The 142,633-nt window shown below is 43.7% G+C and overlaps 6 protein-coding genes and 1 non-coding gene across 7 annotated transcripts in view; 4 read left to right on the forward strand and 3 right to left on the reverse strand.

The window, feature by feature from the left end:
* The first annotated feature begins 9,143 nt into the window (after window positions 1–9,143).
* On the forward strand, window positions 9,144–41,058 carry LOC130474837 (solute carrier family 23 member 1-like). Its single transcript, XM_056846531.1, has 12 exons — window positions 9,144–9,194; window positions 11,765–11,914; window positions 13,438–13,595; window positions 21,644–21,803; window positions 27,922–28,103; window positions 30,915–31,035; window positions 32,460–32,616; window positions 34,096–34,349; window positions 35,716–35,880; window positions 38,812–38,920; window positions 39,948–40,043; window positions 40,785–41,058. Exons 1-12 carry the CDS (start codon window positions 9,144–9,146, stop codon window positions 41,048–41,050), a joined length of 1,869 nt encoding a protein of 622 aa, XP_056702509.1. The 3' UTR covers window positions 41,051–41,058.
* A 1,530-nt stretch (window positions 41,059–42,588) lies between these two features.
* Window positions 42,589–42,660, forward strand: TRNAG-GCC (transfer RNA glycine (anticodon GCC)). Its single transcript has one exon. It is a non-coding gene; the product is annotated as a tRNA-Gly (tRNA).
* A 7,571-nt stretch (window positions 42,661–50,231) lies between these two features.
* Window positions 50,232–62,489, reverse strand: STRA8 (stimulated by retinoic acid 8). The gene is made up of 8 exons (XM_056847523.1): window positions 62,298–62,489; window positions 61,329–61,404; window positions 59,635–59,719; window positions 59,107–59,256; window positions 56,593–56,878; window positions 54,321–54,397; window positions 52,153–52,264; window positions 50,232–50,306 (listed from the first exon to the last, which is right to left on the reverse strand). The coding sequence occupies exons 1-8, from the start codon at window positions 62,487–62,489 to the stop codon at window positions 50,232–50,234; spliced, it is 1,053 nt and encodes a 350-aa protein (XP_056703501.1).
* A 4,559-nt stretch (window positions 62,490–67,048) lies between these two features.
* Window positions 67,049–86,792, forward strand: WDR91 (WD repeat domain 91). Its single transcript, XM_056846156.1, has 15 exons — window positions 67,049–67,184; window positions 70,298–70,477; window positions 70,685–70,892; window positions 71,200–71,282; window positions 72,505–72,641; window positions 74,074–74,251; window positions 74,938–75,096; window positions 78,509–78,708; window positions 79,057–79,207; window positions 79,476–79,570; window positions 80,333–80,483; window positions 82,388–82,496; window positions 84,687–84,799; window positions 85,097–85,294; window positions 86,511–86,792. The coding sequence occupies exons 1-15, from the start codon at window positions 67,062–67,064 to the stop codon at window positions 86,673–86,675; spliced, it is 2,250 nt and encodes a 749-aa protein (XP_056702134.1). The 5' UTR covers window positions 67,049–67,061; the 3' UTR covers window positions 86,676–86,792.
* Window positions 86,793–89,292: 2,500 nt separating this feature from the next.
* Window positions 89,293–92,426, forward strand: CYREN (cell cycle regulator of NHEJ). The gene is made up of 4 exons (XM_056847511.1): window positions 89,293–89,303; window positions 90,155–90,278; window positions 91,630–91,696; window positions 92,137–92,426. Exons 2-4 carry the CDS (start codon window positions 90,157–90,159, stop codon window positions 92,374–92,376), a joined length of 429 nt encoding a protein of 142 aa, XP_056703489.1. The 5' UTR covers window positions 89,293–89,303; window positions 90,155–90,156; the 3' UTR covers window positions 92,377–92,426.
* A 3,059-nt stretch (window positions 92,427–95,485) lies between these two features.
* Window positions 95,486–96,127, reverse strand: TMEM140 (transmembrane protein 140; the record flags this gene model as incomplete). The annotated part of the gene is made up of 1 exon (XM_056846533.1): window positions 95,486–96,127. A coding segment is annotated over one exon (642 nt), but the record flags the coding sequence as incomplete, so codon positions are not given.
* Window positions 96,128–96,206: 79 nt separating this feature from the next.
* AGBL3 (AGBL carboxypeptidase 3) overlaps window positions 96,207–142,633 on the reverse strand; it is a 54,242-nt gene continuing 7,815 nt past the window's right edge. The window contains exons 5-17 of the mRNA XM_056846534.1: window positions 141,328–141,475; window positions 139,888–140,670; window positions 138,842–139,007; window positions 136,644–136,770; window positions 134,823–134,920; window positions 134,614–134,702; window positions 131,831–131,848; window positions 130,379–130,466; window positions 128,754–128,822; window positions 125,618–125,675; window positions 123,463–123,534; window positions 97,092–97,214; window positions 96,207–96,277 (exon numbers count right to left, since the gene is read on the reverse strand). Of these exons, the coding sequence (XP_056702512.1) occupies window positions 96,207–96,277; window positions 97,092–97,214; window positions 123,463–123,534; window positions 125,618–125,675; window positions 128,754–128,822; window positions 130,379–130,466; window positions 131,831–131,848; window positions 134,614–134,702; window positions 134,823–134,920; window positions 136,644–136,770; window positions 138,842–139,007; window positions 139,888–140,670; window positions 141,328–141,475 (1,910 nt within the window). The remainder of the gene's footprint in view (window positions 96,278–97,091; window positions 97,215–123,462; window positions 123,535–125,617; window positions 125,676–128,753; window positions 128,823–130,378; window positions 130,467–131,830; window positions 131,849–134,613; window positions 134,703–134,822; window positions 134,921–136,643; window positions 136,771–138,841; window positions 139,008–139,887; window positions 140,671–141,327; window positions 141,476–142,633) is intronic.

A 142,633-nucleotide genomic window follows, 5' to 3' on the forward strand; every position in this document is an offset into this window, starting at 1 on the left:
ACATTTATAATTGAAACAGAAAACTTACAGATAACACATCAGAGTTAATACAGTGATAGTCCCAAACATATATACAGTACGCTAATCCAACAGGTAGTGTTCTGTGTTACATATATTATTCTGTGTAGTATATCCTCAAGTCACAAGTCAAATAATATATTCCAAAATAATTTCCAAATATAATGTACAGTCTTTATTGAATCTAGAGAAAGAAATATTGTGCACCCCTAGTCTCCCCTGGAGAGCCAGTGTGGTGTAGTGGTTAAGGTGTTGGATTAGGATCTGGGAAACCCAAGTTCATATCCCCACTCTGCCACAGAAACTTGCTGGGTGACCTTAGGCCAGTCATACACTTTCAGCCTCAACCATGGCAAGTATTTGGATGGAAGACCTCCAAGGAATATCAGGGACATGACGTGGAGGCAGGCAATGGCAAACCACCTCTGAACGTCTCTTTCCTTGAAAAACCCTACAGGGTCAGTTGTGACTTGGCGGCAAAGCACACCCATGGTCTTTCTAGTAAATCATCAACTTGAGGCATCAGATCTATATTGAACTTTAAGATGTCATTGATGCATCAGAACTAAATACACAGGTTAATGGCACTATCCGGTTTGAGATTACTGAGGTTTTGCTGCATCAGTCATTGTGGGACACTATGACTCCATAATATTTATTTGACTACTACTTCTTCTTTAAGTGGATGTGTGTATATGGGTTCTCTCAAGCAGTGGTACTCTCAAGCAGATTTTTTTTTCTTTGCTGCTGTCAGGGAGGGAATGGGTAGGGCAAGGGTTGGGACAGACTGTTCTGCACCAAATAATGATTTATTAGTGACATCACTTTGGCAATGTTTTTAGTCATATGATGTGTCAATCAGGATTATCTTTTCAATATTAGGCAGCAGATGAATGTCACAGATTTCTGCTACCTGTGCTCCTGTACCTTTTTCAGGCTTGAATGCTTCCTAACAAGAGTCCTGTAGTTGTTGATTCTCTGACAGCTCTTGTGTGTCGAGTTTGCTGTGTTCAAGTAAATGCTAAAAAAAATCCTGTGTCTGGGAAGACTTGTCTCACATGCATGTGTTCTCTTCTGATGTTGTAGCTTGGAGTGTCAGGTGGTCCTTTTAGCTTGTTGCCTGGCAGTGACTCATTCAAACTTAGAGAAACCAGAGGAAATTCCAGTATAATAGGTTTAGGGATTCCTCACCAAAACTCACTAATCCAGCTATCAGGACTGGGCTCTAACTGTAAAAACAAACTCTGAAAAATATTCTAGCCTTCTTGTTTTTTCCCCTCTGCTGCTTTGTTCCTTACACTAGGTTTCTTTTGATTCCTATCTTAGGGGACCTCCTGCTAGACTTTCACTAAGGCCTTGGAAGTTTGGATCAGACTTGGATATTTGGACCAGATCCCTTCCAGGATCTTGGAGGCTCATCCATAACCAAAGACACTGGAACAACTTCTCTAGAGGACCTTCCAGAGTTCACTGTATCTGCCAAGGTAAAACAGGTGAGTAACCTCAACCTCCCCCAAGAACCCCTTTCTGTTTTCTACCTTCATCTTCCCTTTTATTATACATCGATTGTAGGCGTGCCTGATGCTTTTCCAGGGGCCCGACCAGTGTAGAACCCCATATTCTGGGTAATTATCCATAGATGCCTTTTGCTCTCAAGTTGTGTTTCTGTCCTACCCCTCCAGGGGTTATGGATTGGAATCCCAGTGTCAGAAAGCCCAAATATATTTTGAGATACATAGAATAAATGTGGGATAACATAGTAGCTATGTAGGAGTCAGTTGGCAGACTTCATATTAGGGTGGTCTAGTGCCAATTTTGTGATGCAAAGAAGTGTCAATGCCCGGATTGCCATCTCCCAGTTTGAAGAGGGTGCCTTTAATATATGGGTATTAGGGTGATGTTGAGGTGGTTTTCTCCATTACAATGGACTTCTTTCCACACAGTAACTAAAGGCTCAACAGGCATTGGCATCTCTTACAACAGTTACAGATACAAAGTGATGGTTGTGGGACAGTAAATTTGGAAAGGATAGAGCAAGTATTTTCATACATGTATAGATATGTCAATGCATGTTGAAATGATGAGCTGCTTGGTTTTTAGAAATTGCAAAACCAGCAGAAGTGAGTGGGATCTCTAGATGTCCAGCAGTCCTAAAATGTCCTAAATCAGGGGTCAGCAAACTCATTAGTCAAAAGAGCCAAATATCAACAGTACAACGATTGAGATTTCTTTTGAGAGCCAAATTTCTTAAACTTAAACTATATAGGAAGGTACACTGTTTATTAACTTAATAAACTTTAATTAAAGTTTTAAGTCTTAATTAAACTATAGGTACACTGAATAAAACTTGATATCATACTTAATAGTGATCTTATTTATTGATAAAAATTAAATTGTAAGTCCCTGCCATTTCCCCCTCCCCGTCCGGAGTCCTCGTCTGGAGGCCTGGTCTGCCGCCATAAAAGCCTATTGGTAGACCTGGCCTCCGGCTGAGTCCCATTGGGAGGCCTGGTCTACCCATTGGCTTTCTTGGCAGTAGACCTGGCCTCCGGAGGCCCATAGAACCCAATTGGTAGACCTGGCCTCTGAAGGGGGACTTTTTCTCCTCCTCGGAATCCAGGTGTACCACCAAGAAAGCCAGTGGGTAGACATGGCCTCTGAGAAGGAAAAAAAGTAAGTTAGGTATCCATAAAATTAAATCATGACAATGACTGACAAACACTTAATGTGAACAATGTGAGCAAACCTTTATCTAGATTCACAGACGCAGTAAACACATGAGAACATAAGAAAGGCCGTGCTGGATCAGACCAAGGCCCTTCAAGTCCAGCAGTCTGTTCCCACAGTGGCCAACCAGGTGCCTCCAGGAAGTCCACCAGCAAGACCAGTGCAGCATCATTGTCCTGCCTGCATTCCATAGCACCTGATATAATAGGCCTGCTCCTCTGATCCTGGAGAGAATAGGCATGCATCATGACTAGTATCCATTTTGATTAGTAGCCATGGATAGCCCTCTCCTCCATTAACAGGTCCACTCCCCTCTTAAAGCCCTCCAAGTTGACAGCCATCACTACTTCCTGGGGCAGGGAGTCCCACCATTTAACCACACGTTGTGTGAAGAAATACTTCCTTTTATCAGTTTTGAATCTCCCACCCTCCAGCTTCAACAGACGACCCCGAGTTGTAGCATTACGTGTGTCCCGGGTCGGGAGCCCCACCCCGCGCCACGGGGCTTTCCCACCACCCTCCACTTACCAAACAAGCCCCTGCGCTGGCTCCAAAGTATGCCTCTTCCCGGCTTACAGGGACCCGCAGGCCCAGAAGATGACGGGGGAACTGAGTCGGCGCCGCAGAAGATGGGGCGCTGCGGCCCAGCGCCGCTGCTAGGGACGCGCCGCCAAAGGAAGCCCGCCCGCCCCCCAACAGCTGATAGGCAGGCGGGCCCGGGCCAGGAACCGCCCAGCCGCCCGCCCAGCAATCGCGCAGCTAGAGGGGAGGCCTCCCAACCATTGAAGGCAAGGGAAAGGGGACCCAGCCATTCTCCAGGGCGGGGCGGGGGGAGACAGCGTGCCCGCTCGCCTGCTCTCTCGCGCTCGCTCGCTCTCTCCCTCTCAAGCACACCGGCCCTGCAGCCCGGCTGCCGGCACGAGCGGGTGCGAGAGCAGGGGCTCCGAACCAAGTTTGGAGAGCCGCACTCAAGGGGCCAAAGAGCCGCATGCGGCTCTCGAGCCGCAGTTTGCTGACCCCTGTCCTAAAACGAAGTGCTCCAAAATCGTGCTGAGTTAGGAGAGTTCAGCATCCATCTTCTGAAATACTTTTTAATCCAAAAACTAAAGCACTTCCTGAAAAATAATGTCAATATCTGGATAAGAGTGTTGCTGCTGGTGTTGCTTTGGGTGGGTTTTGCACTCTTCCTAACCAGTTTTCCTATGGATTAGTCGAATAAGGCTGCTGATGCAAGTTTATTCCATTTATTGTTCTGCTCCCTCATTGCTTCACTCATTTCTCATCTGTATGATTCACTGGCTGAAGGGGCCCTTCAGTTCTCCAGGCAAGGATAATGACAAGAGAATTTATGGCTTCCAGTGTATATATCAATGGGTAGCTGTAGAACAGGATACCATATATCATACTTGTAGGAATCCATTTATACACCAAGAACTGAATATTCTAACTCTTGTGACAGCATGGCTGGCTAAGTGAACCATGGGTGAATAATTTTGCTTGGCAATCTCATGTGACATGGTGATGATATATCAATGATTTATTTATGCAAAGCTTAATAACTTGACCGTAACATACATTACAGGCAGGGCTGTGTATATGTCAGGATTCTACAAGAACACAGAAAAAAGAAAAACTCGAAGTGGGTTTAAGAGTAAATTTCATGAGAATCTGAGAGTAGCTTTCTGTGTGTGTGTGTGTGTGTGTTTTAAGCAAGTTGCAAGCCCTTGTGTCTACAAAGACATGAGAATGAGAAATTATAAGAGGTGGAGATGCAGCTGAAAAAGATTCACAGTGATTAGGTACTCTTGTCCTTCCCATAACTAACAAAAACAGAATAAATTATGCAAAATAGCAAAAGACATCAGAATAAATTTTACAAATCGAGGAATTTTGCATTTTAATAGTCTAATTGCAGTAAATTCAGGCTACATTCCTAACAGCACTTTCCCACTGAATAAAATAAGACTTCTGAGCTGACCTGCTAGGGTTGCCAATCTCCAGGTAGGGCCTGGAGATCTCCTGGGATTACAATTGATTTCCAGACTACAGAGATCAGTTCCCCCAGAGAAAATGGCTGCTTTGGAGGGTGGACTCTGTGGAACTATAACCTGTGGGGCTCCCTCCTCTCCCCAGGCTCCTCCCCCAAATCTCCAGGAGTTGGCACCCCTAAAACTTGCTTATGCTTTCTCCATCTGCTCTTGCAGACTATTATGGGCAACCTTGTGGCCTTCAGAAGCCTGTAGTCAATTTACAACAATTAGATTAACCATTTGTGAAACATTCCTTTGTAGGAGATGGGCCTACAAAGTACTAATCTCTGATGTAAAAAAAGGGTTCTTCTGCGCATGGAAATATTACAGCTGAAAGCCCCGCAGGGGGAAACATCCACCAAGTTCCATCCAGTTCATATAGTAGCATAGAGGAGGTATGGGCAGCTAGATTTCTTTATTGGTGTAGCAGAATGTTTCATCTTAATCACAATACAGTAACTGTTAGCTTGTGGTATGTGTATAGGTGGAATTCATTGGGTGGCATAGTTTCTGAGAGGCTTAGATAGGACAGCTTCAAAGCCCTTGTTCCTTGTCCTTTTATTGCAGCAAGAATGATTGCCACTAGATTTTGGAGGCCTAAATTAAACAGGATGCCAAAAGCGTAACCCATGCTGCAATCCGTGTATGCTGGCCACCTTGTTTAAAATGGGTCACTCACCCGCATGTGCAGTGTTGGCCTGCCAGTGATCTGAGAGCTGGGCAGCTGCATTGCTGGCTTGCAACTGTTGTATGCCTAGTGCCTGAGAGCCCCGTTTCAGTGCATGGAACACTGATGGGTATTTAACATTTGTTTAGTTATATCAAGGTACCAAGTACCATGCAAAATGCACTAAGTTCAATCAATCTGAAAAAGTTAGCTTTGATTTATGAAAGCCTATGCTGACATAACTTTTGTTAGGCTCTAAAGTGCCACTGGACTTGTGTTTTACATTCAACATGTAAACTTTAAGACAGTATTTGTGCACCATCAAAAAAACTCTGGTTAGTTTAATGTTATCTATGCATTAATAAGCAACCTTCTAATGAAATCTGAAATGAGGCTTGGTTGTGCTTGGCCTACAGATGTATGGCTGGAAAACTGGGCTAAATAACAAAATTAATCTCAACAAAGATAAATGTAAAGCAGCATTTAGGCAGGAAAAATCAAATGCATAATTACAGCATAGGGGAAACTTGTCTTGGTAGTAGTGATACCCTAAGTAGGCAGTCTCCAATTGAGTTGGAGGAATTAGCAAGAGACAGAGAGCGAAAGGGGGTAACTGGGTTTGATAACCTATGTATACCAGGATAGTCCTGAGTGAAAACTCTCAAATGAGCAGGCAGTCGTACAATTAAAACTAATTTTATTAAAGAATTAAGTAATAAAACAAAGAAATATATCTCAAGCAATGAGCATATGCTCACGAAGCATACAAAAGCTGACTAAGAGAAAAGGGAAGATGTTGGACAGGGATGGGTGATAGTTATGAGTCTTGAAAGGAAATCCAGAGAAAGCAGCGCTGAAGAGGAAAGCGACCAGTATTTCCAGGAGCAAAGGAAAGAGCCCACACGCACAGATCTAGAACAAACACACACTATGAATGGCCAAAGGACCAATATTTAAATCCCCACATTGGTCCTGAGTCAGTATGAAGTGAACTGGCAGGAAAACCAGAGACAACGGGCAAAAACTCATGGTCGCTTTAGCCTCCTTTATTCCCTGTTTCAGCCAGGATTCAGCCAGGATCGAACACATGCGTTTCGCCGAACATGCGTTCAATCCTGGCTGAATCCCAGCTGAAACAGGGAATAAAGGAGGCTAAAGCGACCATGCGTTTTCACCCAAAGAATGTATTGCTTTTCCAGAGTTCGAACAAAAAGATATGAGAGGCTTGATGAGTTCAGGACCCAAGAGAATGCCTGGGAATATTCTCTTGAAACTGATTGATTGCTAGGATGGGTGCAGATAGGGTAAGTAATGGTCTGCTTGGAGCACTAATTAAATCACCTTAGGGTGACACGAGGATTAGCTAGCCCCATTGTCTAGCCAGGCGCTTCTTAGGGCCAGTGGAAAAGTTCAGTGGCCAACCTTCCTGCCCAAGCTTGATACACAAGATGGATCCCAAAACTCTCTGAGAGGCATCCATTTTGTGGGGAGCAGTGTCTTGCTCTTATGCCAGTCTTTGGCCCCCATGCCTTCATGGCACCCCTTAGCTGGAGGAGGGGTCCAAATGCTTACTGTAGTACATGTGCAAAGGATCTAGAAGTCTTAATAGACTATACAGTGAACATGAGTCAGCAGTGTGATGCAGTAGCTAAAAAGGCAAATGCGATTTTGGGCTTTATCAACTGAAGCATAGTGTCCAGATCATGTGAAGTGATGATATCGCTTTACTCTGCTCTGTTTAGACCTCACCTAGAGTATTATGTTTAGTTTTGGGCACCAGAATTTAAGAAGGATGTAGACAAGCTGGAACGTGTCCAGAGGAGTGCAACCAAGATGGTAAGGAATCTGGAGACTGAGCTGTATGAGGAAAGGTTGAAGGAGCTGGGTATGTTTAGCCTAGAGAGGAGAAGACTGAGAGGTGATATGATAACAACTTCAAGTACTTGAAGGGCTGTCATATAGAGGATGGGGTGGAGTTTTTTTCTGTTTCCTCAGAAGGTTGGACCAGAACCAATGGGTTGAAATTAAATCAAAAGAGTTTTCGGCTAAACGTTAGGAAGAACTTCCTGACAGAGCAGTTCCTGAGTGGAAGAGACTTCCTCGGGAGTTGGTGAGCTCTCCTTTGAAGATTTTAATGCAGACACTAGATGGTCATCTGCAGTGCTGAATCTGTGAACTTATTCAGATCATGAGAGGGAGGGCAGGAAGGGATGAGTGAGTGCTCTGCTCCTGTGGCCCTTTCTTACATGCCCAGGGTAATGCCGATTGCCACTTCGGGGTCAGGAATTTTCCTCAAGGCCAGATTGGCCAGGGATCCTGGAGGTTTTTGCGTTCCTCTTGGCATACAGCGGGGGTCACTGGGGGATTGGGGGAGGGGAGGGAGGGAGTTTTGAATTTCCTGTGTTGTGCAGATGGTCGGACTAGATGACCCTTGAAGTCCTTTCCAGGTCCATGTTCCTGTCTTTAGCAACCGGGACAAGTAAGGTTGCCAGGTCCCTCTTTGCAACCGGCGGAGCCTGAAGAGGGCGGGGTTGAGGAGGGGAGGGACTTCAATGCCATAGAGTTCAATTGCCAAAGTGGCCATTTTTCTCCAGGTGATCTGATCTCTATCGGCTGGAGATCAGTTGAATTAGCAGGAGATCTCCAGCTACTACCTGGCAGTTGGCAACCCTAGAGACAAGAGAGCAGAGTGGTGTGACTGCTGCTGGTGTAATTGGTGTTGCGTGGTGTGTCTGGCTTCATGAACTGGGTCACCACCAGCTAGTCTTGTGCTGTATGCATCCCGATTTGAGACAGACAAGCAACATTGTCAACAATCTTCGTTTTCACTTCGTGCTTTGCTGGAAGAACAGCAGCCTGGAGCTGAAACCACTGTTGCAGGGCAAATAGTTCTAACTTAATGAGATGTACCGAAATTTAAAAGTTTATTTGTTGATTTTTTATATTGGTAATTATGGATGATATTGGATTTATAAATTTTAGAAAAGGGCAAGAAGCCAAGTGAGCACAACCAAGTACAACAAAAGGGACATTAAAAATAGAAATACAACAAAGAAACATCTTTCTCCACTGGTTCATTCTCAACTGTAATAATTCTCATGCTATATTATCAAGTAAGGTTAAAAGATATTTGAATTTCCCTTCCCCCTCTTTCATAGTAAGTGATACATTTTAATTTTTTGGCAAATACTATAGTACATTGTCTAGAAGGTAGATGACTCTGTTACTAATCATTAAATATGTATTAATGTCCAGAAAACATCACTGGTAAATGTCATTAGTAAATATCAAGGGACATTATTGATAACATTTTTAGCAACATCTTGGATTGGGAAGACAGCATGGGAGAAAGTGTTGAGCAGATCCTTCCTCCAGTGTCATTGTTCTAATCAGATTCAGAGCCTGCACGGTGAATACTGCTGTTGCAGATCTCCTGTGCAACATGCTGTTTCACCCGCGTGATCCTCTGTAATTGACTGGAGAGAGTGATTCCAGTATGCTTGTACAGAGGAAATTCCTTTGCAATACTTCCCACATGAATGGCTGAAAATGAATTTTGGCCCCCAGCGGTCAGGCTTCTTTGGATTTCTCTGCTGCTGCAGCGTGTTCAGGATTTGAAGCATGAGGTTTTTATTGAAAATCTCCTCTTTCCATTCTCTCTGCACTTTTCCAGAAGTCACTGAAGAAAATTGGAAGTGGAGATGCCGCCATCAGATAAAGACCCCAATGGGCTTGACAACCCAAATTTCATTGTAAGTTTGTATTTATTTTTTAAATCAACTGCCTGTTTCATGAAACAAAATCTGAAGTAGGTAAGAGGGAGCAGAGAAGGGGACAGTGTGAACAATGCTGAGCTATGTTTGTGATAAAGGAAGTCTCATGGATTTATTGTAAAACTAATTTTTATTGGGGTATTAGAACTAGTTCTAAAATATTAATGTGTCTAGTTAAATAGTCATTCTTTTTTATTTTATTTTGTGTATCTTACAGTGCTCCCCTAAGCATAGTTGTTCCCTTCTAAGTCCCTTGAAGTCAGTATGCTTAAGAGGGTGTAATTCTGCTCAGGATTGTACTGTTAATCCTTTAAATTTGAAAAAAAAATGAATGTGAAGAAGAACAAGTTATACATATTATGTCACTATTATTTGTTCCATTCATATCTGCTTAAAAAGAGAATCTTCGCTATCACTTGAAATTTCACTGCTACTCCAAATTATAGCATTTCCTTAACATTTTAAGGTTTTGGATAGCTGACAAAATGGTATACTGTATGTCTTATCTGTGTTCTTCTTGCTTTCTCCTTCCACCACCTGCACTCTTTCCCTGCCTTCCATACCCATTGAGGGCCAAACTAGACATGACAGGGAGATCCATGTGTATAGGTACATCTTGCCCATCCATGACTAACACAGGGGTAGGGAGGACCTATTTCCATTCAATTTATTATTATATCAATCAAAATAACAAATTTTGTTTAAGTATTTTCCTATTAACAAGTATTAAGCAAACAAAGAAACAAGTACATATAATGGGATCTATATAGAACACTACAATGAACAATTCTCAACCAGCAGATGTTTTTTTTGTGTGTGTGCTCCATCAAGTCGCAGCTGACTTATGGCATCCCTGTTGGGTTTTCAAGGCAAGAGACGTTCAGAGGTGATTTGCCTCTGCGTGGGCTGAGAGAGTTCGGAGAAAACTGTGACTGGCCCAAGGTTACCCAGCAGGCTTCATGTGGAGGAGTGGGGAATCGAACCCAGTTCTCCAGATTAGAGTCTGCTGCTCTTAACCACTACATCATGCTGGCTTTCAGCAGATGTTTTATCAACCAGCGAAAGAAGGGGGGGGGAAAGAAAAAATGTTATCCAGATATTGAGCTTTGCATTACAATCCAAAACATATGTATCTGTTTTCCTGAAGAAAACATTTCTGGCTTCCTGCCTGCCAGAGAGTAGCAATATTTTAATTTGAAGGGAAAGACAGTTGCAACAATATTCGATTCTGTTGCAGCTTTACAATATGTAGGGGAGAACCATCACAGATAATATGCTAAAGTAAAACATTTATAAGCCATAGGGTATGAAACAATGTTTTAAAAACTATTTAGATGTCTCAGTTAAATATTATATCTGCCGCTGGGGCATTTACTAGATATTTATTGATTCTCCACTGTCCTCAATCAGATTTTCCAATTGTAACAATGATAAAAGAGCATAAGGATGTAGCTTATCCTGGAAAAATGGATTCTATTTCATTATGAATAATTCCCATTTCTCAGTAACTTTATTATTACCAGAACTTACTCTTAAGCTGCCATAGTATGTAAATGTTGACAATAATGCAAAGTTCCATATTCACATACCAATCTATCAGGTAATTTTTTTTCAAGAGGGCCTGTTTTCTTTTTAACAATAAGAGTGTGTGGGTGCAGAGAGCCAAGCCTTACTTGTTAACCCACCTAGTCTGATTGCTTTTCCATTGCTTTCAGAATTTAACTTCCTGTTGTCCTCATAAAAAAGGCTTAATGGGTTGTTATCTACTACAAGATGTTATTTATCTCCTTGCCATTTCTACCCATTAACCCTCTGTTAAAGGGACAGGATGTTTTCTCTAGAACTGTTGGCAACCATAGGGGATTATTCCTAGGTAACTGTGCATAGAGTTGCAACCAAAGATGAGGCTTTTTCTGTGGCGGCACCTTTTGAATGTCCCCCACTGCAATGTTCCCCCTGTGCCTACTTTATTCTCATTTAAGCACCGGAAGAAGAGTCGGTTTTTATATCCTGCTTTTTTCTACCTTAAGGAGTCTCAAAGTGACTTACGATCACATTCCCTTCCTCTCCCCACAACAGGCACCTTGTGAGGTAGGTGGGGCTGAGAGAATTCTGAGAACTGTGACTGGCCCAGGGTCGCCCAACAGGCTTCATGTGGAGGACTGGGGAATCGAACCTGGTTCTCCAGGTTAGAGTCCACCGCTCTTAACCACTGCCTATGCTTTTAACAGGATTGTCTGTTTTTATGGTTTGCTTCTAGCCTGAGGGCTGTTTTATGCCTTGTGGAGTAGTGACTCAATTCAATATTGATCATTTTTATGGCTCATGCTTTTATGATTTTATAGTATTGTATTGTTTATTGCCTTGTGAGATACCACATGGTGGTCTCTAGAGAGGTGGCAGATACATTCAAGAAATAGCAACATATGGAGCTGAGTATTTGTAAATAATACACGCAGGATTTATAAACAGTTCCCAGGGAAGTGAATGGCGGTGCCCTGTCCTCCCATTCAAACCCTAACTGTAATGTTCTGTCTTGTCTCCTGAAGATTGATGATGGAGGGCATTACTGTAACTTCGCTGATGCTGGTGTCACAGTTCCAGGCTGTGAAGTAAAGCAGAATCGTCCTAGCAGCAACCTTGCTTACTCGGTCACAGATACCCCGCCTTGGTACCTCTGTATCTTTTTGGGGATTCAGGTGAGGCATTTAGGGGTTCTTGGTGGGAGTTTAATGTGTGACAAATAATAATTAAGTACTGTCGAGTTGCAACTGTCTCATGGCGAGCCTCTCATGGGGTTTTCAAGGCAGGAGATGAGGTGGTTTGCCATAGCCTTCTTCTGAGTGTGTGATGGGGTGAACAAAAATAGAATAAATAGTGAGTCAGAGAAGTATATTTCATAGGTCTATGCCAAATGTCTATCAGCAGAGAGAGCCACATCAGTGACAGACCTGTCAGGTTTCTGAGGTCCATCTTCTCTGACTGCAATCATTATCAACTGGCTAAAGTAGTTTTTCAGACACTTTCTCAGCCAGTTCTGTTAAAAGTTGCTATGAACTACTTAAGGAATAAGGCCCCTGTGCCTTTACAATAACCGTACAGAAGGCAGACTTTCGGCTGTCTTTTGTTTGGAAGAGTGTGCACGTGGACCTTTACCTGCAGTCTGAAATATATGGTCCAGAAACAGGTTTAGTTCCTCATTTGAGAGCTAGACCTATTTAGGAGCAAATGGGATTTCTCTGTATGTTGAGGGTGTGTTCAAGATGAAACACATCTGCTGTAGGCTTTGGGTAAGAAAACAACTCTTCCCTGTTTCTGGAACCTGCAAATGGTGATCAAACTAAACAGCCTGGAAGTGCCTTCAAATTCAGTTCCAGATAGCATGCCTTTTCACATGTAAACAACTAAACAGGTATGCTGTATTTGTCAAGTCATCTGACTTAGGACTTTATTGCCATGACATTCACTAAGGATGAAAGGCACAGCATAGGTAGAGTGACCGACCCCTTTTGTTAGCCTAACTTCATCTGGTGAATCTGAAATGTAGCTTCATAACATCACAAGGTTCCTACTCAGACAACAACAGGTGTGGCCTTGCTGTGAAGCAGGGTGAGGCAGATACTTGGCAGATTTATTTTTAACAAACTTTTACCTGTGTGTTTGCCTCAGTGTGTTATTTGGCAGGATTTATGAAGGTGTTTTCCTGCATTCTTGGCCCCTGTGCATCACAACAGATTTGAGTCAATTTGCCCCATGGGATCTGCACTGTGATGCAGAGGTCACCAGAAACATGTAGTGGCCAAATGTGAGAATATGAGACAAGTGGAAGAGGTTTAGTAGCAAGCAGAGGTTGAGGGTTTTGTATACAATGTGCCAGGCTACAGAGTAGCAGAGAAAGGGGATCTGCACTGTTGTTAGTGCAAATGTGCATTACTGATGGCAAAGAGAAGGAGGTCAGATGCATGCTACAGATGCTTCATGTTGGGGCCAAATCTATCATGGCCAGCTATTGTGGACTGATATGGGTTGGTCCAGTTCTGAATCCAACCTAGGCCTCTAATGGAACACTAAGAAAGGGCAGAATTCTTTCTGTTTATTGATGTGGTCTTGACTTCCCAAATATATGGTTGCTTAGGGAGTTTCTCTTATGAGTATTGTGACTGTTGTACTCAACGAACAGAGTGCTCTTTCCCCAGACTGTTTTTCTTCCTCTGATCTTTAGCACTACTTGACAGCACTGGGAGGCCTTGTTGCCATTCCTCTCATCCTCTCCAGAGGGCTTTGCCTGGAGCACGATATCCTGACCCAGAGTCACCTGATCAGCACCATCTTCTTTGTCTCGGGGATCTGTACTCTCCTTCAAGTCATCTTTGGAGTCAGGTAGAAAAGCATCTTGGAACTACAACATTACAGTTGCTAGGCAGCATTTGTAAGGGGCTGAAGTAGATGTGGTACTTCTCCATTGGTTACAGCATTAACAGCACATGATGAATGAGAGGTAGTAGCTATATTTGTGGGGACAACACTCAAGATGTAAATGAAACCAATAGGAAAAGCATCTGTTTATTTCAGTTGACTTGGGGTTAGGGTCTTGATCATGTTTCTGTCCCACCCTTCTTCCAAGGAGGCTCAGGGCAAATAAAATGATTCTCCCCTCCCTTTTTTGTCCTAATAATGACTTGTGAAGGAAGTCAGACTGGGAGAGAATGCCTGGCCCAGGGTCTTCCAGTGAGTTTCATGGTCTGAGCAGGAATTCAAACACAGGTCTCTCTAGTCCAAGTCCAACATTTTAATTGCTACACCACACTAGAAGTGAAGTATGAGAAGAATCAATGGGAAATCCCCATTACTATACTAGGTTTAGTGTTCAGATGTGGTGCACTATCCTTCCTGTCTGCCCAGGACAGTATTAGATTGCTGCTATCAGATACATATGATTATTATGGCTGTTATTGGGATCTTGCAGAAGAAACAAAGCAATATAAATTACTACAGAGATTTCTAATTATTTTACTTCAGGTTTGGAATGAATTTTATTAGAACAAGTGTATACATTTCTTGGATATTATTTCCATATTCTTGCTATCATTCTTCTCCAGTTCTCCATGGCTAATATCTATGAGATTTCTCTTCAGAATGAGATGGTTGTCTGTTTTGTACTCCTGAGTGGCCAAGTTCCAGATTTTTTCTGGTACTCATCTAAAGGTGTGAAAGGTCACCAACTGTCAATTTCAGGAAGTACACCAGATCTTATCTACCATTCCTAATTCATGCTAAATTGCTGGTGGGTTCACAGTGGAAGTGGGATATTACCCACTTTCTGGCACCCTGGTTGCCAGGTAGTTTTGCTTCTGATAACATTGGGGCCTTTTTGTATGATTGTAGAAGTATACCAGTGTAGCAACAGCATGCAAAAGAGCACCTCAGGACTCCAGCATCAGCTAAGAAAGACTTCCTGTCACCGTTTTTAACAATAGTTTGAACAGGCATGAGAACAATGCCAGGGAGAATTTAGCTTAATCTGGGGCCTGGTGTAGGAATAATCCATTAATTAACATTCTCTGTGGTAGAAAAAGAATAACATCAACTCTTAACCTTTTGTTGGATCACTAGCTTTCTAGAGGCGTATTTATATTATGTAACTAAGAAGTCTTACATTGCAGTATTTTACTCTGTGGATTTCTTACTCTTCATTTTGATGGACAGACTATGTTTTGGTGTAGCTGGGATGAAAAACTTGATTCTCTTCCCTTTCTATCACCCATATGCTTATTATTACTGAGTATAATCAGAGGTCTGACCACACCAATGATCACCTGCCTACTTGCAAACACTAGTGAGTTGTGGTGTATGAAATGTGAAAGGTAGAATTTTCTGAGAAAGCAGATTCCTCTATTAATTTGGTGAAATTTGGCACAGGTGCTATAAAATTCCGTGTGTCCATGCCGAGAACTCCAAAGCAAGCACCTGTTGCCCTTTGTTCTGTCCTGGAATATTTAAGAGAGATAAGAAATAGCCTATTAGAAAAATGACTATCTCCATGCCTATGTAGCTTGGGTTTGTCTCCTATGTTGGGTTTTCTTTGAATGCAGGGATATAATATTATATTTTTTACTCTAAACTGGTTCAGTCTGAAATAAATACCACTCTCTGTCCATAGGCTTGCTGAAGTATCAACCTGTCCATATGCAAAGAAGGTTTTTTTTACAGTTTTGCTTTTCTTTAGTCACAATATTTGTGACTAAGATCAAGTTACTGTAATGCCTTATGTGTAACAGAAGGATATTAAGTGGTTTATACCAAGCCCTGGAAGAACAATGGCTTTTCCTCAGTAAATCTTTATATGATAATGCACCAACTGAATTGCTGTACAAATACTAAGAGCAGGAACTTGAGCCGATTGTTTTTCTGTTGTGGTTGTCATGCCTGTTTGCGTACATAGCCTCTATGGGAACCAAAGAATGGTTGTTAACAGAATGGATCTTTCTTGCTTTCCCTCCTTCCCTCCAGCAGTAAGCAGACCAGTGTGCTTGTTAGAATAGGCCCGACTTCACCCTAGCCTTTTTTCATACCATATCTCACTGAAAATAGATTGGGGGCTGTTGCAATCTGCTCATCTTTCATGTTTATTACTTTATAAACTTAAGCACTACTATAGACTAGTTAGGAAAGCTCTCCAAACGACTTAAAAAACAAGAATACCCCTGAGTTAGAGCTTCTCTTTGGCACAAAAGTTAGAATCTTATTAAAGACGTACAAACCTTCTCAGAATTAATCTGGACAAATGCCCTTCGAAATACACCTTCCTGCCCCTCTTCCTTCAATATCAGATATTTGTCTTTCTACTTTAAAATTATTTTTAAAACCGATTTTGGGCAAGAATGTACTGATTGGGGACACTTCACACATTTCACTAGACATAACGCTGGCATTTCCTATAACAAACACACGAAGTCTGAATGTCCAATGTGCTTCCTTAAGCACTTGTTGTTGGTCTGTGGCTCCCTGAAGCTTCAGCAGTGGCATTTAAGAGAGCAAGCCAGTTTCATGTTATGTATTTGCCTCAGGGGAAGAAGTGTGCCTGTGGCAAATGTGATTTTTTAATAAAGTGCTGGTTGGCCCTTATTGAGATGTATATGGGATGCAGTTGTGCAAATTAAGCAGTATTGTAGGAGGGGAAGTCAACGTGGCCGTTTTGAGAGATGGATGCAGGCAGTGTTGCTGGTGGATAAAGGAGGGGCAAACTTAAATTAAACAAAATAAAATTGACATGGAGTGCTGCTGAATTCCAGCATTCCCAACAGAAGCAATTCCGTGTCCAGTTTTGACAGGGCTTCTTTTGAATAGTATCATGAGACTTCCTGAAGGAAGGAACAGCTACAGTTTGTGTATGTGCCTTTGTTCTTACCAGGCTTCAAGAATGGAAGCAAAACAAACAATTATGCAAAATAATGATGTGTTTTTGCAGTAATAAAACCCTAAGCCAAGGGCACAGATTCTCTTTGTTTTGAGGAAAGCAAGATCCTAATTTACTTAAAGAGTTCATCCCCTCGCCCCCACTAGCCCAAGTAGATTTTAACTTCACAATGGCCCTTTTGATTCTGCTCCAGGCTGGCTAACAGTGTTCGGAGCTGCTCAGATGAATCTTCCAAAATAATTGTGTATTAAGTTACATGGAATGTACCTGCGTTTAGCGATGCTTATGGAGTATGGCAAGTGTGCCAGCAATTATTTAGAGGCCCAAGCAGGAGCTCTCAAGCCCACCGACCTACCCACCCACCCCGTGTGACTGCTCCTTGTGATTACCAGCTGTTCATACTAGGGAGCTGAATTGATGATCATGCAATGGGGTGGGTGTGGGGGAGGGAGTACTGGACTGCACAGTGTAGAAGCCCCTCCTGCTGTGAGAGTGCTGTCCCTAGAAGATGTCTATCACAGCACATTTGTTGCAGGGGAGCCAAATTAACTCCAGGAGTTTCTTCAGCCCTGCTGGGGACTGGTCTGTCCACGCAGCAGAAGGCTGCATGGGGGGCTGAACCACTTCAAACAAAATAAAATTCCCTGCAAGCAGAAATATAACACAGCGAGAACCTTTCTTCTTGATGTGCTAGTTTGTACTTGCAAAGGTTTTTTTTTAACACGGGGAAACTTCACAATGGCATTGCTCATCTGTCTTTGGAGTGCTACAGTTTACTTTGCTGCATGTATTAAACCTCGTCCTAGGAGCAGCAAACTCACGTGACGGTCGTTTTTGGAGAGTAGGCGATTCAACCCAGGTGACCCCTTTCCCCCTCTAAAAGAGCTCTGGGACAGTGCTGCTATAGTAGTGCTGATGGCTGGTGGGGCAGAGGAAGAACACAGGAGCCATCCAGATTCTCCCTCCTCTGTAGGTAGGGGAGGCTGCTGTGGTCAAAGCACTCGTCTGTTAAAGAGAGAGGGAAGGTGGTATTTGGACTCTTGAGCTCTTTGGCTGATCTAGCTACAGATTACAAAGCCATGATTCAAAGCTCAGTAGCTAGATGGGCCATATATTGTGCATGTTTTCCCTGTTTTATCCTTACAATGGGCCCTTTTAAAGTAGCTGAAAGATGGCCTGGTGTCACCTAGTTTTCTTAATGGGTGAATGGGAATTCGATTCCAGGTCTCCCAGGTGTATATCTTCACTCTGGTTCTCAGAGCAAGGAAGAAAATTATCCTTGGTGCCAGCAGATTTACAAAGCCATGATTTAAAGTTCTAAAACATACTCTTTGCTAATGTCTTTGACTATCACTAAGACTTGTGACGTCTGAACAAATCAGAAACATTACCTCATTGTAGTGGAAGATTAGAGATAAGAAGAGAACCATTTCTGAAATATATCTTTCCCCACATCCAGCCACCACAAGCGAATGACTGATGTAACCTTTTCTTGTGGTTTTTACCTTGATTGTCAACCAGGTGGAGGGGATAATGAATACCTCAAGAAGTAATATCTTACTATTTCCAGCAGAATTACCGAGGCCAAGTTTATAGCAAACAACTCCTCCTTTGAAGTCTTAGGTAGTACATTTAGTGCAGTAACATTTGATACTTTTCTGTTGTCGTGGCCTATCTTAAGGTTGATCTTGAGATTAAAAGGCCTGTGGGCAGTCTTCTTGAAGGCAAATATTAACTAGCCCCATTACATGAGTAAACTATAATTCAGACAAAGGGGTATATATTTAGGTAATATGCTTGGTTCATTACTGGATAGGCAAATAAAATATAGCACCCCTTAGAGCCAAGTTTTAAATATACTCACTTAAGAGATATTAGAAACTCAAAAGAGAACTGCTTCAAGAATGAGTATAGGGATGCCAACCTCCAGGCACTAGCTGGAGATCTCCTGCCATTACAACTGATCTCCAGCCGGTACAGATCAGTTCCCCTGGAGAAAATGGCTGCTTTGGCAATTGGACTCTATGTAGGATTGCCAGGTCCTACCTCTCCTCCGGCGGGAGACTTTTAAGGCACAGCTCGGGATCGCACAGCAACATGTGGATGCTCCAATGCGCGTGCGTGTCACTTCTGGTTTACAACCAGGAGTCCCGCCTCGCGAGAGGCCTTATGCCACTCAAACTCTTAGTTTGAGTGGCATAAGGCCAATTGCGAGGCGGGACTTCCAGTTGTAAACCGGAAGTGACCTGCAGCGGCGTGTACGCGCATGCACATTTGCCAGCCGACTGTCAGCTGGTCCGCGGGCAAAGGGGCAAATTGCTGGGGGTTTGCCTGCCACCACCAGGCACCTGGCAACCCTAACTCTATGGCATTGAAGTCCCTCCCCTCCCCAAACCCTGCCCTCCTCAGGCTCCGCCCCAATAATCTCCAGGTATTTCCCAACTTAGAGCTGCTATCCCTAAATGAGTAGTAGGGGTTGAGTATGAATAAAAGAGCATTTCTTGAAAAATCCTATTCTACTATCATCTGGATAGGTGTCCCTAAAACACCATTTTTGTTGCTTCTTCTCTATAACTGGAACCACACTGGCAGGGGGCATGGGCACGGCACGGGAGGAGGTAACCAAGGTGGCTTGCACCAGTTGTCACCTTCCACTAACCCACAGCGCTGCTACCTGCATCCAAAACAGGCTGCAGAGGACCACAAGAGCGGCATGGGAGATGGCACCCCTTCATTTATGCAACTGCCAGGTTTCGAGACAGCCTTTGTGCCTGCAGTGGTGGCAAGGGAGGAGGCGCATCTCACACCTCCTGCTGCTGCCAGGCTCCAGGGTGGGCTTGGAGCCCATGTGGGCAGCACAAGAGGAGTTGCATGTCTGCTCCTGATGCTCTCAGGCTCAAAGGTGGGGGTAGGGAATGGTGGCCCTGCCTCTCCAGGTGGCAAAATACATTCAGCTGTTGTAACAATAAAAGCAACCTGTTATCAGATTTTGCTTCATGGAGGCAGTTTCTGTTAATCAGAATGACAAAAAAAAGACGTGTCAGATTTTACTGCATGGAGGCATTTTAAGGAATCCTTAAAAATACTTAACTATCTATTAACCTCAAGGATGGCAGCAGAGGAAGTGTCAGTGGAGCTGAAATACAGGCTTTAGAGTTCCTTGTCATGCAGATGTGTTCAAAAGCAGTGTTTCATGACAAGATAGTCAAAAGGTTCCACATAATAACATTCAAGACAGCTGGTGAAGTTAAGGCTTTAGGAAACTGCAGGAACTGAGTTGAATCAAGGGAATGTGTACAGCTTTAGGATCCCTGTATCTATTCTTCCACATCCTTCTTTGCTACAGCGCTTGAACTAATCTTAGGATAAAAACACGATGAACAGGAAGGACTACTGAAAACCTAACACTGGGAGATTTAAGTCCAATGTACACAGTAAGCAGGACAAATTTACAGACATGCAAAGCTGCCTTTGCGCAGAATCAAAATCATTAGTGTCCTTAACCAATGTTTTTCCAGCCTTTCTAGACTTTAACCCCCTTTCCACTTTTAACTTCCACGAGGCAGTATGGGACCTACGGTACTGACCTGCGTGCATGTGACAGGAAGTCATAAGACAGCTCAGGACAGGAAGAGGAGGAGCCTGAGTTATAACCTCACCAGTAAGGCTAGGGCTGTGGGCAGTACAAGCCAGTAATCAGAAACGAGAAGCTTAGCATCAGGATATGTACTGCAGTGAGAAACAACCCAGATTCAGGGACCCTCACTCCCTGCAAAACCTCTCTCTCGCCTCCTGTTTCTTTCTTTGTACCTTCCAGTTGTCTAGTGTTTCCTACCTATGCTTGTGGCATGGAGACCCTATATCTGTGACCGATCTGTTGAGCAGAGGGGTCTCCACACCAAAAGCATATGCATGGAGCATTGGAGTCCTAACCGGGGGTGTGTGGACTTGGCCAGGCAGGGGAGAGAGGGGAGAAGGAGGCAAGGGAGGGCTTTCATTGAGAGAGGAGCACTATGCCCACAAGTACCTATGGGGATGGGAGTTTTCACTCATTATTGGTGATCTTCCGGGAGGTATCTCATGATATTGGTATGATTCTCACATCAACAATAGCTCCCTGCTTGGGGAAATGGATTGTGGTATCCTAAAAATAATTATTTTTTTCATTGTTGGGAAAATGGAATATTCTGACACTGGGAGAAGATGTTTCGATCCTGTGAAACAAATGACTACAGTGCAGTTTTTGCACCATGTAACCATAGAAAGGTCCATGTTCTCTCCACTACAGGTCATTATGATACAGTAATAAAGGAGGATAGGGGCTCTGCAAGGATGTAAGCAGGCAGATGCTGTATTTAATTACAGAACTCTAACTTCCCATTAGTAAGGAAGTGAAATCTTATGAATGCAATTGCACTTGGCTGCTGAAACAAAGCCGTTTGGTTGGTGTCCTAATCTCTGCAGACACTCTCAAAAAACCTGCAGCAAAACTATGCAGAAGGAGATAAGTGGTCATGTGGAGCTCATCTGCCATTCTCGTTCCCAATGACATGTGGCACCAAAACTGCCCGTAATGAACTCTTGGTGGTCCTTATTTTTTTTGCCAAGTGCTCTTGTGGCTATGATTTATACATGAGAAGGAGCAGATGTTTCCCCTGTGACTGACCCCCTGGAAACTTTCTCTCCCATCTGCATTTACCCCTGTGGCACTGGCATTCTGATTCCATTTGTGTAAAATGAACAGTCTCAACATTGATGTGGAAGAGGAGAGGGGGCAGGTAGGGAAGAGACGTTTTGGGATGACAACTTAGAGAAGATCGCTCATCAGGTGTTCCATTGCTGTGTCAGCAAACTTTACACATGTGGCGTCAAATGTTATCTTTTCTATTAGTGCTTTACTTGTATCAGGGTGCAGTTTGTCCTGTCCTGAAAACCTGGAGCAGGGACAGAGTCCATCAAATCCAGTAGTCTCACCTGTGTCTTCTTCTCCCTCCCTTTCTACCTCATGCAGGCTTCCTATTCTACAAGGAGGGACTTTTGCTTTCTTAACCCCTTCGCTGGCTATGCTCTCTCTCCCTGACTGGAAATGCCCTGCATGGACCAAAAATGCCACTCAGGTGGATGCCACTTCCCCAGAATTCATTGAGGTCTGGCAGAAACGGATGCGAGAGGTAATCTTGGGGAATGTTGCAGGGATTCTCTTTTCTTATTCTAAACACTGGGATCTTTTGTAGCTTCCTCTTCTCTAAAAGGTTCAGCAGGGATACCTTTGGCATCCATATTTTCTTTTGATTAGCTGCATGCTGATTAGATGGTGCCTGAATGTGGAACCAGTTTTTCTGTTGCGGGAGTGTTGTGCTTACCACTCATTTACCTATGACATTTTTGTTTTGTCCTTCCTTCAAGGAGGCCAGGGTGGCCTACATGGGTTTCCACTTCTCTGTTTATACTCACAGCAACTATGTAAGGCGGGTTAAGGTGAGGAAAAGTGGTTGGCCTAAGACCGTGTTGGCAAACCTATGGCACACTTGCCAAGTCAAGCACGCCAAGCCCTCTCTGTGGGCACGCGCGGGGGTGGCGGGGGCTTTGAAGGGAGAGCGGAGCCATTCAAAGCCCCCCCCCTTCCCTGGACTCCCCGCCGCCCAGCTGGCCGAGCTGGAAGGAAACCTGAGTATTCAGGTTAAATTGCTATGTTGGCACTTTGCGATAAATAAGTGGGTTTTGGGTTGCACTTTGGGCACTCGGTCTTTAAAAGGTTCGCCATCACTGGCCTAGGATCACCCTGTGAGATTCATGGTTCAATAGGCTTTCAACATGGATCTCCCCAATCTTAGTCCAATGCTCCAAATCACTACACCACACTGCCTGTCTCCCTTTAGCTCACTGGTTCCCAACCAGGGGTCCGTGGACCACCAGGGGTCCACAAGAACTAAACCAGGGGTCCGTGAAACAAAGTTATAAACCCATAATAAATTAATATTTACGCGGGCGGCATGGCGGCGGCTCGCTGGCGCAGAGCGCGGTGGCATGCAATGGTGACTCGTGGGAGCGGCGCGCGACAAGTAAGGAACATGCAGGGCCGGGGAGGCCGGGGGAGGGTGCAAACAAGCCTCACACAACCACACACAATAGGAGAAACACTCGTCAAACCTTGTTTGATGATAGCTGTCGAAGAGGTTTTAGGGATGGAAGCCAAAAAGAAAATACAAGAAATACCTCTATCGAACAACACGGTAAAAGCTCGAATTGAAATTATGTCAAATGACATCGAGGAGCAGCTTGTTTAGAAAATAAAAAATTCGCCATGTTTCGCTTTGCAGTGTGATGAATCGACAGACGTTTCTAATTGCAGTCAGTTGCTCGTATTTGTCCGCTTTTTAGACGACAACAACACTATTAAAGAGGAATTATTGATTTCACGGAAACTGGAAACGACGTCAAAAGGTATCGACGTCATGAATATAATAGCGGAGTATTTTGAGAAACATAGCATTATGTGGGAAAAGCTCGCCGGCTTCTGTACGGATGGCGCTCCAGCCATGTTAGGATCACGCTCCAGTCTAGCAACATTAATAAAACAGAATCCTTCAGCAATAACAACTCATTGTATCATACATCGTCAGGCGTTAGCTTCCAAGACTCTTCCTAAAAGCCTTGTTAATACCATGGAAATGGCCATAAAAGTGGTCAATGTTATTAAAAGCAGCGCCTTAAATACATGGCTTTTTAAAAAACTGTGCACTGAAATAGACTCCGATCATGAGACTCTTCTTTTCCACACCGAAGTTCGTTGGCTATCGAAAGGCAATATGCTGGGAAGGTTATTTCAACTAAGAAAAGAGGTTGAGCTGTTTCTAGCCGAGAAGAAAATTAAAGATTTACTAGAGCTGTTTTCTGATTCGAAAAGTCAGATGCATTTGGCTTGTGGATATTTTCTCACATTTGAATAAACTAATCTTACAGAAACATAAATTTAGAAACAAATTTAGCAGGTGTGGGAAACATTTTTATGTTTGAAGACAAACTGCGTGCCTTTATTTGCAAACTTCAATTATGGGTAGGCGAAAACAATTGTTCTGCGTTTGTGACATTAAAAGCACTGGTCGATGGTAGTAAAGATGACAAACTCTTTAAAGCACCGCAAATATACAAGACAACATCAGAAGTCATCTTCAAATGCTGGTCGATGAATTCCACCGTTACTTCCCAGAATATAACCAGACAGAATCAAAAGATACCCAAAAGCTGATTCGCAATCCTTTTGGTATTGCTGTTGAAGAGGTTGCAGAAGAAATCCAGGAAGAGCTCATTGAATTCCAAAATGATAGGCACTGTAAGGATGCGTTTGAATCAGTTTCTCTTGAAGAGTTCTGGTGTAAAAAAGCAATTTCATATCCTACAGTTCGGGGATTCGCCTTGCGATATCTTATGCTCTTCTCCACAACTTATTTATGCGAACAAGGGTTTCCTGCTTTGCTTATAATTAAGAACAAGACCAGAAATCGATTGGAAGCAAGTGATGATATTAGTGTAGCTCTGAGCAACAGTATTAGCCCCAGAATTGCCCAGCTTGTAAAAAGGATGCAAGCTCAAAAATCACATTGATTTACAATTAAAAGTTCTCTATTATAAAAATATATTCAAATATTATTCTAAGTTTAATGTTTAACTAACAGTTACGATTAAAGTTTATTTTCAAATTCTCGGAATTTTTATTTTGAACCTTGGGGTCCCTGCACCGAACAAAAAGTCCTAGTGGTCCCTGGTCAAAAAAAGGTTGGGAACCACTGCTTTAGCTCCATTCTACATTACTCCTTCAATATTTCAAGTCTGAGATCACATAGGAGTAGCTACGACTGTAGCTACTGCCCAAACTATAGCCATCCACCGCTGATCTGAACAAAACTCTTAACACGGTGCCTTTTTTCTGCTCCTTGATTTGTAATATCTCTTTGAGAAGTAGAGCCTTTTTAATATGGTGAGTTTATTCCAGTGCACCTGGCCACGTGTTTGAGCTTCTCATAGTGCTAATTTCTTTCAGCAGGAATAAATACAAGATATTACATTTGTAGCACGAAAAACATTGTGTGAGAGAGACAAGATGTTTATGTGGTCATGGCTCCCCCATGTGGGGGTTGCAGTTCTAACAGCACTAGTAAATCTCTTCATTTTTCAGTGGGCTTATTACAAGAGCCACACTCACAAGGATCGCCACTTCAGACAAATGGTCTAGGTCTCCATGACCCCATGTGGCAGTTCTCATGGAGCCTCCGTTTCACACTCTTCTCCTGCACTAAAGTTTGGCCTGCTGTTTGTTCTGGAACAGCCTCCTAAAGAAAGTGAGAAAATCTCCCACCATGCCAGCTGTCTGGAGGAGATGTAAAATGGCATTATTTAGGAGAACATGCGGTCTCTGGGCAGCCAGGCAAATTGGTACTGTAAATGTGTAATTGTTGTTTGGAGACAGCTATTGTTTTGTCTTCTGGTTGTATTATTTCTTCTGGGATTTAGCTGTTCGTTAATATTTAATTTATTTTGTGGTGTTGGCCAGTATAGGTCCTGGGTCTTTGAGAAGACAGGGTTATAAATATTTTAAATAAACACATTTTAAAAGCGATGCTGTTGAGGCAAAAACACTTGCTTGTGGGTCTCAGCATCTTATTTCAATTGGGCTGCCACCTGTGCCCATGAGCTACACGTGTTTGTTTCGCACACCAGTGGTCCAGGCAGAAGTTGCGCTGGTGTACTAATTAAGCATCATGGGTTCCTCTGCATGGATAACAGCCCAGTTTAAATGAGATGATGTGTGAGGACAAAGTCCACAGTCATGCCTCCATGACCCCAGCTAGGGTTGCCAGATGGTTTCAACAATACTGGACACACTAAACATTTGCTGACGATACATTAACCCATTATATGGAGAGTTTATTGATGACTATCAACATTACTTCTTATATTTTACATTAGATTTTGTGGATTTTATCTTTTTTTTACAGTAAAGGAAGGAGGTGTTAACAACTCTCCTTTGAGATATAGAGAAGCCCTTAGCCTTTTCTGAGAAAACGTATAATTTAGTATCAAAACAGGAAACTTTTGATAATATCGAGGGACACTTCATCTGACCTGCAGGGATCCTGATGTGAGATCCAGGGTGTCTGTCAACCATGGGAAGGATTCACAGCTCATGTTATAGAAGTTGGGGGCCCCAGGTTTGAATCCCCACTCTACCATGGAAACTTGCTGGGTGACCTTGGGCCAGTCATACACTCTCAGCCCTGACCCAGGCAAGTAATTGGATGGGAGACCTCCAAGGAAAACCAGGGACCATGGACCAGTGCGTGTGTGGACAGCAGACTGGTTATTTCACAATCCTGCCTTCGAGTACAAATTCAAAAATAATAATACAATGCCAGATTTTTGACCCTGGAAAGAAGACGTATGCATGTTCAAGAAACATGCAAAGCGTGGTGGTTTTTTTTTTTTTGTTAGTTTGCTTTTTGAAAAACAAAACAAAACTGAACTGTTCTGAATGTACTCTAAGTGGTGAATGTACTCTAAGTAGCTCGATAAAGATGACAATCCACGGCTGCTGTGAAAAAGGCAAATTCCATTTTGGCCATAATTAAACAAGGAATAGAGAATAAAACTGCTGCTATCATACTGCCCTTGTACAAATCTATGGTGAGACCACACTTGGAATACTGTGTACAGTTCAGGTCACAACACCTAAAAAAGGATATTGCAGAGCTTGAGAAGGTGTAGGAAAGAGCAACCAAAATGATCAGGGGACTAGAGCAATTGCCCTATGAGGAGCGGTTAAAATGCTTAGGGCTGTTTAGCTTGAAAATAAGGCGGTTAAGGGGAGACGTGATAGAGGTCTATAAAATTATGCATGGTATGGAGAGAGTGGATAGGGAGAAGCTTTTCTCCCTCTCTCATAATACTAGAACGCGGGGTCATCTGCTGAAGCTGGAGGGTGAGAGAGTCAAAACAGATAAAAGGAAGTATTTTTTTTACACAATGCATAGTTAAATTGTGCAACTCCCTGTCCCAGGATGTGGTGATGGCTGCCAATTTGGCAGGTTTTAAGAGGGGAGTGGACATGTTCATGGAGGAGAGGGCTATTCATGGCTACTTGTAAAAATGGATACTAGTCATGATGCATACCTATTCTCTCCAGGATCAGAGGAGAATGCCTATTATACTAGGTGCTTTGGAACACAGGCAGGATAATGCTTCTGCAGTCATCTTGTTTGTGGGCTTCCTAGAGGCATCTGGTTGGCCACTGTGTGAACAGACTGCTAGACTTGATGGACCTTGGTCTTCTCCAGCATGGCTGTTCTTATGTTTACTGTTCTGCCAGAACTAGTGTTTGGTTTTTTTAAAAACATGTTAAAGGAAATTTTTGGACTCCTCAGAAGTATATCAGGGATTGCTCAATGAATGTATTAGTAATGGTAGAAATGCTATCCTGAAAGACCACTTGCCCATCATTACCATTCTTCCCCAGAAAAGTGCAGCTGCCAAAGAATGCTTTCAGTTCAAGATGGACAACAGTGAGGCTCAGTAGGTTGGCCCATTCCCCAGATGAACTGAACCTGAGTCCTTGAGTATTCACAGACATTTTCTACAATAGTCTGTTCTAACATCGACATACAGGATTCTTCTGCAGATGAGTCAAAGAAGAAAGAATGCCCTGGAAACAAAGATTTGTGAGGGAATGGGTGCTACTCAGACTTTAAGTAGATTAAATTTTGGATCTCTTGATATACAGAAGTTGCTAGCATTTCATCATGCATGTGAGTTCTATTTCTGATTTGATTCCTTATGAAAAATATCAAGTAGAGTATTTGCACAATTTTTTTTGCTGTCAAGTCACAGCTGACTTTTGATGACCCCGTATGTTTTCAAGGAAAGAGATGTTCAGAGGTGGTTTGCCATTGCCTGCCTCCACACCACACCCCTGGTATTCCTTGGAGGTCTCCCATCCAAATACTTGCCAGGGTTGAGGCTGGGAGCATATGACTGGCCCAAGGTCACCCAGCAAGTGTCCATGCAAGTGTCCATGGCAGAATGGGGATTTGAATCTGGGTTTCCCAGATCCAATCCAACACCTTAACCACTACACCACTCTGGCTCTCTATTTGCACACGTACAGTGACCCAAATTCATGCTTTTGTTTTTTGAAAGGCTCCAGTACTGAAGAGGAGGGGGCAGAATAACAGCTAGAAGGAGGGATAGTGTGAAATATGCTTATGACCCCTTTAAAGCTCTGCTTTTTCGTTTCAGTTGCAGGGAGCAATCATGGTCGCTTCCTGCTTCCAAATCTTTGTCGGCTTTTCTGGCCTCATTGGATTCCTGATGCGGTTCATTGGCCCTCTGACAATCGCCCCGACCATCTCCTTGGTGGCCCTGCCTCTCTTTGAATCAGCAGGGGATGAGGCAGGGGCACATTGGGGCATAGCAGCCATGTAAGTATTTGGCCTTCCTTAAAAAAAACCCAAATAATCAAATAAAGAATGAAAGAGTCTAATTTTTCTACTGACCCATCTTGAACGTATTGAGATAATCAGAGAACAACTCGGTGATTACCGGTATTTATGTGCACACACATATCACTGTATCCAATGGTGAAGCGGTCAGGCTTCAGCAACACATTGTGTTCCTGGTATAAGGGACTTCACTCCAGACGATGCAGCGAGTTAAAAGTTTTATTCAGCAAGTCAGCAAGTTCAGCAAGTCATAGAAACCTAAGGCTACAATACAGGCATGGGGAAATATCGGTACATATATAGGGTAAATACAATGGGGTTGATTAGGTTTTAGAAACAAAGAAGCAATACAGAAGTTAACTACCGGTAAAGACTTAAGACAACGCATACAGGAAATAAACGCGTGCATTAACTGGCTGATCTTCCCGAGCTCCCTGCTTTGTTTTGCAGGACCAGGTATCAGATCAGTGATTACTCGAGCCGGTCTCCATAGAGTTGCAGATCTCGGGCAGGAGACCGGGTGCAAACGGGGGGAGGGGAGCAGAGTGCACAAAAAACTCCATTTTGTCCGTGGGGAAACCATCTTGTTTGTATCCGGGGTCGATAGAGAGCCTAGCTGACAGAAGCACTGGCTGTTGCACAGGTAGCCAAATCTGCACTACGAGACCAGTCATGATATCGATGCTGAATTCTGCAAATCATGGGAATCCTCTGGTTTCCCTGGTCTCCCACCCCCAATATTACTATTGAGTATCTGTGCTCATTGACAAATATGAAAATAGAAAAGTCCCCCCAAACAGGTGCTGTACCACTGAGGCACTAGTTCAGAACCAAAAGCAAAACTGGCTGGAGTTAGTTGGTGGAGAGGATCTTTCCCAGCCTTCATCTTCTTGAAGCAGCCTTCTGTTTGCTCTGAAAGTCCTGTCTGAGGGCCAGATAGGGTTGCCAGGTCCCTATTCACAACCGGCAGGAGATTTTGGGGGCAGAGCCTGAGGAGGGTGGGGTTTGGGGAGGGGAGGGATTTCAGTGCCATAGAGTCCAATGGCCAAAGTGGCCATTTTCTCCAGGTGAACTGATCCCTTGGCTGGAGATCAGTTGTAATAGCAGGAGATCTCCAGCTAGTACCTGGAGCTTGGCAACCCTAGGGCCAGAAGAGCCTCACCAGCAAAATGCACCATAATATTATGGGGGGAGGGGCTGCAGCAAGAAGATGGAATCAGATAAAATAGTCTCCTCCCATCTTCTCTGCTGATGCAAGGTGCTGGCGGGAGAGGAAGGCGGCAGTCTGCCTGATTCTCTTTTCAGCTCTGCAGTCACCCGTGCTGAAGTGCGTTTTGTTTTCAAAGCTCTCCAGACCTTCAGAGAGGATGTCCGGAGTGACCCACAGACTGCTTGGGGAAGGGGAATGCATGAAGGATCCACTCTGCCAACTCCTTCCATGAGATTTTCTGCTGGAATCAGCCCAATATCCACAGTTTGGCCTTTATTGTAGGGTGCTGCCAGCAGCCTGGAGGTGGAGGAGGAGGAGATGGCAGCAGCTGGGAGGAGAGATGGTGGTGAACAGAAGAGGCATCTGAATGGATGAAATCTGTTCCCTTTGACCTGAGTTTTGAATTAAGTTTTCCATCGGGTTCTGTTTATTTATTTATAGTTTATCTTCCTTGCTGAGGCTCAAAGTGGATTACAACTTAAAACTATGCAGTAAGAACAGTATAATACATACAGCCTGAAAAATTAGAGAACAATGCACTAAAAACACAGTATAATATAGACAATAAAGCAGAATTACAAGATTACCGAATAGTTCTGTGAACCGTTATCTTACGGACATAAAACTGGATTGCAAAATTGAAGAACAATAGCAGAAGAAAAAATCCCAGCATAATATGCATAAGGAAGACTACCTTAAATTCCATAGACACTATAACTTTAACTGCATGGCTTTATTCAGGCCCTATGTTAATCTGGGATGAGCACAAACCCAACTTGTTGCATGCATTCTCTCCCCCCCCCCCGCTCCAAAGCATGATGGACATACAAATGCAGGTGTGTATATGAACCAGAGCTAGCTTCCTCCCTCCATCCCCAGTCAGGATGCTAAACCTTGATTCAGTTGTGGTACAATCTAGTTTGTGTGGTGAAAACTCTCCAGTTAATCCATGTGCCTGCATTTGTATGTCACTGGTAACTAGGGTTTGTTTCAAACCTGGATTCCTTCATTGGGCTTTATGCAAGGAGAGAGAAGTTAGGCAGGGCCACATACTGGGTTTGTGCACATCTCTTCTGAATGTTGATTGAATGGGATGTCTGAACACAGCTCAGATGGCTCACAAGAAACAAATATCCTTGATAGAAGCAAAGTATGTCATCTTCCAGAAAATACAAAACCCTTGTCCAAAGAAATGCGATATTCCACCTAATTCCTGTTGCAGTGTGTAGGATTTAGAACTAAGCAAATAGATTTCAGTATCTCACTGAATGACTTAAATATCCTTTATCACAATGTGGAAGACATCCGTATAAAACAGCGGGGGGACGAGGGGACAGACAAGAACAGTATAAAACAGTGGGGGGGGACAGTCTTAGCCGGAGCTCTGAATAAGTGTCCAGTGCAAGCAAAAAAAGCCAAGCCAGTACCCATGCTCATATTAGGCACAGCTTTAGACTCTAAAAAAGCCAAGCCAGTACCCATGCTCATATTAATCACCTGTGTAGGCACAGCTTTAGACTCTGAATCAGGATGAGCATCACCATAAGACATACAGAGGATTTTTCTTTCTTTCCCTTTAGAACCATTTTCTGCATAGTACTGTTCTCTCAGTACTTGAAAAACGTGCCTGTTCCAGTGCCAATTTACAAGAGAAGCAGGAAATGCCACTTCTCCAAGGCATACCTCTTCCAGATCTTCCCTGTGAGTTGTTTCCATTGGATTTTGAATAACCAGATTTCCCATTGCAAGAAGATGCATTCACTGCATGCACAGAAAACCCAGTTTCTCAAACTAGTAATGAGGATATAGAATAAGTTGGCAGGAGTTTTAACTGAAGAGTGTTTCTAAAGGGAGAGTGCCACTTGTCTGGGAGAAGACGATCTCCTCCATTCCCATTTTGGAGGGGCATTTCTACTCTCCACCTGTCCCTCATTTGTTACAGCGAAATCCCCTTCTTTGTACAGGGTCTTTCCCACTGCCCCCTGCATTTCTCAGTTGAGCATAATAGCCCTGACTAGCCCAATCTCATCAGAGCTTGGAAGCTAAGTAAGTCAGTATTTGGATGGGGAGACCACAAGGAAGGCTGGAGCTGCTATGCAGAGGAAGGCAATGGCAAACCACTTCTGCTCTTCTCATGCCTTGAAAAGCCCATGGTCCTGGAGGAGATGCCATGAATCAATTGCAACTTGATGGTACAAAATTATTATTATTTATTCTCTGAAGTGCAGCATGATGGAAAGAAGAACTTTGAGCTATAGTACAGGAAAGGACTGGGGTTGGAGGATCTTTGTTTGGCATGACCCCAGTGGCTCGGTCTCACAAATATTCCTGCCTGCCAGCAGACAGCACTGTCTGTGGCTGAGGCATATTGGCCCACAGTGTGCAGCAGATTGTACAGACAAGTTGAGCATTGGTATGCAGATGATATTTAACCAGGAACAGACTGCATACTATGTATGTTTTCTTGCTTCCTTGATGTCAGGATGCGAAACATTTCTCTGTCTCTGTTCCAATCGTGACATAATTCCTAGTGAATGTAGCTCAAACCAATGAACTGCACATTATGGGAATCTTCATTATGGGAATCTGCAACCACATGTATCTTATCTGTAGCCTTACTCTTAGTTATTATTCAGTTTATGTCATTTCTTGATGTTATATGAGGCTTATATTGATGTCCCAACCATGGGTCTCACTGGGTCCATCCCTGCCCAGCTACAGCAATGGGTGCTTCTACTGTATCTTTCCATTCTTACTTGCAGAGCAACAGTTAAGCTTAGTTTGTTGGTACAGCAATGCTGATATTTGACACACTTCTGTGCAATATATTTTTTAAGCAGCCCTGGATCTTGAGTCAAGCTGCAAAAAAAGGAGCCAGTAGAGCTTCTGCTGGTGACCTACAGAAACATTAGCATGTGGTTACCATTCACGGGCCAAACTCCTCCAGGAGTACTTCCAGTAATGCTGAAAGCTCATATAATTGCAAGGAGCGAGTGTGAATGCTGCACCTTTGAAGCACCTCGTGAATGCGGAAGGAACATTCTTGACCCACAGAACAGAGTGTTTTGCCAAGGGGAATGAGCTGAGTTACTAACAAAGATTCCCTGTCTTTTGTTATTGGTTAGGTGCTTCTTGGCCTCTCTATTACTTGGCTGGTGTGTTTTGCTCTCACAGTCTCCAACGTTTTCCCTTCGGACCCTAAAGTTTATGGCTATGCAGCTCGGACAGACAGCAAGGGAGACGTTCTGTCCAAGGCACCCTGGTTTCGATTTCCTTACCCAGGTATTATCATGCTACAATGTTGCTGACATTTGCTGCCCTGTTAGAACTAAATCAATTAATTTGATATGCTGAGGGGGATCTAATCAGAGAATTAACCTCTGTTAATAATGCTGTCGTCAGTCTGTGTACAGCTGTTGATTCAGGCAGTGCATTTAAGATTTGTCAAATAATAATTTGTTAATGAAATAGCTGTCTGTTACATAGAATCAGATGCAACGTTTTGGGGAGAAAAACTTACGAGTCAGCAAGATTGTCTAAGAAACCTCTTTAGAGACGGACAGAAAGAGACTGAGGAGAGATGTGAGAGGAGGGATCCTGTTTTCAGTGTATTCAGGTCTTCCCTCTTAACCTACTTTCCTTTTAGGCAGTGATTTAGCAAGTTCATGCAAAGTGTATCTTCTGGTGGCTCAAATACATGGGAATGTTTTTGCGGGGGCAGGGGAGGGAGAAAGATTGAATAACAAGAGGAACAGGGAAGTGGAAAAGGCTAAAAATAAGGAGCAGAGTGAGAAATGGTAACTAAAATATTGAGTGGAGAAGAGAGGATGAGCAGAAGAAAGAGAACAAATCGTTGGGAGAAAGAGATAGAGGAGCTGACGAGGGGAGAATTGAATGGGGAAAGGATGCAGAGATTATGACCCCAGTCAGTAAGAATAACCCCTGCTGGTCTTTGCATCGTGTTTCAGGAGTTCTTTTCTAAAGGCCAATTGTCAACATGAGTTCATGAAAGATTACTAAAAACTAGTCTGAAAATGTTTTGCATAGCTTTTTGACCCTGTCAGCTTGGGCTGTGTCAGGTCTTCCTTGGCAACAAGAACCAGTTGTCCCCATATAATGCACCATTTGCATCCACCCATTTATTTTTTCCATTGTAAATATGCACATGTACGTATGCACACATACACCCTTGCTGCTTTAGGGTCCAGTATGGGAAAAAGATACCGTTCTTTTTACCCTATCAGGACTTAATGCAGCCTAGGGGGCCATATCTCACTGCAGAAATGGCCTGGTAGGAGGACCTAATCCCCCTGTTGCCCAGTGCCGTAGCCCCAATCCAAATCTGAGCCCACCATAGCTGCTTTGGAGGGCCAGATTACCCAGCTGTAGTTCCCATCCCAGAACTGCAGCATCAGATGTAGTTTGGACATCAGTGAATATTAAAGACTCATCACTTGGCAATAGCTGCCATGGAGCAAGTCTAACTCTCCTTTGGATTGCGCTGTATATCAGTTGACAGCCCTACATTTTGACCATTGTTTCTTCAATTAAAGCAAACTAACAAGTAAAAAGTGTAGTTGCTACGAGCATTTTCAGAAGGGTTTACATAGTTTACCAGTATCTGAAGAGTGGGTGGTGGCTCATGAAAGCTGATACCCTGCCAGAAATTTTGTTAGTCTTTAAGATGCCACTGGACTCTTGCTCTTTTCTATAGTTTACCAGCGTTTGGTGTGAACCCTTTTTTGTTTTTGTGATTTTTAGGTCAATGGGGAGTTCCCACTATTAGTGTGGCTGGGGTATTTGGCATCATTGCTGGAGTGATCTCTTCCATGGTAGAGTCAGTAGGAGATTACTATGCCTGTGCACGTTTGTCCGGTGCACCGCCCCCTCCGAAGCATGCTATCAACCGTGGAATTGGAGTTGAAGGGATTGGCTGTCTTCTGGCAGGGGCTTGGGGAACAGGGAATGGCACAACTTCTTACAGTGAAAATGTCGGTGCTTTGGGGATCACTCGGGTAAGTCTTGCTTCAGTACATGTAATCACTGGAAACTGTAATTGCAGTAATTCCCAAAGCAGAGCCAAACTGTATTTAAAGCAAGAATGGCCACATATAGACTAGAACAGTTTATTTTTTTTCCAAACTTTTTTTCCCTCTAGGAAATCCTTTCCACATTGACTTGTTTGCTGATTTAGCCAAGTGCTTTGGCACATAGGTGCTCGAATTTCTGAACAGGAATAGGACTTGTTTGCTGAAGAATGTTTACACATCTGCCCCGGAATCCCCTGCCTTTTGCAGATTCTGGAACACTTGCAGAGGATTATGGAAAATGTTGAGGCATGCACATTTAGTTATGCATGAGGTACTGAGCAGGCCTTACCACTGACGCCTCTGAACTGGGAACATGGCATTCACATTGCAGGTGGAGAGCAATGCTAGGGGCATATTTATTTATTTAAATGTTTATATCCTGCCTTTCCTCATGCTTCAAGGAGGCTTACAATAATAGTTCAAAACATTGTCAGAGTTACTCCTCTGAAGATGCCTGCCACAGCTGCTGGCGAAACGTCAGGAAAGAAAATACCAAGACCACGGTCACACAGCCCAGATAACCTACAAGAACCAATTGTCACTTAAAACCAAAAAAATAAAATAACAAACCCCAAGTTTCTCCCCCCTTAAAAGAAGCCTGCCCTGGCAAACTGGTGGGCCTGGCAGTGTTTCCTGAAGACCTCTAAGGAGGGGGCCCCCTTCACCTCTTCAGGGAGCCCATTCCACAGAGCCGGAGCCACAATGGAAAAGGGCCAGGTGCTGGTCGATGCCGGGCAGGCTCCCCAAGTGATGGGCTAGCCAACAGATGGCTGCTTGACAGCTGTAGTTGTCTTTCAGGGACGCTCATCTGTTGATTTTTTTCTAGTGCTACCAATTTTCTAGTCCTGATAAACTGCCAAGAAACTTTAGGGTTGCTCAGAATAAACTGGAAACTTTTTTTTAAAGTGCCTTGGGTTGTATTTTATCACTTTTCTGCTAGTACGCTCCTCCAGTGCAAGGAGCCTCCTGCCAAGGCAGGAAGAATTGCTCCTTCAGAAAAGACACAACGTCAGCAGAAGGCCCTTTGTGTAGCGGAAGACTCTGTGCTGATGAAACGGATTCATAGAATGCAGCAACCTGTAATTTTAACAGGCAGATCCATAGAGCAACCAGCTTTATTGGCTTGACATGGTCTGATGCAAATATTCTAGACTATCCTGTATGAGAAAAAAGAGCACTTAGCCTAGCTCATAAACCTTATTGTAGGGTTTGTATTTGAAGATGAGCATTCTGAAACCTTTCTTCAAGTTTTTTTATAACTTGTAATCTGTTTTTGTTCCTCTTGACACAGGTTGGGAGTAGAATTGTGATTGTGGCTGGTGGCTGTGTCCTGCTTTTGACTGGCATGTTTGGCAAAGTCGGAGCTGTGTTTGCCAGCATTCCAACTCCTATCATTGGAGGGATGTTCATTGTGATGTTTGGAGTCATCACTGCTGTGGGGGTTTCCAATCTTCAGGTAATAGCTGTGTTGTTTTTTAATGCTGCATGAGTTAATCTTCTTATTCAACTTGTCTTCGTTACAAAAATACTGGCATTATTATTTATCATTTCAGTATTATTAAACTTGTCTAAAAGTAGACCCTCAAGGTGGTTAATGATAAAAACAACATTTAAATAAGGTAAATAAAGTGTACCATCAAGTCGCAACTGGCTCATGGCGACCCTATAAAGTTTCACCTCGTGGGGTTTTTAAGGCAAGAGATGAACAGAGTGTTAACATTAGTGCATTGATGGGATGGCTACATAAGGCGCTTTTTAATGCTGTTTATGGTGGTGTTTAAAAGCTCAGGAGGGATGCTTGTGTTTTCATGCTGTGATGAACCAACTACATTTGCATTTAAAATCCTTATTCTAATAGCAAAGTTGGCCAAATCTGAGGATACTTAAATCTGGTGACTGGAGCTGTGAATGGGCAAGACAGATATTTCTACAATCCTGAAAAGGCCCCAGGTTTGCAGAAAAATGTGAAATCTAAAAACAAACAAACAACCCAACACTGGAGTATTTGAAAAAACTGAAAATTATAAAAGGCATGCCTGTGCCTTTAAGTAATAGATTCCCTCAGTGGCTGATGCTAGGCAACCACAGTATTCCAGGCTGAGTTTCTGTGAGTGAAAAGGTAGGGGGAGAGGGCAGGGTCCTTTAGAGGCCTATTTTGCCTTTGAGGAAGGACTCATTGGGGCCAGGCCTGACTAAGGTTACCAGATCCTGGTTGGGAAATTCCTACAGATTTTGTGGTGGAGTCTGCGGACGACAGGGTTTGTGGCGGGGAGAGACCTCAGCCAAATATAATGCCATAGAGTCCACACTCAAAAGCAGCCATTTTCTCCAGGAGGACAGATCTCTGTTGTCTGTAGTTTAGTTGTAATTCTGGGAGATCTCCAGGTCCCAACTGGAGATTGGGACCCCTAGGCCTGCCAGCAACCTCTGGGTGACTTGATACTACCCAACTTGCATGACTTAACTAGGCCTGGCTGCTTTCTACTGTTCAACAGCAGCCACCCTATGAAAGCCATTGTGGTTTAGCAGTTAGAGCTTCAGAGTAGGGTATGGGAGACCCAGGTTCAAATCCCCATCTTGCTGTGGAAGCTCAGTGGGTGAGGCAAGGAAAGGGAAGAGAATATGAGGGTTGCTAGAAGGGGGGAAAGAGGAAATATTGTGGCGAGGGGGATACAGGGGAAAGTGAGGTGCCACCCCACAAGTCCTTGAGGGTTCCCTATCATGCAAGTGGGTCTGGCTCAGTGGCCAGCACTACACAACTGGGCCACAGTTTTCCTAGATTGAGGCTGCTGGGGAGGGGAAGATTAAGACAGAGGGGCAGATAAAGGTTGGTTGACTGTTGGGTGGGAAGGAGATATGGTTGCCAACTCCAAGTTAGGAACTTCCTAGATATTTGGGAGGTGGAGCCTGGAGATGGTGGGATTTGAGGAGGGGAGGGACCTCTGCTGGGTATAATGCTATAGAGTCCACCCTCCAAGTCAGCCATTTCCTCCAAGTGAACAAGGTTTGCCAACTTCCAGTTGGGAGCTGGAGATCACCCAGAATTACAACTGTTCTCTGGATGACCGAAATGGGGGACATGGAGAAAATAGGTGCTTTGGAGGATGGACTCTCTGGCACTTTACCCTGCTGAGGTCACTTCTCTCTCCAAACCTCAACCTCCCAAGGCTCCACATCCAAATCTCCAGGAGTTTACCAACCTGGAGCGGCCAACCCTAAGTGGGAACTTATATCTGTAGTTAAATCTGTTGTGATTTCAGGAGATCTCCAGGTCCCACCTAGAGATGGCAACCCGAGAAGGAAGCAGGAAAAGGGGAAAGGCTATGGGGGCTTTCAGGAAAGGGGAAAAAACAAAAAGTGGGAGGGAAACTGAGATGTCTCTCACAAATCCTTGTGGGTTCCTGTTTGTGTCAAGTAAATACATTTAATATAGCAAAAAAGAAGTAGTAATGATCTTTAACTGTATTGATCTTGAGAAAGAATTTGACAAGTTAGAGTGCATGGGTGCATATTTCCTGAATTGCATTAAATAATTTTTAAAATACTGTAAAATTGCTTATTATTTGACCAAAATTTTGATTTATGGAAAGGTCAAAGATGCCCTCTATTAGCATTATTTCTTCACTTTATATATAACCATTTCCAGTAATGATTAGGGAAATACAAAATAGTAATGGAATACATGTATGTTGACATGATCTAAAGGTAAAATTGTATGCAGATGTTATGTTATTAACAAATTTAAGAGTCAGTATCAAAAACAGCTGTTTTATGGCCCAAGATTAACAAAGGTCAAACAAACCTACTAAGCTTAAACATTAACTCTGCTATAAAAATGAAGTAACATCAGTACAAATGGAAAAAGAGTTTAAAACGCGTGTCTCATATTCTTTTTTGAGTAATGACATTAATCATTGAAATTGTGACAGTTTAGAAGATTTAAAGAGATACTCTGTGATCATCGAAAGTTCTCTTGGTTCAGTAAAATTGCTACCACAAAATTAACACTTTATCATAAATTATTTTTAGTTGTTTAGAAATATAGCCATCTCTATTCCAGTGCAGATTTTAAATATAGTGCATAGGATATTTACATATATTATGTTTAAAGGTAAATGGTAAATTTGGCTTTTGGAATGCTACTACAAATATCAAAAATCATGTGCAATGCTAAGCATAAAACCACATGAGGACCCATTCATATTCTCATAGCCATCTTGCCTTGGATTGGCTCCCCCTGCCATGGCTGTCATAGGTTGAGACGATCACGAGAACAGATTGTTGATCTCAGCTATGGTTGTGCAGTTACAGATATCATTGGTTGGATCAATTAATTTGTAGATTTGATTGTGTTTGTCTATAAGCAATATCCTCTTTTTAAATGCAGTATGCAGACATGAACTCTTCAAGAAACCTGTTCATCTTTGGATTTTCTATATATGCGGGTCTGACGATTCCCTACTGGATAAAGAATAACACAGACGCACTGAAAACAGGTACACAGTGAGACCATGTTTTTATTAGGTAGTGTCTTTCATCTCAGTTAAAGGTTAAGGTAGAGAAGTAATTAGAAAAGCCATTCACTTTACAAAGGGGCACAGTTCCCTGTTTTACAGCTATGCTGATGTAGGAATTTCTTGTCATACATATGAATGTTTTTTTCTTGTTCTTCATACATATGGATGAATAATTTTTTCACAGTGAGGTTCTTCACTCTAGGATGTTAATGCAGCTTTCAAACTACCAGATGCTATGAACTGGTATTGGCTATTTCCATGATGAAAGATGGTTGACTGAATTGGAGAATGTGAATTGAGGGGTTGCAGGGAGGTTTGCGTGTGTGGTTTTTTTTAGCACAGGGAGATTATTGCAGTTATGTGCCAGTCCCCCAGCAGGGGTGGGGATTCCCTGCTGTCACTTTGTATTTCCCACCACCACTTACAGTGATGTTGGGAGAAAAAATATGGCTGTCGAGCTGATGGTGCATATCCCTTCCAGGAGGAACCCAAAAGTGATAACACATCTCTCCAGGAGTCGCTGGAAAATCTATGGTAAAACCATGAATGTTTTTAGCAATTCCTAAAGAGGACTAATGTCACTTCTGGAGAAAACCACAGTTTTACCAAAGAATTTCCAGATATTCCTAGAGAGGCATGACACCACTTCCTAGTATTTACTGGAAGTGGCATCACATCATCAGTGACAGCATCCCTAATTCCCAACGTATTATTTTGATGCATCGAGATGGTCAGCATTTAACTCTTGTTAGGTTGATTCAGCAGACCATTCCTATATTTTATGCCCTTTCTGTGAGCATGGAATGTTTGTTATATAATTCTCTGAGCACAATTCCAGTGATCTAGTGATCATCACTATGCAATGTCAATTTCTACCATTGTTGTATACAATGTTTCATATGAATGCTAACACTCTTTTAAATGCAAGATGAATATGTGCTGATTTCAAAGAACTTTATCCTGTCTCTCTCTCTTTAATTAAATGTCAAATGGATTCTGTTCTTAGGAATTCTGCCGCTGGACCAAGTGATCCAGGTTCTACTTACTACAGGAATGTTTGTTGGGGGGTTCCTCGGCTTTTTCCTTGATAACACTATTCCAGGTAGGAGTCCAGCTTTCGTGGCTAGCATCTGTGCCTAAAGTACAAAAACACAAGTTGGGCTTTACCAGAGCATCCTCAGAATGTGGTACTGGTATGTGGTGATTTTAAAATGGACTCAAACTTCTGCCCGTGTAACGTGATGTGGGCAATAACACTGGGCTTTAAAGCATTACCCTAACTGTTTTAGAGTGACTTTTTTTGTGAGTGACTTAAGTCACTTGACTTAAGTCTCCTTAAGTAATCCAACCACATGGATGACAACCAATCCACAGGTCCTGACCTTGCTGTGAGATGTGTGCAAATTCTGTGGGAAAGACCCATATGATTACCCTCCCCTACTTTAGTTGCGTCATATCACTATTACCCCAGTCATGTGAAAGCTTCTTATACAAGAGTGAACCATGTGTCGAGAGTAACATTTAAAGGTTGCTACTGAGAGAGCACAGTAAAGTGTTCACAGCGATGGAACTGAGGAAAGAGAGGGTGTAACTGCCACTGATTGGAATCCAGGTTTTTTTTTGTTCCGAACAAACCATGCCAAGGGCAAAACTGCGCTTCTTTGTGTCAGAATGTCACAATCAAAACCACTTGATTGCTTTTACACAGGCAGCTAGAATACAGGGTTATGCTTTTTGTGGTATTAGAGAACAATACTAACAAATGGAACAAAATGCCTTTGTATGCCATATTACAATTCTCAGTGGGCCTTTGTTAACCACCCTGCTTACTTTCTTTTGGTAGGGAGCCAGGAAGAGCGGGGACTCTTGGCTTGGAAAGAGAGTTATAAGGAGGAGTCCAGCAATACCCTGTGTACCTCAGATGTCTATGATCTTCCCTTTGGAATAGGTTCCAAGTTCTGTGCTGCTAACTGTTTTCGGTACCTCCCGACATGCCCCAAATCACCCCCAGGACAAAGTGCAAATGCACACAACAGTCTTGTACAAGAGAACTGCAACAAAATTAATTCAGAAAAGGACACAGAAATGAATGTCGACACAAGGATATAAGATCATTCCAGCAGACAAACTTGGACTACTAATCTGTTGAAGTAGCACCTTTCTTTTTATCTGGCTTCAGGTCTTTGGGGCAATGCTCAAAGCATGACATTGACAAACGTCATTCCTGCAGGTTCTTCCAGTAAAGTCACTGTGTGATGTAGAGCATGCCGACTTCTCTACAGCAAATATGCCAGTTTGAGGAATAGCTGATAGAAAGGGGAGAACCCAGCAGTGTTCATGGAGGACAATTTGTTTTCCTTCTTAGCCTTGAAAGCTGTTGCCCAGAAATTCTCACTGTAGTCCTTGACTTCTTGAGTAATTAATTGGACAAGCTAATCCCAAGAAAAAAGGCTACTGACTGAGTCCCATGAAATCTAGTTTCAACTTCCGTCTTACAGACTGTCCCTGTGTTGTTGGCCAAACTGCATACTCTATTTCCCTGCCTTTTAGCCTAGGTTTATTTACTTCATAAAGTCTTTGGAGGACATGTTGGTCTGTAATCTACCGCTTCACTCAGCATGGTTTGAAACCTTCCTCCAGTTGAAGAAGCCTTCCTCCAAATTTAGTGGCTGTTCCTCTAGCAGAAGAGACACTTAACTTGGAGGAAGGATTTTTAGCCTAGAGGAAGCCTTAAGACTTTGCTGAGCAGAGTGGTGGATGACGGCCACACTGCTGGAGTCACGTGGTCTCCTACAAGTCTCTTGATCTAAACTGGGGTTTCCATACATATCTGTGATGTAAAATTATTAGTTCTAAGCTTCTTTCAGGATTTCATGAAAGCCATATGCAAGAAACCAAGAAGTGCTATACACACAGAAGATTGCATTAATATATCTTGTGCCTTGTTTTAAATCTGTAAAGGAAGGAATCAATAGGACTTCAGAGATGCACAGGGAAAGGTCTTTGGTCTCTTCCCGTATAAACATAACTGGAGACTTCTTGGGCTTACTATTGGTATTATCCAGAAGTATCTTCCAAGATGCCTTGGTTCTTAATATGGGGATGCTGAAACATGGACACTCAGTTCCCCCCCAAATGCTCAAAAAGGCTACGTCTCATTCTGGTGACTACTGGAATGACTTTTTTTTTTTTTTTGCTTATTCAATGTATTTAATGGTTTTGCTAAGTTCCTAGGAAACGTTTACCTGATAGGAATAATACCTAAATAAAACCACGTCTCAAAAATCTTAGGCTGTTTTTTGTCCCTTTCTTCTCTTTATGGAAATCCCCACTTCGCTCAAGGTATGCCCCAAATATGTAACCTGTGAAGATGTGATCAGAGAAAATTTCCATCTGGAGTCTGTGTTGACTCTTCCCACTTCTCTATCACTCTGCAGAGGCCTCTTGGTATGACCCAAACTTCACTCATTTGGTAGACAGTTCAGCGTGTCATTACATTTATCATGCTGTACCATTGTTGGTCAAAGATGGTACCTCCTGCACATCTACATTTTCCACTTTTCTCCACATGAGCTTCATGCAACTGGGCGTTTTTATTTCCTGAGAAGTGGTATATTCATCTGTGACCCTTTCAGCAATGCAGGGGAGGGGCTGTGGCTCAGTGATAGAGCATCTGCTTGCCATGCAGAAGGTCCCAGGTTCAATCCCTGGCATCTCCAGTTAAAGGGACTAGGCAAGTAAGTGATATGAAAGACCTCTGCCTGTGAGTCTGGAGAGCTGCTGCTGGTCAGTAGACAATACTGACTTTGATGGACCAAGGGTCTGATTCAGTATAAGGCAGCTTCATTTGTGTGTGTTCATTCTGCACATCCCTCCCTTGTCCCACTGAATGGTGGAGGCTGATAAGCGAGCAGCCCTGTCGGAATAAGCTGAGATCTATGATGTTTTTTGCCTATCCGTGCCCTGCAATAACCATCCACTTAGAATAGCCATACGAAACCATTCTTATATTTCAGGATCATTGGGCATCACCTGTTGCATATGTTCAACCATATTGGTTCAGCTAGTCTTTGCTCACATAGCTGAATGGGGATCTGCAGTGGTGGTTCCAGCCTGGTCCAGCAGATGAGGCCCTATCCATACTGCTCTGCTTGAAGAATTGTACCCATCAGCTGTTTGAGAAGCCGGGGCTGGTCTTGCAGCCCCGGCTGCCACATGTAGATCATCCATGTTTTAGAACCTCCATTCTCATATTTTGTAATCAAAGAAAAAAATAGAAAACCGAGGCTGCAACATTTGAAGTCTGTCAGTTTTAAAAAGTGCCCGCAATTACTTAGGCAACAGATTTTAAAGGCATTTACTATTTTTATTGAAAGTAAGTATATATAAACCTTGGGTTGCAGGGCCATCTTAGAAGAGGAGGGGGCATGGCTCAGTGGTAGAGCATCTTCTTTGCATGTGGAAGGTCCCAGTCGCTGTCATCTCCACTTAAAAGCCTCAGGTAGTAGGTGATAAGACCTCTGAGCCCCTAGAGAACTGTGTTAGCCAAATTGCTTGGTTATTAATAATATGGGGAAATTAGCGTTCAATAACTGGCAGTGGGCATAACCTAGGGATCGTTAACCAACGTTTACGGGAGTCCAATCCGAGACACAAGAGAAAAGACGAAGGCAAATGAACTTTTGATTAAAGGTTTACTTCTTAATAAAGAGAATGTTCACAAGCACACAAATATCATTTACACAATGTACATTCAGATCCTAGGAGTAAAAAGGGAGGAGTATTGGGACGGTCGCCAATGTGGCAGGCCCAGATGACGGGTTATACGGTACCTGTCCTGAAGCGGAGGTGTCCTGAGTTCCGTAGGCTAAAACACTGGGGTAAGCGGGGGCAGAATGGAGGGGTTCCCAGGGACTTGCCCAGCGGGTAGAGGGGGGGGGGTTGAGTGATTGGGCTACGCAAACCCCAACTCACAGAGTGACAGCAAAGAAGCCAAGGGAAGACCTAAGGTAACGTATGGATTGCGGGGACCCCAGTTATACTATTTTCCAAGAGGGAGGGTGATTGGATTACCCTCGTGGTTCCCAAGCTAAGACAAAAGGTGACAAAAGGATTAACGATCGGCTACCAGGGTGGGGGAGTGAGAGAATTTAGTAGTCTATACTGTTTCCATTGATTTGCACAACCCTGAGGGAGTCAGGCGTCGCTCGTTGATGGGTTTTGCTGCTCATACACAAGTTGCACATCGCAATGTCCAGGAATGCATGGCTTTGCATAGCCGGAGGAATGTTGTTTATTTGTTGTCTTAACGTCTCTCAATGATTAGCTAATTAAGTCGATCAACTCAAGGGGGGGAAAGCGCTGTTGGTGGTTGCGTGCTGACGGCTCCCTGTGATATGGCTTCCACTGGAACGGGGGCACTGCGAATGGTGGACTCCCTCTGGTTCACTGGAGGGTTGATCTGGCCTCTGTTCCTTGACTGCCTGTTCATGGGATGACAGAGTGCTCCTTTCCAGGCGGCTTCCGGCTTGCCGCTTGCTCTGAAGAGGTGGGGGCACGCATCGACTGGGGTTGCCATGACCAGTCCGGGAAACAAGCAACCCATATCATAACAGCTGCTGCTGGTCAGAGGAGACAATATTGACCTTGATAGCCCACTCACTATAAGGCAGCTGCCCAAGTACATAAGAAGAGTCCTGTCGGACAGACCAGTGATCCATGTAGCTCAGCATCCTTTCTCAGTAGCCAACCAATTACTCTCTCTCTCTCTTTTTTTTTTACTCTCAAGGAACAAAAACAAGGCATAGAGGCTGAGGCCTTCCCTAGATTTTGCTTCTCGGCACTGCTATTCAGAGGTTTACTGCCTCAGAAATGTGGAAGTTCCCTTTAGTCATCAATAGCTAATAGCCACTGATAGACGTACCCTCCATGTACCTGTTTAATCCCACTTTAAAGCTATCTTGCATGGGGCCATCACTGCATTGTCTGGCAGTGAATCCCACATTTTAATCACTCATTGTGTAAAGAATTATTTCCTTCCCCCCCCTCCTGAATTTACTGCCCATCAACCTCATTTGATGCCCTAGGGTTCTAGCATTTTGGAAGAGGGAGAAAAAAATGTCCACTGACTTTGACAGATGTCTCACTAGGAGGTCTGACTCACTGCAAGGCAGCTTCATTTGTTCTCTCTGACATGAAGGAATACCTCTTCTAAGATGGTGCCTGATGACATGTACATCTTTAAAACGTTTCTTCTAAACTTGTTTATTCATATGCAGATTCAATTAATTAAAATGCAGTTGTTTATTCATATGCAGATTTAATTAATTAAAATGCAGTTAATAGACTAAGATTTCTTTAATGGGATAAAAAGGTCTTTCTTTTACGCCTTCAGATCAAGCTGATTGTGCAATGCAATGGCTGAAGAGAGGAACCTACTTTTCATATCAGGTTCAGTATTTTTGATGTATACCTACAATAGTTTGAAAAATATTATGTAATAAATATGCTGGAGTGAAAATAAAGAGAACAACTTTCACTTCTTACCAAAATGTAGAATTGTGGTGTAGTAGTTAAGAGTGGTGGTTTGGAGCGGTGGAGTCTGATCTGGAGAACCGGGTTTGATTCCCCACTCCTCCACATGAGCGGTAGAGGCTAATCTGGTGAACTGGATTTGTTTCCCCACTCCTATACACAAATCCAGCTGGGTGACCTTGGGCTAATCACAGCTCTGTTAGAGCTCTCTCAGCCTCACCTACCTCACACGGTGTCTGTTGTGGATGGGAAGGGTAGGTGATTGTAAGCTGGTTTGAGTCTCCCTTGGTAGAGAAAGTCGGCATATAAAAACCAACTCCTCTTCTTCTTTTCTGTTACTTTTTTCCAATGGAGAAGCTAGATTTAGAGCAGAAGTCTAAATGTTTGCCGTTTGGATAGTTCTTGGAGTATATAATACATTGAAATTGTTGTTCTATCAAAATTAGGCAGCATATTAATTTGGGGCAGGAATAAAGACCAGCGTTGTTTCTTGGGACCCTGAATATGTTGCTTTAGTTACAATGATGGCCACTCACTGTTAACTGACATATTGATAAGCCAAGTCAGGCTGTCATGCGCTGTTTAAAGCCATTGATAGTACCATCACCAACAAGTTCAGGTAGTAAATCTAGGCCATTCTAATTGAGCTTTCATGGATGACTGGAGGTTGCCAACCTCCAGGTACTAGCTGGAGATCTCCTGCTATTACAACTGAACTCCAGTCGATAGAGATCAGTTCACCTGGAGAAAATGGCCACTTTGGCAATTGGCCTCTATGGCATTGAAGTCCCTCCTCTCCCCAAACCCTGCCCTTCTCAGGCTCCGCCCCAAAAACCTCCTGCTGGTGGCGAAGAGGGACCTGGCAATCCTACTGGAGATCAATTTTCTCATAGAATACTGACCCAACCATGCATGATAACTCCATTCGTGATTGTAGGTGGGACTACAGTATGAATTTGGAGTGTCTCAAATGCCTATGTGTGAGCCAGTTATGTTTAGGAGGGACAGTCATTATTACTGTGCCCCTCTATGACTGGGTTTTAAAAAACTGACCTCAGTGCTGAGTTTTAAAAAACAGATCTCAAGTGTTAACTACTCAAAACAATGTGGCGAATTTCAGAAGTGCGGTCTAATTTTTTTAAAAAACATTTCGTAGACCTGTAAAGCACATGGAAAAACTCTCTATTTCCTAGAATCTCAAACACATTTGCTCATTCCCTTTGTTCAACACACACCATTACCTCGCTTGCTGTGCTCGCAGGCCATTAATAACTCTGAGTCAATTGCAGCCCAGCCTTGGTATGTTGAGATGTTTCCAAGTAAAGCTTTGAAAATGGGACACAAAGGGCTGAAACAAAGCAAACTGCCATTTTCCAGCTGCCCATAATATTCTGAGAACTTCCAGTTAATAAGCAGTCTGCAGATTATAGGCAGGATGTTGGAAGCTGCCTCTCCTAGATTTCCCCCCCATTTCTGGAATGCAGTTCCTGTGGGCTCTTCACCACAGCTCACCTACTGTGAAGAGGTACAACTTGGGTTTGTTGAGTTGTTTACGTTTTAAAAAACACTTCAGTATGCTTCATTTTTTTTTAAAAAAAAGAACATTTCTATACTAACAGATAGGTATGTGAACTTGTGAAATTAAGTTTACAAACTTCCCTTTTTAGGTAAATATCCTAGAACAGTACTAGCCACTGTATAAAAACCCAAAGAGAAAATACTTTTGTAGAAAGGTCCACCTTCCTCCCCCACTGAAGCACTCATCCCTAAAGAGGCCCAGTCAAGGAGTGCAGTGGAATCTGCTGGATCCATTTCGGACTATCCCCAGAGACATTCTTCTTTAGTTTAGAACCATTCCAATGGACTCCGACTGCATCATTCCTGTTTGTTCCCAAAACGACAGCAGAAGTACAGAAAAGCCCCCCCTAATTGTCTGATAGTTCCTTTCTGCATAACTAACTCCCTCCCAACAACTCTCAATGATTTGTTTTTAAAAACATTTATTTTCTCACTGCCATGTAAATGAGGGCTCTGAATTATAAAGACCAAAGAAGTTATGGGGCTTCCTGAGAGTCCATCTTCAAAGCTAGGAAACAGCTGTTTTTAGTAAAGTCTGTCTTGCCAGTGGCTACCACTACCAGCCTCAGGCTGTTGCAGCCCATTTCTTTGAAAACTAGCAGTATAGTTATGAATAGTAACAGGAAGTGGAATGTAATTAGTAATAGGATTGATCTGGGATCTAAGGTGTCTCCTGGTATGGATGGTGGTGCCTTTTCCTTGAAGGAATCAGTTCATTGCTTGGGCATACTGCTGGCGCCTAACTGCTTGATAAGCAGGGGTCAGCTGTGGTCAGGAGTGTCTTTCACCAGCTTCGACTGGTTAGCCAGCTGCTGTCTTTCCTGGGCTGAAAAGATCTGGTCACTGTAGTGCATGCCCTGGTAACATCTAGATAACTGCAATGTGCTCTACATGGGGCTGCCCTTGAAAGGTGCTTGGAAACCTCAATTGGTACAGAATGCTTCAGCCAGGATGTTGACTGTAGTGGGTCGTAGGGACCATATCACTCCAGTAATGGTCCATCTTCAGCGGTTCCCAGTTTGTTTCCAGGCCTAATTCAAGGTGCTGGATCTTACCTTTAAAGCCTTGTACGGTTTGGGACCAGCATACCTTAAAGACCACCTAGTTCCATATGAACCTGACCACTATGATCATATTCTGAGGCCTTGCTTTGGGTGCTGCTGCCTTCTGCTGTCAGATGGGTGGGAGCCTTGGGGACAGCCTTCTCAGTCATGACACCAAAACTGGAATTTCCTTCCCAGGGATGTTCATTTGTCCTCTTCTATCCCCGTCTTCCGCCAGTGGATGAAGACTTTTTTGTTTGGCCTGTAATTTCCTCAACAATCTCTCCTTCCTGCCCAATGTTATAATTGTTTGTGTTATATTTTTATATGTATTTTACATTTATTATGTGTTTTGTTTTTAACTGTTAGCTGCCTTGGTCTCCCTGATGGGCCGGAAAGGTGGGATATAAATTTTGTAAACACAAATTATTATTACAGAAGAGAACAGAATTAGTAATTGGCCAGCATTTGCAATCCAAGGAGTAAGGGTGGAAAGGATAACAAAAATTATCTTTGGTAACAAGGTTATTAAGCTGTCAGGATTGGGGAAGAAGATGCGTTATCTAGAAAGGTAGGAGTAGTTCAGGGTGGAGGGTGCTGGCAATTGGGTGTCATGGTGGAATTACAGGGCAATCCTAAACACCTGCTGAGTGAAGAGTGTCCTCCTCCCATACAAATGGACACCACTGATCCTTACTACATGAAGTTATACCTTGTTCAGAACAAAATATTCTATAGTTCCTGGTCTGCACATTAGAAACAGGAAGGAAAATGGCGGCAGTAGCGCTGGGGTGAGTCCTGCTAGGTCTGCCTAGTTAGGGAACTCCACTCTGGAAAATGATTCAGTCACACTCTGATTTGTTTCAGGACTTTTGGTAAAATAATCCAGTAGGATCATGTTATTTCTGGATTTAGCAACTGAGGTAATTGTTTACATTATATTTTTTTAAAGGTTGGGAAACTAACAGGTACATTTATAAAATAAAGAACACCTCCTCCATATAGGAGGGAACTCCTATTCCTCTAGCCTGAAGGCGGATTACCGCATAAAAGAATTGCACAATTTAAGACTTCCTTGTATAAAAACAACCCATAATCTTAGCTCTATGGATCGTTTATCCTAGTGTGCTTGGGATTTGACATCCAGAAAGTTTCCTGGAGGCTTTTGCAACTTGTACATCGTTTCCTTTGAAGGGCCAAACTAGTTGTAATGGGTTGGATCCACCACTGCAGTCAACAGAAGGATTTTTGTCATATTTCCATTCCCACAGCCGCCCTTTCCAGCCCAAGAAAGCTGATTTCTGGGGTTGCTTGACCCATGTGAATAAGCTCACAGAGATGGGGCAACTTTGCCTCCTTTCCTCTTCTCACTTCAGCCCCCCGTTCTTAGTCCATGCGAGTCTCATGACTTCAGGAATAAATTTTCCTGAAGCTGAGAGGGATTGCTAGGAGGGAGGAGAATACAGCAAGCACCCTCACCTGCCAGTATTTTCTGTTAATAGGTTGCTGGATCCAACCGAATGACTGCAACAATCACTTACGGGGAGGGGGGAGGCTCCCTACTTTTTAGAGCAAAAAAGGTATACAGGGGAGGGAAGCAAAACCCTGCTTGTGCTTACTACTTGTTTTTCTCCTCACCTACTGTTTTTTTGTCAGCCAAGGTCACTCCTAGTAAAGGAGCTCAGCTGAGGAGAAATGTAGTGGTAAGGGTGGGGACTTACCACATGGAGGTAAGCCACTGATCTGGGCAGACAGGGGGAGTAGCTCTGGTAGTCACTTATGCCATTTATTCCAAACTGATATGTTTAAACAAAAAGTCTGCATGGTCCTCAAAGGCATAGTACCAATGATTAAACACAACAGAGGATTTGTAGAATTACGGTTATTTCTTCTCAACAAATGTGTTTTGCACATACTAGCATTCAATTTCAGGCATAAAGTTTCTTTAAAACTTTATAAATATCACACTGCATTACATCAGCAAGGTGCAAATAATTTAACCGATGAAAAAAATACAAAGTCAATGCAAACAATAGTTTCAAACAGCACATTCCTAGAAATGGATGCAACATATCTTTCTGTGATGGATGGATGGGGGAGGGAGTCATGAAACAACTCAACAGAAGTACATTAACTTACAAATCTTCATCGTCAAATGTCTCAGTGCATCGCAACATCACAGTCTCATAATCTAATTGAAGAATTTCCTCCTGCAATTCACAAAGGGAAAATGCAGTTAAACTTCTTTAGATCATGGATTTGCAAGGGTTCTGGAATTCTCTTTGCAGATGGAAGATGTGGGTGGTCCTGTCTATTGTGTGACACAGCCTGCTATTCCAAGCGCCCACCAAACTTTGAACAGATCTCTATCCCTGTATCAGGGCAATGATGTGAAGTGTAAATGAATACTTCCTTTTATTTTTCTTGAATCTAATTAATTTCATTGCATAGGCCCTGAATTTTTTTTCAGTCTCTCCAGACCAACATTTTGTAAGCTTCTGTCATGCTCCTCCTCATGAGAGGAATCTTCTGTCTAAACTATAAAACAACAACCTCAGAAGTCTTACTTCAACAGCAGGTGTTCCATTGCCATGATGATTTTAGTTGCCCCATCTGTACTGGTTTCTCTATTGCTGTATATTTTTGTTATGTTGTTTATGGAATTCAGGCAGCATTCTTTCCATCCCTTCTTGTTCACAAACAGATTGCCACAGATTTTCATGCACCTGGCTAGTCCCAAATAGTTTACATCCTCACCCTAGCCTGCTATGCAGTGATAAGAGGAAGCTTTTAATGGGTCCATAAGTAAGGAAAAAGCTGTGGCTGAAACCGAAACTCTTTTAGAATGTATGTTCCTTTTATTGAGGCAGATTCTGCTGTAGTTATCTAAAGGAAACTGGGTGCTACCAGTATTTTTCTTTTAATAAGTATAAACAAGGACTCCTGCTGCTACTTTCTGTCCATCCCATTTCCTCTCAACTGGAAACCTGCTATTCCTGCCCAATTAAAGGATGCTGAATCTCAGTTTTATTGTGATAAGTGAGTCGGGCTGGGATGGGTAGATTTAGTCATCAGCCTACAAGGTAGTCAATTTATCCTGTCAACCTTTAAGTCATTCCAATTTAAACTCAATTTCCTATCCTTCATCTCTCTCTCTGTAATCCTGGCGGCATGCCCTCACCCACTGTTTGGTTAGAGAAATGAAGGCTGTGCTAAAAATCAGGAGCAGTTCTCTAGTGCTCCTAGAGGCCAACATAAGCTGTTGGTGAGTGGGGTGTGCTGATCTGGAAGAGTTTTCCCTGTAGTTATTCTTATATGTTATCTTCCTTCTGCGATCTCAAAGATCAATCAGTGAACACTGTGGGGAAGTTGTTTCCATAAACATAATCGGACTGTGATGGGTGAATTGAGACAAAACCCTTTTATTATTTCTCTATAGAGATATATGGGGCCAAGTCCAAGCAATTTGGGTTGTTTTTATTCCTAATTAAGCACACACTAATTCATAATTACCCGATGTAACTATTTTGCTTCAAGAAACTGCAGAAGAGGAGCTGTTACAGAGGTGGATCTGAAAAAATACAAGCCTACAAGGCTGATACTAGGGTAAGAATTACCTCATTCACCCATACCACTGCTGAGGCAGAAAATAAAGGTTTACAAAGATGGCTCCGTGTTGCATAGCTGCAGGCAAACTCCAAGCCAGCGCTGTGTTCTAGTTACAATGTACTATTGGTATGTAGTCCAGTTTGGAAAAAAGCCCAGTTCGGCCCCATACCTTCAGTTGCACAGAGCATTCAGGGTGGTCCACATGCTACATTTGGGGGGAAAATGTTTGAGACAAACTAGTAGATGTAAAATGAAAATGATAAATATGCCCAACTAATTCTGAAACATTCCTGAGAGACTCTAAATGCAACCTTGGAATTTAAGGCTATATCGCAAATTGTCAGCATTGATCACTCACTGGTTATATTTGCATTGATTTTGAGACCTAGGAGTGACTTACAAACACAGAGCAGGCTGTCTTATAACAGGCATAGTCCAAAGTCCTACCTGTGATGGTTGGGTGTTAGCAAAAAACAGGCTTTCCAAGAAGCTGTTGATCTGTAGGTAGAGATGATGGTTATCCCCTTGGCTTTCTGAAGTGCATCCTGCGAATGTTGAGCTACAGACAGAAAAATAAACTATACTGAACTCCCCATCAACTTTTTGAAAGAGAAAGAAAAAGAAGGCAAGGCATTCCCCCCCCCCCCGCCGCCATTTAAAGAAAATTGTTTCTTTTTAATGCTCATAACAAGCTGGAAAACCCTTGGTAATCACAGCCAGGATTGTAGTCAACCCCACTGAGTATCCAGTGCAATAGAACCAGGTTGGTGTTCTGCCTTTGATTAAGGTTCCAGATCTCCCTGCTCAGTGCTATGGAGAGATCAAAGATAACCCATATTTTCTCTTTGTTATGGACTGAGAACTGACAGAAAAGAACCTTCTTCTGCCATCCCATCAATCAAAGAAGTCTACAGTTTTCCAGGTTCTGACCCAACCCTTCCCTCATATATAGTAATTACCCAGTGAAACAAAATATCTCCTATAATAGTCAAGAAGAGATCAGATCAAAGTGGGCAGCAAGCTGGGGTGTTACAGGGTGCTGCTATCTCAAATCTTATTGTGAGCTCTGTGCAAACTTAAGGACCGCCTTCTCCCATACAAACCTACCTGCTCACTCTGGTCATCTTTGGAGACCCTGCTTCAGTTTCCCCTAATATTTTTGGCCAGGCAGGTGGAAACCCAATACAGGGCCTTCTCCATCATGGCACCAAAACTCTGGAACTCCCTCCCCAGAGAGATTTATCTATCTCCCTCTATCGGTGTCATTCACCAGCAGATGAAGACTTTTTTTGTTTCTTCTCCCATACCTCTAATGATGGTTATTCGCCCTCCTTCTACTAGTGTTTGTTTATGTGTTTTAATAAACGTTTATATTTTAACCGTATTTTTACTTGTTTAAAAGTTTAATTTTTTTGTGTTCACCACCTTGTGGATTCTGATTGGGTGGAAAGGTAGCACAGAAATGTTCTAAATAATAAAATAATGAAACTGAGACTGGCATTGCTGTTAGAGGAGCAGAGGGCCTTTTGCTGGTTTGGGTGGCTGCAGCAAACATCCAGCCTTGCCACCATCTGCAGCCGGTCTAGCTACTGGTGCTCTATGATGTCATTAGAGAATTGCAACAATATTTCCCCTACGTTCACCATTTTACACATTTCAAATCTGATATATTTTATATCCTTGATGGCTGTGCATTACCCCTGCTATGCAATCACATCACTGAGTTCTCATGTATAAAATAAGGACAAAGAGTAGCAAGGCTACCTTGCAATCATAGCATCAACAGTGCATGTCAGTGCCCTGGCACGACCAAGGTTACCATGTGCATCACTAGTTATGGCTGGCACTACCATGCTTTATTTTGCTGCTGGGAGCAGGGTTGGCAGGGATTTGGTGGATTTCCTAAATCAAACTGGAAAACAAGATGCATCCATTACCCCAGTATTCCCATGTCCTTGTTCCCACACTCCGTATCCAAACCTTGCCCTGACCCTCAAGCTGTCTCTCGGTGGTTGTAGCCAAGTCAGAAGCATGGACCCCTCCACCTCCTTCTAAAGAACTGTATTTGCCATTGGGTTTTATTTTGGGGTTGTTGTTTTTTTTGAGACACTACACAGCAGAAAACTTTACGGTGCATTGGCGATGTAAGCATTCGATCTAATATACACAGCCATTAAAAACAAATATAAACATAAAATACTAACTGAATTCTTCTAAGCTATTCCATGGAAATGCATGGTGGCTTCACAGGAACACTACTGTGACAACCCAGCTATGCAGTTTTAAGCCGTGAAGCATCTTGCGAGTTGCCCAGAAAGCCACTGCAGCCCCCGCCCAGCAACTGAAGGGTACACAGACGGGATCACAAGGCTGGGAGTTCCCAGTCTCTCTATGGCATCCCACCAGCAGCCCCGATCTGCTCCTAACACTCAGACTCTGACTCTTCGGCAAGGCCCCCCTATTTTTAAAAACCAACAGATTGTCATCTTCCACAGGCTAGGAAGCATTTCAGTTCCCAGCTAATTAGTCAAACACACCACAGTATGGTTTTTCTCTCCCAAGCAGCACATGCCCTTATATGACAACAAAACACCTCACTGGGCCGAGGCGAGTACCTTTGACTGGACATCTCTTGGGTCTCATTTCTGTCAAGGAAGCTACTTGCCACATCAAAGGCATCTTCAAAGAGGATCTAAAAGAGACAGCATTTTGGACACTAGTTTGAATGCTGATGTATTCACATAACTTGAATAGGGGCGCCTCCTCCCATATTGTCCAGCCCACCGGTTAAGATCTGCCTCGTAAGCCTTGCTTTCTGTGCCCCTACTTTCAAAGGTGAGGTGGGTGGCAACTAGAGGTGCGGCATTTTCTGTGATGGCAGACTGTCCTCCCCCCCCGTGAAGCTTGCTGGGCACTTACCACACTGCCCTTTAGGCATCAGGAGGAAACATTTCTTTTTACCAAAGCTTTTAACGAAGGGTTTTAAAAATCTTTTTTAGCTGTTTTATGGATATGTTTAGGGTGCTCAATGGACTGTTTTTAATAGTATGTTTTGTTTTAGGTTCATTATTTATGGTGTGTTAATTTGGGGTGTGTGTGTGTGTGTAAAGTGCCGTCAAGTCGCAGCCGACTTATGGCGACCCCTTTTTGGGGGTTTTCAAGGCAAGAGACTAACAGAGGTGGTTTGCCAGTGCCTTCCTCTGCACAGCAACCCTGGTATTCCTTGGTGGTCTCCCATCCAAATACTAACCAGGGCTGACCCTGCTTAGCTTCTGAGATCTGATGAGATCAGGCTAGCCTGGGCCATCCAGGTCAGGTAATTTGGGGGGGGGGATATATTTTTTTTACCGCTAAGCCTTAAGCAGGACTCTGGAGAGGCAGCACATAAATTCCCTAAATGAATAAATCATGAAAACCTCAGGGCCCAGTAGAGAGCCAGCGAGGTGTAGTGGTTAAGAGTGGTGGTTGAAGTGTAATGCCTGAAATCATTATTTGCTATGGGAAATGTATTAGAAATGTATTCTTTGATTTGAAATATATTCTTTGTAATCAATAAGATATAATCTGCACTTATGAATATGCCATACTCAATATATAAGAGTTGGCATATGTGATTAAAGTTGCACCAAGCACATATATGTTAAAGGCTTGAAGATAAGAGACCCAGCTTTGCTTGTTAGAAGTTAATTAAAGAATCTGTAGAAGGCCCCAGTGTGCTTTCATGAGCTGGCTCCCCACACATAGGGGCCAGCTAGGAATACTCCCTTAGTCAGCCTTGGCAAATGCCAGGGTCCAAGATAAGTACTTCAGTAGCTTAGGATCAAACATAGCAGCACCTGACACTGTAGAGTCTTCTTGCTCATTAGTGGACATGAGATCATAACTTTCTCTGTAACCGCCTTCAAGTTGGGATAGGGTATTCTAATTTAGACTGTCCCAAGTATTGGGCAGTTGAGTCTTACGTGTGTATTACGCCTCTGTAACCACCTATTATCGAAGTCTATATTCATGCTTGTAACCCTTTGATGTGTGTGTGAATTGTCCTGCGCTTCAGGCAATTTTCACCAGGCTTTTTGTGTATTGGCCAATAAAACAAACTGCTTTGAATCATTCAATTTCCTACTGTTTTAGTGTGATTGAATATTGATACGATAAGACAGGCTTATCATTGGCGCCCAGCGTGTCTTCTCAGTGCATCGGTCTCCTGGCCGCATCCCACCAGAACTTTTTGAGAAGCCAAAAAGTTGGGACATGAGGGTTGCTTTTAAACCCTGCGGGCTTTCCCGAGGCCAGTGCGGCTCAAAGCCAGCGAGGTGTAGTGGTTAAGAGTGGTGGTTGGAGCAGTGGAGTGATTAGAGTCTGCAAGGGAAAAAAAAGGGGAGAGCAGGTGGATAAACAAAGAGGGAAGGGAATCACTGGGAAATACTGGTCAGCGGGGGTGGGTGATTATATTCCAAACTTTTAGTAGCACCCAATCTCTACTAAGTTTTAACAGCTCAGACTATTAAGTCTTGTTTATATTTATTTAAGGCAGGATAGCATTTTATTAGGCTGGATTATGTTTTATTGCTGTTAGCTGGTTTTATAAGAGGTTACTATAATTAATTAAAAAAAGGTGGGATACAAGCCAGCTGGTTTCACAGGAACTTCACCTTTTAGCTCCCTGTTATAGCTGAATTGGAGTCCAAATTTATTCACATGATGCTATTCTTGGTGAAAACCAGGAATAGCATCAATGGCTCCAGGTTTTCTAACAGGGTATCAGCTGTAGTATTCCCTAGGTGATTTCAGAAGAGGCTACTTAGAAGTATATTGGCTCCCCCGTTTGGAAATTCTGTGTTTCTGAGAACCGTAGAACAAAACCCTAAAAGGGGTTAATATGCTCACCTCCTCTGGTGTAGACCTTAGAGAACTGCTTGGTTCCTGACTATTTGTTCCACTGTTCCTCGTGCTGTCCTTAGTGAATGCAGGCTCCTGAGAAGCTGCCTTGACCTCAGAGATAAAACTCTGTCTCTGACTACAGTACTGCAGGACACTGTCTCTCCTTTCCTCAGGCAGGCTCTGCCACAGATGGGAAACAGCTGTGGAGATCACAGGGAGGGTGACCTCTTCAGGGCTCACAACTCCATTGTCAACCAGGAGGTCTACTGTCTGTTTGTAAAAATACAAGTATCTAGAATAAGACAGGAAAGGAGAAAGATCTCAGAATCTGGTTTGGATGGCACATGACAGCACACAGAGCAATCAGGTGATCCATTCATGCTTTTTGAATTTAGCTGTAACCATGCAGAGGGAACACACAACAAAGAGCCAACCATTCAATCACTATCCTGCCACATGTTTTCCACATATTATTGTACATACACAGCATGGTATTGGTTCCATAATGGCTCGATTTTCAGCTGTGCAAATGTTATTTCCACGCTCTGTAGTCCACTATGCCTGCTGTCTGGAACAGGCTCCCTTAAGTTCTGACCGGGCGTGGGGAGTATCAGTTTCTTGTGCTGTCCTATAATATAGTCACAACACAGGTAAGAGCAACTGCTGATACCTAAGCATCTTCTGTCATGCCTACCAACTGCTGACATGGCCTTCCTGATGAGATCAGGACAGCTCCCAAACTACTATGATTCCTTATAAAACAGAATTGTTGAGAAGGGTGTTTTTAATAAAAGGAAAAAATGCTGCAGTTTTAATGTCTGAAAATATTCCAACTTTTATTGTATTTGCGAGTTTTTAAAATTGTATTTATTACTATGTTTTTAAATTTTATAATCTACCTTTGAGCCTCTGCAAGAAAGGAACACTATAAAGGAACTAAACATTATGCAGTTCTAAAGTGAAAGATGACTAATGAGTCAGGTTTGATTATAGAAGAGTTTTACTGCATTACTGCTTTTGTTATTATGTTATTATTATTATATTGCTGCTGAGATAGTTAAGGGCACCTGGTTTTATTGTTGTATTTTATAGAATTCATGGACTGACTTTAGATTGTTTTATAAAGGTTGTGAGCCGCTCTGAGCCTGGCTTGGCCAGGAGAGAGTGGCCTATAAATCCAATAAATAAATAAATACGAAAAAGAACCAATGTAAAAATACATGTGTTATAAGTATGCATAATAGAAGCAACAGACAGCCTGCATTGTTGAGGAGGCACTGTGTCTCAAAGCACATATTTTACGTGCACAGGATCCAAGGTCCAATCTCAGGTAACTAGAATCAAGAAAGACCTCTCGCTGTGTAGGACCCTGGAGAGCTGCTGCCAGTCAGAGTAGACAGTACAGAGCTACATGGCCCAGTGATCTAACTTTGTATAAAACACCTTCACCAAAAAGTTCTGACTGACTTCTTTATTTACCTCATTTATACCCCATCTTTCTCCCCAGTGGAGAGCCAAAGCTCTTACATTGTTCTCCTCTCCTCCATTTTATCCTCACAGGACAACCATGTGAGGTAAGTCAGGCTGAGGAGTGTGTAAGCTTCCATGGCAGAGAGAGGATTTGAACCTGGGTCTCTATCAGATCCTGATCTGGCAGTCTAACTACTACCCCAAACTGGTTCATCACTGAAAGTGAGGAAGGAAGGTGCAGAAACCACAGTAAAGTTACTTCTGCCCACTAACACTTTTGCCTAACACTTTTTGCCTGTTCTCAAGATCTCCTGGGGCACTGCTTCCTGAACACTACAGTATGTGGTACATGAGAAGCAAACTGGTGCCACCTACTGGCCAAGATGGATTCTTACTGTACAAAGTTAATGTTAAAGTGGGAGAGGGCAAAAAGGCAAGAATATATTGTGCTTACTGATAGGAATATAATACTGAGGAGTGGCAAAAAGGAGAGCCGAGTCTCTCTGCAGCTAGGTTTTGGCTTCTCACTTGTATCAACAAGTATTTATCCCCAATCTGTACAGTACTCAAAATCCAGGTATATATGGATGTTCCATTGTGTTGCAGGTTGCTCCTCACTTGCTGTACATCCAAGATTCTTGAGCAGTGCCAGACATGAACAAACATTCTATCTCTTCTTTGGGGAAAAGGGATTCTACAAGAGTTTCAAAGCTCTACAATGCCTACAGCAGCTTCCCTGTATCAGACAGAGAAGATCTGGAGACTGCCAGTTCACCGAGTCCTAATGCACAGAGGCTAATTTAAAGTTTCACACTCGTTTCAGCACTGTGTTTGAATGTTGAAACCCCCAGCCTCCTTGTAGTGTGCTCTGAACAGCAGCATGTAATGGAAAAGGCCAATAGGGTACAGTTTCTCTGATTGCTGTGAAGGAAGAAGCCAGACCCACTGAACTTCTCCCATCTTGCATCTATTAGGGTCAGAAGCAATTTCATCCCATATATCCTTTGAATGGGTCACTCCCAAGGTAAGAAACAATACTGCTTCACATACCGTTCAAACTCCATGAGATCAGGAGAAGAAGTAGCTGGCGACTGTGTAAGCCTTATATTTACATCTTCGGCTGAATTCTTCTCATATTCTTCAATCACATACCATACTGTGGGTTCACTCTGAGTTATGACATTTGAAGGAGGCACAGAACTAGAACGCAAAAAACAAACAAACAAAAAATAGAGAGAAACTACCTGAAGTCTATCTTGCCATATATTATGGGTTAGGAAGAAAGTCCACTGGCTTTTTATGTGAGCAGTATTCTTCTGTTTGCTAGGCTGCTGCGGAAAGGGACAACAATTGCAGGAAGAAGCAAAAGAAGAGTCTGATAATAGGAATCGAGCTGTTTGCAAGAGTTGTCTCTATGCTGATTTTTATTCTTGCCGTTGTTTTTACAGCCTGACAGGTGATAAGCATATTCACAACTCACAGGGCAGGTGCTGGTCATCTTATTGAAGCTTCTCAATGCTGGGGGTGGGGGGTGGGGAGGCGGAATGTCTCAATGCTTCTAGGTTTCTGGTGCCTCACCTGTAATTGTTGAAGTACATCTTGATATATTCCTCCTTTACTTGCTCCAAGCTTGATGGATTCCCATCCTCCAGGTTTAAAACTTCTGTTGCCAGCAGAAAGAACAACTATCACAAATTATACATTTAGAATGAACAGGAGTTTTTTGTGGCACTTTAAATGTAACAAAATTTTATTCCAGCATAAGGTTAGGTAAAAAAGGTAAAGGTCCCCTGTACAAGCACCGGGTCATTCCTGACCCATGGGGTGACGTCACATCCCGACGTTTACTAAGCAGACTTTGTTTTGCGGGGTGGTTTGCCAGTGCCTTCCCCAGTCATCTTCCCTTTACCCCCAGCAAGCTGGGTCCTCATTTTACCGACCTCGGAAGGATGGAAGGCTGAGTCAACCTTGAGCCGGCTACCTGAAACCGACTTCCGTCGGGATCGAACTCAGGTCGTAAGCAGAGCTTTTGACTGCAGTACTGCAGCTTACCACTCTGTGCCACGGGGCTCCTAGCATAAGGTTATACTGGAATAAAATTCTGATTGATTTCAGGTGCCTCAAGACTCCTGTTTATTTTTGCTGCAAGAGACTAACATGATTACTTCCCTGTATATTTAACGGTTTCTCACCATTTCAAGAAAATGATGAGAATACATTGCTTCATATGCTACAGAAACCGGTGTTTCTTTAATAGCTGCAGATTCCAGAATATTAAATATCTGGTACACAGCAAGTCAAAGGAGATCTATGGCATCTGAAAGGTCATAGCGGAATCATCCAAGTATATTTTTACAATCTTGTATCGTGCATTCCTAAACCAGAGTTACACCATTCTAAGACCATTGACTCCCAGAGATTTAGACAGGTATAACTTTTCTTAGAATGGCACCTCCTGCATTTCTCAATGAGTTACGCAGTCAAGATCTTTGCTCTAAGTAAACAAAATGGAAAGGTGGGAACGCACCTAGGGATGACTCCTAAAGTTAACAGATAAAAAGTAGACATAATGTTGGCTCTGCGGTATTTTAAAGAGCATAGAAGAGTGGAAATCTTTCTTGGGGGTCATACTGTGCGCTACTCCTAATTCAGCAGAGCAGATTAAGGGTGGAACAAGATAGTAGGAGGGAAACACAGGGTTCCTTCATAATGCTAATGTATCTATCCCTGGGGTGAAACTAGACACAACTCAGCAAATGTGGGTTCCCAGGCCCACACGAATTGGGGGATATATTGGGGGGGGGGCACTTGCAAGGGAAGATAGACAGGAGGAGTGCTTAATTCTTCTATCCCCTGTGAGTCTCTCCTGCAAATGAACTCCCATGCCATTTTTTTTTTTTACAGTTGAGGTCTGAAATTTAAAGTAAGGTGGGGAGAAGTAACTGGCAGGGGGGGTGGCTTAGTGGGTGGAGGGACATTTACAAGGAAGAACAGGCAAGTATAAAAAAGATTAAGCATTGCTCCTTCCTGCAATTCTTCAACTGCCTCTGCTCTATGATATGTGCCAGCACAAGTTTGGGAAAAAAGGTTTGCCAATATATATATATATATATATATATATATATATATATATATATATATATATATATATATTCATCCTAAGCAGGCTGATACGGATTCCAGAGCTTGGCCATCTGTCTTACTTTTAACAAACAGATAATGCAAAACGGGGGGGGGGGGGACAGATTTGGGCAAAAACTTGTGTACGGTACCTTTCATCTTCAGCAAGTTTTCCAGGGTTTGTTCCAGCTCCTGAATATAATTCTTAGCCTTACATAAAACCTGACACTAATAAAAAACAGAAAACAGAGGCTTCAAATGGTATCACACTATGGAAAGAAAAGACAGAAGTGAAGAAACATAGCAATTGAAAATGAAGACTTTTCCAGTCAGGAATAGGATTTCTTCCCATACAGACTCCTCAGAACACACAAATAATATTAAACAAGGGCAGATTCAAATGCCCATATTTTTACATGAGGTTTAACACTATCATGTGATAGTCTGGTGGCCTGAAAATCCTATCATGTGTTAAACATGATGAACGTAGTCTTTTTGTGACTTGCAAACAGCATGTATCTAAGGGCAGATAAATGTAGTTTGTTATATGATAATCACTATGCGTGCTGCCTCCGTGAACCATGAAGAGATTCAAAATCATCTACAGGAAAAATAGGAACAAGCCATAAGCCACAAATTTAACTCCGATATGCAGAGTTCCCTGCATGCCTGTTCTGAAAATAACATTTGTACTAAGGGAAATACCTCAAACAAGGCTCATAGCATAAACAAAACTTGAGACGATTATAATAATGGGGTACACATGACACAGCAACCTTGCCAGACCCAAACAGGTCTGTGTCTGTTGACTGCCTAGATGGGAAACTGTCTGGAAACCCCGTTACCAGCAGACCTGGAGAAAAATGCCCTGTCCCTTTAATAGAGGCTTAAAGTGCAAAAAATGGGTAGGTGAAGCTTTTCATGGCATGGAGGTAAATAACATCACCTGGAAAATAACATCCTATTAAGCCTTTACTAAAGGGAAATGGCTTTTATTTTCTATAGGCATTTGGAAATCCAATGTGGGAAGTACATGTATACTAATAAAATACGAATACTAGGATACAAAAAAAATAATAAATTTATCTATCACTGTTATGGATTCAAATTTATTCCTGTACCTTTGATGTGGAATTATCTTGTTGCGAATATACAGTTTTACGCAAGTTTTTGAAGAGCTCTGCCAAGGTAGCTCTGTGGCGTGCCTGAGACAAACGTCTTTTGCCAACCTGCGGCTCCAGATCCTGCAAACAAGTTCGGCACTTAGGAGTCGCTCTGACGTATGGGGTGCTGCAGTCTCCAGTTGCCTCCATCAAAAGCTGTAATAAAATGCTGTTCTGCTAAACAGGACTACTTTAAATAAAGTGAATCTTTATGATAGGTGACAACCACAAGGCAAATGAATTTCAGTTATATACTTCCTAAAGTCAAATCCTTGCCTTATTATTACCCGCTATTACCATGTACTAAAAATGGTCAGAAACTAATTTTAGATTACTTTTCCTACATGATTAAATAGATTAATAGGCTGAAGGAAAATGCAGTACTTTTTTACATGATATGTACAATCCAATGACAGTTAAACACTTTTAGATATTCTGGATTTTTGTGGGACAGGCTTTTTTAATGTATGGGGCATGATTTTACTGTCATTCCTGCATATACATACACATGTGCACACAAAGAAAATGTTTTTAAAATGCTATTTCTGCTTCCACAAACATTGGGAAATACTTTTAACAAGATAAATAAAAGATTTTGCAGAAGAAATTTTTACATATAACATAAAATTGCTGGGTTGAAGGCAACAGAAAGGTAAAGAATATCACTAGTTTAGTGATTATAAGATTTTAAAGTTTTGCCTCACTGTCCGTTATTCAATTATATGATAAATTTGTATGAATATATATATATATATATAAATCCTATACATAGAAAAACAGCATGGAAGAACGATGACAAGGGTACACCCCTATCCACTAACATCTATCGTTGTATGGGCAGAAGATTCCCCCCCCCCATATGTAGGAACATTCAGTCATTTGAACTTTCATCTGCAGTCTGAAGTAATACAATCTAGTCACAGCTCTGGAATCTCATCTGCAGTTGGTGAGTACTGGATCCAGGATAAAATTATTAAAACTTTGCCTGCTCAGTGAGACTGCTGTCGAGGACCTGGGCTGGGGGGAAAGCAACCCCATTACATGTAAATTCCAGCTTAAACCACTGATACCTGCTGTCCAAATCCTGCTGTCGAGGACCTGGGCTGGGGGGAAAAAAGCAACCTTGCTTTTTTCCCCCAGCCCAGGCTAACCCTCGACCCAGCCAGATTTGGCCAGCAGGTATCTGTGGCCTACCCTTAAGCTGGAATTGTATATGTGTATACTTGGGAGAAAGTCTTGTTGGATTCAGGGTGGATGTGTTTGGTGTGCACATCTCTTTTGTACCTAAAGAACAATTCAAGGGGTTTGTGTGTGGGGAAGTCATGCCTTATTGCCGGCAAAAGCTGCCATAACTTTCCCATGCTACCAGGCTCCTTGGGTTGATTTTATGACATTGCTCCCACTTCTTGCTTACCTACCCTTTTGGTGGCATAAAACTTTTATTTATTCCGCTAAAATTGTTGTTAAAAATTATTGCTTTAAGAGAATTATTGGTATTCTTGATAGGATATTCAGTTATTTTAAAATGTATTTCCTGCTTTCCACATTAGATTAAAATGTTTAAAAATTAACAGTTGAAGGGTTTAACCCCCTCACTTTCCTTGCACACTATATATGTGTGTGTGTGTGTGTTTCATTCTCAAAGTACCCTATTAGTCTATCCAACTGTTGTGAACAGGGTAGGTACTAAAGAAACATCTGGAAAGACCAACGACCCCCTTATTTATGCAGTAACAAGCACGAACCATTACTACATTTTAAATTCAACAGACAAATACTTTCAGAAAAGCCACTTTCACCTTAACACTAAAACATGCAAACAAGTAGAAGAGGGCTGTTTCTGAAAACATATCTCTGAAAACATCTACCACCGTTCAGGTCCCTTCTCCAAACTTTTCTTCCTCGCCTTGTGCTAAATTTCAGCACCTTTTCCTACAGCCTGCTGTTTCAGTCTCCCTGCCCAAGCTCTAACGTCCTGTAGGGCGGCCGGCTCTTGCTTCCCAATCTTTTCCGCCCTCCCTCCAGTTTAACAGGCTGCCTCCTAGGACAGTGCTGCACGGTCCTTTGAGGAACGGGCCTCACGCAAAACCCAATGCCAAGGGCCGCCTGGAGCAACCCCCCCCCCCGCACCCCTCACCTTGCACCAAGCTCCCAACCATGCAACGTCCCCCACCCCCTGCACACCTTCCCGCTCGCTCTTGCCATAGCACCAGCGCAGTATAGGAGGTGACCAATCCGAACGCGGGAGGCGAGACTGGCAGCCAATAGAAAACCTCGGAGGCTGGGGACGGGGTTCTGTCGGGAATGGCAACAAAAACGCGGGAAAGAGAAGCAGGTGGCCGGTCGGAGCGGGCAGCGGGTAAACAGAGAGACGACAGAGGGGCGCAGAGACGCGGAAGGAAGGGGAGGCTGGCAGGGACAGCAGCGTCTCGTCGTGCGTCGCTTAGCTCGAGCATGTCCCCACTACCCTCTGGACGCTGGTCCGATTGAAAGGTGACCTCCGGCAAGCAAGAGGAATATGCCTGTGGTGCATGCGTTCGCTGCTTTCTGCACCCTGGGTCACCTGGCCGGCGCTGCACTGGGCTGGCAGCCCTGCAGGGGACGGCCCCGTTCAAGCGAGAGGCTCGCGCCGACTGTCACGCATCTGGGGGCTCGCAGAGCTGGGAGGAATGAGGAGGGGGCGAACTTCAGTTTTGCGACGGTCTCCGTGGAAGAAATTTAGTTGTTTACAATTTAAAGGCATTTTCTCTGCCGCACGGTGCAGCCTCTGGGAGGATGGCCCGTTTCTCGCGAAGAGGTTGCCAGATTGGGGCCCGCAGCGGAGCAGCTCCTATTACGGGACGTACTAAAACGAATGACAGGCTCGCCCGTTAGAAACAATGGGAGAGGCTGCACAGCCCATTGAAGATAATGGGAGCCAGGAGTGTCGGTTGACTTGCATCGGCGCCATTGAAGGGATGTACTAAAACGAATGACAGTCTAGCCCATTAGAAACAATGGGAGAGGCTGCACAGCCCGTTCAAGACAATAGGAGCCTGGAGTGTCCATAGACTTCTATGGGCTCCATTGGAATACGTTATAGCACAACAAGAGTTGAAAAGAAAATGTGGAATGGATTTTCCACCAAGGTCTCTAAGCCCAGATACACTACTCTGGGACTGGAATGACAGCCCCACAAGTGGATTGACAGCCCCTGGGACTAGCACAATTGTTCTGGGGCTGGAATGACAGCCCCCCAAGTGGATTGACAGCCCCTTGGGGGGCTGTCATTCTAGCCCCAGAACACTTCTGCTAGTCCCAGGGGCTGTCAATCCACTTGAGGGGTGTGTGTCATTTTTATTATCTTAAATGGGCTGTGTGGCATTTTCCATTGTTTCTGATGGGCTAGCCTGTCATTCGTTTTAGTACATCCCGGCATGGAGTAGGGGTCACTGAGTGTTTGTGGGGGGAGGTAGTTGTGAATTTCCTGCATTGTGCAGGGGGGGTGGACTAGTTGACCCTGGTGGTCCCTTCCAACTATGATTCCGAAGCAAGCATACAAAAAAATGAGACCAGTCCTTCAAATTCCGCTGAGGTCTATTCTGTTGGCCTAGCACCCAGGAAAATGTTCTTAGGGTTGCACTGCAGCTTTCTTTTTAAAAATATGCAACCGCACAGTAAAATCTCATGATAGTTTCTCCCCAAATCGCGATTCTAGTAAAAAAAAGATGTGTGTGTGTGAAGTGCCGTCAAGTCGCAGCCGACTTATGGCGACCCCTTTTGGGGTTTTCATGGCAAGAGACTAAGAGAGGTGGTTTGCCAGGGCCTTCCTCTGCACAGCAACCCTGATATTCCTTGGTGGTCTCCCGCCCAAATACTAACCAGGGCTGACCCTGCTTAGCTTCTGAGATCTGGCGAGATCAGGCTAGCCTGGGCCATCCATGTCAGGGCGTGTTAGATTATAATATTATTTTAATTTGTTTGCTACAATTTAATCAGTTTAAGCCCAAACTTAAAACAAAAGCATTCGCTTAAGTGGTTCACCTTAGTGTTAGATTGTGTGTGTGTGTGTAAAGTGCCTTCAAGTCGCAGCCGACTTATGGCGACCCCTTTTGGGGTTTTCATGGCAAGAGACTAAGAGAGGTGGTTTGCCAGGGCCTTCCTCTGCACAGCAACCCTGATATTCCTTGGTGGTCTCCCGCCCAAATACTAACCAGGGCTGACCCTGCTTAGCTTCTGAGATCTGGCGAGATCAGGCTAGCCTGGGCCATCCATGTCAGGGCGTGTTAGATTATAATATTATTTTAATTTGTTTGCTACAATTTAATCAGTTTAAGCCTAAACTTAAAACAAAAGCATTCGCTTAAGTGGTTCACCTTAGTGTTAGATTGTGTGTGTGTGTAAAGTGCCTTCAAGTCGCAGCTGACTTATGGCGACCCCTTTTTTGGGGGGTTTTCATGGCAAGAGACTTAACAGAGGTGGTTTGCCAGGGCCTTCCTCTGCACAGCAACCCTGGACTTCCTTGGTGGCCTCCCATCCAAATACTAACCAGGGCCGACCCTGCTTAGCTTCTGAGATCTGACAAGATCAGGCTAGCCTGGGCCATCCAGGCCAGGGCTGAAAAAAGATGGGGATGGGGAATTCCGGCTGAGGAAGGGTTAAGCCAAGAGAGGCGGGGCGGGGCGGGGATGGGATGGGCGGGGCTTGCCGCCGTGGGCGGCTTCCCCGTGACCCGGCGGCGCGATGGCCGCCGCCGTGGAGCGCACCGACGACCTGGTGCGGGAGTATCTGCTCTTCCGCGGCTTCACGGCCACCTTGAAGCAGCTGGACGCGGAGATCAAGGCGGACAAGGAGAAGGGGTTCCGGGTGAGGGGCCGTGAAGAGGCCGGCAGGGCCGGAGCTGGCTGGCGGGAGGGGATGCTGAGCGGAGGACAGCTGGGCACTGGGGCGAGCGGCTCCCCCATCTCTCCCCGGCTCTTCCCTTCACGGCTGAACACTGCTGTGCCCGGAGAGCCTCTGGGCCGGAGAGCCGCGCCGTCCTTGCAAGATCCCGCTGGGAGCCAAAGGGCGACCGACACCGACGCCTCCGCAGGGGCAGCAGGCCCCATCTAGCCAGCAGCCAAGGCTGCTGGCTAGATGGGGCCTGCTGCCCCTGCGGAGGCGTCGGTGTCGGTCGCCCTTTGGCTCCCAGCGGGATCTTGGTGGCTATTGCGTGGGTGCGGATTGGGTTCCCCAGGTTGAAGCAGGGCCCGTGGTCATTGCCGCTGCTGCTGCTGCTGGGGGAGAGCCAGCGTGGTGTAGTGGGGAAGAGCGGTGGTTTGGAGCGGTGGACTCTCCTCTGCACTAGTAGAAAAGGGCAAGAGTCCAGGAGCACCTTAAAGACTAACAAGAATATTTTCTGGTAGGGTGTGAGCTTTCGTGAGCCACAGCTCACTTCTTCAGATACTATCTGAAGAAGTGAGCTGTGGCTCACGAAAGCTCACACCCTACCTACCAGAAAATATTTTGGTTAGTCTTTAAGGTGCTACTGGACTCTTGCCCATTTCTCCTAGCTGTATCTGAAGAAGTGAGCTGCGGCTCACGAAAGCTCATACCCTGCCAGAAAATATTTTTGTTAGTCCTTAAGGTGCTACTGGACTCTTGCCCTGTTCTATTAACTGTATCTGAAGAAGTGAGCTGTGGCTCACGAAAGCTCATACCCTGCCAGAAAATATTCTTGTTAGTCTGTAAGGTGCTACTGGACTCTTGCCCTTTTCTACTACTGCAGACAGACCAACATGGCTACCCACTGTGTCTCATCTGGAGAACCGGGTTTGATTCCCAGCTCCTCCTCATTGGCGGCCGAGGCGAATCTGGTGAACTGGATTTGTTTCCCCACTCCTACACACGAAGCCGGCTGGATGACCTTGGGCTAGACACAGTTCTCTTCGAGCTCTCTCAGCCCCAGCTACCTCACAGGGTGTCTGTTGTGGGGAAGGGTGATTGTAAGCTGGTTTGAGTCTCCCTTCAGTGGTAGAGAAAGTTGGCCTATAAAAACCAACTCTTCTTTTTTGAGCAGGTGAAGTGATAATAAGGGCAGAGTCTCTGTGTCTAAGATCAGTGGTTGGATATCAGTGGGATTAGGCAAGGGGTCTCCAGGCATCATTGCCGCCCAGCTTCTTTCTCTTTAAACACTAACTACTAATTTAAGTCATTTCACAGCAGCAATCTGCTTCTGTATCTCTACAGACTTCTTTTGTGTATTGTATTGTGAGGGCTTTCTTAAATTGTGTTTGGAAACTGCTCTCTCTGGTAGTTGGTGTCTCTCTTGGAACAGACCGACCGAAACTGGCCATGTTACACAAACATATATTTTCAAATCACATAAGAATACAGCTTTTCATCACCTTGCATGCAGAATGCTTGAACGCATAAAATATGAAACATAAATCAGTACTGCGAACAATTGGGTAAAACTAAAACCAGTTTAATCAATAATAGAGAAATGAGTTAAAGCAGCAAGATCAGTCTTCTCGTGTGGTGCAATCCTGAGTTACATCCTTTAAAGTCCATCGGACGTCAGTGAGTTTAGAAGGGCGTAGTTCTGTTGGATTGCGCCATAAGAGACCTGCTAGTGAAAGGAGTCTAAGCATATATTTGCCAGTGAAAGTCGGCTAAACATACCTCCTTGAGAGAAGGCAATTCGTAGTCCTAGAGTGACTGCTCAATAGGCCCAGTTCCTATTGGATGCCCTTGCATCCAGAAAAGTTGGTACTCTAAGCAGCAGGTCTTAAAGCAGGCTGAGTTGTCAGAGAAGACAGTCCTTGAAATACCCTGCTTGGCACATTGTAGGTTAAAAGTAGCACCTTGAATTGGACCCCAAAACATGGATGTATACTTCCCCTTTTCTCAGCTGTAACTTTGAAAAATGGGAATGATGATTGGCCCCCACTTTATAGGATTGTGAATGTAAACGAGATAGGAATGCTTTATGGAAATGCCGATAAATTTTTGTTTATATGTAGGCCATGAAATTGTGATTTCCACCTGTGACTACAAGATGCATAGATATGAGCGCATAAGTAGCCAGATTCTTACCCTTGACTATAGCCAAAGTAGGAGCTGCCAGATTTTATTGCCAAGTCACCTTCTCATGCCTTTGAGGGACCTTTGTGCTCCACTTACCAGTCACTACCCTGCCTGCAGTATATTCTTCCCACACCATTTAGCTTTGTTGCTTTCATTATAATGTTGCAACTGCCTGCTATGCTTGGATGCTTCTCTTTAAGTAGGTACATTGGATGTGCCAGGCAGCTTATAACTTCCTTTAACCAATCCCACTCTGGTTTAAGTCCACCTTGCTTTTCATGTGTTTCTTCGCCTGTATTCTTTCTCTTTCTCTCAAACAGCCCTATGTAAAAAGCCAAGCTCAGTGTTAAACCTTTGAATTGTGGAGAAGGCAGAGTTTTGAGCTAGGTGGATTGTGCAAGGCTGACCTAGAAGAGCGGCTGAGGAATTAGAATGCCAAGGATTCTATTCCTTGTTTTGAAAGGGGATAGGCAATTTCTGCAAAAAACACCCTCAACATTATTTTCAGTGAGTACTTGAAAGAGTGAATGGCAAAAGGTCAGTCAGGATGTGACAAACAGAAAATATAAGTCATTCCTACATTTATAGTATCTTTCCAAGCCTTGTTGCTGTAGTTGAAAAGAGTATCTCCCTGGAAAATTTTGATCAAATGTGCAAGACTTTGATTCTCTCTTTGTCACCCTGCCAATAAGACTTGCTAGGCCTATTATAGGTAATAGGAAGGGAGGGTTACATGTTTGGGTCAGAATGTTTGAGGTCCAATCTCTAGTTTCCAGTAGGAGGTGCTGGGAAGACCTTTCTTAACTGAGACCCTGAAGTGGATCAATGGTTTGACTCAGGGTAAGGTAGCTTTATAGAATGACATAACCCCAACAAATAGCTTCTTAGGGTTTCTCGCTCTGTATCTTCAGGTGGATAAGATAGTGGAACAATTGCAGCAATATGTTCAGAGCTATGATCTGGCTGCCCTTCGGGATTACTGGAGTTACCTTGAGAGGCGCCTTTTCAGTCGATTGGAGGACGTGTACCGACCTACGGTGAACAAGTTGAAGATCAGCTTGTACCGCTACTACCTCATTCATACCGTGCAGGTATGTTACAAGTTGGTGAGCTTGTGTCCAGACAGGATGGTTTCATTAAAAGAATGTCTTATCAGACACTGTTGTATCAAACACTGTACGCATCTGACTTCTCCAGCTGCTGTTACTGTGTCTGGTGGACCCTTGTGACTTTACTGGGGTCTGTTTACAGCAAGAATAAATGAAATCTAAGCCCCCTTTTGTTTTATATATTTTTAGACATCCAGAAATGACAAGACTCAGGAATTCTTTCAGAAGCAGGCCTCAGAACTTCAGAACCAGACTGAGTGGAAGGAGTGGTTTGTGTTGCCTTTCATCCCGAATCCAGAATCCAACCCTACTTTTGGCACATATTTTTCCCGCCAGTGGGCAGACACCTTCATTGTGTCTCTGCACAACTTCCTCAGTGTCTTATTTCAGTGCATGCATATCCTTTTCAAGTTGTGAAAGGTTTCAGATATTAATACTAGCACCTCAAAATGGAGATAGAAGTAAGTTGGCAGTCAGTGTTATGATTCCAGACTTGGTGGGGGAGTGATACAAAGATTTGATTTTAAACAGGACAAAAGACACCTAAAATAAGCCACTTCTGGCGTACGTCTTGGCTGCCACAAGTCTCAGAATACTTCAAGAAACTACTTGGACTTTGATGAACCTCCAGAGGGAGGGATTTCCCTCAGGTTCATCCTTAACCTTTCCCGATTTCACTCGGGTTCATCCTTAACCTTTCTTACCTGTCCCTGTCATTTTGAATTTTGATGAAGAATGTCAGAGAAGTAATTTCCTCCAAGAAGAAAATGAAACTCTGCGTCAAAAGGTGAGACAGAAATTTCTAACTTGATACTTAGGCCATTTCCACACCCAGGTTCATTGCTGGTGGGAAGTAGATTTTTCTCCTGATCTTTTCCAAGACTGCTTTGCTCCAAAGTTTTGGAAAGGCTCACAGTGAAACCTGGATGGTTGCTGTGTGGGCCAGAGAATTAGAATTTTCTCAGTCCTGCCCAAATGGCAGCCATTTCCCCCATAGTGGCCGGTCCCCACCCTGCTGCTGGGGGCCTTTTTTTGTTTTGAATGAGTATTGTTATATGGATATAACTATAACAATATGCGTAACAGGTTCTGTATACTCCCAACTTTCATTAAGAAAACCCACAACACAGTAGTCTCTGGCATCTTTTGTTGTGAAGGTATAAGGGAAGAGGCATATCTCTGCAATAAAAGGGAATAGACACTGACTTGTTTAAAAAAATGAAAGCTGGGAGTTTATAATAATGCATAGCAGGTCCTTTAATGTAATATGGCTATAACAATATTCAGCTGCACATTTTTAGAAAAACCCTTAGGGGCGTGGCTGCTGCTGAAACTCTCCCACTTCTTACCCTCCTCTCAAATGGCTTCTGCTCCATTTTTGTCAATACACATTTCACTGGTGTGAACTTACCCTTCCCTGGTTCTTAGCATTAAGCCTTAAACCTTAAACCGACTGCTTCCTCCAGTTGGTGTAATCCTTAAACGTTTGACTCCAGCATCTAATCTAGAGTCTGGCAGAAAACTACGGCTTCAATCAATCACCTTTTCTATTTTAACCTGCGTTACTTCTAAGTGGATGGGTCCAGGGTTCAGTGGTAGAGATCTGCTTGGCACGTAGACGGTCCTAGGTTTAATGCTCAGCATTTCCACCTAAAGGATGAGGTAGTACGTGATCTGCCTAAGATCTTGGAAAGCTGCTACCAGTACGAGAAGACAATACTGACCTTGATAGACCAATGAGCCCACTATAAGGCAGCTTCATGTGTGGAGGATGTGTCTTCCAGATGTGACTGTCTCCCATAGACTTCTAGGGTAGAAAGTAAATTCAAGGCTGCATTGTTGTAGTGAAAGCTCTTTTTTAATTTATGTGTAAAGGTGTAAGAGATTGTCCTGACCTGGCATCCAGTAGGAAACTGAATGTTGATAACAGGAGGGTGGGAACATTGCTTAGCATTGGCAAGGAGGGAAACTGAGATGAATTTCTCTCTGTTCCCCTTCCCTTTTTTTAGCTGTTTGCCTTGCAGGCGGAGTACTACCGAATGAAGAAAGAGGAACTGCAGCAGCAGGAGGAGGAAGAAGAGTTGATACTTCATCACAAGCTGCCTTCCTATGTGACCAACATGGACCACCTGGGGGATTCGGAGCTGTGAGTCTGTTGGCTGAAGTCTGGGTCAGAGAGTCGCATGGCTGGATGACAGAGATGTTGCTTACCCCCCTTACTGTAGTTTGCTGGCTGGCAAGCCTGGAAAGGCAACTTCAGAGAAGTGTGTGTTATTTCAAAAAGGCAGACAGCTGTGAGAACTAAGTTATTTTCCCCTTCCAAGGTCCTTGTGTTACTCTTTGCCAGAAATCTAAAAGCTTGCTTAGGGAACAGCTTCCATAACAACCTTTATCTTCCTATAGATGCTCCATATCACCTGAAATAAAGGAGGACTTTACAGGCCCATCTACAAGGATTCTTACTGTGGTTGAGGAGTAAGCAGCTCACTGAAGTGCTGGAGCTGCACTCTTGCGAGTGACCAGCTGCCTGTGTTTGGGGCTTCAGACTAGAGTCTGGTATACGTGTCAGGAGCTGTGGTTGCTACATGGTAGTGTCTTGCTTACATTGTGCCTATGGTTGAGGCCAGCTACGATTTCTTATGTATAAATGCTGGCCTCCCTAACCCCTACGGTTGTTGCATCTTTCCCTGTATTAATCTGGGATTCTATTCCATCTGCTCGCCTAATTGTAGCATTGTGTTTTACACTCTAGAGGCGCCTTAGGTTATTTAGTATATCTGTTTTATATGACAGGGCTATTTAAAATGTCGTTTTAATGGGATATTTATCTTCTTTGTGAGCCGCTCTGAGCCCGGACTCGAGCGGGGTAGTAAGTTGAAATAATAAATAATCTGAAAGATCATGACCTGATTTAATAGCAAGTTCAATTTTGTTGTTGTCCTGATACCTTTAAGCATCCCAGCCTTATGCTGGGTAGGAAGGGGCCCAGAAATCTCTGCTGCTATCAGCATAGTACATAGTGTGATGTTAATAGAAAGGACTTCAGGGGCCACGCTCCATGGTGGGTCTACCACTGCCACGTACAGAAGGGAGTTATACTTGTTGCCACACTGGCACTTGGGCAACATGGAATCATAAATGGTGATAATGATATTCCAGCAGTGTGCACTATACTGTATACAGTAACATAAGCAAAACAACAACACAGGTCTTTGCCCAGAGAATGCTAAAAGAGCCAAGGGAGGGTAGGGGAAAAGAAAATGGGAGAACATATAAATGACAAATATCAGTATGCACAACTTAAGTTCCATATCATGGTATGCTTTTTCAGGGAGGGGGTGACAGGTAAGGATATGAACTGCCTGGAGATTCATTGTGCACAGCTGGGCGGGTGGGCCACAGGCTGACGACAGCCTGGCATATCCTCGACAGCCTGAGACCTCTTGGTTAACTAGTCATTGTGGTATTCTTTTACAAGCGGAAGGCCTTTGACTCTTCTGGTTTGAGCTTACGTTCAGTGTGGAATTCTTACCTTTGCCTCCTTCATGTTCTTTCTCCCCTCTCCCCTCCCCTACCAGTGACATGACCTGCAGCCAAAGAAGCACGGCTCACTCTCTCCAAGCTCGAGGGGGATTCCTGTCTTCCTTCCTGCCTCAGAGCAAAAAGGGTTCCTCTAGAGTAACACAGACTGTAGGAACATCCTCGGCACAGGCGGGTGCGATGCCGGTGGGCAAGAAAGAGCAATCAAATCATCAGGTGAGATGGAGCAAGAGCAGCCAGTGTGTGTGTTTTGTGTCTTAGTAATTCTCATGCTAGTGCAGAAACTTCTCTTCCTCTCTCCTTTATTACCATTTATTGAAAAGTAGGTCAAGAATCTGTCATTCATCCTGCATTGGACTGAGGCCCTCCCCCCTTTTCCCAGCATTTACATAAACATAAAGTCGTGTGGTTACTTTAATTAGACCCACCAAAGTATGACAAAAATGTGCAAGGTTTTGAGCTCTTTACAATACTTCATCGGAGTGGATGGTGTTAGGTTCGAAGTAAGCACTAATGCTTTGTCCCAACAACTTAGTGTGACCTAGCACCGGGTAAAAAATCCCATTTAGTCTGCAGCATGTCCTGTTCTCCATGTAAAGATTGCCACTGCCTAGTTCAGGCTTTGACTTTATGCCTTAAAACAACTTACTTTCTCTACACCCCTCCAACCTTAGGAAGAGTTCTGTGGAATTCAAAAGCTCACACAGTTCTTTGTGATATTTTGGTTGTTCCCAAAATGTCCCCTTTCCCCCTTCTTAGTCATTGTTCTAAGCTGAGGTTGTCACGGGAAAGGAACTAGACCATGTGTAAGATTTTCCATGCCTCCAAACAATGCTCAGAACTTCTAATTTCTTTTGGGGGGAAGGACCCCAAGCTTGACAAATCTCCTCCTTGCCTTCCAGAGCAGTAAAGGGAAGGAGGGTGCAAGTGGCTGCAAGGAAGCAAAAAGCCCCTTCAGTGGCTTGATGGCAACGGAGTCCAGCTCCCTGCAGCAGCGTCAGAGGCGCCTGCAGGATCATGGGAAGGAACGAAAGGAGCTTTTGTCTAAAACAACTTCCCAGGTAGGGGCTAGTTTCTGAGACGGACTGGACTGCAGGGTTGTGCGTTGGTTTTGTGTTTGACCAAAGACATGCAGCGCTTGAGCCATTCACTTGAAGGGGTGCTAACCATGACTATGAGCTGGTTGCTCTGTGACTTTTCGGCAGGTATGTGTTGGATTCCCAATGGACTTGAACCTTGATTAAAAAGGTAAAGGTCCCCTGTGCAAGCACTGGGTCATTCCTGACCCATGGGGTGATGTCACATCCCGACGTTTCCTAGGCAGACTTTGTTTACGGGGTGGTTTGCCAGTGCCTTCCCCAGTCATCTTCCCTTTACCCCCAGCAAGCTGGGGAGGTACCGACCTCGGAAGGATGGAAGGATGAGTCAACCTTGAGCCAGCTACCTGAAACCAACTTCCGTTGGGATCGAACTCAGGTCGTGAGCAGAGCTTGGACTGCAGTACTGCAGCTTACCACTCTGCACCACGGGGCTCTTACAAACCTTGATTACAGCATTCTTAAGACTAGGTGGCCAGTGCTCTAATTGTATGTGTACCATATGAAATGGCCATGTAGCAATTGCTTTTACATTTTTCTTCCCTTTCTCTGATCATTCCTAATGTTGCATTCATCTTTTTCACTGTTGTGCTTTTCTGACTAGAATTTTCTGCTGGGTCTCTGTGTTCTCTTGGGTGTCCATTTAGGCCGTATGTATGTAGGTTTGGTTTTTTTGCTTAATGGGCCTCGTTAAATCTCATCAGTCATTCCAGTGCAAAGTCATCAGGTTTTTGTGGATAATCCCAGTGGGGTAGCCGTGTGTTAGTCTTTAAATTGCCGCAAGATTCCTGTTTATTTTTTCTACAGAATTTTATTCCAGCATAAGCTCTTGTGGACCAATTATATAAAACCTAAACCTAGTTAGGAAAAGGTTTTTGCTAGTTAGGAAAACCTAGGAAAAGACGAAGACCCAACAAGAGATGGATTGACTCAATAAAGGAAGCCACGGCCTTCAGTTTGCAAGACCTGAGCAAGGCTGTCAAAGATAGGACATTTTGGAGGACTTTCATTCATAGGGTCGCCATGAGTCGGAAGCGACTTGACAGCACTTAACACACACAAACCTAGTTAAGAAAAATACAGAGACCTTTGGATGGTAGCTTAGCTCAACCAGAGCCATATGAGGGGGAGACTGAGGGGACAAAATTCAGGGGGCCCAAGTCAGCTGTAAGGCCCCCTGAAGCCAGCGTCCTGCTGCTTTCACAGAATGCCTTCAAAAAATTTTTTTAATGCAGTTCTAACTGCAGCCACTAGGGGCACAGGGAAGGCAGAGCACAGTAAATAAGAGGAAGAGCTGGTTTTTATATGCCAACTCTCTCCACCACTTAAGGAAGAATCAAACCGGCTTACAATCACCTCCCCTCCCCCTCCCCACAACAGACACCCTATGAGGTAAATGAGCTGAGAGAGCTCTAAGAGAGCTGTGACTAGCCCAGGGTCACCCAGCTGGCTTCATGTGTGGGAGTGGGGAAACCAACCCAGTTCACCACTCTAAACCACTGTTCTTAACCACTACACCAGGGGTGGGGAACGTCAGGCCCGGGGCTGTATAAGGCCCGCGAAATCATTTGGTGTGGCCCTTCGTGGGTCCTAGCAGATCTCTAGCTCAGAAAGATCTAAGACAGGTGATCTGCCCCCTCACGTGGACAGGAATGGCCTCTATTCAAGGCGGATGTGAGTTTGTTTTGCCAAGAAAAGGAACCTTCTTTTCCCCTTGGAGAAGAGTCATTAACTAAGGAGCTGCTAGGACCGCCCAAGAAACTGTGTTAACTCTTTCCCACCAGGTCCATGGAGAAACGTATTCCCTCTGTACTACAAGAGGGCTGGGGGCGGAAGTGGTGACAATGGAGGGGTTAAAGGGGGCAGAATGTGCTGCCCACGAATGATGTTATCAATATCCAAATGGCCATTGGCAGAAAAAAGGTTCCTCACCCCTGCATTACACCATGCTAGCTCTCATCATTCCTTAGATTCTGCTGGCTGGGCCTTTTAGCAAAGTTTACTAGGAGGCCGAGGGAAACTGTCTGCAGATCAGATCCTGTTAGCGTTGGTAGTTATATTCTGATGTGTTATGCCTGCCACAAGTGGACAGACAGATGGATATGCAGATCCTTATATTATTATAGATGTATGGTAACAGCCCCTTAACAGCAAAAGCCCCGTGGCGCAGAGTGTTAAGCTGCAGTACTGCAGTCAAAAGCTCTGCTCACGACCTGAGTTTGATCCCAACAGAAGTTGGTTTCAGGTAGCCGGCTCAAGGTTGACTCAGCCTTCCATCCTTCCGAGGTCAGTGAAATGAGTACCCAGCTTTCTGGGGGTAAAGGGAAGATGACTGGGGAAGGCACTGGCAAACCACACCGTAAACAAAGTCTACCTAGTAAACGTCGGGATGTGACGTTACCCCATGGGTCAGGAATGACCCGGTGCTTGCACATGGGACCTTTACCTTTCTGGTAACAGCCAGCCAAATGATTTTTGTTAGGATTTTTGGTTTGGATCAGGGTCATACTGGGGAGGGGGCGGATGGAATTTTTGTCTAGAGGCCCATAGTGGCTCTCAGCAGTCCTGAGCACAACCAGTGAATGAAATTGTCACTGGTTGACAAAAGCTTATGTTGGAATACAGCATTGTCAGTCTTTCAGGTGCCACAAGATTTCTGATTGCTTTTTCTGCAGCAGCCTAGAAGGGCTACCCCTTTGGAATTGTTGTTAAGGAAGGCGTTGCATTTAGCCTTGTGGAGTGCGATTTTTAAAGAATCCTGTGCAGATATTTATTTATTTATTCCATTTCTGACTCACCCTCTCCAGCAGACCTTTACCTCAGAACCCTGCCAGTCTGAGTAGACAGTACTGATCTTGATGGACCAAAAGGCAGCTTCACGAGTGTTCATGTGTATTCACTAATCAAATATAGCAATACAGCCTTTATCCCTTATTCAGTGTTTTCTCTCCACATGCTAGTTAATGGAGAAAGTATATAGGGAGTGTTTTCAGTTTAGGGCCTGTTTGAGCCTTTAATCCTACACTTGGACAGTCTCTATGACTCTTCTAATTCTGGTTAGGAATGGAATAATATCTTTTCAGTGAAGACTGAAAACGGGCACAGCTTTCTTCTGGTTCTAGGGGCCGTATACTGTCCTTATTTTTCACATGAGGTGCTCTTCTCCCAACAGCAGGTGCAAACAGTGCTACAAACCAGTTGAGCTATTCTCCATCAAGGGATGCACTGCTTATTACCTTCAGTGTGCTTGGTGGCATTTTAGCTGCTGACATGGCACAATAAAACTCTGGCTTTGTAGCACACTGAGATGGTGGGAATAGCTTGACTGATTCTCCTGGCTTGCTGTACTATACACAGGGTCCTTCTCTTGGTTTAGGCACAGACTGTTGAGCGGAAGCTGGAGGTCCTTCCCGCTGAAACGGACGTGCCTCTTGAGCTGCATGCTGAACAAACGGAAACCCTAACAAAAACTTTGGGGTCCAGCCTGGAGACTGGAGGGATCAGGCAGGAGCAGCCATTCATTGTCTTGAGTCAGGAAGAGTATGGAGAGCACCATTCGTCCATCATGCATTGCCGGTGAGTAGCATGTTCTTTTGGGGAAGGAGTATGTGTGTTGTGGGGGTGATTAGAGAGAGCCACCATGGTTTGATGCAGATGGGAGCTCTGAGCTGATGTGTGGCTTTAACCCAAATGATTAAGGATGGCCTTAGGCGAGGCCCAATCTCTCAGCTCCGGTTTCCAGCAGTGACTTGCCTGTTTCATCAGAAGGATTGCAAAGGGTTCTGCATATTAAGAGGACAGTACTAATTTCCCACGGAGAATATCTGGGACTTGCATTGAATGAATGACTGGCCTGAGCACAGTTTGGGACTGTAAATATGAGCGTTTATCAGGGACAATTGCATAATTTACTTCTCCATTTAGTGTTGACTGTTCTGGGCGAAGGGTGGCCAGCTTGGACGTGGATGGGGTCATCAAGGTGTGGTCTTTCAATCCCATTATGCAAACCAAAGCTTCTTCAATTTCCAAATCTCCCCTCCTTTCTCTGGAGTGGGCAACCAAACGGGACAGGCTGGTGAGTAGCGGGAATTGTTGTGATGGAAATGGCTTTTGAAGTAACTGCAGTCTCCATATCTTAAGAGAGTCTCTGCAACTGATTTTTTGTCTTGGATGTCCCAGGGCTTTTGGGTGGGCCTAAGGTATCTCGCACAGTCTTTCCAGTGGCTTTTGTCTGAGTAATATTTCCTGTCCTGTGACTTCTCAAGGCAGTTGATACCATTTCTGTGTATCTGTAACTAGTAGATTTCAGATACTTCATTCTGATAGCTGGTTTTGGTTTGTAGTTGTTGCTGGGTAGCGGAGTTGGGACGGTTCGTCTTTATGACACTGAGGCCAAGAAGAATCTTTGTGAAATCAGCATTGATGAAGACATGCCCAGGTAACCTACTGAGCCAAGAACCACCCCCTTCGCTTTTTGGTTGTTGTAAAATGAATTGCTTGGTGTCGTAATTCACGTGCATTTCTGCTCTTCATGAAACTGCCTGGCTGCTGTTTCAGAGGCTCCATCTGCCCATCTATTTATGAGCTTTGCGTTGTTCTAGTAGGCCGGGGATCCCTAACCTTATTGAACCTGAGAGCAGTTTTTGAATTTTTGGGGGGGTTGCAAGCCAAGGGTTGTCTTATGGTGGAGGCAGCTGTGTTTCCAAATAGGAGCTCCCCACAAGTACAAAAGTGATGCCTCCCAGGCTCTTCTGAAGCACTCCTTCCCCAGTGAATTGGAGGAAAAACCGGCTTGGCTCTTAGCCTTGTGGGAAGAGACACTTTAGGGAAAGAGCTAGTGGGCTTTGGAGGAGAGCTTTAGCATCTGGGGACCCATGCATCTGTTGCTCTGGCTTGCATCTAATTGGCCTGTGTGTGATTAGTCCCCAGCTAATCTTTGCCCTCACTCAGCTCACGTTGTGTCATTGGCCACTGTTGGTAGTTTACACATGTGTCACTTAAAAGAAGCTGAGAGGTGCCCTGGGGCCCATGGCTTCTGGCATTGTGTGGGACTTGCTGTAGCCTGAACTTCGTATGGGCCTACTGGAGCTTTGACCAAAGCTGAAAATGGCTGCCTTTCCTGCTGCCTCTGTGGCTGTCTTGTGCAGAGAGCCGGAGCTGCCTGTGTGTGTATGTGTTCATGGGGTGTTTTGTCTTTCAGGATCCTCTCCCTTGCCTGCAGCCGAAGTGGTGCCTCCTTTGTCTGCTCTGCTGCAGCATCTGGCCTCATAGCTCCAGATTCTGGAGGGAAAGGCACAAACCAGGTTCCTGGGAAACTGCTTTTGTGGGACACAAAAACCATGAAGCAGCAGGTATTGTTTTTTCCTTCAAGCCTAATTCCTAGCAAAAAGTGGAGAGTGTCTTTTCCTGAATTTGTAGATCACTTAAGAAATTACTAGTTATCAACCCCAATAAATGCACTATATTTAGCCAGTCTCCAGTTTATTTTCGGAAGGATTCCATCAAATACTATTTCTGAGACTCCCCCCCCCCCCATCTTTTTCGTCTTGAGATCAAATGATGTTCCTTGAACAGCTGAATGAGGTTGAATCTCCGTTATGTTACTGTTGAGTTGTGCCAATGACCAGCAGAAGAGAATGCCCACTCTGGCCACCTGAGCATGTCTTAAAATCTTGGGCTTATGTGTGTGGCTTTCATCTGGGAAGATATCAGGGGCATTCTGAGAAATCTCCCCATCTCCAGAGTTTGTACCCTGTTGCTTTTGCCCTGAACAATATTAATAATTAGTATTAGTATTAGTACATTAGTGTGTGACACACTATAAAAGTGCTAAGTAATAATAATAATATTGTCGAAGGCTTTCACGGTCAGAGTTCATTGGTTCTTGTAGGTTATCCGGGCTGTGTGACCGTGGTCTTGGTATTTTCTTTCCTGACGTTTCACCAGCAGCTGTGGCAGGCATCTTCAGAGGAGTAACAGAGGAGAGACACTGTCCTTCAGTGTTACTCCTCTGAAGATGCCTGCCACAGCTGCTGGCGAAACGTCAGGAAAGAAAATACCAAGACCACGGTCACACAGCCCGGATAACCTACAAAAACCAATAATAATAATAATTACAGTAATCATTACAACAGCCCTGCAAGGCAAACCAGAATTGTCCCTGTAGTGCCAATGACACTGAAAGTCTGAGTAACTTCCCTTGAGTCTTTTTGTAAGTTTATGGCTGCAGCGATATTTGAATTGGCAACTCCCTGCATGCCAGCTCTCCTAGCCACTGTGCTATACCAACAGGGTGCCTTTCTTGTTAGTTCACCAGAGTATTTACTACAGCATTTCTCCCCTCACTAGCCCCTCCTGTCTTGCCTTCAGATGGTCCCATTTCCTTTCCACTGTGGCCTGTTAGTCTCCCTGGTGACCTCCTGCTGTAGTAAGGCTAACATGCCTTGAGGAAAATGTCCTGTATCTTTAATAGAGGCTGTTTACCTCCATGCCATGAAATGCTTCAGCTGTCTGTTTCCACACTTTAAAACTATATTAAAGGGTCAAGACGCTTTTCTGCAGGCCAGCTGGCAGCCCTAGCAGTGGTATCCTCCCACCCCTAGTGGCTTTGTCCTGGTCTCAGATCTAGTTCTGTCTTGCTCATCTGTTGTTGGGGACCCACCTACATTTCGTGCACCCTGTAAGTGCCAGGATCAGCAGTAAAGAGTTAATTCAGTCTTGCAGAACCTGGCTTCGCCCGATGGAGGAAAACTAAAAAGTCAGGGAAACCAAATGGGGCTCCTTCCTTTGTTTCAGAGTTTCAGAGTGGTAGAAGTGGCAAGCAAGGACAGCCACTAGCATGTGGGGGAACAGGTGTGTGAGTGTGTTTTAATACAAGTCCTTCCTTTGTAATCCAACAGAAGATGCTGTGCTCTCCCATGAATCTAAGGACAGATACCTTTTCTCTTTAGCAAGGGACAGGGCTATTTAAAAGTCTGGAGGAAAGCAATTCTCAGCCTTCAGTGGTGGGGAGAAACTGTACAGTGCAAGGACAGATTGGCTGCCTTGGCTAGAACTTCCCAGAGTCCCTGTGGGCCCAAAGCTGAGCAGGGAAACAGGAAGCCAGATGGCATTAACAACAGCAGTAGTTGCTGGAGTAACCTGACCCTGCAGAGTTAACTGCTCCCCTGTGTATCTGCCAGACAAACAAAGTTTCTAGGGAAAAGGACACATGATTAAGTTCTCCTAATGCATTTTGTTTTTGTCCCCATTCCAGCTTCAGTTTTCACTTGAGCCTGATCCCATTGCTATAAACTGCACAGCCTTCAATCACAATGGAAATCTGCTGGTCACTGGAGCAGCCGATGGCATCATTCGTCTCTTCGGTAAATGGGAGCCTGGGCTACAGCTTGGTTGTCTTTGGCACAAACGCTGAGTCTACATTCTCAGATCCTGGGCTCTCAACTTGTGGGGCAGCCCCCACATCACAGAAGGGGAAGCACAAGATACCCACAGGGTTGGCATAAGTGCAGGCACTCTGGGAGCAACCGGCAATTTATCGATTTATTGTCTATTCATTAAAACATTTATACCCTGCCTTTCCTCATGATTAAAGGCAGCTTACAATAACAGTTTAAAAATATTTCCAGTTAAAACCAGAATAAAATTGGGACTTTTCCTGTTCTAGGAGGTTGCTTGGGGGGTGCTTTCCCACCCCACCCTCCAGCCTAAGCCTCATAGTTGTGGGACTAGAGATGTTGTAGACAGCTCTTAAATCCAAGATGCATTTCTGCACCTAGAAGGATACCAAATCTTCATGAGTGGAGCATACAGGGCTTACATTGCTTCTCAACAGTTGAATGCCTTCTGCTGTCCTTTTCATCTGACACGATTGACCTTTTCACCTCTTCCCTCAAACCACCATGACACATTTACCTACAGATTGGGTAGAAAGGAGTTTACTGCTCTACTTTGGAGGAGGGAGAAAACAGATCAGAAGGAGATAGGGCAAAAACTGCATCAAAACCTCAGTGGAAAACTGAACTTAGCTCTCTCTAACCAGGTAGCAAAAATTATGGTATGTGTGCTAAGATAGCATAGGGTGCATCAGCTTGCAGTTTTTTCTCAAGTATTGGGTATACTTGCAATTTTGCTTGTACAAAACAGGCATTTACAACGTTTAAAGTCCATAAATGTGTCAAATATTGCAATTTGCATATGCTAAGCAAGTTATACATGATGTATTTTATGTTATTAAGGCAGTAACATTTGTTTAGGTTTGATAGGGCAGTAAGAATCGCATATGTTTCCGTTTCCCCCCAAATTTCCATTTTTATCTAAGAGGAAACAACGGGGACAAGATTTTTTTCCCATGGCTTCAGAATTTCTGGAAAGCTTTCATCTGTGTGGGGCAGTGGGACTGAGCAGAAGGGAGGCAGGAAGTGCTAAGGAGGAAGTTGCTGCTTGGCGCTCACCACTTAGGTCAGTGCCTCAAGCAGTCTGGGATGCCTCATTCCCTTCCTCTCACCCCCGCACAGCCCCTGCCTTGGCATAGCAGCTCCTTTGCACCCCTGTCTTCCAAGTGAGGGGGGAAGGGGCATTAGTATTACTTTGCTCTTTCATGGTGTGCGACTTGGCAGGTCAGTGAGTGGGACTGGAGCAAGGTGGGAGGGACTGGCGGGGAATCTGCTTTTGTTACTAAAGACTCCTTTGATGCCCCCTTCACCGGAGCTGCAGACCTCCCAGTGCCGCAGCACACAAATGTGTGAAGGTTTTCATGTGCTCACTTGCTAAAGATACTGTTGGCACCTGAAGACAGGTTTGGGGAAGGGGACGGCTTGAAGATTAGTTAAGTTTAAAAAGGAGTCTCCTGAAATAATCTCTGCAGACGGGGTAATGACTGTGGCATTGCAATAAGAGTTTCAAAAGAATAGGAACTACTGATAGGAAGAAAGTAGATTCCTTTGAAATGTGGTGTTGGAGGAGAGGGTTACGAATACCATGGACTGCCAAAAAAACAAATCAGTGGGTTATAGATCAAATCAACCCTGAACTGGCCCCAGAAGATAAAATTACTAAACTGAGGCTATTGTACTTTGGTCACATTATAAGAAGACAAGAGTCACCAGAAAAGACAACCATGCTAGGAAAAGTTGAGGGCAGCAGGAAAAGAGGAAGACCCAACAAGAGATGGATTGACTCAATAAAGGAAGCCACAGCCCTCAGTTTGCAAGATCTGAGCAAGGCTGTTAAAGATAGGACGTTGATTCATAGGCTCGCCATGAGTTGGAAGCGACTTGACGGTACTTAACACACACATCTTCTGTTCCCTTAAACTTAGTGTTACCAGTTGAAATTCCCAGGTGGCATCTCAAGGCGGTGACCTTGAATTACAGGAAGGGAGCTAAGACATTCTTTAAAGTAACATGACTTCCAAGAAGTTATGAGTGGCTTTCAATGTCTGGCATGGTTTCTTATCCCTCCCCTGTTGAAAACAGAAGCAGGACAAATTAATGCCTCTTCTATGTTTTCTGTTGCAGTCAATATTCAAAGTAAATAAACCTCTCTTTTTCCAGATATGCAACAGCATGAATGTGCTATGAGTTGGAAGGCCCACGATGGAGAAGTTTATTCTGTCGAATTCAGTTATGACGAGAATGCTGTTTACAGCATTGGAGAAGATGGGAAGGTAGGCTCCGGCTCTGGGAGAGAATGGCCAGGCCCTGGGAACTGAATATTACAGTATTGATGTCATGCAGAAGGGACTTAGTGGGATGCTGTCACTTCATGAGACCTAATAGAGAGGTGGTCTGGTGGGTCCCAAAGAAAGGGGTTGATGTGTGCCATTTCTGTGCCATTTTGTGAGCCGCTGTTCTTGCTTCTATCACTGTCAGTGTTGCTACAGAGCAGAATAAAGGCCAAGCATATTCCTTTTAGCATCTGACCAGAATCTCTCCATCCCTCCACCCCCATTGTACCATCCTAGTTTATCCAATGGAATATTCACAAAAGTGGTTCCAAAGTCGCAGAATATGCCCTCCCCAGAGATGCCACTGGCCCTTTTGTGTTGTCTGGCTACAGCGGCTACAAGCAAGTCCAGGTCCCACACGGGAGGCTCTTTGCATTTGACTCCGAGGGAAACTACATGCTGACCTGTTCTTCTTCTGGAGGAGTCATCTACAAGGTAATGGAGGCTGGGAAAGTGATCCAAGGATACTGTAGCAGATGCAAGCTCTGCATCTTTTGAAGAAAGGCTGGTGTTAAAGTACACTCATTGTCTGTGTTCTCTACAACCTTGGGCCAAGCCTTGGCTTCCTTTGCTTCAGCAGAGCTGGTTTTTTTTTTTTTTTTTTAGCGTTCTGTTTTTGCATACTGTTTGTCACTTGCAATGTGTGTTCTCAAGTCTGGTAAATTGCAATTGCAATGTGTGTTCTCAAGTCTGGTAAACATCACCTTTTGAGAGTAGTGTATCTTGATGGGTACAGAACCAGACATCTAGTCACATCTCAGCTCAGCCCATGGATTTGCCTAGGCAAGTTACTGTCTTTTGCCTCCAGGTCACAATATACATAATGACATGTCTCAGCATTGTTATGAGGTAGTGTGAAAGAGAGACTGTAAATGATGATAAAACACCTACTTGGGCATCTGGCACAATCCTCACGGTGAAATTTGAAGGATCTTTGCTGCCCCAAATCTCTCAGCGGAGGACTGTGGCTCAGTGGTAGAGCATCTGCTTTGCATGCAGGAAGTCCTGGGTTCAAGCCCTGGCATCTTCAGTTAAAAGGATCTGATGGGGGGGGGGGTAATGTGAGGGACCACCACCTGAGGCCCAGAGAGCCACGGCCAGAGTAGACAGTTCTGGCCTTGATAGACCAAGAGTCTGACTCAATATAAGGCAGCTTTGTGTGTGTTCGCTGCCTCCTTTGTAGAAGCACAGCCCACTACTCTAGTCAAAAGAGAGCCAGTGTGGTGTAGTGGTTAAGAGCGGTGGACTCTAATCTGGAGAACCGGGTTTGATTCCCCACTCCTCCACAAGAGCGGCGGACTCTAATCTGGAGAACCGGGTTTGATTCCCCACTCCTCCACAAGAGCGGCAGACTCTAATCTGGAGAACCAGGTTGGTTTCCCCACTCCTACACATAAAGCCAGCTGGGTGACCTTGGGCAAGTCACAGCTCTTTCAGCCCCACCTACCTCACAGGGTGTCTGTTGTGGGGAGGGGAAGGGAAGGTTATTGTAAGCCGGTTTGATTCTTCCTTAAGTGGTAGAGAGAGTTGACATATAAAAACTAACTCTTCTTCAAAACAAGGCTAAGATTGTGCTAGATTGCCAAGTGGACAGGCAGTTTCTGCAGAGGGGGAAAAGCTTCCTCATTTTGTATTTTCTTCTCTCTTGCAGCTGAATGGCAACGAGAAGGTGCTAGAGAGCTGCCTCTCCCTGGGAGGACACAGGGCCCCGGTGGTCACGGTGGACTGGTGCACAGCGATGGATTGCGGGACCTGCCTCACCGCCTCCATGGATGGGAAAATCAAACTAACCACTTTACTGGCGCAGAAGTCTTAAACAGAACTGTAGTCAAGGGGAAACTTTCTTTTCGAGATCAGTATTAACCATTTAGACCCAAGCTACACTGGGGAGGAGAGAACTATGACCACTTCTCTTAGCGTTACGTTCTCCTCTAGGTTACAGTTGATGCCAAACCACTGCCAGTTAGGACACTTCAAGTTGCAGCAGCTGCCCTAAACAAATTATGCTCTTAGCGGATGTGCACTGATATCCAAGCCCCTTCTAGGGAGGACCCGCTCCTTCTCTTCCTGGGCCTCCTAGTAGCACATGGCCATAAACCGCCAGGATTGTGCCAAGATGGAATGCAGAATTACAAAGGTTCCAACTGAGAAGAAATGAATGTGCAAAACCTAACAGTATTCTATGTTTGCTTCTGTATTTCTTATTAAAAGAACATGTTCGAATTGCATTTTTGTGGTTGGGTGTGTGCTGCTTCTGTAGCTTTAAGAAATGGTCTGTCTGGGGGCTCTGAGGAATTGCCCATTGTTTCACTTCCACCTACTTAGGAAATTCTGAAAAGTTGTGGCTTCTCCAGAGGCAATGCATCGCCTTAGTATCTGACACGTAGCAACTGCAAAGGGAGGGTGAAAATGCTCCATTCCTCTGTAGTTGTGCATAAGTGTTAGGAGCTCCTTAGAGTTTACAGAAATTTTAACCCAATTCCAGCTTTCAGTCGTCTGATCTTCTTTGTCAAACAGAACTTCCATCCTACAATAGTAAGCAGGCTGCCCCTTAGTTCTCTCTAGCAAATAAAATTGTCATAAAATTGACAAAAATTGGATTAGCAGGGCCTTTAAAAAAAAGCAATTTATTATTTTGAAAGGCAGCAGAATATATATGCAGCGTAGAACAAAATAGCTGAAGCTCACTTCCCAAGCTTTAAGTAAACCTGGTCCATAAAGAAAAATCCGGATGGGAAGCCATGTTAATATGTAGAAGCAATGTAAGACAGGAGGCCAGTGAGACCTTAAAAATTAACAATACTAGTTTCTTTGTAACATCTTCCCTCAACTATCTGTTGTGAAGCACTTAAGAACACAGCTGATCAATCCATTAGTTCTTGATATAGACTAGCTAATAAGCTGCAATTTCTGCTTGATGGTTGTGATCCATCTATCACAGTTCCAGTAGTTAAATTTATTTTGGGTTTATTTGAATTTAAGATACATGAGGATAATTTAAAGAAAATATATACAAATAAAGCATATAAAATAATTTTTAAAATTCTGCCCAGCAGTTCAGTGTGTTTAGCTCACCGCCTATTGGTTGTACCATTAAAGGAGTTGTGAATATAAAAGCATTGTCCTAATGGATGTACACTCCCATGCATCTGATAAAGAAAGCTCTGACACATGAAAGCTTATGCCAGAATAGATTTTGTTAGTCTTTAAGGTGCCACTGGACTCCTGTCTCATCCTCCTAGTTGATAAAGCAGTTCAAACAGCCATTGTCCCCAAATTCCGTTTAAGAATACAATTTTAAGGGTATGTTTGCAGTACTACTGAGATTGGTTAACTGACTTAATTCCCATAGTTAAGGCCAGAAGTCAATAAGCCAACCCTTTGCAATGGTTTGATTGGCAGTTTACAAGTTTGCTGCAATATTACAAAATATCCAGTAGAGGGAGAAGCTGTGAACAGCAAGGTGCAAATCTAGGATTTGCAGGGGCAGGCATAATTTAAGGAGACACACAGAAGGCTTTCATGGGCTAGATCACAGGGAGGGAGGCTGCATTGGGCTAAAGATCTTAGCAGCCAGCACGTTTAGCATTATGAATTTAAAAGTGCATCTGCATTCTCTGTAATAGAAACAGAGTTGGAAGGGACCTCAAGGGTCATCTAGTCCAGCCCCCTGAGCAATGCAGGAAGTTCACACAGCTACTCCCCCAGATAGGAGGAAAATAAATAAGCAAGCCAAGGTGCAGCCTTGACAGTTACACCTTCCAGACCCTTCTTGCCTTTCCATACAAGATCTGGGTAGAGAAGCCTGAGAGAAATGTTCCTCTCTCCCCCTTTTCTCTTTTTATCGAAAAGTCAGATGAAGAGTTCTGGAGAAACAGGAAGGCTGCACAGAACGTGTGGTTTTGGCTGGTGTTATTTTATGCCGGAATAAATTCCGTTGTCTTTAAAGCGCCGCTGCTGGACTCCTGCTTAATTCTGCTTCAGCAGACTAAAGCGGCACGCGCGCTGGAATGGCTGTATACCACCCTGTGCGAACCCTGAGATGCGTCTCTTGCGATCCATCGTTACAGTACAGAGAGAATTTAAACGCTGCATTCGTGCCTTCGGCGCCCCCGCTGGCTGCCATAGAGCGAGCCGATTGGAGGGCGGGGAATACTAGAGATGCCTCTCTATTGGCCCAGCCGCCTGAAAGCTTCGCTTGCGAGCCAATCGAGACAGAGCGAGGTGCAGCCAGTTGGCTTCCTTGTGCGGGAAAGGCGCTCCTTAGTATCTGTCTATGGCTTGGCTCTCTTCCGGCCTCCAGGCTCAGGTTATGTTTTATCCGCCGCCTCTCTGAGCCTGGCGTTTGCGCGGCGGAGGCTTTGAGGCCTTCTTGACGTCCTCGTTTGGGGCCTCCTGCAAAGGAATGAGCGGGCGGTGCTAAGGCTCTGGATTTACGGACGAAGTAAGTAACGAAGTAAGGTGTGGTGGTTTTTTGTCGGTTGCGAGGTTTCTTGCTGGCAAGGGTTAAAGAGCCAAACAACAACACCCCTCCCATAGGTCTCCCGTGTGTTTAAATGCCCCTAACCAGCAGAAATTGTACAAATAATGATAAGTTGTTACATTTCTTCTTCCTAGTTCTTAAAAAAGCAAGAATATAACTTATGCAGTGTTTCGTTACAGTGCTTTGAAAGCATCATGGCCTGTACTCAGCGTGTAAGCAAGCTACGTATGGTTAAACTTTGGGAAGTCAGATAAACTCTGTCCATCCTCTGCTTCTGTGGTGAAGACACACAGCCTCTGTCTATAAACACTGCAGGTAAGCTTGCCAGGTCCCTCTTCACCACCAGCGGGAGGTTTTTTGGGGTGGAGCCTGAGGAGGGTGGGGTTCGGGGAGGGACTTCAATGCCATAGAGTCCAATTGCCAAAGCAGCCATTTTCTCCAGGTGAACTGATCTCTATCTGCTGGAGATCAGTTGTAATAGCAGGAGATCGTCTGCCACTACCTGGAGGTTGGCCACCCTAACTGCAAGCCAAGCAGCCTACCCAATAAAGTCCCCCATATAATACCTCACTTGTTTCTTGTTGGTCTGTAGGCCTTGCCACTCCTGCATTCGAACATGTACTGCTAGAGTAGGGATTCTAATCCATGTATTTGGGGACAGTTAATTCCCAGCTCAAATACTGATTGTGAATATGGAAAAGATGTAACCAGTCCCTGCCCTGCAATATGCCCTGATAGGCATGGCTGTACTTAGAACAACCCAGCTAAACTCTCTTTTAAGTTTCCTCCTTGTTTGTTTCTTCTTGAATGAGAGATGGGAACTTCTGAAGTAGCAAAGAAGCGGATCCTCCCAGCATGGATGACAGAGAGGATGACTGAGCCTGCGCAGAAATGGGCAGAAGTGAGGAGAAAGAGAAGGAAAAAAGTGTGGGCAAGGTAAGGGTAATTCATGTGAGTTATTTAGCCTCACTGCTTGCATGTAGGTTTGAAAATTTCCAGCAAAAACAGTCTGTATTGAACTTGTGTGAGCAGTTGCCACCACATACTGTACTAGTGACCTCCAAATGGTGGCGCTCCAGTGATACAGTACCAGTGAACTAATGGAAAAATGATAGAGTAGTAGTTAACCTGAACTAAACCATCTTTCCATTGATTACTTCCATCATCAACAGGTTTGGGAAGTACTCCCTAGCCAGAAACAAAGGTGTGGCTCTTCAGGCACTACCAAAGGACTGCTCTTCCCCTGCTAAACCAAATCAGGGGAGAAAATGTACCAACTAGTGTTAGGGGTTGGGTTTTCTTTGAAATCGTGGTGCTTGCCACTGATGAAAGTTTTGATTTCCTGTGCAATCCTAAACAGTTACTAAACCCACGTTTTTTTTTTTTTTGCCATCAAGTCACATCTGATTTTTGGTGACCCCAGTGGGGTTTTTAAGGCAAGAGACGTTCAGAGGTGGTTTGCCATTGCCTGCCTCCGCATCGCAACCCGGGGATTCCTTGGAGATCTCCCATCCAAATACTTTCCAGGGTGGACCCTGCTTAGCTTCTGAGATCTTATGAGATTAGGCTAGCCTGGGCTATCCAGGTCAGGGCTTGATAAGAGTTATACCCTTCTGAGTCTGCTTAGGATGGAATTGTTGATCTCCTCTCGACTATTAACATCCTAGTTGTTTCCATTTGTGTTTTCAGTAATTATCCTCCCACCAGTTCCTGTCTTAAAATACATGATAGTAAAGATAATGTTGGTTATCTGCTGTTTGTTTTGAACTTAATTTCAGTAACTTCACTCTTTCCAGTTCAAGGTAGTTCATCTCAGACAGCAAAAAAACGAATTTCTCTCTTTCCTCATCACAGACCTGATGTACGTTTGTGAACGTTTGGCTATGGAAAACAGGTTTAGGAGCCTATGAAGGTAAAATAAGGTTTATATGCCAAATGTTTCCCCCCCTACAATTGCAGGGCCAGGGAAAATGATTGAAAGTAGATTCTTGTTGTGCGCTGGGGTTCAGTGCAGCAGAGAATAGAATAATAATAGGAGACAGGAATGGAGCCCTAGTTAAGGACAGAGTTGGAGAGCATTAAAAACAATGAATAAATCTATTTCAGACAATCCTTACCCTTCTTTCCAAGCACTAGTTATAGTGATTATATCTGACTAGGAGAGATTGAAGAGGTAATCTGGGAAATTTAACATTCTCCCACCTGTTGCTTTGTGCTTGCAGCAGCCAAATTTTCCCTCACTCATTGCTTGCTTCAGGCTTCAGCATTTGATTTTCTCTCTCTGCAGGACTGAGACCATCTACTGTATGAATGAAGCAGAGCTGGTAGATGCAGCTCTGTGCGTTCTGGCTGAGGTGAGCATCTATTTACTTCATTTGCAGTCCTCCTTTCTCCCCAGTGGGAACCCAAAGCAGCTTACACCATTCTCATCCTGTCCCAGCCAAGGCTGCTGGCTACATGCCCTTTCCCCTTATCTGACTGTGGAGGCTGCTGCTTGTCTGAAATTCTTGCCCCAGGAGACCTTCCTCTCTGAAAACAGAGATAGCAGTGGGCCTAAGCGGTGGTAGCTCTTTTTAGTGTTCCACCTCTTTGTCAAATACAGGGCCACAGTGCTTTTCGAGGGCCAGAGAGAGAATTTTAATTTTTAAAATGGGAACCAGTATGGTATTTCGTGACTGGACAGAGCAAAGGAGAAATACCAATACTCCTTACTGGGTGTGGGAGAACTATGTAGCTCTGAGGGTTGCCCCTCACCTGCACGAACATATACATGTGTGTTTACTTTGATTGCTAGAAATGCAAGGGCAAGGAAGTGGAGATCACATCATCGGAAGATGAAGCCCAAGAGCCTCGGCAAGTAATGGCAGATCCTCAGAGGACTTCAGTGAGTGTAAGTGATGGCACAGGAGCCCAGAGCCATGGGACAGAATTCAAGACTCCAAACAAGTTGTTGGCTTCAGCCTGTAACGAGAAAACTAAATCAGATGAAGATGATGATGCTTTAAAATACGTCAGGGAGATCTTCTTTACTTAACTTCCAAACTTAATACATTTCTCTGCATTCTGGTGATTAAGGATGTTTTGAGGTATGACAGCCTTGGGGTGACAGCAGAAGGCAAGTATACAACAAGGACGCTATGTCGTAACCACATTTTTTTCCAGGTTCTTAGAGCATCCTGCTTGTTCATTGGATTTTAATAACTGAACTGTATTACTAAAGATTAATGATAGCAAAAGTTTCTTACATGCAGTCCTGCTTCTTGTTACACTGCGAGAAATAGCTGTGAGGTTTTGCTCAAGGCTCCATGCCCTGCTTCAAGCTAGAGTCTGCCCTGCCCCACCACCTATCTGTGCTGCTCCCAGCTCTACTTCTCTTACTAGGCCTTTCCGCCTTCTTTCTAAGAATGCTAGATCCCAGCCTGGAAAGCAGTGTGTTCCTTGAAGGGTTCTGAAGGGTAGAAGGAAGTTCAACCAGTATGGCTTTCTTCCTGTAGCAGAGACGGATTTGTCCCCAGCTTGATAATTATTTTAAAATAAGTTTCTCATGTAGTCTTGCAGCTTCATTTTATTCTATAGTAGAGGAGTTAGCACTTTCCCCTGGGGGTCAATATCTGATAATTTTAAATTGACTGTACCTATTATGAATACAGCAACAACAGCTGTAATTAAAGGTACTTTTATGTTCTTTAATGTTTTTATAAGGGTTTTTTAAATGCAAAAAATAAACCTGTTTTTATCAATATTGAGGTGCTTGAACATTTTTTATGTACATTGAATATTGGTCTGTATATCCAGCTAAATAGACCTTGACAATATTGTACTTTGATCAGGTGAACTGAGACACTACTTGCTAACTTTGGCACACTGAAATTGGTGCATTGCTGCAAGAGGTTTTGACCTTCAAAATGAGGCCTTTAATACTTTCTATAGGTAGAGCATATTTCATTCTGTGGCAACAATAACAAGCATGTCTTATGGAAAATGTGAGCTTGAGTGATATTTTGAGGGCTGAAGCCATGCTATCAGTGGTGCTGGGTTTTTTTTAAATTATTTTTGCTGTAGATACATTTCAACATGTGCAAGTGCATAATTTGAACAACATCCTTTACTGTGATGCAGCTCTAGGGCTAAATTTTGTTGCTTTGGCATGGAATGACTAACCTCTGCGCCTCAAATCCTTTGTTTGTTACATGCAGGTCACCTGCTTGCAGTATGAAATGGTTAAGGTACTTTTGACTTACAGCTGAAATTTGTTCTGCTTCTAAAAAGCCAAACACAGCACATCACATAAAGGTGAACAAAATTTTTATTTGAACATTTTTGTTTTGTATCTGCAATGTGACTAGGCCACTTATATTGAAACAGATTCATCTAAAGATGAAAGATGTTGCTTTGTTTCAAATTGTTAAGAAGGAAGGGAAACACGTTTCCTTCCACTATGTAGTAATAACTGCTTATCAGCATATAGGTAAATGAAGGTGGTAGCATTTATCAGTTACCAACCAAAATCAGCTGTATGCTTGGAACATAAGACTTTTATTTCAAAGGAAAGCCTTAACCAGTTCCTAACTGGGTTTGAGAAAGAACGGTCCTGCCCATATTTGCATCTCGTTACCCTATTTCTTGAACATCTTTTTGAGCCTACAGTGGGGCTCCTTTGCCTGCCATACTTTGGGGTCTTCCCATAGTCCCTAATTCCATTTGCTGCATGGTGGAAAATTTTTCCTTTAAAATGTTGGAGCAAGTATTCCAACTGACAGTGGCAGCAAAACTAGTGTGCCTAACAACAGGTCACTGCAGCGTTCTTTTGGTTTAAAAACCAGAACAACAACACAACCACATCAAGTTATAACTTATACAATATGAATTATGGCAGTCACTTGCTAAATACGGAAGTAATAGAACACTGTGCTGCTTTATCCTTTTCAAACAATCTCTGCAATGCTTGTAGTTTTGTAGCACAAGAGGAGCCCTCAAATATGTTCATTCAGCCACAGAGAAATCCCCTCTCCAGAGCTCTCGTTAGGAGAAGCAAAGAGACAGCAAGTCTCTTCTGAGCAGCTGAAAAGGTGGCTCCTGCCATTTGATACCTTTCACACACTCCCATCACAAAGGAAAGAGCATGCCAGAGGAGTGGGGGAGGAATGACAGTGATCTCAAGTAATAGCAGACTTTGGTGAGACCTGCTAGTAAAAGCTTGCCAGCATAGTCTAATGGTTTGGAGTGGTGGACTCTAATCTGGAGAACTGGGTTTGATCCTCCACATGAAGTCAGCTGGGTGGCCTTGAGCTAGTCACAGTTCTCTCAGGACTCTCAGCCCCACCTACCTCACAGGGTGTCTGTTGTGGGAAGAGGAAGGGAAGGTGATTGTCAGCTGCTTAGAGCCTCCTTAAGGTAGCAAAAAGTCAGCATATAAAAACCAACTCTTCTGGTGACTTGTGAAAGTGCAGAGATTGCCAGATCAGACACGGGCAAGCTTGAATACTTCCAAGAAAATGCCAAAATAGTTAACTGCTGTTAATTTAAAATGCACTAATATTATTCTCTGAGAGGGTATATTTTCCCTGTTCCATTTACAGTACAGATCAACATTTCTGCCCCAGAACCGCAGACAGAAATTCATATGCTGGAGTAAGATCTCTCTCCTGATGCACTCATCCTATACAATAGCAATCCCTCACACTCAGCTCATTTGGGACACAGAAGGGCAACCTGTTGAATGCACCTGCTTATCCTGCCCACCGTAGTGTTTGGTGAGCCAAACAGGATAGGCTGCTAGATGAGTGGATCTTTAACTGCAACCCAGTTTGCTTCCTCCCTGCCACTTATAAGGCAGCCATCTTTCCCCAAAGCCAGCTAAGGGAGGGAGGTGAAGGAACCGATTAATACTCGTGTAATTTTTAAACTGACAATCTTTGCAGATGGCTATTTCCCTGTGCAAAATCTGTCTTAAGTGTTGGCTTCTGCTTCATAGCAGCTGCCTTTAGAAAAGCCAAGCATCAAAGTAATTATCTCGCAGAATCACATATGCCAGAGCAGCACTCCATCTAACCTGACTCAGTGGGCTATAGACTGACGTGCAGGTCTTGCTCAAAAGGCACTTTAAACATGCTTTGTCTTTCACAAATGCACGAATTTGGTACTTAAACATACAGAATGCTCTTTACTAGAAATAGCTGTCCCGGGGGAAGCGCATCTTTGAGCCGTGCCAGGTACATGCCGATAATGATCATGTGGAGCAAAAGTAAGGCATGAGCCCCAGCTAAGGCTGCAAAAGCCTCACTAAGTTCAGAGATCTGAACCCACCTCTGAGTCTCAAAGAGAAACAAGCTGAGACCAGCGGGCAAGCTCAAAGCACAAACACCCAATACAGTACAGGCTAGTTTCCACCCATCTTTGTCTTTCAAGCACAGGGCCTGCAAGATGACAGTGGCAACATAAAGGCACAACACTGGTGTGGAATAGACACAAACTCTGGAAAAGAACAGCGCAAATTTGTTGATGCCCATCTTTTCTAAGTCCTTGGACAGAAGGCAATCCAGTTTTTCTGCTTCCTCGTTCCACAGGCAGAAGTTGTAGAAGCCAATTCTTTTGGTTGGAAGGCTGACAATATTCCCAGCTTCCCAGATGAGAGCATAAAACAGCAAAGCAATGTAACCAGTCACCAGGAACAGATTACCCATATATAACAGATATGTTTTCCACCATAGTCCTATATTGGAATTAGAGATGGCTCTTTGAAAGCAGTTCGGCACTTTCATCCTGAATTTACCTGCTAGGATGAACAGAAGATCAGTTTAAGGTATATTCCAAAACAGTCTGAATCATGATGGTCAGACACAGAAGAAGATTTTCTGTTTACAACTATTCTTGGGCAGCTTTGCTTAGGAAGACTAAGTGGGAACAGATGTTCACCCCAGAGCATATGGGTGCACCTGTGTTAGAGAGGTGTATACAACTTAGAAATATCGCAATTGACAGTGCTGTGCCATTAAAGTGATGGTGGGGTGGGGGCTTCTTTGCAATTGTTTTTCAAATTGACAGAAAACAGACCATCAGGAGGGGAATTAGGTTCTCATAATTACTGATGTCACAGCCAGGATCCAATAAGAAAACATAATATGTAACCACAGCCCATAAATCTACAATGGATTAGACAGCAGAGAGAATGATCCTGTTTTCCTGGCAACAAAAAGTTGTGGAGATGAGACTGCTGACAAACAGAATCACTCTCTTAAGAATAGGCTTGTGACTCCTATGCAGAATTGCATTTGATAAACTTAACTGCCAGGTCACATTTCCTGAAAGGTGATCATATCAGGAAGTCAACAGTGAATAGTGTTCTACAAGAGTTCTTTCACTTTCTGTTACTACAAGTACAAAGGATGCTTCAACCTACTTTACAAATGTAGGAGAAAAAACAATGCAATAAAGCAGAAGGATGGGCTGCACCACTCCAGACTGCAGGTGGGGGAGGTTCCAATTTTGGAGTACCCCTATGTAAAAAGCTCCCCACAAAACATAAATTAACTATAGCAAGTAAAGAGGGCAGAGATGCTTTCATTCCTGCTAACTTTTCTATTTGCATGGAGAGTTTGTTGTTTTTTAGTGAAAAGGCCATTCAAAGCTAGTCTGCACCTGCAGTCTGCACATTGTCTCATGACTCTGCCATTTTGATTTTAGTTACCCTACCACAGACACTAGAGATGACAAACTGTTAAAACAGTATTTAGATTAATAGACTCATACCTTTAATGGAAGCTTCTTTTGCTGTAATCCCAATGTTGGTTTCAAAGTGATGGTCCGCTTTCTTTAGTGTATCTGCTTCCTTTGTGCTACACTTTCTCGGCTTTAACTTCAGACTAATGGTATCTGATTGAAGGGAAAAAATTAACACTCTGAATCAAGTTTTACTGTGGGGGAAAAAGACACCCACCCTATACAGTGAGTCAAAAACTGAGGTAGTCTGTTAAGGGCACTGGCTTCCAAGAAGAAAATGTTTCCATAGATAAGTAAATATTGTGTAATATTACATCTACTTTCGCCAGTTGACTTTCAGTAATAAAGGAGGTATGCACCCACTGCTGAACTAGGCTGTATCTATCTACACGTTGCCTAATATTGCACTGTCATTGCGAAGTAGCAGTCATTTGCAGCTGGATTTTGCTGGGTGGACAAGACTGTCCAGGAGGCGAGAGAGCTATAGCACAACTGTGTGATGTCCAGCGATGCAGACTCAGCTCTACATGGCTGTGAAAGGGGATTAGACAGATTAATGGGAGCACTGATCTATCCATCTCAGTGGAAGCTTCCTGTTCAGAGGTAGTCTCTTTCAGTAGCAGACAGAGGAGAGCTTTTGCTACCATATTTGGCACAGCCCACCCCCCCTAAGAACTTCAAGCTGGCCACTGTTTTCTGGAGTAGATGGACCCTGGTTTGTTTTTGTGTTCTGCCAGGGTCCCTGTGATTTGCTCCAGACCATACTAGCATTTTGCACCAGCAATCGGAAAGCAGGGAGAACAGATTGGGAGGAACACTGTGGCCAGCTGTAATGTCCTAAACTGTGCTTTGGTCGGCTCTTCCTGTCTTCAGGTATAAACTTTAGGTGTAGCTAGAGATGTGCGCCCTTGGATTTGTCAACTGGGTTCAGGACTGGAGGGGCCAAGATAATCTAATATTATTTCTACCATTTATTTTGATTGTATTTTTTACTGTTTTAAGTCAGTTTGTGAAGAAAAGTGAGGAATAAATTTTCTAAGTATGTAAATTTTCCAGAAGTTTTGGAGCCCCGAGAGAGACAGCGAGAAAGACAAATAAGCATAGTGAGCAAAAATAAAAGGAAAGAAGAAAACAGGTGACAGGAAAGGTAGTTGAAAGCTCCATATATTAATTAGGAAGCCCAGGAGAGGTAGAGGAGGACTTGGCAGGACAGGAACAGGGAAAGATGAAGAAGCCAGGGCAAGATGCAGTCCAGTGGGAAGTGAGGAAGGTTGGGTAATGTGAAGGAGCATTTGAGAAATCCAAAGAAAATACACATGGAGCCCTATCCACACAACCCAGATCCAGTTATTCTTCTTGTTTCCAAGTGGCCAGGCTCTGCCTAATGGAGGATCAAAGCCTTTAGGAAAGGTCTCAAATTGTGAGAAGAACCTAAGGCAAACAAATCAGTGAAACCTGGCAAGTCCATTAAAGGGACCGGCTGTTCCCTTTGAGAAAGCTCTGCTCTATGTGCTGCTACTATTTCCCTCCCAGTAGGTGGGGATATTAACCTTTTCAGCGGTAGTGCAGGGCCTTCTAGGTGGTAGCATTGTGGAATTCATTCAAGTTCACTGAACTCAAGATGAAACCAGTTTGTCACACAGGAAGTGTAGGTAAAACTACGTAAAACTTCAGGAAAGAGGCAAAACCCCGCTTCCGTAAACCAAAAGGCTGACGGCACCGTGCAAGGAAATGGCCAGACGTGCTGGGTTTTCGGGACAGCTTTCCCAAAGCGGGCTGCCCTTGTACTGTTCCTAGCGCCATTCCGCCTCGTGCCCTCCGAGCGCACCCAAACGGGAGGAAGGCCACACAGTCAGGGAAGGAATAACGGAAACAAAAACTCCTCCCCCGCCAGCAGCGCTACGGGAAATCCCAGGCAGACAACGGTGCGAAAGGGGGGATGAGGGGGGGGGGAGCGAGGGAGAGCCGGGAACTGCTGAGGCATCAGGAAAGGCGACCGTGCCGGGGGTGGGGGTGGGGGGTGAGGGTGAGCCTCTCCAAACGAGCACCCCGAACAGCCACGAAACAACGCTTCCAAGCGGCCCCAACTCTTCTTTGTTCAAAAGTCATCAAAACATTTCACATTCTAGCTGTATCTGAAGAAGGGAGCTGTGGCTCACGAAAGCTCACACCCTGCCAGAAAATATTGTTGTTAGTCTTTAAGGTGCTCCTGGACCCTTGCTCTTTTCTACTACTCACGAAAGCTCCTACCCTGCCAGAAAATATTGTTGTCAGCCTTTAAGGGGCTACACTGGACTCTCGCCCTTTTCTACTACTGCAGACAGACTAACACGGCGACCCACAGAAAATATTTGCGTGAGTCTTTAAGGTGCTCCTGGACTCTTGCCCCTTTCCACCAAAGCATTTCAGTTCAGCATAAGCATCAGCACGAGAATAAAGGGTGGGAATCCTTACTTGCTTCCTAGCGTCGGAGACCCTTCGCCTCTCCAGCCAAGCTGTCTATTCCTCGAAGGGTTGTTTATGGCCTGGGAAAAGGGCCTGAGCCCCGGTCACGTGCAGCAGCAGCCGCCGGCGCTCCCTGGGGGGGGGTGGGGAGGCCTACTCCCCTTTCGTTTTCGCTTTCCCTTCTCTAGCAACAGCTGCAAGCGGCTTCCGGGGCTGACCTCTGCTGGCCCTCTCGAAGGACCTCGCGTGGGTGCGGAGATGGCGTCACCTGACGTTCATGACTGGGTCTGCAAATATGGGTTGCCAGGAGACCAAGGGGGCCCACCCACAACTATAAGGCTATCATTTAATTCTGTAGTAGAAAAGGGCAAGAGTCCAGTAGCACCTTAAAGACTAACAAGAATATTTTCTGGTAGGGTAGGAGTTTTCGTGAGCCGCAGCTTGAAAATCATTTAATTTTGTAGTAGAAAAGGGCAAGAGTCCAGTAGCACCTTAAAGACTAACACAAATATTTTTCTGGTAGGGTAGGAGCTTGGCCCTGGTTAGTACTTGGATGGGAGACCATAAAGAAATAGCAGGCTCACTATGCAGAGGAAGGCAGTAGCAAAACACCCCTGCTGGCCTTTTGCCTTGAAGGCCATACTGGGTTGCCATAAGTCTGTTGCAACTTAACAGCACTTTACGTACATCCACATGGATTTTTTTTGCTAAGTTTGCTTCCCGACCGGACTGCTGTTTTTAATGCCTCTGAATTTGCAGCAGCAATAAATGCAGAGAAGAGACTGCATATCTGTGTATTCGGCTAACAACGTCTTTGATGCACTAGTACGGCTATTAAGATTTACCTTTAACGCAAATACAGTATGAAAACAGTTTTCAGGAAACAGGCAGGACTCATGAGCATTGTTTTAGAGCTGTATAACAGGAAGGGGGTTCAATAGGTGCATTTGACAAGTCAGAAATGCAGTGTTTTTGACAGAGGCCATTTAATGCCTGAGGCAAGGGTTCTGTCTAATGGATTTGAGTGATCAAAAGAAGCTCAGTGAAGCAAGGTACCTTCGGCAACACAAATAATATATATTATATATACACACACACACACACATATGCAACAACTGTTCCCAGCAGCTCCAGGTCTCCCATGAAGACCCTTTACTATTGCTTCTTCTTTTATACTTTAAAGCTTGCTTCGACACAGCCTTCCAGTATGAGTATCAGCTGGCAATCATGCTGACTTTCCTTTTGTGAGATTCACAGGGACAAATGGCGAACTTGCCTGTCTATTCAAGTCATTGTGTGTTCAACTGCGGAGATTCCCCCCCACCCCCATTTTCCTTTTGTGCCATTCACAGGGATTCTAGTTAGTTTCAGCAGTGTGCGTACAAAGGAGAATCTCCCCCATTTTACTCTTGTGGATGCAACTCTGTACTCCATTTTGGGTTGTGAAATGGCCACTGGCGGGGTGGAGAGGGGGGAAAGGGAAGGGGGCAGGGTGATGTTTTTGTCAGGTCAGCACTACTGCCAATGACAATGCAGCAGTTAAAGGGGCAGGGACTCAGGCACTTCCAGATTTCTCTTTGTGATTATACTGTGCCCAAGAGGCTGTCCAGGACTTTCTTAACTACAAGCAACACCATGCATAAGGTTTTCCAATCTTGGGATATAAGAGTGTGAGACATGAGAGGGACGAACAGGGACATCCAACCTAAGCTGCGTAAGTAGCCTTAGTTTCTAGGGCTTGCACCTGACACTCGGCTATTAGGAAGGTTGAAGTCTAGGAGGAAATGATCCTGCAGTCACTTTGATGGACTCTAGCTGCCAATATGCTCTCTAAGCTAAGATAAAGTTGCCTGAGGACACCATTCACTAGTCCTCCTTAAAAGGTTCTTCCACAATGGCACTACACACAGAGACCAGAATGTATAATCAACAATGGTTGGAACAAGCCATTGCTTGTCACATACTTGTGAATGGCACAGGAACTCTGCCAGAAAGAAACATGCGGACCCTCTGCCTCAAAGAAAAACAAGATGCAGTAGAGGAATGGGCTGTGTTTGTGTCTATGTGCAGAAATATACATGGAGGAGTAGGGAATGCTGTACTTTCCTAGGTTTTTTTTTTAAACTCACTGCCTCATAGAGGTCACTTGATATACCTCAGACTCTGTGGCAAGATATCTGTATATGTTCACTATGAACTCAGGTATCTGCAAAGGCACTGCCTTGATGTCTCCCATAGCAAATTAGTCATATGAGAGCCTTCTTTGTGTGAAACCCCTCAGGAGTAATGTGAGCAGGGTAACTCAAATGGACTTGTATATTCTGGTTAGCACCAGGGAGACCTTTTAAGAAGCTCTTGATATGTTTTCCATTGGTTGGCTTCCATTTTTTAACTCCCCAGCATGCCAAGGGTATAACGGTCAACAAAGCTTTCTAGATAGGATGCTACAGTTGCCATCTCTGGATAGGGAAATTGCTCGAGATGTGGGGGTGGAGCCTGGTGGGGTTTGAGGAAGGGAGGGGCCTCAGCAGGGTATAATGCCAGAGACTCTACCCTCCAAAGCAGACATTGTCTCCAGGTAAACTGATCTTTGTATTCTGGAAAGCAGTTGTAATTTCAGGAGCTCCGAAAACCCCACCTGGAGGTTGGCAACCATACAAGATGCTGAAGATGCCCTTAAAGTCATGGTCTGAGAAATCTTCTAATTTGATGAGTTCGGGAGAGGTCAAAAGCTTGCACATTGTATTATGTTGTTTTGATCTTAATAAAAGGTATGTGTTTTATGTGAGGGCGATCTGGCTGTGACATCTGTCACCCCATTGATCGCCAGGGTTGATTCGGCTGATCTGGCTGGCTAGGCGGTTGTCCCCTACCTCCCTCACCACTCCATGTGCGTCCCTCCCGAAGCTGTGCACTCGGTGGAAGAGGATGACCATCCCAGATAGGAGTGTACCGTTCTTTGGTCAAGGGTATACGATAGCTGCACTCCCCTGCTAGAACCTCCAAACAAGAACAAGTATGTGTTTTTAAAATTTTAGCTATTCAAAAATTTCCTGCAATTTTCTAATCATGTCCCATGGGTGGTCCTGAATTTTTCTATATGTGTCCTCTTTGCACTGTTTACAGAACTTCAGCACCTCTCAATGTTTGTTTTTAAACAAAAAGTCCTTACTCCTTAAAAGCCTTTCTGCAACTCTGATCTCCTTAAGAGTCATATAATAATCTAAATGGGAATACATCAAAAGGCATATCTAATATGATGGCCTTGTGATAGATCCTGTTAGCAAAACAGCCTGAAGGCTGAACTGCAGTTTCCTTGAAGATTCCTATTGTATACTCTCTGGAAACTAGGTCTGTTGCTGTCCCTATGTTCTCCCCCGCAGAATTCATAGATGCAAGAATACACTCTTGGTGGGGTAAACATTGGAGTGTTATGGACATATAATACAGTTCAGTGTAGAAGTCATCTTAATATGCAGCACTTCTAAAATTCTGGTCATGGGGTCAGCCAGGCTTCTAGCTGGGTATGGGAAACAGTGAGATAACTAAGGTGTAAATTCATTGCGGGAACTGGGCCTGTCTTTCATGCATCAAGCATAATTACAATTTCATTGGTGGGGTTTCTTTGTAATTCGGGGGGGGGGGAATCAAATTACAGTGACCAAGTTAGAAACTATACCTAAATCTGACCTGTCCCTCAACAATGACAGGCTTGGTTACAGGATATAGAGTCCATTAATGTAAATGTTCCAATATACTAAAATACTCAGGCAATTAAGTACTAGCATAAGAAAACCTCAAGCTCAAAGCCTAATTGCATGCTGTACTTTTCCCAGGTCCACTCCTGGGTCCAGTCAACAGATGAGCGCTGGGCCTTCCATACTTGGACCCCAGTTCCCAGGTGTGTGCAAGGTCGATTAAAATCTGGATCACAGTGTCCATGGAAAGGGGGTTGAGCCTTCTCCTCAATGCTGTTTTCTCAACCTGAAAGAGCCCCAGGAAGTTGCTGTTTGATCCACTGGAGAAATGTAACATGTTTTGATAGACTACACATTAAGCTTCACCCACGGGATAAATGGCATCTCCTCTGGGCCATATGAAGTTGGAGAAATGGTGGAGTAGAAAGGCTTAAGTCCTCCCTTTCCATGTGTACTATGGTGGTGGTCAGAATTGGGCCTGACCTTGGAAGCATGTTGACCCAAACCAGGGACAGACCCAGGAAAAGTATAACATGTAACTAGGCCTTTAGGCAATAGCTCCAGAAGGATAGCTGCGTCAGTTTGATGCAGTGACAATAAACAGGATTTTTGTGCTTTTCCAGGGATTGTTGTATGTTGGTACAAAGAAAAATGTGCATGGCCTTGTATTATGTATGCCAGGGGTCCCCAACCTTTTTGAGCCTACAGGCACATTTGGAATTCTGACACGGTGAGCACAGCAAAATGGCTGCCACAGGAGGCGGAGCCAGCCACCAAATGATTGACACAGCTTAACCTCAGTAATACAATGTAGATCCTTGCACTGTGGTGGCAGCTGCTGCCAAAGCAATGTTTTTAAAAAGCTGCACAGCCAATCAAATCTCCAATAGTCTATCAGAAGCCTTGCTGGGCAAAAAGACCCATCTGGCCCCACCCACTTCCTAAAAAAACTTGGCGGGCCCCAGAAAAGGTGTTGGCGGATGGCCAGGCACCACGCTGGGGTCCCCTGATGTATGCATGATCTGACACAATATGTAACAGCACAACCAAGCCTATGGCAAACTGGGATCTCTTGAAGGCATTCGTTTCACTTGTCTTTCAGATTTATATAAACCACACATTCTGATTTTCCCCTTTGCCAGCAGGTATGACCCATTCCACACATTTGTCTAAGGGCCCAACTAATATGATAAGAGTAGAAGCATGTGGGTTCTGTTCACGTTTAAAGTGGTGGTGTGGCTTATTTTTATGTAAAAAGAGCATATAGGAGAGGAAACTGAACACTCCCCCTCTCCCTGCCTCACTCTGTTGTGCTGTTGCTAGAAGCACCTTTCTCCTCGGTCCAGTTTAATTCCACTGCTGAAGCTGAGATGGGCTGAGAAGAAAAGGCTTCAAGCAATGGAATACAGTGAGGCAAAAAGTGAGGGACCTGGGCGCTCTTTCTTGCATGAAACACAGACTCTCCTCACTCCCGCTTTATATTCAAATAAGGCAGTCATGTCTAGTTAGGCTTTAAGTGACTTTCTTAAGAGAAGCCAAGATTTTAACACTGATTCTCCTTTCAAAGTCAGAATGGATCAGAACCTATTAGGAAAGATTTTCCTCAACTTATTCCAAGAAACCCAAGTGCCCCAGTTCCTCCCTCTTCAGTTATCCATTTTGTTAAAACAACATAACCTTAATTCATAATTTGACCTTTCCCCTCTGAAATTTGCCAACAATAAAACATTAAAATAAATCCATTCATATTTCAGTGTTGTTTTTATCTGTCACAGAAGCCTCTGTGGGTGGTGTCCAGCTATATTTGTATCCTGTGTTCCAAAAGCCTGTTCCAGCATAACTCCTCGGCCCTGAAAACACTTTTCTGCATTGTCCAAACACCACATACAAAGCCATCTGCCTCCGAAGATTGTCCTTCATCTATATATAGTCTTATGGCTATATGCTTTGCCATATTTGGTACCCAGAAATTGTATCAGTTCCTAAGCATGAAAGGAAATCCTCTCAGTGGATGAAAGGTCTTGTGTTGGGGGCCTACGATTCAGGCACTCACTTTTGATTCTCTTGGGGAAAAACTTGCTTTCACTGTGGCACAAAAGGGTTTTGGGGGGCATTTTTTGTCTGGTGTTTAGTAGAGACGTAGAATGGGATGTTTCACTATCTTCACAGTGCTTCAATAAGATTGTCTTGTTAGCTTCCTTTTCAGTTGACAGGGTAGCCAGACGTGGTCTGCACAGATAAACAGAGTAAGTTAATCATGTCACGAATTCCCAAACTGTGAGAGGATTATTTATCCTGACCACTTGCAGCCTATGTGTATGAGCTAATCCAGTCATTGTTTGCTGCTGGTAATTCCAAATTGCCCAATACAAAATAATTTAAATCATTCCCTTTCTGAGCTTCAATGAACAAGTATGCAAATAACTGTCTGTTACTACTAAGAGCCTTACCTGTGTTATAAAAGATTTGGACTCAACCTGTTTCATCAACTGTGTTGAAGTGTGTTAAGGCATCTTCTTAGTCTGTTTGGGGTTTTTGCTGCAACAGGATAACACAGCTACACCTCTGAAACAGGTTGAGTCCATGGAAATTTACAATATAATAAATCTTTTATAATGCCACCCTAAAGCAGAGTTACACCATTTTAAGTCCATTGATTCTGCTTAGGATGGTACTTAGTGTTTAGAATCATAGAGTTGGAAGGGACCACCAGGGTCATCTAGTCCAACCCCCTGCACAATGCAGGAAATTAACAACTAACTCTCCCCACATCCCCAGTGACCCCAACCCTCCCCCGGCCATGCAGAATCTCACAATCAAAGAACTCCCAACAGATGGCCATCTAGCCTCTGCTTAAAGACCTCCAAAGATGGGGACTCCACCACCCTCCGAGGCAGCACATTGCACCGTCGAACAGCCCTCACCGTCAGAAAGTTCTTCCTAATGTTTAGGTGGAATCGCTTTTCTATTAGTTTAAATCCATTACTCCGTGTCCTAGTCTCTGGAGCAACAGAGAACAAGCTAGTTCCCTCATCAACATGACATCCCTTCAAATATTTAAACATGGCTATAATGTCTCCCCTCAACCTTCTCTTCTCCAAACTAAACAAACCCAACTCCCTAAGCCTCTCCTCATAGGGCATGGATTCTAGACCTTAGACCATTCTGGTCACCCTCCTCTGGACACACTCCAACTTGTCAACATCCTTCTTAAATTGTGGAGCCCAAAACTGGACACAGTATTCCAAATGAGGTCTGACCAACGCAGAATACAGTGGTAGTATTACTTCCCTTGATCTAGACACAATACTCCTATTGATGCAGCCCAGAATTGCATTGGCCTTCTTAGCCGCCATATCACACTGTTGACTCATGTTCAGTTTGTGGTCCACTAAGACTCCCAGATCATTTTCACATGTACTGTTATCAAGCCAACTATCTCCCATCCTGTACCTGTGCCTTATGTTGTTTTTGCCTAGGTGAAGTACTTTACACTTCTCCCTATTGAAATCCATTTTATTGCTTATGGCCCAGCTCTCCAGTCTATCGAGGTCATTCTGAACTTTGTCCCTACCCTCCGGGGTATTAACTACCCCTCCTAACTTGGTGTCATCTGCAAATTTGATTAGCATGCTCTCTATTCCATCATCCAAGTCATTTATAAAAATATTAAATAGAACCGGTCCCAGGACAGACCCCTGTGGTGCCCCACTGGTCACTCCTCTTCAGGATGAAGTTGTGCCATTAATGAGCACCCTTTGGGTTCAGTTGGTCAACCAATTCCCAATCCACCTAACAGTAGCAGTGTCCAGCCCACACTTTACTAGCTTTGTTTCAAGAAGATCATGGTGGACTTTATCAAAGGCTTTACTGAAATCAAGGTACACTACATCTACAGCATTCCCTTCATCTACCATACTTGTCACTCTTTCAAAAAAAGATATGAGATTAGTTTGGCATGACCTGTTTTTGAGAAACCCATGTTGACTGTCAGTGAGCACGGCATTTCTTTCTAAGTGCTTACAGACCGTCAGTTTAATTATCTGCTCTAGTATTTTACCTGGTATTGATGTCAGGCTGACTGGGCGATAATTGTTTGGTATTTCTTCCCCCCCCTTTTTAAAGATGGGGACCACATTTGCCCTCCTCCAGTCTTCTGGAACTTCTCCTGTTCTCCATGAATTCTCAAAGATTATTGCCAGTGGTTCTGAAATCACTTCAACCAGTTCTTTTAACACCCTTGGATGCAGTTCGTCTGGCCCCGGAGACTTGAATTCATTAAGAGTAGCCAGGTATTCCTGTACTATCTCAGTGTCTATACTATGCTGTATTTCCCCTATTGCATCCTCTGCTCCATTATTACCAGGTTGAGCACTATTCCCCTTTTGGGAGAAGTCTGATGCAAAAAAGGAGTTAAGTAATTCTGCCTTTTCTGCCTCCCCTAGTAATAACTCACCGTCCTCTCCACGCAATGACCCGATAGTTACCTTGATCTTCCTTTTGTTATGGAAATAACCAAAAACCCCTCTTTTGTTGTTTTTAACTTCCCCGGCTAGCCAGAGCTCATTCTGCGCTTTAGCCTTCCTGACTTTCTCCCTACATGTGCTGGCTACTTGTTTGAATTCCTCTTTGTTGATTTCTCCCTTTCTCCATTTCTTGTACATGCCCTTCTTAAATCCTATCTCAACCAAATGTCATCCACCCTAGTTTCTTCAAACCTCTACCTTTTTTTCTCCTTGTGGGAATTGATTGAAATTGCGCCTTCAATGTCTCCCTTTTAAGAATTTCCCATCCTTCATTTACTCCCTTCTCATTCAATATTCTCATCCATGGGATCACACCCAGTAGTTCCCTAAATTTATTGAAATCAGCTTTCTTAAAGTCTAGAGTACATGTTTGACTATTTGCTTCTCCTTTCTGCTGTATAACAAACTCCAGGAGAACATGGTCACTCCCACCTAAACATCCAACTCCTTCTATCCCATAAACCAAGTCATCATTATTGGTTAAGATCAGATCCAAAATAGCTGTTCCCCTTGTCGCTTCTTCCACTTTTTGGACTATGAAGTTGTCTGCAAGGGAAGTGAGGAATTTGTTGGACCTAGTTGTTTTGGCAGAGTTAGCCTTTCAACAGATGTCAGGATAATTGAAATCTCCCATTACTACTACACCTTTATTTTTTGAATGTTTGGACATCTGTTCCAGGAAAGCATCATCTAACTCTTCAGTTTGGCTTGGGGGTCTATAATATACCCCCACAATGACATCACTGTTTTTCTCTCCCTTAATTTTTACCCATATGGTTTCAAGCTGGGTTCCAGTGTTTAAGTCCTGGACCTCCTCGCAGGTGTAATCATCCCTAGCATATAATGCTACCCCTCCCCCCTTCTGATTTGGTCTATTTCTCCAAAATAGGTTATACCCTTCAATTTATACATTCCAATCATGAGACTCATCCCACCAGGTTTCCGTAATGCCTATTATATCATATTTGCCTTTTGCTATTAAAAGTTCTAGTTCAACTTGCTTATTTCCATTGCTCTGTGCATTAGTGTAGAGACACCTTAGGCCACAGGTCCTTCTTCTTGGCAGCTTATTTAAGATTGTCTCCCTCCCATTGTTACGTTTTTGAATTGTCTTTCCTTGCGTATGTGCTACCCTCTGCAAACCGTTCATATCTATATTTGCAGTTATTGTCCTCACTTGAGGCTTTAAATTTACGTCTCACTCCCCCGGAAGATTTAGTTTAAAACCCTCCTTATCAGGCTTGCAAGACTGTGGCCAAACACATTTTTACCCACCTTTGAGAGGTGAAAACCATCTCCCGATAGAAGAGCATTATCCAGGTAGCGTAAGCCATGGTCCAAAAAACCAAACCTTTCCTGGCGACACCATCGACGCAGCCACTCATTTATTTCCAGAATTTTTAGTTCTCGTCCCAATCCACAGCCTACTACAAAAAGAACCGACGAAAACACAACCTGTGCTCCCAGTTCCTTCACCTTTTTACCCAAAGCTGTATAGTCCCTTTTAATACTTTCTGGGCTGTGCCAGGCAGTATCGTTTGTTCCCACATGAATAAGAAGGAAGGGATAATGATCTGTAGGTCTAACAACTCTATCCAGACTTTCCGTCACATCCCGGATATGCGCTCCCGGCAGACAACACACCTCTCGAGACAACAAGTCTGGTCAACACAGTTTACCCTCTACCCCTCTCAGTAGGGAATCCCCAATAACCAACACTCGCCTATTCCTACATTGGGGAGCAGAAGTTTGAGTCCTGTCATCCACAGGGACCTGAGAGACCAGAGAGGACTGGGCACTGAACCTTTGTTCCAATGATCCAGGCTCAGCATCTATAGGGAGGTTTTGAAACCGATTGCTAAGCAGCAGAGGAACAGAATGTCTCTTGACTTTTCTATTTCTGCGGGTAACATTCTTCCACATGTTCTTCACCTGAGGTGGGTCCCCCTTCCTACACTGAATTATTTGGCCCTCCTCCTCCTCTTGCCCTTCCAAGAGGTTTTCAAGAGTTTGGTCCATGAACTCCTCCCCCTTTTTTATACTCTGTAGTGTAGACAAGCGTGCCTCAAGTCCCCTTATTTTCTCCTCCAGTACAGCCACCAACCTACACTTACTGCATGTTACCCTCGGGTAGGAAAACAAACATTCCACAAACCTTACATGTCACTGCCTCCACTCTCTCACCAACCATTCCGCTTTGATTCATTGCAGACATGGTATGGTTTCTTGCACAATCCCTCAATGGTAACCCTATTAAAAGCTTCAAGACACTCCCGGTTTCAGAGTAAACTACAAATACAAACTTTGTTTCAAGGCCCCAAGGCTAAGAGCCCTTGTACTCTCACGCCAAAGGCTCGCACCTCTGGCAAGTAGAGCCTGTTTAAATACTCTCAGCCCTACCCCTCAGCAATCAACAGCTCAGTCAGCAATTACCTTCAGCCAGCTACAGCTAGATAAAACAACAAAGAGAACCAGTCAGAAACCCCCTCCAGCAGGCTACAGGCACTCACTCACTCACACAGCAATCTCAACTACTGCTCCTCAGCCACTGAGGAAAACACAAACTTTACAGTAAAACTTTCACTGACCTTTCTCTAAGCTCCTCCTCTGTCTCTCTCCCAGCTGCTCAGGCCAGACTCTGGCAAGCAGAGCCTGTTTAAATACTCTCAGCCCCACCCCTCAGCAATCAACAGCACAGCAATTACCTTCAGCCAGCTACAGCTTTCTCTAAGCTCCTCCTCTGTCTCTCTCCCAGCTGCTCAGTTTAAGGTGTCACAAGATGTCTCAGGGTTTGAGGTGATTTCTTATCCAGAGTACTCTAAAGCACTGTATAGACGCTAAATATTATAACTATTCTCTTCTGGAGATTGCTTCCTGCCATCTCTCCCTTGTTCAGTCAATTCATCCAGCCTGTGCTAATATAACCTTTATAATAATATAATAATCTTTGTTCTTTCTAAGCAAACCTGACACTATACAACCTATTTGTAGCCTTTTTAGACCCCTTTCCTCTGGTCCTGATTTCTACATCTCCCTACTTTGAGAACATGAAACCACAGATATATAAAGACTATTTTAAAATGCTCTCAAGGTGTCTGACTCGATGCAGACTTGGAATTTCTCCCATGGCAACTGACTGCATGGACATAACAGCCAGAGGAACCAACTCAATGGGATGATTGTTCTGTGTATATCAGGTTTCAGATTGCAAGTGTTGGGTAGGAATCACATTACTAATATCCTCCACATCACTAGTACTAAAGAGATGTTAAGGAACAACCATAATGCAAGCAGCAAGAGACATAGCATGACTGCATTAAATGGCTTCTTATGCTTGGGGATAGAAATTCTATGCATGAGAGGCTCATTCAAGGAAAACAAACTGGGCCGCCCAGGCTGTACTATTTAAGTTGCAATTCTGGCATGGGTTTCTTCCAGTCCATATTACATTTTCCAGGGACTTTCTTGCTACTTACATTTAGTGTTTGTTAGGGATCGTGAGATGCCTCTTAGCAGAAGCACTCAAAATCGCACTGAATAGTCAGTGGTTTCCCCCCCCCCCCCGGCTTACCGGTAGCGGCCTAAGAATTTAGGATGTGGTTCACTCCTCTGACATCTTTCAGGTGGTTGTCTGTATTTTGCCTCTGCTACAAAAGGCAGGGAGAGAGGTAGAAAATCTGGTGTATGAGAGAACCTGCTGAATCTGAAATCTCCTTCATGGCTTTCTCCCCTTTTTCTCCCAAACATGGCACTTCTGGGAGGTGATCTTTCCTTTCCTTTCCTTTCTTTTCCATCAGAGTTGTTTTTTAAGTTGTCTAGGAGACCTGGGCCAAAGATACACAAGAGTTCTGGAGTTACATGGCACCAATGAGGGCTTAGCCTCAACTTATTATTATTATTATTATTATTATTATTCCCTAGCTCGCCCTACCCAACTGAAACCAGGCTCCTTAAACATTTCTGTGGGATACGAATATATGTGTATTGGTAGAGCCTTCTGCATCAGAACAATCTTTTGTGCCCATTAAGCACATTTTCCATCTATTGCTAGTCTTATATAGTCACAGTAGTTTGATGGAAATGTACATCAAAGATTTAACCCTTTGCATTTTTGTATAAGAAATCTATAGCTCTTTATGCCCATCTATTATTGTTATTCAAATAGGCAATAAAAAGATTGAGATAGTTAACTTTTGTGCAGTTCTGAAACTCAGTGGAGGTAACATTTTAATTTCCATATTCACTGCATTGCAATATTGCAGGACTGAAAATTATGGATGGGGAAAGAACTATGCAATTCAAATTCTTTCCTTTCCTTAGGAAACAGAATCCAACCATATAAGCAACAGGTGTCACCAGTCTGCGGCCAATGGTTTTTCAAGAAAGACAATGAAACGTTTCCTATTAAAATATCCTAATAAGGTGTTCATTAGAAAGCCCAGGGTGTGCAGACAATGCTTATGCAACTGAATTTATTAAAAGTTGCTCACAGGACTTGGAATTCCTGTCAATCCTCAGTTGCCCTTATGCCATCTAGTCCCCTGTAACATAAGAGAACAGTAGCCAATGAGACAAATACGGCGAGCAAAGAGGACAAAAGTGGAATACACATGAAGATGCAGTATACCAAATCAGACAAGTGATCTGTTAAAGTCAATATTGTCTACTTGGACTGGCAGTGGCTCTGCAGGGTCTCAAGCAGAGGTCCTTTCATATCTCTCCTACCTGATCTTTTTAGCCAGGTTCAACCAGGGATCTTCTGCCGATGCTGTACCACTGAGCTACAGCCCCACCCCCTGGTTTAGGAGATGAAAAGGGTGTGTACAGCAGAGGATGAGAAGGAGAGCAAAGGCCTGTCAATGGAGCTTCAATGACATAACCCATTTAATGAAGAGTTCTTTGCTAATAATTGCAAATATATCTTAAAAAACACCTTTGGGGAGTGAAGTCGCCTTCTCTCTAGTGGCCCTACCACCATGATATTTCTCCAACCGCCAAGCAGTAGTTTTGCAATAAGGGGAAGACATGTTTGAGCCCTGGCCCAAGGCCATATTTTGGAGTTCTTTTTCTCCCAACTGCAAAGTGACACACGTCGTTCCAGGATGTTTTTCTTCTGTTGCCTGAGTCAGGCTCATAGAGCTGAAACAGAGGAAATTCATTCTTGTTATTTATTTTATTGGCAGGTATAGAAGAAAGCACAGAAGAAAATAAAACATGCACTGATATATAAAATACCTTTTGAATGAAAAAAATCTATTCAAATCACCTTCACATGAAAAATCTAATGTCTATAAAATAACGACTTAAGCTTAGGCATTCTAACGGGATGTATCAATGCTAAGGGGAACAATCAACCCCGTGTCAAGCATTCTAACTCCAATTAATTTCAACGGTAGAGTTAAATATCTGCTTCTCTCCTGTTGAAACAAATAAAATCTTATAGTGGTTATTTATCTGTACTGTTCCCAGTATCAATACAATTTTGCAGTTTCAGAAGTCAGTAACACTGTCATAACACAAGTATTAAAAAAGGTAAAGGTCCCCTGTGCAAGCACCGGGTCATCCCTGGGTGACGTCACATCCCGACGTTTACTAAGCAGACTTTGTTTATGGGGTGGTTTGCCAGTGCCTTCCCCAGTCATCTTCCCTTTACCCCCAGCAAGCTGTGTACTCATTTTACCAACCTCGGAAGGATGGAAGGCTGAGTCAACTTTGAGCCGGCTACCTGAAACCAACTTCCCTTGGGATCGAACTCAGGTCGTGAGCAGAGCTTGGACTGCAGTACTGCAGCTTACCACTCTGCGCCACGGGGCTCCTAAGAACACAAGTATTACTTTGGCATCACTAATTTTCAGGGTTAGAACCCTAGGTATCCACACAGAAGAAGGGTCAGTTTTCAACATTATTTTGAAAGTGCTGATAATTTATTAGTTATCCATTTGCAAGTAGCAAACACAACACTTCTGAGTACCTGGCATACCTATAACCCTTTTCAGTTGTTCAGTGCCTGGCGCTGTGGTGTATGGGATGAATGCTCTACGTGTGATCCTCCCAACATGCACAATCACCATTCCTTTCAAAAGGGGTAATGTGTGGAATTTCCACCTCGGTACACAGGTACTTGACGGTCTGGTACACACATACTGAGACTTTCAGAAGAAATGGCAATTGTGCATATGGGGAGGATCGTGCGTAGCACATTTTTCCTGTATATGTAATGACAGTGATAGGAACATAACAACCGAAAAGGACTTATGTCTTTCCTGTAAGTAGATATAGTCTGGTTTTTCTTCAGATCGTATAAATCTTTCACCTTTTCCTGTAAGTAGGTATATACAAAAGGTTACCATAGTTCAATTGTAAACAACTGAATTGTTATTGCAGTACACTTTGTAAAAAATAAAATAAATGAAATATATACCCTAAACTATCCAGCATTTTTATGGAAAATATGAAAATAACAGGCCTTGAATATGTTTATATATAAAGGTGGGTTAATATACTGACAGCTGGATTAAAGTACATTTAAATTTAGCACGTGCAGCTGTTTGAAGGACTGCAACCCAATGTGATGAGAGAGAAAAAATAAAGAAATGATCCCATTCACATTCCATTCATATTAATCACAGTCATTTTCAATTACTGGAAATTTAGAATCATATTACACTGTTTATAGACAAGTCTTACACTGTTTCTATCCACATATTAAAAATAAAGACACAAAAAAGATGACTGAGAAATCAAAGCTTTTAATCTTGAAGGGAAATGTTTGATAATAAATATAACATTTTCCTACCCAGGATGATTCTCCACATGAATAAGGGGAGCTGTAAGTAGAAGAGAAAATAATAATAATACTGAATATAACTCGAAGAGCTGCCTGAAATTGTTCTATTTACAAGTAAACAGCTTCTTTTTTGTTCTTTCCTTCTAGGCCTTTTTACTACATGACCTGGTAGTTACTAGGATTTGGGTGACTTCTATAAACTAGACCTTTCATTCTAGAACATTATTATGAATATAAAGCAACCAATTTTGGCATTATCATATCCCCTCTATTCAGATGCAAACTCTGTTGTGATTATTTGAAGTAGTTCAGATATCATCATCTATACACTAACAGTGAAGTCAGCCAAAACTGAGCATACTTAAATCCAGTGACTGGAGCAGTGAATGGGCAAGACAAATTTTTCTACAAACCTATAAAGGACTCTGGTTTTCCAGAAAAATGTGAAATAAAAAAATAATATTGAGGGTTTTAAAAAAACTCTCAAAATGATAAAAGGAGCACCTGTAGCTTTAATCAATTGATTCCCTCAGTGGCTGTTGCTAGGTAACCACAGTATTCCAGGAGAGTTTCTGAGAATAAAAAACAGGAGGAGAGAGCAGGGTCCTTTCCAGGCCTATTGTGGCCTCTAAGGGGAGGACTGTTGTGAAATTCAGAGGTTATGGATCGTTTGATTATGGCTACATGAAAGTCAAATAAGTCACACGCACACAAAAATCAGACAAAGTCCTTTTGTCTTAGTAAAACAAACTTTACTCACTATAAAGGGTAGGGAAACTTGGAAAGAAAACAATTAAATCCTTGCTACATATCTAGTTTCTTAAACTTGCCAGGTTTGAGCTGGCAAGAATCTAAACTTAATCACATGGCATTTCTAAGAGACAGAAATGCTCCATCCTTTCTGTTTAAGATCCAAAAAGTTACTGGTACTGCTCTCTCTTCTTAGACACACAAAGAGCAATAATATGCAAATTCTAGTATGTGACCAAAAACATGTGTACAACTGATTCTCACTGACCAATAGCTAATTGGCACATTGTAGATTACATCACCTTCTTGAACTGGTTAACATCAATACAAATAAGTTAACCCTTGACTGCCTAACAGTAACGAAGCTCGCTTCTATACCCAACAAGGACTCATTGGAGCCGGGCCTAACTAGGGTTGCCAGCTCCAGATTGGGAAATTCCTGGAGTTTTTGTGGTTGAGCCTGAGGAAGGCAGGGTTTGGGGAGGGGAGAGGCATCAGCCAAATATAATACCATAGATTCCACCCTCCAAAGCAGTCATTTTCTCCAGGGGGACAGATCTGTCATCGGGAGCACCGTTGTAATTCTGAGAGAATACAAACAGAATTGTGGTTGGAATCTGCTACAGAACAAACGGTATTGTGGTTGGAGTCTGCTACAGACCTCCTGACCAGGGTGCGGAGGTGGATGCTGCCCTCCTTGAGCAGCTTGACAGGGTATCCAAACAACATGACCTGGTAGCCATGGATGACTTCAACTTCCCTGATGTGTGCTGGGAGACAAACTCTGCAAAGTGTCCACAGTCACGCAAATTCCTGACCTGCCTGGCCGACAACTTCCTTTATCAAATGGTGGAAGCTACAAGGGGCTTCGCCATACTGGACTTTGTATTGACCCACAGGCAAATGATGGTAGATGGGGTGAAGGTGGTGGGGGTCTTAGGAGGAAGTGACCATGTCTTCCTATAATTCCTTTTACTGTGGGGGATCAAGGAAGTTCGTAGCCACACATGTCTGTTATAGTTTAGTAGGGCAGACTTTAATAAACTCAGAGGCATGATGAGAGTCATTCTGTGGGCAAGACAGCTGGAAGGGAAAAGAGCAAGTTAAAGGTGGGCTCTCCTTAAAAAAGAGATCTTGCAAGCTCAAGCCATCGCTATTCCAACAAGAAGGAAGCATGGTAGGGGATCCAAGAAGCCAATGTGGATGAACAGAGAACTCCATGATAATCTAAGGGAGAAAAAGGAAATGTTCAAGAAATGGAAAAAAAGGACATACCTCTAAAGAGTATTTGCGGGTTGCTAGGCACTATAGGTCAGCCATCAGAGAGGCCAAACCTCACAGTGAGCTGATGCTGGCCAGGGAGGCTCGCTACAACAAGAAAAGCTTCTTCAGATATGTGAGGAGCAAACACAAGATGAAAGTTGCAACAGGCCTACTGTTGGGTGAAAATGGAGAAACTCTGACAGAGAGAAAGCAGAAAAGCTCAATGCCTATTTTGCCTTATTTTTTCCTTTGAAGAAGAGAAAGGCAAGGTACGGTGTCCGAGCTGCTAGTTGACCTGGACAGAGAAGTAGTTGAGAAGCCCCTGGCTACACTGGATGAGTACAAATCCCCCAGGCCAGTTGGAATGCACCTGAGAGTGCTCAAATAACTTTCTAGAGAGCTTACAGAGCCTTTGTCCATCAGACTTCTTGGATGATGGGAGATATGCCACAAGACTGGAGGAGGTCAAATGTTATCCCAATTTTCAAAAAAAAGAGGAGGGGTGACCCAGGAAACTACAGGCCAGTCAGTCTAATCTCTGTCCCAGGGAAGATACTTGAGCAAATTTTAAAGGGATCAATCTGCCAGCACCTGAAGGACAACTTGGTGATCTGGGGAAGTCAGAACAGATTTGTCCCCACATGAACACATGAAGCTGCCTTATACTGAATCAGACCCTTGGTCCATCAAAGTCAGTATTGTCTACTCAGACTGGCAGCGGCTCTCCAGGGGTCTCAGGCAGAGGTCTTTCGCATCACCTACTTGCCTGGTCCCTTTAACTGGAGATGCCGGGGATTGAACCAGGGACCTTCTGCATGCCAAGCAGATGCTCTACCACTGAGCCATGGCCCCTCCCCCAGGGATTGCCAGTTACTGCTTCTTTGTTAGGGTGTTAAAACAAAGGGCATTTCCAGGTGCTGGTAAGTCTTCCCTTCTTTCATATCTGGCAAGACACGTGAGCTCCCCCAACAGGTCCTGCCAGACCAACCTCCTTTCCTTCTTTGATCGAGTGATGAGCTTACTGGATTGAGGGAATGCTGTTGATGGGGATTCAAACCTCTAGGGGAACTAGGGGTTTCCAACCGCCAGGTGGGGCTTGGAGATCACTTGGAATTACAACTGCTCTCCAGATGAGATATCAGTTACCTTGGAGAAATGGGCTGCTTTGGAGGGTGGACTCTATGGCATTGTACTCTGCTGAGGTCTCTTCCCAAACTTCACCCTCCACCCTGAAATGCTCCACCCTGAAATCTTGAGTTTCCCAACATGAAGCTGGCAAAGTTAAGGCGGATCTCTGTAGCTGGGAGATCTGTTGTGATTCCAGCAGATTTCCAGGCCCCACCTGGAGGTTGGCAACCCTAGAACAAGAAAAGGAAGCGGGAAAAGAGAAAAGTCTATAGGGCTTTTCAGGGAAGGGGAAGAGGAAATAGTGAGGGAGAGGGAAATGAGATGCCTTCCTCAAGTCCTCGCAGGCCCCCACTCCAACAACATGAAGTTTTCCAGATCAGAATGGGACACTGACATTATGAAGAAAGGAGTTCCTTATCCAGGTTACTAAAAATGACCCAATTGTAAATGTACCTAACTGTATTTTTAATGGGAGATAACATTCATATGAAAAATGTCGATATGTATAGTATATGTACACGCATGGTCTACCCCATCCCCAATAATCAGTTATTTACTTCTTCGGTGATTCCTTGTGTCTCTCCCCAGATTTTCTACTCTAGGAAGCCGACAGCCAGCAAGTGCTCCATTTCTTCTTTGCACGGTGCACATCTGATTAAGGATGGCAGGTGGAAGGAAAAGTCTCTGGGAGATGATGTGCTTCAAAGGTTGGGCTAGGCCATTCCAGCCAATATCTGTGTGAAACAATGACCAGAACTGGGTACACAATACTATAATCTTTTGTTAAGCGATGACAAAGAGCTAAACAAAACCCAATTCATGAACATATTTTTTTTTCATTTAAGCAGCTTGGGTCTTTTGCCCTGATGCTCATCCCCATTAACTCATCCTGTAAGCTTGTCAAGACCCGACAATTTCATAGCTGAACACATTTAAATAAAGTGACGGGTGTAAAGAAGCAGTGGATGTTAGGTCCAAAGCAAAGATGAAGTTCCTTTGTTGTTGTTTTTCTTTCTTTCGAAAAAGCTGTTTTGGGACTTTGTATCCAATATACATATACTGCAACCACATTTCCCCAAAACATAAAATGCTTAAATGTTGTTACTGCAATTAAAAGAAACAGCTCCAAACCAATAGAAACTTGACACAGTTTTGATCTTCTAACTAACTGGGGCTAATGGATTGAGAAAGTAGTTTGGTAATACAGGTACGAGTCAAAGTTCTCATGAGGATAAACCAAGTAGAAAATGAAATCATATATGCATTGTAAATCAAAGGAAGGTTAACATTTGATTGTAAACCAATCTTCCTAAATCACCACCAACCAGCTCATAACCCTGACAAGAACATTTAAAACTGCCTTTCTCTGTTTCTCCCACTAAACAGTGGGAGTTGGGCTGAAAAGTGTTAAGTGTTACTGGAAAGCCAGTGTGGTGTAGTGGCTAAGTGCTGAACTAGTATCTGGAAAATCTTGGTTAAAATCCCTGCTCGTGCCATGGAAGCTCACTGGGTGATCTTGAGCCAGTCATACACTCTCAGCCTAACCTACCTTACAAGGTTGCTGTGAGGATAAAATGGAGGAGAGGGGAATAGTGTAAGCCATTTTGGCTCCCAAGGTGGGATATAAATGAATTTCACCTAAAAGCATGGTGGATTTTTAGACGGTATGGTAAATAGATAGTAGTGGATTCATTGCATGTATGTACTTGAAGCTACCTGAGTGATCTGAGAGCAGTTTATTTACATATCATAAACTGTAGCACTGAAAACTGACACTGACTGAGAAGTTCTATTCTTTGTGGTTCCAGAATAGGACAGTCTTAAAAGATGGGAAGGCACCTTTTCTTGAGCTGTTTCCACATGGAGTCGATCCTCTCTGTAGTAACAGTGGCAACAAAGCATGTTCACAACAGTTTTCTGAGCACTTTCCTTGCCTCAGCCCCCCTTCCATGACTGTCCTTTCCTTCTTGCCATCAAAGGGGTTTTTCAGGCTTGTTCCTTGACAACACTATAGCAGAATAATGATCTACTGCAACAATGTACTCATTCCCAGTGTCCATTTAAAAAGGAAATTTCTAGCCCCTCTCCTTGTGAAATAATAAGAGAATATGTGCAGCCTGCATGTTTTGCCCTGGAAATAATCAAGACAAAGGGGCAGAGAATTACTTTTTAAAAAGTGAGAGCTAAGAACTATTACACTGTTGCAATAGATTGCTATAGCATTATAATGTTAAACCAATCAAGCAATTCTCAGTGTTTAAAATACAATCCTGAACAATCTGTCTAGGGAGGAGGGAATGGCAGGAGTGGAACAGAAGTAAAAAGAATGGACTCAATGTCATCAAGAAAAAAAATGCATATCTTCCCATCCATGCAGAGCAAAAATCTACAGTTCAAAGACAGTTTAACTATGATCTTTGCAAAAAGATTACCAAACCAGGTTACCTATGAGGGTACAGAACAATACACCTTTTTCATCCTAATCCCATACATCTATGCAATTAGGTTGGGTTTAGCCCTTTCCCTGGAAAGATTTGGCTCTGCAGGAGAGCCTGCTTCTCCCCAGGCCCCACAGTTATGTATTTCCTCTGCTGGAAAATAGGTAAACCCTAGATGAGCTCCTTCTACTCTTCTAGGAAAACATTGGTTGGACACATACCACTGCTGGCTGCCATTATGGTGGCTGAGCAGCATGGATTGCTGCTGAAGGTGGTAACCAAGCCTTCTACCATCTGAGGATGGGGGGAAAGTGCAGGAATGGTATCTGGGATGGTTTTTGCAGAAGATGGAAGTTAAGAACAGCCAGGCTGGCTGAACAGCATGAGAGGCAGGCTGCTTTAGCTGATCCCGCTATCTGTGCCAATGTCTTGGCCCTGGAGCAGGGAGATAGGGAGATGTGACAATTAGCCTGTCAGTGGCATTGTTTATTATGAGCCAAGCACAGCTTAGACGGCTGAGCAGTGTAAGGGTCAGGCTGCTGTGGCCAAGGCTCTGCCCTAGGCCCGGGGAGAAAGGGGTACCAAAATCAGCCTCACAGTGGCTATGGGAAATAAACAGCCCTTATTGCTGCTCTGAGTGATAACCCTGTCTACAACCAAGAGGAGATTACTTTCGGTCTTTCTGGAACCTTCAGCGAATCAAAGCTTTTTTGTCTCTAAGACTACAATGGTATGGACATTTATCTAACAGTAAATCCCACTGGAAGTCAATGGGGTTTACTACTAAGTTGATGCAGGTCACAAACTTATATTTTATGCCAATCATAGCTTGAACTATACTACACATGACTGTACGTGTAGTATAATTTGTATACATAATTAGGGCTGTTGAAAAAAAATTCGGTAAAATTCGGATCTGGCAAAATTCGGCCGGTTTTTATTTGGGAAATGTCGAAGTCCGAACTTCCCCAATTCGGATCCGTGGAATTCACTAGAAATTTGGAGTTCGCAAATAAATTCGGCCGTTAAAAGCCATTAAAAACACATTCGTGCATTTCTGCGGCTCCAGGGGGGGCATGTTTGGAGGTAGAGGTCCCAAACTTTCAGTGTAGCTTGAGGGGACCTTTCTTGCAAGAACCCCCAAGTTTTGTAAAGATTGGGTCAGGGCCCCCCGAGTTATAAGTAAACAGCATAACTAGCATGGGTAAAGTATCTTTTCATTTCAACACAGCCAAAGTGCATCTCATAAGGTTACTAGCATAAATGCGACCTACGCCAATTGCGTAACTTCAGTATTGATAGATTTCATGCTGCTGGATTCAAATCTTCCTCAGCAACAATCACACTCGCAGAGATCAGCCCCCCCCAGGACAGGTAAACCCCCCAAATCACACTCCACAGAGGCAATCAAGCCCTCCCCCAGCAGAACAGCCCCCCCGAACCAGAAGACACAAATTCCAAATGAAGGAGAAGAATGGGCCAGCCAGAGAGAGACTGACTGACATGGGATGCACTAAAACGAATGACAGGCTAGCCCTTTAGAAACAACAGGAGCGGCTGCACAGCCCATTGGAAACAATAGGAGCCAGCCAGAGAGAGACTCACTGACCCACAGTTAACTCCAGACGAAGTTGGCAACCGGTGAAAACAGCAGAAAGCTCAGTCCCCCAGCAGAACAGGTAAACCCACCCCCCTCTGGCTCCCGCCCTCACACACACACACACACACACACACACAGAATCCCCCCCACATACACACACACACACAGTAAAAAAGTTATAGAGAAAAGCCCCAAAATGGGTCATACTATGGATGTCTTCTCTTTCATCAGGAGCAGGGACTGGGAGTCAGGACTCAGGAGTAATCCAATACGATTCTAGCAGACTCTCACACACAAACTCTCCGGCCATTTATGCACGGGAGGTTTTGCCTTGGATTTGTGGCTCTCTAGATGCACATTAAGGATTGCCTGCTCCCAATCATTCGAATGGGTGGATGGGCCCCCCCCCCGCATAACTCGGGGGGCCCTGACCCAATCTTCACAAAACTTGGGGGTTCTTGCAAGAAGGGTCCCCTCAAGCTACACTGAAAGTTTCGGACCTCTACCTCCAAAAATGTCCCCCGCGAATGTGCACACGCACCCCCCCACGGGGATCTCTTTCTCACACAAACAAACACTTTCTCTTTCTCTCCCTGGGCCACGCAGCGGCCGGCTCACACACTCATCCACAACTGATTGGCCAGAAGAAGACCCAGCTTGGCCACCGATTGGCCGCGGGAGAATGCTGCTTCGGGGGCGCTGAACTTGTACAAATTTATTCGGCATCCGCCGAGTTCGGTTTGTCATTTTCCCACCTTTTTTTGAATTCGGTTCCATCTGAACTGAAAACCGCCGAATCGGGGAAAATTCAGCTGTTTTTAAGTTCGGATGGAACCGAATCGAAAGCCCTATACCAGTGATGGCGAACCTTTTAGAGACCGAGTGCCCAAACTGCAACCCCAAACCCACTTATGTATCGCAAAGTGCCAACACAGCTACAAGTCCACATGGGCTAGGGGTTGCCAGGTCCCTCTTTGCCACCTGCGGGAGGTTTTTGGGGCGCAGCCTGAGGAAGGTGGGGTTTGGGGAGGGACTTCAATGTCATAGAGTCCAACTGCCAAGGCGGCCATTTTCTCCAGGTGAACTGAAATAGCAGATCTCCTGCTATTACCTGGAGGTTGGCAACCCTGCATGGGTGGCCGAGCGGGGGAAGGAAAGCAGCTGGAGCATAGCCCCCACCCCTTCAGTTTGGTTCTTTTTCCAACTGTTCATACAAATTAAAAAAGACTGTTATGCGGGGAGGGGGCCGATGGTGGGGACAGCCCTCTGCACTCGCTCAGAGGCACCTTTGGTTGCATGAACGAGCAGAGTGGAAACCCGAGCTAAGCGAAGGGATTGGCTCCAGCACAAAGGCCAGGCAGGCCCCCGTTCGGCCCTCACCCCCAACCCCCTGCGCTGCAGTCACCAACCAGCCCGCCGTAGACGGCCGCCCAGGTGTCCCACTCCCGGTCCAACCCCGTCCCAGCTCCGCCTCTTCCAGTCCTCGGCAGAAGGCTCATCGTTGTCTTCACTTCCAGAGCGTGCAGCCGGCGACTGCAGAGAAGGCACTGGGAAGGAGCTCAGTGTTTCCCGGAGGAGCTGGGAAGGCACCGCTGGTCCCCTGCCTCCTCAGCTGGTCGAACGAACTCAGGCAAACTCTGTGTGGGCAACGGCTCGCGTGCCCACAGAGAGGGCTCTGAGTGCCACCTCTGGCACACGTGCTATAGGTTTGCCACCACTGCCCTATACATAATACACAAATGTATGATTTATAATGAGTTACTTACTTAATCCCTGCTCAGGAAAATAATGACTGAGATACTGGACTGTGTATTTAGCTGGTACATCTGGCCCAGAATCTGGAAAAAAAGCCAAAGCCTTTACATGAAAGAACCTTTATTAGAGGGGTGTTGAATTCATTTGTTACATGGGCCGGATATGACATAAATGTCACTTGATGGGGGCTGAGCCATGCCTTGCCAGCCCAGATCGAGAGTGGGGTGGTGGGGGCTGCCTCGGCTGGTTCATGGTCTGGATAAAAGCTCTCAAGGGGCCGGAGCCAGCCCGCGGGCCTTATGTTTAACACCACTGCCTTATTGCTTAACTGTTGCTGCTTAACATTCTTTATTTATGACAGTGTTAACTGTTAGAGAAAAAATATATTTATTTAGAATTTCTGCATCTTCTCCTTTTTCAAAGGAGGTCAAGACAATATTGACAGGGTTATTCTCATATCAGGTTCAAGATGTTAGTTAGGCTAATTTGGCCTTGGCCTTTGTCACACTCTGGAACTCCCTGATCCTGGGAGAGAAGGGAGAAAGTGAGGGTGCCATCCAAAGGGAGCCAGCTGCCCGGCTGGGGGGCAGAGGGAAAAGCAAGGCGGGTCTGCAGGGATAGCTAAAGATCAGACAAGGGGACTCACAGCCAGCACTAGCAGCATTCCTGCCCAGGAATATTTCAGGAAGCACCGCCTAGAACACTGGTAGGCCTCAAGACTTTACCTTGCAGGGAAGGTACAGCAGCCTGAAGCTGGCCTGGAACCTGGCTTGAAGCAGGTGGAGGTGATAACTGGAGAAGTGGCCTCCTGACTGGAGGGGGGGGCAGTAAATCTTCTGAGCTGGCTATGTGTCCGAGCAATTAAAGTAGCATCTCTGCAGTTCCCTGTTGTACACTGTGCTTGGTTTTCCTGTGCTAAAGAAGTGAGATAGCCAATGGGGGAGTGCTCCCTGGCCTTATGGGCTTTAAAGCCACCTATCGAGTTTCATAGCTGAGGAGGGATTTATATACAGGTTCTCCCTAGTTGCTCTATCCTCTACATCACAGCCAATCATTTACCTTTGTAAGATGCCTACAGGTTTAAATGTATTTATAAATATGTAATATTACAGTATACGATTTGGCATCTTAGAAATTGGCTGTTTTATATAAGCTTGAGTGTTGCTTGCTTAGGCAAGAGCTACTTACAAGGTGAAGTTCACAAGAGGATAAACCAAGGTATGAAGCTAAAGGCAAGTTCCCCAAAGTTTCTCAGGTTATTTTTTAAAGGAAAATTTCTAGCACTTTTTGTTGCAGAGCTAAAAGGGGACATGGCACCACCAGACTCAAGTAATGTGTTGAACCACCCTGGAGCTGCACAGTAGCTGTGCACACTAACTTTCATTTTGTTATTGTTTGGTATCTGCTCTGTATGGGACATCACTCTCCCCCAAGGGTCCCGTGGGATCATGTGGTTAAAGTATACAGACCACCCAATTATCCCTTTCTTGCACATATGCAAGAACATAAGCCATTAATGTTGATAACATTAGGTTGGTTTCAACCAACTTTTCCACTGGTGGAAAAAGGAAGGAGGAGCGAGGTCCCCTCTGACTGCCCCCCAAAGACTGTGCTGGGGATCACGGGGTCTGCATGGACAAAAGCCATGTGGGACGGGGTAGTAGTGAGCAGAATTGGGCGTGACAGTCTGAAAAAGCTGGCTGGATCCAACCCATGGATTTAGATAAACACCAAACCATAAGACCTTTTAAACAACACCGTGCTTGATTTATAGATCTAGTTTGTACACTCTTTATTCAGACAATAGTCTGCGGAGCAGAATGTGAGCCAAACCAGCAGGTGCTCAAGCATCACTATAATTAATACTGACAAAGAATGAGTTTTGACACATGAAAGCTGATGCCATGCCAAACGTTTGTAGGTCTTTAACATGCTACTGGACTCGAAATTTGTCCTGCTAACATGACTACCCATCTGAAACTATAATAACAATGCATCATAGTTCAAACAAATGATGGGAAGGAGGGGGATGGAAGCCTTTGGCACATCCCGCATATCCTATCCACGGTTACAAAATCGAGAATATACCAGGCCAGTATTAATTTCTGTTAATTTCATGTTATTTTGTACTTGGCTGGGAAGTAAAAAACACATCATGAGACTCACTGTTTTCGATGGAATTAGTTTCCTTAAATATTTCCTGAAACCCTGCTAAGTATTTTGACTGCAAAAAACAAAGACAACACATTATTACTTTCTCGTTCACACATTTATTTGTTATAAGAATCACTGAAATATGTACCCCAAAGTTGAGAATCTTTGTGCTTTTCTTTTTGGGGGAACTTTTTACTATTACTAATACTATGCAGTTTTCCAAACGTTGCACTTATTTTATCTTTCTATTTATAATCCTCAATACTTTGCTGTTGAACTTTGGTTCCAAGCCATTCTATTGGTTAACTGTAGGTGATAAAACTGGAATGTCAAAGCACAATATGAAATATTCCTATATTAGCATTTGACTACAGTAATGTTGAAGCATTTTCCGTAATTAACACAGGGTTGCCTATTGATAACTTTATGAAGCTTTATTATAATATCATAAGCTTTGCATGCCACAATTCAAGCCCTGAAAGCACATTTAAAAGTCCACCGAGAGAGAGAGAGAGTGAGAGCGAGAGAGAGAGAGCGAGAGCGAGACAGCGAGAGAGAGAGAGAGAGAGAGAGAGAGAGAGGTATGAGCATGGGCCCAACTTTATGTTATAGCCAAGCCCATGGGCCTTCTTGTGTCCAGATAATTTCTGCTAAATAATAAATAGAAAAATTTATTTATTTAGCCTCAGCGGAAAATTAACTATGGTATAAAAAGGTGCTTTCCAGAGGTAACAATGATAGTTGTTTGATACATTCAAACATCAAGGGTTTATAGAGCTACCTGGCACCAAGTCAGGCCAGTGGTTTATGAAGCCCAGTTATAACTAGAAACAGAGGCCTGACTGGGAACAGCTCTGCAGATTATTGTGTAGAGGAATAGCTCAGCCCTTTCAGAAAAATTACAGATACCATGGACTGAACCTAGAACCTCTCACATGTAAACCATGCATTTCCTACTAATTATAGTACCTTCTTCTTCACAGTTCTTTCATACATTGTCATCCTCAAAAGTTATCAAAGAGAAGTTTCTGAACAATGTTAACTGAGCACAACAAAAATTTTGTATGTGGAACTAAGGCTGGGAAGGGTGACAGCATAAAGAGGGCTGTGCACGAAAGCTTTGTTGGCTGTAAATGCAAGAGGAGCACCGGGCTTTGTCGTCCCAAGTAACAAAGTTTGGGCTTACCTCATAACAACTCCTCCAGCTTTCTTTCAGGCTGGAGTGGATGGAATTGGTGTAGACACTGTCTTGGTGTGGCTTCCCAAATTCTTCGCTATCACACTCCCAGAAATGTGTAAAGCTTTCCTAAAAAAAGGCAGATACCTTTTTGTCTGGAGCCACTCCTGTAATGGACGTTGAAGGGGTACTGCAAACAACACAGTCTCTGCCGGGCCCTCAATTGTTCTGTCATCTTTTGGTGATAGATGAGGGCAGTCAGTGTAGGCTGACTAATGCTCAGAAAGCACGCCCAGAACCTAAAGAGGTGTCACGAGGAAGGGTCCTCAGAGCCTTCAGCAGCCATTGAACTACTCAACACACCACTCTGAAACATTTGATCCTGACAACAATGGTGCTTATTTGGTGGTGCCACAAATTCTACATTTGGGATGCATTAGATACAAACACGTTAGCTTTTGTTAGTCAGGCACCCTAGTATAGTGATAACATCAGAAGAGTTAAAAATATGTATTTATTGGCTTCATTTATACTCTGCCTTTCTTGCACAGACTCAAGAGGGATTAAAAATAATAATAAAATAACAATACAATGTAACGCTCTCAATAAATACAATAAAAAAACGACATAGAAACTTTCCATGAACATCAAAACTAAATCTTCATAAAAAAGCCCTCCTGAACAATTCCATTGTTCTACATTCTACAGAATGCCAGTAGTGTGGGAGCCTTCCTGACCTCAGCAGGTTAGCCGTTCCACAGGTGAGGACCACAAGAGAAGGCTTATAACCAGAATTAAATCCACAATGCTTGTGCATTTCAATATTTTTTCAAAAATATTATGAAGCACAAATGTCATTCTGATCAACAAATCCCATTATCAAACAGTTTGTTAACTACAGTGCACTGTTCTCAATATAGCTTTTCCAAATGTCCAAGCCCAGCGCTGCCTACATTTGCCCCAAACACACAGTGGTATCCAAAAGAAAGAAAGAAATGGAAACTGATATCATTGTCTAATTATGTTGCGGAATTTATTCTAATAAGGAGACCGCCAAACCTTATTAGCACTGGGGGTTCTGAGTAAAGGCTCCATACATGATGGCTTGGTAATTTCATACTTTTCATGTTGTATTTTTTGCAGTTCCATTAGTTTTAATTTCTGAAAAACCTGAGCCTGGGGAGAAAGAGAAATGTGGAACACTTATTTACCTTTCATGTAGGCAGAACTGTATAGTAGGAGGAAATCTGAGGTAAAAGGTTAGGGCACTTTCACACACGCTGAATAATGCACTTTCAATGCACTTTCAGTGCACTTTAATGACCGTTTGAAAGTGGGTTTTGCCGTTTCACACAGTAAAATCCAGCTGCAAAGTGGATAGAAAGTGCATTATTCGGCATGTGTGAAAGCGCCCTTAGATTAATCTCATTCCAAATATTTAGAGATGCTGACTGCAATTTACAGCTGGGGCCCTACATGTGGTTGTACATCTCCCCCGGCATCAAACGATGCATCAAGCCGCTTCAGCGGGGTCTAGATGACCACAGCATTGCAGATGAGCGTTCTTTATCCCCACTGGGTATACTCTTGGATTTTCTGAATTAGCGTGACTATTGTTCATTAGCTAGGAAAAAACTATTATTGTAGCAAAGTTGCAAACAGTTTTTTTTTTTGCCAACATCATTCACTTATCAGAAGTACAACTAAAACTCCTGATAATCTGAATGCTAACAGAGGGCGGCAATCATAAACGTTTGAAGAGGTTTCTTTTTTTCCTAAGAAGAAGAAGTCCAACATTTGGAAAAACAGTCACATCAACATGGAAATTCTTGGGTGTAGTGAGGGGGAAGAAAGTATAAACTAGAGATTTGGCTAAACAATTATTGCCTAAAACTAATCATTGTACATCTTTATGATCCAGTTCCAGTAATTACAGACCTCTATTTGTAACAATACTTTTAAAACCCTTACATTTTTAATTAGTTGTTCTTGGTTCTTCGACATTCTTTGAGAAGAGTATTCAGGTTTTTTGGCTTCACTCTAAGTAGAAAGGAAGGCATGCATAAGGGAAATCATAGTGAAGGGGGAATGAAAGTTTCAAAATGTACTCAAGTTATTTTTTGATATTGTATCTATATCTTGATTCCTTTTTCTGTTTCCACAAAAGAATTAACCACAGAGGACATATTCTTTCTAGGCTAGGGATATGCCCTATTCAAATAAATGCAGGGTTTCCCTGGTTCAGTCTGTAATTTTACTTATGATGAGGAGATACAGTGAAGGAAAGGTATCTGACAAAGGAAGCTTTGACTCTTGAAAGCTTATACTCTGAGAATCTTGTTGGTCTCTAAGGTGCTACTGGACTAAAATCTACTGCAGACCAACATGGGTCTGAAACTACCTTCAGTGGAGGAAAGGGGAATGCTGAAGTCCAAGGCCCAGTCCCCCGATCTCACAGCACACAAAACCTTAGGAGACAAGTAGCAAAGACCTTAAGTCCACCAGATGAACAAAACCTGTGGCTGAGCATCTGCCTCTCACCTTTTAGCCTAGCTTTCCAGGAGCGTGAGCCTTTGTCCCTTGGCCTGCGGCCCTGTGTGAGCTATGCTGGAAGGACCAACCCCACCCCAGGACAACGGAATAATTCTCTTACTGTAATGCCTTATTAACTTCATTTATGGGGAAAACATATATTCTTTCACATATATGTATATTCACATAGCATGAGACACACATATATATTCTTATATACAGATCTAGAATTACTATGCATGATGGGTAAAGTAGAAATCTTTGGTCAAGAGATTCACTAGTGTGAGGCCTGGGTCAGGTTGACCTAGCAAGCAGTTTGCAAGTCAGCTGCAAGTGAGATCATTCTCACTTGGTACAGGCAGGCTCTCTAATTAAGCCTGAAGCTTTGATTTAAGACAAGAAATGTCATTATGGAATGTTAACTTTCGGTTCTTCATTACCAGCTAAAGTAAACGGCTTCAGACCATTCTCATAGGACATGCAAATGAGAGCACCTACGACTCTATTATGTATTGGCTCTAATATTCTACGTAATTGTACTTAGTGCTGTCTGTCTAAATGATTATAAAACCTAATGTCTCCCTTTGTTCTGGGTGGTGGAAGACCTCTGACACTTTTTAAGAACTTCCTCCACGCCGCTTTGCTGTCCTTTATTGATCAATAAAAGACCTGTTTGATTGTTAACCTCTCCTCAATTACTTAATTGAGTTCTAAAGTAATTAGGGCTTTACATCACCTGCTCAAGAGTGTCCATGCTCAAGCCCATGCTTGTATATTTTATGTTTAAATTGTACTTGTGTGTGCATGCATTCAATATTTAAGACTCTTTTGAGATGCCAGCATGGGCAAAAAGCAGGATATATATATTTAAATAAATAACAAACATTTTGGTATGTTTTAACAGCAGTTGCAAAGTACCCAGCTAACAGTGTATCCTGAAAATGTTATAAACAATCCTGAAGCAACAACGATGAATGTTTACCCAAGTAATTTCTTGTCAATATTACACATACTATAAAAATACTAGTGAGGATAGTGAATATCAGAAAAAAATGAGAATATACCATTAATTCTTGTGATTGTTTAGAAAGTCTTTTTCCTGATGGTTCCAGAAAGGAACTCCTGTCCTTGTTTGTTTTCAGACACTTCTTTCTTGATTTTGTCTAGTTTAAAAACCAACCAAAGACAAGATAAATAAAGACTTACAGCTGGCATTAAGGTTTTCACAATTTAGTTTTTACTTAAAGTTTTAAAAATAAAATCTTGATCTCAATCAATTAAAAAAATCAAAATCAAGGGAGGAACAAAATGTCAAACACACAGGGCAGACCCAAGCTGTTTCCCCCTTCCTCTCTATAATGTTTAGCACAACTTCCCTGAGACCTGACATCTCTACATCATATATTTCTGTTAAAAGGTAAAAGTAAAGGTCCCCTGGGCAAGCACCGGGTCATTCCTGACCCATGGGGTGATGTCACATCGTGACTTTCCAAGGCAGACTTTGTTTGCGGGGTGGTTTGCCAGTGCCTTCCCCAATATTTCTGTTATCCCTCCTCATATTCTGATACTGTTTGGGGACACGAAATACACAGTATGATGGTGTCAGAACACGGTGTAAATTGTCAGGGGCAATCTTAGCCAACTAGCAACAGGGGTAGCTGCCCTGGGCTCCATGCTGGGATCACCTGTGGCTCTGCCCCCTGAAGGAAGAGGGAAAAGAAGAGCATGATCCTGCTGCTACTCACGCCCACCCCACCTGGGTCTTGGGCAGCAAGCTTGTGGCAGCAGCCAGGGGATGGTGGTGGCAGTGATTCTTGAGCCCCATGCTGGACTTTTGCCAAGCACCCCAGAATCATTAACCATGCAATCCTGAAGCGCCATAGAAACCGGCATGACCACATGCCAGTGTCTGTGCCACTTTGCACCTTGATAAGTGGCACAGATGCCAGCATGGTGGGGGACTTATGCCAGTCCCCAGGAACTGTGCAGCAGTGCAGGCGCTAGCGCTGCCCCTCTAGAAGTGCCCGTATCATAGTGGTGTGTGTGTGTGTGTTCCCAGGGCATTTCTAGGGGTGGAGCTGCCTTTAGGCAGCTTTCAAACCCCTTTTAGCCCGGGAACATCCCTTTGTACTGCAGTGGAGCTATGCTAGCAAAATAGCTGGCGTAGTCCCATGAAACTCCATTGAGGAATTTCACGGACTTTCGATTTTAAGCCATTTAATTCATGTATTTTACAGCCTGGAAGCCTCTCAGGGGAGTGGCTGTGGCTCAGTGGTAGAGCATCTGCACGCCATGCAGGTTCAATCCCTGGCATCTCCAGTTAAGGGACTAGAAAAGTAGGTGATTTGAAAGACCACTGCCTGAGACCCTGGAGAGCCGCTGCCAGTTTGAGTAGACCATACTGACTTTGAGGGACCAAGGGTCTGATTCAGTATAAGGCAGCTTCATGTGTTCAGTGCAGCTGTGCCATCCCCAGCCGCCACCTATCTACCCCCTTCAGGAATGGGCTGCCCCACTGCCCTGTAAGTTGTATTAGATGTTACAGAGGGTGTGGGGGAAATGCTGCTGTTTTTAGCAGAAGTACTATATTTTCGTATAGCTTAGTTTCACCCAGAACAAAAGGATTTTAAAACATATTTTTCTTCTTGAAAATCCAAAGTGACTTTTCTCTGTGACTGAGTTATGATTAGCCACTATTTGTGGATATGTCATATCTAACACAGCCAACGTTGATCTGTCAGCAATCAACAAGATGTGGCTGCATGAATAGGAATGGGAGGCAAATGCTGGAAGGTATAGGAGACTTCTCAGGTCTCCACCTAGCAACTTTGTGACCCGAATCACCTATCAGAAACAAATTATTTAACTGATATTAAATAATAAGCTTTCAGAGTATCAATTTTCCTCCACAGATCTGCAAAATAAAATGGTAAGCTGTAAAAAATAATAATCATTTTTTATGTATTATGATCACAGACCAGCCAACTGTCAAATATTCCCCCCAGGATATGATATCTGTAGCTAATTACTGTACTGTGGGCTTTGTGGTTGTTGAGGGTCCTTCAACTTTTGTCCTAAGAAATGCACAAAGTAGGACATTTAAAACTTTAAAAAAAACAACACTGGGCCCAGACATTAGGTTCCAAAACTACTGAGTGTAATTAAGACCCCTTTGATATACTGCAACCATTCATTTCTAAAAATGGAATTTTTTTGTACATCCCTGTCAAGGAAACAGTTTTCAATTAAGTAAACAACCAAGAGATTTAATCTATCGATGGGAATTTATAGCGTACCTGGCTTTCTAATTTTACTGAAGGTTCATTGGAGTCTGAAGTGTCAGAACTGCAAAAATAAGATAACTGCATTATTTTATTTACTTTAAAAAATTGTATGCCACCTCTCCAGACCCACTTGAGGCTGCTCACAACAACAAAACAAAACCAATAATAAAAAATCTACCAATAACAACTGCCAATAAAAGTAAGCCATGGCATAAAAGCACATAAAATGGAGAAGGCTAAAATGATATTGTTAAAACAGAGCTCAGCCTAGAAGCAGATTATAAAACTATTTAGAAAGACAGAGCCCCTTAGTTAAAAACCTGAGTAAAGAGAAATGTTTTGTTCTGATACATAAGAGAAAGGAAAGGAGGTGCCAGACTGGCCTCAAGAGAGAGGGCATGACAAAAGTGGAGTGCCACTGCCAACACCGAAAAAGGCCCTGCAGGGGTGGATAGAAATAAGGGGTTCAGGAAGAGGATCTCAACTGGCAGGCTGGTCAATATGGCAGGAGGCAATGCTTTCATTTAAAAGGGTATGTGAATAGCAAAATGTTAGCTGAAATTCATTTGCCCAATACATCAGTGCTCTGCTTGGACTGAGAACACAACTGGAAAACAGTATTGCTACTGAACACTGTCGAAGAAAGACACTAAAAATAATTTCCAAAACTGTTGAATTCTTTATTGTACAATCGTAGGAGACAGCAAAAGCAGAATCTTGGAAAAGTTACAGCCTCCAAGCCCATTTTATACTTCTTTTAGATAAGCATGCGCAACTCAAATCTAAAAGTAACATTTTTCACTCCTGGCAGGCTTGCTGCTAACTTTCTCGGTAGCTAACTTACACGCTGCTTCAAACAAGTTCTTTCTAGTACACTCACCCCTGTGCTATCACTTCAACAGAGCACATTCCTTTTTCGCCTACATGGCCTCTTCATCCAGGCCTAATGGAGACTTCAGCAAACTTAACATGCCGGAAGTCAGGCTAAGGCAAATGTTCTTCCACAGCACCCACTTAATCATGGACTAAATTGTAGGCATTAGGGCTGTTGATTCGGTTCGTCCCGAACCGAAAAACAGCTGAATTTCCCCTGATTCGGAGGTTTTTAGTTCGGGAAGAACCGAACTCAAAAAAGGAGGGAAAACAGGAGCCGAATTCAGCGAGTTCAGGGTGTTTGGGAATAAATTTGGCAAATTCGGGGTTCGGGGCAGCAGCAAAAGGGCCGGGGGGGGGTGTCTTTAAACCCCTCTGCCCTGCCTGCGCAGACAGCGCAGAGGGGCTTGGCAACCCACCGCCCCTCTTCCCGGAAGTCCCAGGAAGTCCCAGGAAGAGGGGCGGGGGGTCTTTAAGAGGGGCTTGACAACCCACCGCCTGCCTTCCCAGGAGTCCCGGGAAGAAAGGGGGGTGTCTTTAAACCCCTCTGTCCTGCCTGCGCAGACAGCGCAGAGGGGCTTGGCAACCCACCGCCCCTCTTCCCAGGAGTCCCGGGAAGAAAAGGGGGGTCTTTAAACCCCTCTGCCCTGCCTGCGCAGACAGCGCAGAGGGGCTTGACAACCCACCGCCCCTCTTCCCAGGAGTCCCGGGAAGAGGGGCGGGGGTCTTTAAACCCCTCTGCCCCCCGCGCCTTGACGGGGCTTCCATGAAGGCGCGCGGGGGCGCTTTAAACAGATCTGCGCCTTCCAGCTGGAAGGCGCAGATCTGTTTAAAGAGCCCCCCGCGCGCCTTCATGGAAGCCTCGTGAAGGCCCGCAGGGGGGCTCTTTAAAGGCCCCCGCCCCCTTCCCGACTCTTTGAAGTGGTGGGCGCCGCCTGGGCAGGTGGCGCCCAGCACTTCAAAGACCCGGCCGAATTTTCCCCCGAACTCCGGATCTCGCGCCAAATTTTGCGGATCCGAAGCGGGGGAGTTCGGACTTTGGCACGGCCCGAATTAAAAAGGGCCGAATTTTGCCGAAGCCGAACTTTACCAATTTTTTTTTTCAACAGCCCTAGTAGGCATATCTTGAGAATTCCATTTACCTGGAGTCTCTGTCGAATGTATCATTCACAGGCGCAACTGAATCTTCTTGTTTCACCATTTCTTCCAGTTCTTTCAGACATTCATTATACTAGGGAAATTCACACAGATAGCAGTAAATTCCAGTGCCTCTCTGCTCTCAGGTGATAACTAATCTTTTGTCATTGCCATACTTGGCTTTTGTTTCAGGATCTAATAAAACTTTCCCTACCTTATCCTTTTTTTCATCACAGAAATCTAGCAGCGAATCACAGAAATGGTATCCTATGGATTCCAAATCCTTTGTATTGAAGTGGGAATCACTGTTGCCTGAGATATGAAGGGAAAATCAGAGAAGAAATACCTGTCCTGCTAAACGCTAGCAATTATTTTATTTGTTATAAGATAATGGGGAAAACTGGACTTTTGGCTATTGCTTTGTAACTCTAAAATGGTTTTTGCTAGCAAAATACTCGACACTTCTAAATTCTTGCCAAAGGCCGCTCTCTCACACATCTTGGGCTGGCAGCTTTCACAAGAACTGTTATCAAGAGGTTATTTTCTCCTTCCATATCCTCAAAGTGCGTGGACTGGAGAAACTGCGCCTGTTACAGATTAAAGGATTTATCTACACTACAAATGTACGTGGATTTCAAATTGCTTTAACATCAGGGATTCTCAAAAGGTTCTGGGAACTATGAAGTACTGAGAACTCTCTGTGAGCCCTAGAATGACAATTCCAAGTAGTGTGTACAGGCACAGCTGTTTATCTAAGGAACTAAATACATGCACCAAAAATGTATGTGGTACTGAATGCACAAAGTTAGATCCTATGAACACTAAGTTTTTATATGAGGCTTCTCATGATGATCTTTCTGTTCTTTCCTCTTCCTTTAAAAGCTCCCTGGTGTGTAAAGTGCCATCAAGTCACAGCTGACTTATGGCAACCCCTTGCAGTCTTCAAGGCAAGAGACATTTGGAGGTGGTTTGCCTGTCTCCGCATGGGATGAGAGTTCTGAGAGAACTGTGACTAGCCCAAGGTCACCCAACAGACTTCATGTGGAGCAGTGGGGAATCAAACCCGGTTCTCCAGATTAGAATCCCACTGGTCTTAACCACTACACCACTCTGGCTCTCAGTTTAAAAAAGCTCCCTAGGACTCCTGAAAAGCCAAAGCCTGGGATAAAGAGAGGTTTGTCAACAAAATGTCACGTGGCATAAATGAGCTACAGTAAAGAGGGGGAGCTGGGTGAAATCAACACTTGTTTCACTGGAAAGCTTGCTCTGCCATACCAACGTGGTGTGGTGGTTAAGAGCAGTGGACTCTAATCTGGAGAACCGGGTTTGATTCCCCACTCCTCCACATGAGCAGTGGACGTTAATCTGGTGAACTGGGTCGGTTTCACCACTCCTACACCTGAAGCCAGTGGGTGACCTTGGGCTAGTCGCAGCTCTTTTAGAGCTTGCTCAGTCCCACTTACATCACCGGGTGTCTGTTGTGGGGAGGGGAAAGGAAGGTGATTGTAAGCCAGTTTGATTCTGCCTTAAGTGGAAGAGAAACTCAGCATATAAAAACCAACTTTTCTTCTTCTTTCTCCAAAGTAGGGGGAATTTTGCCCAGTTCACTGCCTCTCCCCCACACCTTGTTGCATTTTATACATGAGGCTCCCTTAACCTCCAGCATTGGCTTTTCAGGAGTCTTGGAAAGCTGTGGAAAGAAGGGGAAGGCAGAGAAAGATCCTTCTCTGACAGATTCTTACATAGTATCAAACTCACTGTGTTTTAAGGACATTAGCCTTGATTAATCTGTACATATCTGCTCAAGTTAGGCTTAACAGCTACATTTGATATCTACAATCATGTGTTTCTTTTGTGAAGTGCACATGAACCTGTAAAATTATGACATTTCAACACCCTATCCTATTTAGCATTGCCTCCAACAAACACAACAAGCTTGTATCATCTTCATCTGAACCTGTAACAGCAAATCTGAAGACTTCACTGGATGACTCAATATAATTTCTGTAGAAAAAAAAATCTATATTTGCTTTACCCAGTGTAGAGCCACAGAAAGTAACTTCCAAGGTATAGCTATTGCTGATGCCCATCTTCCACATCACTACTCGACCTGTCCCTTCTTTGCCTTTCTGTGTTTTGAAACTGCAATCTGGGAATGAAAACTTACACAAAAAGAAGTTTGGTTAATGATGTGTTTTCCCCCAACGCTAAACAGCTTTCCTTTCTAGTAAAGGCCAAACAACACATTTTAACAGATTGCAGCCATTTATGCTTGGTAATTAGCAGCGCATTCCAGGCTGAATTGCCCCGCATATTATTTTTTTTAGTTTTACACGCTGAATGGTCATTCAGGAAGTGACTGCGAAGCCGGTGCATACCTACTTCACATTTCTTAAGAGCCCCTTTAACACGACCTTTTGTATTTGCTCTGCCCCCGTCGCGAAGAATCCCCTCAAGGAACCATGAGAAATCACAGGTGTGCGTTAGCTATGCACATGGCAGTTACTAATGGCTATGCAAACAGGAACGAAGCAGCAGGCGAGTGGGGGGAGGGTGGAATGTCTCCTTTTGCATCGAGACTGTGAATAGGCATTTTAAAGGTCGCATTTTAAAAAAACAGCTTTGAGTGAGCATAAGAACATAAGAAAGGCCCTGCTGGATCAGACCAAAGTCCATCAGGTATAGCAGTCTGTTCACACAGTGGCCAACCAGGTGCCTCTAGGAAGCCACAAACGAGTGCAGCAGCACCATCCTGCCTGTGTTCCACCGCCCCCAATATAATAGGCATGCTCCTCTGATACTAGAGAGAATAGGTATGCAGCATGACTAGTATCCATTCTAACTAATAGCCATGAACACCCCTTTCCTCCATGAATATGTCCACTCCCCTCTTAAAGCCCTCCAAGCTGGCAGCCATCACCACATCCTGGGGCAGGGAGTTCCACAATTTAACTATGTGTTGTGTGAAAAAATACTTTTATCTGTTTTGAATCTCTCACCCTCCAGCTTCAGCAGATGACCCCATGTTCTAGTATTATGGGAGAGGGAGAAAAACTTCTCCCTGTCCACTCTCTCCACACCATGCATAATTTTATAGACCTCTATCATGTCTCCCCTTAGCCGCCTTCTTTCCAAGCTAAACAGCCCTAAGTGTCTTAACCACTCCCCATAGGACAGTTGCTCTAGTCCCCTAATCATTTTGGTTGCTCTTTTCTGCACCTTCTCAAGCTCTGTAATATCCTTTTTTAGGTGTGGTGACCACAACTGTACACAGTATTCCAAGTGTGGTCTCACCATAGATTTGTACAAGGGCCGTATGATAGCAGCAGTTTTATTCTCTATTCCTCATCTAATTATGGCCAGCATGGAATTTGCCTTTTTTTAGAGCAGCCACACACTGGGTTGACATCTTCATTGAGCTATCCACTACCATCCCAAGATCCCTTTCTTGGTCTGTCACTGCCAGCACAGATCCCATCAGTGTATATGTGAAATTGGGATTTTATGCCCCAATATGCATCACTTTATACTTACTCACATTGAATCTCATTTGCCATTTTAATGCCCATCATTAAAATGCCCATCATCAAAACTGACCCTGATTAAATGGCCTCAGAGTTGCTGCCCTAGATGACCCTCTCACGTCACATTCTCACTCCATCTGCAGTTTCTCTTCCCTATAACACGGCATCATCACACCATGCCCACTCCACATTATTGGCTGTTGCTGATATGTGTACGTGTGGAGGAGGAAATTGCAACATGTGACAATGTCACACCATGATTCAATGAAGCTATACATTGTATACAGAGGGAAGGACGTGTCACAAAGATACTGAGTCGGTCATAACACAATCTGACTCAGAGGCAGGGAGGAAAATGGAAGTGTTCAGTTCCCCCCACCCAAGCTGTTAAAACGTTGAAACCTAAAGTACAAATAAAATAATTCTTCTCATGATAAAACTACTATTGTTGATAGTCATGCAACTCTGAGAGAGCTGCTGTTTAACATGCATCAGAAACTGTTGCACACGCATGCTTCTAACAGGGGTCTCTGTAGAGACCCTACTATGGTTATATACCCTAGGATGCGAACACAGCATGGGTAGCATGATTTTAGAACACTAAATCTCCTGAGATATGAGGTACATAATTTAGAAAACTTTGAATGACTGATACAAATTTCTTCTAATGTAATAAAATTAATGTAATAAAGTTAGAGGTTTATCTTACTTTATCTGGACAATTTTTGCTCATAAGGAAAGGAAAAATGCGCTGGTGCAAGATGGTCCCTTCTTCTTGCTGCTCCCTTTTTTCACAGCCATACATGAAGACATTCTCTTTCCTGCTATGACCGTGAAGGTCACAATACAGGAGAACACTGCGCTCTTCCATTAATCTTTGAGAAGGGAGAAAATGATTATACATGAACAACTTGGGTTAATGTAACTCAGATAACCCCAGCCTGCTCTCTTGGATTACAGCAGCAATTATAGGAAAAAGACACTGGAGCTACTCCTGATTTTCAAGGATACATTGTGTGTGTATAACGTGTTGCCAAGTCACAGCCAACTTATGGCAACCCATTAGGGGTTTCAAGAGACTAACAGGGGTGGTTTGCCATTGCCTTCCTCTGCATAGCAGCCCTGGTATTCCTAGGTGATCTCCCATCCAATTACTAACCAGGGCCAACCCTGCTTAGCTTCTGAGAGCTGATGAGATCAGATTAGCCTGGGCCATTCAGGTCAGGGCCAAGGATACATTGCTGGTGGCATATTCATGTCTGGAATGATTATCAGTAAGGTATTCCACTGAATACAATGGCAGGGCAAATTGCATTTACTGGCCACCCATTAAATCTTCCTTCCACTTAAGGAAATATTGTTTGCATTACATTATTCATTTAGGACATTACTATGTCGCCTCTCCTGAAAACCTTCTCAAGGCAGCATAAAAATGCCCTCTCCGTGACAGCTGACATCTGAACTATGATAATTTACAAACACAATTAGCAGAAGGAGAAAGATCCTGTTTGGAAAGGAAATCCCAGCTCACTACTGGATGTTGACCTTTCTATTCTATGTGACAGTTACAAAAGCTTCACAGTATTAAAAATGCTCAAAAGGCACCAAAATACAATAATCTGTAAACTAACCTCAGTAAATAAAATAGAATATGGTAAATACTGGGCACACATTAATATACTAATATCAAGCTCACAGAAAACCAACAGTGGCTATACTAAGTAGAGAGGAGGAGAGATGGTGTTACCTTTTTACCTTTTGATCATGGTCCGGGTATACCAAACAGGAGGGAAAGATTCCTTGAGGTCGGATCTGTAGGATCGATTCAAATCCCTACCTGCTAAAGAGCAGCGGTAATTGCCCACAATGACGCCATCAGGATTTAACATGGGCACCACTTTGAAAACAAAGGTGTCCCGGAGCACTTGGGCATCGTCTGAATCTCCCAGAATATAATCCAGAAAGCCTTTCATCATCCAGGAGCTGTTTGTTTCCCCTGGGTGCACTCGGGCGGTCACAATCACGGCTGCCTTGCGTTTTTCCTCCTGGAAATCTTGCCCAGGATTGGTGATGGTTAAAACATAGACAATGTTTCTCGCTAGGGACTGGCACAAGATGCGGATCTTGCAGAACTTGGACCTCTTTGGGTCTCTGGCGATGGCTGACAGGTAGTCTTGCAGGTTGCTGTATGTATAAGGGTAGCAATGGGCAAAGTAGCAGGTATCCCTGTCATGAGGGAACTGGAATGTCCACGTGAGGGAAAAATACTGGCGCCCATCCTGACCAAGATTGTTTTTGTAATACTTGATTGCATTGCCTGTCCTTTGCCACCCCACTTTGTGGATCTTTGCTTCTGCCTCTGAATACAGCAACGGGCGCATACCGCGATTGTACAAACTTGTTGGTTTGGTGAAGTTGACAATGGTAAAACGATAGGGTGTTCCTGCTTGAGTGTTGGTAACCTGGAAGTAGTACCACTGAGTGTGCTTATTTGTGTACAGATCAGTGCGTAATGTCAGCTGGTACTCAAAATCACTGCTATATGAGGAAAGGAGAAAAAGATGTTTAATCTGGACTATACAGTCGGACCTTCCTTCACTATCATGTGACACGTGTTTGACTCTACATCCCTTATTTCAAATCTCCTTTAAAGCCAAATTTCTGTCACCATTTTTGTGTGTAGATTCTGTAGCCAGTTATTTCCTTTTACCATCTCATTTGGAAACTGCTTATTGATATATTTGTATTTTAAAGTAGGCCCTGCAATTTTGTAGTGACCATAGATCCATCAGTCTATAGCTTCTCCGTTAGGTCTGTAAAACGCTAAAGCGTTGGATATTCTTTTACTTGCAAAATGGGTTGTTGTGTAAAAGAAATGTGTGATCTGTGCATAGGAACCTGTGGAAATCAAATGCATTAAATGTTTCCAAACACTTCAGGACAAGTACCTTAGGGTGCTTAATGTAGTTCCACATTGGCAAATAAGCAATTCTGGGCCTGGACAGTATCTGAATGGGAGAATGACTAGGGTGGGTACAAATAAACAGAAATGACAGAACACTACTGCAAGTTTACATTAAGTATCTGCATCTCTTTCCATGTTCTCAAACTATTATTTAAGACCTGCCAAAATGCTTCTCAATGCCAGCATAAAATTTGAATGATATCAGTAACCAGTTTTAACGATTTACCTACATTTTGACCACCTTTTGCAGATTCCCACTTTCAAACCGTGCTTCAAAAATTAAAGTATTTTCCCAGTCTTCCAATGAATTAGGGAGCACCTCCTTGGAAGGGAAGCTCCCCCCTATTCGAGAATACATAAAGCTGGAATCCTTGTTAGCTAGTCAAAGGAACACAATATACAATTATTGTTATGAATGACTATACATCTGAAAAACATTCTGTGCAAAGAGACTATGCATAGTTTTTAGATGTATTCTTTTCTGAAGCAAAGTATACATTTGGAAAGAAACGGATACATTTTATCTTCCAAATTCTCAGCTTTCTTATACATGGTTAATATCTCAAAAGAAACACTGAAAAAAGAAAACTTAAATCCATGTGTTTATGATCAGGGTATCAATAAGTATTTCAGAAAAAGTCAGAATCTGTGAAACACTGTCTGTATCCTACCACTCTACTCAACAAATCTGGAGAAAGACTCATTAGACTGGAGGAAGGCTTCAAATTAAGTGGCTCCTTAGGCTAGACTCCCAAACTTTTAGGGCCACCCCCCCTTGGTTCCACAAACTCAACCCCAGTGCCCGCTACCCTATCCTATAAAAAGCAGTATTCAAAATAGGGGTTTCCATGACGCACTAAAGAAGATAATAACAATAAAATTTCAAAACAATAGCAATTGATTGCACATCTATTCAAAATCAAATTAAAACTTTTTAATTGAAATTTATTCAACAAAACTGATGAACTTGATCCAGAGGTACCAGTTCTTCAAAGTCTGGGAAAAAAATTCTGATAGTTTCCACCAAATTTGCCTGCATGGTGCCATAGCTTGATCTATTGTAAATTAGTGAACAACACAGTTGAAGGGGCCCACCTCTAGCACCCCCTGCTGCCCCATTGCCTCTTAGTGCCCTCCTAGGTAATCCCACCCACCCCCAAGAGGTGGTACTGCCCACTTTGGGACCCGCTGGGCTAGAGGAAGGCTTCAAACTTTGCAAAGAGAAGTGACAGAATATATGCCACTATCACTTACAATTTTTCTAGTCCTGTACATGGATTAAATTAGCAGGAGTAGAAAAGAGAAAGAGTCCAGTAGCACCTTAAAGACTAACAAAAATATTTTCTGGCAGGGTATGAGCTTTCGTGAGCCGCAGCTCACTTCTTCAGATACAGCTAGAATGTGAATCCATCTGTCTTTAAGTAAGGGAGAGTGAATTCAGACAAGCATTAGTATGTAAATGTTAACAGTATGTAAATGTGAATAGCAGGCGTGATGGGATTAGGTGTGGTATGCAGAAGAGTCTGTGATGTCCAC

Source organism: Euleptes europaea, chromosome 3 (assembly GCF_029931775.1).
Source record: "Euleptes europaea isolate rEulEur1 chromosome 3, rEulEur1.hap1, whole genome shotgun sequence".
In the NCBI taxonomy this organism is placed as follows: Eukaryota; Metazoa; Chordata; class Lepidosauria; order Squamata; family Sphaerodactylidae; genus Euleptes; species Euleptes europaea.

Bases quoted from the DNA above. Each gene is read 5' to 3' on its own strand.
- CYREN (XM_056847511.1), top strand. From the start codon at position 90,157: ATGGGAACTTCTGAAGTAGCAAAGAAGCGGATCCTCCCAGCATGGATG. The intron at 90,279-91,629 runs GTAAGGGTAATT...CTCTCTCTGCAG, and splicing joins AGGAAAAAAGTGTGGGCAAG to GACTGAGACCATCTACTGTA. The intron at 91,697-92,136 runs GTGAGCATCTAT...TTTGATTGCTAG, and splicing joins CTCTGTGCGTTCTGGCTGAG to AAATGCAAGGGCAAGGAAGT.
- WDR91 (XM_056846156.1), top strand. From the start codon at position 67,062: ATGGCCGCCGCCGTGGAGCGCACCGACGACCTGGTGCGGGAGTATCTG. The intron at 75,097-78,508 runs GTAGGGGCTAGT...CTCTTGGTTTAG, and splicing joins TGTCTAAAACAACTTCCCAG to GCACAGACTGTTGAGCGGAA. The intron at 79,571-80,332 runs GTAACCTACTGA...TTTGTCTTTCAG, and splicing joins ATTGATGAAGACATGCCCAG to GATCCTCTCCCTTGCCTGCA.
- LOC130474837 (XM_056846531.1), top strand. From the start codon at position 9,144: ATGCCGCCATCAGATAAAGACCCCAATGGGCTTGACAACCCAAATTTC. The intron at 11,915-13,437 runs GTGAGGCATTTA...TCTGATCTTTAG, and splicing joins GTATCTTTTTGGGGATTCAG to CACTACTTGACAGCACTGGG. The intron at 13,596-21,643 runs GTAGAAAAGCAT...TACCTCATGCAG, and splicing joins CAAGTCATCTTTGGAGTCAG to GCTTCCTATTCTACAAGGAG.
- STRA8 (XM_056847523.1), bottom strand. From the start codon at position 62,489: ATGGAGGCAACTGGAGACTGCAGCACCCCATACGTCAGAGCGACTCCT. The intron at 59,257-59,634 runs GTGAGGCACCAG...TTTGCGTTCTAG, and splicing joins ATGTACTTCAACAATTACAG to TTCTGTGCCTCCTTCAAATG. The intron at 56,879-59,106 runs GTATGTGAAGCA...GTCTTATTCTAG, and splicing joins GATCTCATGGAGTTTGAACG to ATACTTGTATTTTTACAAAC.